This window comes from Vulpes lagopus, chromosome 8 (assembly GCF_018345385.1).
Source record: "Vulpes lagopus strain Blue_001 chromosome 8, ASM1834538v1, whole genome shotgun sequence".
In the NCBI taxonomy this organism is placed as follows: Eukaryota; Metazoa; Chordata; class Mammalia; order Carnivora; family Canidae; genus Vulpes; species Vulpes lagopus.
The window spans coordinates 123,973,590-124,117,768 of NC_054831.1; the positions used below are offsets into that span (position 1 = coordinate 123,973,590).

Genomic DNA, 144,179 nt, shown 5'->3' on the forward strand with positions numbered 1-144,179 from the left:
GCACCTGAAACTAACGTCGTGGGGTATGTCAATGACACCTCCATTTGTTACAAAGGAGTTAAAAAAGAAAAAAAAGAAAGAAAGAATGGCCCATAGATCACCCTAAATTGGGATGACCTGCCTTGGCATGGAGTGTCCTATCTTTGGAGAAGGTCAAGCTGAGGCTGGGCCCTGGCCCCAGGACACCGTAGAGCTGATTCAGTCGCACGACCAAGGGGTGGACCTGTCCAGAGTCCCTTCCTCCCTGAGAGTCTGTGATCCCGGGTCAGGAGGACCCAGCACTGGGACAGCCCCGTGTGCCGAGTCCTCACTACGGCCCCAGTGCTGGGCCATGGGTCCTTCAAACCCTAGAGCCTCAGGCCTCGCAGCAAGGCCGACGGAGGGGTGCTTCTGCTCCCAGCTCCACAGATGAGGAGAGGGCTCAGGGGGCCAGGTCCCCCAGAGTCACACCCGTCGTCCTCCTGAGCCACCAGTGGCCCAGCCAGCAAGGCCCACCTCTCACTCGCTTCACCCGTCTGGCTGGTTCTCTCTTGTCCTCATTAAATGAATATTGCCTTAAACTGGCACAAATGTGTTGTGCTGAATTTTTTAGTATTCTCACTTTAAACTTTTTTTAAGATTTTATTTATTTATTTGACACAGAAAGAGAGAAAGAGGAGAAGCAGGGGGAGCGGCAGGCAGAGGGAGGAGAAGCAGGCTCCCCGTGGAGCAAGGAGCGGGACGTGGGGCTCGATCCCAGAACCCCAGAGTCATGACCTGAGCCCAAGGCAGAGGCTTGACCACCCAGGCCCCTCCTATCTTACTTTAAATATGGAAAAAAAGAAATGAAGCCCTCATAAAGGTGACGAGAAAAACATAATAAACCCCCATGTCCCTGTCGCCCGGATTCACCAATTATGAACATTTTGCTACCTGTGCTGTCTCTCCACGTACCCACATGCTTTATTTTTGGCTCATCCGGCCCCTTCACCCTAAATGTCCCGGTGCCTCCGGAGAACGAGGACGTTGTCTTTCAGGAGAGTTGACACGGCAACACTGTTCCCTGAGTAACGGTCCATGTCCCCTCCACCAACTGTCCCAACACTGTCCTCGTGCCCCTTCCTGCCGCCAGCCAGGCCCACCCTCCCTGCTTCCCTTCCCCCCTCGTCCCGTCCCAGGGAGTGACACCTGCCACAGACAAGGCTGTGCTGGACGTCGTCCTGCCTGTCCCCGGGACCAGCGCTGCTCAGCCTTGGCTCGCGAATGACCTGTGGCCCTCGTGTGAAGGCAGGTCCCCTCCTGCAGGACTGCGGTGCGGCCTGGGAATCTGCATTTCTGACCCGCTCCCAGCAGATGCCGTCGCTGCCTGGAGCAGTGAGGCCGTCTGCAGGGGCGGGAGGTGGGGGCTGGCCACAGGAGTGTCCTGGAGCTGGCGGGCGTCGCTGTCACCGAGCCACTCTGAGCTCTGGGGTGGCTGTCCTTTGAGCCCCCACGAGGGCCCATCTCTGCTGCCCCCCCCCCAGACTCCCCTTCCTCCCTACACTGTGACCAAGGCAGGCACCTGGAGCTGCGGTTTCCTGTGGCCAGCACGAGTCTCCTGTCCCCCGAGCCGTGCTGGCCACGGGAAGGCAGGCTCCAGCCTCCCGGGGAAAGGCCCCCGTCCGTGCACCAACGTGCCTGCAGCCGAGCACCGGTCATCGCCGTGGTCACAGACCTCGTCCAGCTGCCCCGCCTTTGGCTCGCCTCTGCTTTCAGCCGGGGAAACAGAGGCACAGAGAGGTTGTGCAACTTGCTGGATGCTGCACAGCCAGAACGACGGGGAGACGGGTACTCACTGCAGCCAGGAATCATAAGCACGAAGCCAACTACCGGGGGAGCTGAAAAAATGCCTTCAACCAAACCAATTGTAGTGGGGAGAAAAAGACATTTCTAGAAAGACCCATCTCACTAAGGCTCATGATGGTCATTGGACATTTGGGGTTTTTTTGAGGGTGCCAGATCTCTGGGTTCACCAGGCCAACCCCTGCCTGGGCGCTGGGGGCGGCCTCAAGAGCCCTTCTGGAAATGTGTCCCTGAGCCTGTGCCGGTCCAGCTCAAGGCACCTGCCAGACCTGCCCACACCTCCCTGGACCTGTAGGCCTCGGGGCTCCTGTTGCCCCCTTCTGCCCTCTGCTTTCCTCCCATCCTCGTTCCCACCTGCTAACCCCTCATCTTCCTGTCGGGGCCAGAGGCATGAGCAGGTGCCTCAACCCTCCCCTGAGGGGCCCTGCCCAGGACCCCTCCTGCCTTCTTCCCTGCCCATCCATGTGGGGAGCCTCTCTCTGTTTCAAGGACATATGTCCTCAAGCACACACTCACCTCTTGAGACTTCGTACACAGGCAGGGACCACGAGTCACATCATGGGCCTGGGAAAGCCACCTGCCATCTTCCCTGTGTCTTGACACCTCATGCCCCGCACACTTTGGCCTGACCTCCCACCCCTGCTCCACCCTGGCACCCTGGCTTCCCTTTTGTCCCTTAGCCACACCAGCAATTCCCTTCCCCGGGGCTGTCCCTCTAGTTAGGACATGTGCCCTGTCCAGATGTCATCTCCCCAGAGAGGACTTCCCTGGCCCAGCCACATCAGTTCCCACCGCCTCGCCCTCACCACCACCCTCCAGACTGTCTCAGTGGTTTCCTGGTTGACTGTCCAGCTCTGACCACTGGAAAGTCACCTCCGGGGACCAAGACTTTGTCTGTCATGCTTGCTGCTACTCCCTCAGGCCCTAGAGATGGGCCTAGCAGGAGAGCAGGTATGTTACAAAGGCTCATTTCAGGAACAAATAAGCAGCACTTTACAGTTTACCCACTGTTTCCGTCCACAACATGTTCAAGCCACACAAGCCTGTAAGGTAGGTAGTTTCTCGCCCCTTTCAAAGATGAGCAAATTGAGGCCCAGAGAGATAGAGGGACTTGCTTGAGGTCAGTTAGCCAGAAAGTGGCGCCAGCTAGGACACAAACCCACATCTTTCTGACACCAAATATCTTGTCCTTTGACACGACGTGGTAAGTTCTGTCGCCATGAACACATTCTTTGGGCTGTTTCTCCCCTTGTGCAAGGATGTTGCTCTGGATCCCTGCCCTGATGTGCCAGCCACCCAGTGGCTGCTATGACCTATGTCCATTTAAGGATGTACAAGTCCCCATGGGGGTCAGCCGTCTGTGGCTGTCAGCCTTTCTTGGCCCGGAAGCTGGGCCACTCACCTCTCAGGCTTTGTCTTCCTCATCTATAAAATGGGCATCACCATAATCCCCACGGCCTGCTACAGAGCTCAATACATGGAGACTCTTATTAATGTTATTTTACTTATATGTATATTTTCAATAGAAAAATAGGACCCCACTACTCCTCTGTTATAAAAAAATAATAATAAAACACTGTAAATAAAGCTAAAGAAGCTCCTGGCAACCACCGCTGGTTGGGTGACCTCCACATTTTTTTCTCCTCATCTGGATAAATAAACGGGAGCATTCAACTGATAAGCATCACCGTCCTGTATCCCTGGGCCCTCACTTGGTTTCCCCACTTGGTGCTCATTCTCAGAGACGCCCCATGCTCTCCCCTCCCTCCCACCCATCGCTTGCCCTTCTGGGTGGACTCGCGCCGGGCAGGCGATAGCCCCAATTTGCAAACGGACAAGCTGAAGCTCTAGAAGGTAAAGACACCTGCCCAAGGTCACACAGGAGGAAGGGGTGGGACCACATCCCCAAGCAGGATCCTCCAGCTCTGGGATGGCTGAAGCCACATCATCTGGGATCAGCTGCCCGCTTGGGAACAGACCGCCCAGCACAGCTTCCTTCTCTTCATTCATTCATTCATTCATTCACTCCCTCGTCCAATCTTTGTGAAGGGCAGGCCTCTGGTTGTGGTATAGAGATTCCAACAGCAGCCCTACGTTCTAGAAGGGGGCATGAGAAATGGACAGCTGCTCCAGGACGGTGCCAGTCACTCGGTTCCCTCTCGGGGGGCCAGATGCGGACGAGAAGAGAGGAGGATCGTCATGCCTAGACTGTGTATGGTGTTAGAGGCAAACACGCATTTCTTCTGTTAGTATAAAGAAAAAAACCCACAGCCAGCGGAAGTCCACAGGCAGAGGTGAGGCAGGGTGAAGCCGGATGAGCAACCGAGGGCCTTTGCGAGGCCCGAAGCGCCGGGATCCAGCGCGGGGGGGGGGGGGGCAGGCACTCAGATCAGGAAGGGGTGAACCAGGGGAAGCGTGGAGCTGTCAGCAGCGCTCAGGCCCCATTAAAAAGGCCCCCAAACCTGAAGGTCATTTCCTCCCGCACAGTGAATGTATTTATTTTATATATCTTGCCAAACACAGCCTATGTAGCCAAGGGGCCAAGAGAGAGAAAGAGAGAGGGAGAGAGAGGAGAAAAGAAAACAAGGTGAAGTGGAGTTTTACGAGAGGCACTAAATCCCCTCACACGAGGAGTCACACAGGCTGCTAACGAGGACGACTCCGGAAAGTCTAGGAGACCGAGTCAGGGGAGACGCAGGCGGTCGGAGAAAGGTGGGTAAGAATGCACGTGTGTCTGTGCACATGCACACATGTATGTAGCATGTGCACGTATGTGCACACATGCATGCATACAAGCACACACACACAAAGCACAAGCACGCACATGGCCATGCTGGGGGAAAAGCACACACAACGAGGTAGAGCTCTGGAACCACCCCAAGAAGAGTCCCTTCCCATAGAAGCTTCCACAACCTGGGCCCCTGGGCAGCGAGGGAGGGACTGCCGCTGTCGGGATGCTGCGCTGGGCTCCTGCAGACCACCCAGAGTCACAGTCACTGCAGGGAGCCGGGTCTCACTTCCTGCCCCCCACTGTCCCCTCCTGGGGCCTGGGAGCTGGGCCTCCTACAAGACATAGTCACACACACACACACACACACACACACACACACACACACAACTTGAATTTCTTTTCCTTGGATGGGTGGAGGGCGCTTCTTGACCATCAGAGCCCACCCCACCCCGGTCCTCCACGTTCTCCCGAAGCTCCAGCTCCCCACTCCCTGGGCTGCAGTAGGAGACAGTGTCCCCACCCATGCAGTTGTGGGAGGGCCCAGGGGTGCTTGTAAGCACTGAGCGCAGTGCCTGGTACAGTCCCAGTAAATGGGAGGCATTATTTTTCTTCTGTTCCTTTTCCTCGTTTGTTTTTGTTTGGGAGGGAGGGGCAGAGGGAGAGAGAGAATCAATCCTAAGCAGGCTCCACGTCCAGCACAGAGCCCGACGCGGGGCTCGATCTTGGCATCCTGAGATCGTGACCTGAGCCGAAACCAAGAGTCAGACGCTTGACCGACGGAGCCACCCGGGCACCCCGGCATTGTTTTCCTCTTTATCATTGGCAGTGGCCTGGGGTGGAGGCGCCTGCGCCGAGGGGGTGGGAAGCCAGGGCAGGAGTGGGCAGGGAGTAGCACGGGCCAGAGGCTGCTCTGGGGCTGGGCCTCGGCAAATGAGGGACCCAGGGGTGGGGGGGCTGAAGTCGCGCGGGCCTCCCACACTGGCAGTCAGGAAGGGACTGCAGGTGCCTGACGGCAAGGAGGATGGGGACAGCGCCCCCCCGCTGAGCATGGCGCAGGGAAAGCACAGGCTCTGTCCCCAGGAGGAGGGACAGCAGGTGGCCCGGAAAGACGGTGTCCGTCACTGGTACCTCGCCTCCAACGGTGTGACCCTGGGCTCACCACTGGCCACCCCAAGCCTCAGTTTCCTCTCTGGGAGCCTGGGGGCCCCACCTCCGCACGGACCCGTGGCTCGATCTGACACCCGCGGTGCTCCCTTCCCCCCCCGGCCACCCCCCTCACCTCCTCACCTCCGCAGCTGGGGGCCACAGCCAAGACTTTCTGCAAAGTGCCTCACCCTCCAAACAAACAAGCCAGAAGGAGGCACAGCCTAAGTGTCTTTTTGGTCCGCTGCCTGATTTTTCTGGAAGCCGGCCTGGCCCAGACACGACCTTCTCTAACAACTGAGAACCAGCCCCGAGCTCTGATGCGGGCTGCAGCTGGACGTCTGTCCCGGATGGAGGTGACCCGGCCAGTGGCCCGGCCCTTCTGATCCCCCATCCAAACATTCAGTGAATTTGTCAAAGTTAACCACAGCTCCTGCCAGCAGGGAGTGCCAGTCTGAGCCACCTCTGGGCAGGGGTGCCCAGGAACTCGCCCATTGTCTGAAGGAGGGCCTGCGGGGGGCCTCAGGACCTGCTCGCAGACCGCACTCCCCTACTTCTTTAGGGAACATGAGCTGGAAGCTCCAGGATCCCTAACTCGGCTGCCGACTCCTGCCGCCCCTCCAGGCCCACGCAGACGGCCACGGCCAGGGTAGGTAGGTCCCCAAAGTGCCACCCAGGGCGAGCCAGGGTGATGGGATGGCTGGGTGCCCACGTGAGCCGCACCCAACCACACCTCCTCCCTGCCTGCCATACCCTGCGTCTGATGCTGCAGGGACAGGGAGTGACAAGACCGGGCCCCGTGTGGCCTGAGTCACAAATTCTCAAAGGCTTCCCGACACCCCCACCCCCCCCCCCCGCCTTAGCCTTCACATGACTCAATTTCTGCCCTGGGGACTTAGGCCAGCAAGCAGCCCCCGACAGTGACAGTGGCTGAGAATGACAGGGGCCCTGTATTTCCACATGCTCTTGCCACCCAGTGGTTCTTAATGGGACAGGATGGGGGGCACATGGGGTGCCCCCAGGGTGAGTTCGACGAACCGATAGCTCAGCCCCCACCTCAGACCTCCTCCACGGAATCCTCAAAGCCCTGGTATTCCCCAAATTAGGCTCCCAGGCCCCTAACCATTGCAATGTGGGGCACAATTCTTAAGGCTCAATCCCAAGAGGCAGAAGACGGAGCCCTGACCCAGCCCTTCTGAGCTGTGTAAGCTTGAGCAATAACTGAACCCCTCTGAGCCTGTCTTCTCATCCCTAAAGTGAGGCTAATACTGGCATCTCCTCCATGTGGGGCAGGAAGAAAACACTAGAGCATCCACACAGCCCTCGGCACAGGGCCCGGCACAGAGTGAACGCTCAGTAAACGCCAGCTGTCATTACTGTCCTTGCCGGTGACAGAGAGCCAGCCTGCTGTTAACCCTGCCTGCTCTCGGGCCACAGCCTCTCTCTGCCCTGCCTCGCTGGCCAAATCACAGCCTCCCCAGTCAGGGGTGCCACAGGTGGTTGCCCAGCTTGTACACTGCACAAAGTGCTGTCACCAGAACGGGGGCTGAAATCCAACCTGACTCGGCTGCCTAGCCAGGTGCACCGGCATGTGAGTGGTGCCCACAAGAGACACATTTTCCAGTCTGTCCCCAAAGTGCCACACGGGCAGCTGCAGGTGCTGCGGATCCCTGGCTGAGCTCGCCCCAGCCACTGCGGCTCCCAGGACCTGGATCGGTGTCTGCCAAGTCCTGCCACTCCAGCTCCAGGCACCCTAAGAAGGTGGCGGCCACTGTCTGGCTCCCCATCCCTCTACAGTAAGAAAATGCCTGTCCCCAGCCTCCCGCCCCAGGCCTGCCCTTCCACAGTTCACGTGGGCTGCAGGAACTTCGGTGTCTCTACCTGACAGGCCCCGAGGGGAAGAGAATGGTGAGCCACTGGTTTGTTAAACTGTGTGTGTGTGTGTGTGTGTGTGTGTGTGTGTGTGTATAAATAAATATATATTTGGAGGAAAACTTGGGAAATTTGAAAAACAGTTTATTATTAGATGACGTTAGAACATAAGAGTTAATTATCTTAGGCATCAAATTGTGTAGGGGAAGGTCCACATTCTTAGGAGATGAGGACAATTGGATTATTTAGTGACGATGTGTCATGACATTTACAACTTCCTTTGAAATGTTTCAGGAAAAATTTATTGATATAGATGCACATACGGATCTAGAGAAATATAGATACAGAGAAATACCATAGATAAGCAAACAAAGAAGGCCAAGTGTCAACAGCTATTATATGCAAATGGCAAGTTCAGAGATATATGCTGGACATTCTTTTTTTTTTAAGATTTTCTTTATTTATCTATTTGAGAGAGAGGGAGAGAGGGCACAGGCAGAGGCAGGGGCAGAGGGAGAGGGAGAGAGAGGATCGCAAGCCGACTCCCCATTGAGCGCAGAGCCCAACGCTGAGCTTGATCCCACAACCCCGAGATCATGACCTGAGCTGAAACCTAGAGTCAGACACTCGCTCAATCAACTGAGCCACCCAGGTGCCCCTGTTGGACCATTCTCGCATCTTTTCTGTACATTTGACAGCTTGCATGATAAAAATTATGAAATATTTTTTTTTAATTTTTATTTATTTATGATAGTCACAGAGAGAGAGAGAGAGAGGCAGAGACACAGGCAGAGGGAGAAGCAGGCTCCATGCACTGGGAGCCTGATGTGGGATTCGATCCCGGGTCTCCAGGATCGCGCCCTGGGCCAAAGGCAGGCGCCAAACCGCTGCGCCACCCAGGGATCCCAAATTATGAAATATTTTTATTTCACTCAGATTTTTGAGTGGTGAGAAAGGGGCCCCAGGGTCAGCTGAGTTCTCTGTGTCCTCCCCCCAGCATGCAGGGGTGTCTTCTTTGCCAGGAGAGACCCCCCCGCACCCCCAGGGCAGGCCCTTGCCTGCTTCAGGAGCGTCAGGAGCGTCCTCCCAGGGCAACATGTTACACCACTCAGAACCCAGTGCCGAGAAGGGTGGACCATCACCGCCTCTGACTTGGTCCTCCCAGAGGGGCGCAGACGCACAGCTCTCTCCCCGCACCCTCTCCCCCTCAGAATAGTCCTCTTGGAGTAAGAAACTCTAGACAAGGATGTGCCTTGCCGCGTTCTGTATAGTCGAAGAGACTGGAGATGGCATAATTGTCCACAAGAAGAGGGCTGGAGGCATAACTTGAACAGCTGTGTACCCGCACGCTGGGACACGGGGATGCCCACGGCATTCGGAGTGAGAAGGCAACATGCACCATTTGTTGTTTTTAAAAGAAAACTCTAGGTACGTATGATCATTGTGTATGTCTAGAGAAAGATCTGGAAGGTGGCCCACTGAACTCACAGTGCTTACTTCTGGAGGGTGAGAGTAGGTGGAGGAAGAGAAACTTTCACTTTCACGTCAAACGCATCTGCACTTTTGGAATCTGTTCACAATTCTCAAGAGCACGCTCCCGAGGGCTCCCTGCGTTTCGGCAGCAGAGCAACACCGCCTACCGCTCACCCAGCACCTGCTACGTGTCAAGCGCTGTTCTAAGGTTCTCAGGTCCGATGAACCCATTTAATCCACACCTGATTCCCATCATCTTTCCCAATTTAGAGGTGAGGGAGGCACAGAGCAGTTAAGTAACTTGGCTGAGCTCACGCAGCCGGTGGTGGTGGAGCTGGGATTTGAACCTGAGCAATCGCTATCAACCAGCGGGGCCGCAAGTCCGCTGTATCGCCTTAGAGGCCTCTTCGTGTGCAGTTTCTAACACTCACACAGCTCCCAGGGGACTTCGTGCCCGACTTGAGGACTCCAAGAGCAGCTGAGGAGGCTGACTGAGTTGGCCCGGTACTAAGGCGGTCGGAGGCTGGTAGGAGGTCCATCCTCTTCTAAGGCGAGCGCTGTGAGGACACCGGGGAAATAAAGAGGATGTGGGACGCTTGGGTGGCTCAGTGGGTTAAGCATCTGCCACCGGCTCGGGTCATGATCTCAGGGTCCTGGGATCGAGGCCTCCTTTGGGGAGGCTCTCTGCTCAGTGGGGAGTCTGCTTCTCCCTCTCCTTCCGCCTCTCCTCCCTGCTCGTTCTGTGTCTCTCTCTCTCTCTCTCTCTCTCTCTCTCTCTCTCAAATAAATAATAAAATCTTTAAATAAATAACAAATGACACAAAGAGGATGTCCTCTGGGTAAGGCCCTGCGAGCATCGAAGCCCTTTCTTCACACACACCTCTGGCGCCACACAATGTTAGTCCCGAAATTCATGGCCCTTCTGCTCCTTTGACAGATAAGGGAACTGAGGCCCAGAGACAGGAGGAGCCCCAAGTCTGGACGAGTTTGTCCAGGGCCTTGCAGGGGAAGGGGGAAAATAAAGCCCAGGCCTGTCACCCAAGGCTTCCCAGTCTTGTTCTCTGTGAGTGGTGAGGACCAAGCCTTGAGGCCCGTGGGCCTCCCCTTGGCCGCCTCCAGGACCCCCTCAGAGCTGGGACCCCATGTCTCCCATGCCCCCCACCCCTGTAATCCTCCATGTCGACGGTGCCTCGACAGAGGTGTCACACCTCTGGGACCACAGCTGGTCCCAGGGCCACACCTTAGAATTCTGAGAATAAGAAGTGGCCCAACACCCCAGAGGAGACACACCCAGACGTTCACAGGGACAGATCTGGGGCGTGAAACTGTGGGCGATGTTTATTTCCTTCTTTGTACTTTCCCACACTTTCCAAATTTTTATTTGGTGACCATGTATCACTATTATAATTAGGCAAAGAATATTATCCTTCTTTTTTCTCTCTCCAGGAGAAACCAAGGACATATCACTGGCCGTATTTCAGCCTGAGTGTAAAATGTGTGACACTTGCTAAATTAAGAAGAGGCCGTGGGAGAGGGAGAGGGCCAGAGAAGCAACGTTTGTTGGGTGCCTGCTACGTGAGGTGCTAGGAATGCTACGTCTGTTATCCTTGGAATCTTCACAACCATCCTGGGAGTTTGGTGTGACGATCCCCATTTTACAGGTGGATATACTGAGGCACATAAAGCGACTTGCTCTTCCCACCTCACTCTGCTTCCCTTCCTTGAGGTGGAAGAAAATGCAACTTCTAAACCAGTTTGGATCTATTAACCGGAGGGTCTATTATCCCACGCCTCTTAGAGAAGAGTCACCGGTTCTTTATGATACAGACGCCCCTCCGGGCACCACCGTATTACAGCCCAGAACAGTGACCGAGCTCCATCACTTGCCATTTTCTTGATGACGGAGGATCATTTTAAGTTCCGTGTGCAACGTTTTGTAGATAAAGCTGAAGTGGACTCAGTCTACCAGCACTGAAAACGGGGACCATCCTTCTGGAAGCAATGGGTGACACTGGAGCAAGAGCTGGAAGCAGCTTAAGGTCTTTTGATTCGGGAATGTCATTCCCAGGGATGTATTTCCAAGGAGGCCTTCGGCAGAGTTAGAGAGCTGTGTGCGGAGAGAGGTTTGTGTCAATATTAACTGCAACAGCAGATCATTCATAACGCGACAATGCGACAGAAGGCATTCTTCATGGCTCGTCCATACGTGGTAGCCACCCCCACCCCCTCTCATGAGGCCCCACGAGGGTCCCCGCCTCCCTGTAGTCACACGCTTCTGAAGTCCCCTCTCACACTGGGTAGGGCTGACTTGGTGACCAGTGGGCTCTGGCGGGAGTGACCACCGGTGGCTTTCAAGGTGAGGTCATGAGACCTGCTGCAGCCTCCACAGCTCGGTCTCTCGGTCACTCACTCCGGGGGGACGCAATGGAGCAAGAGCTGGAAGCAGCTTAAGGAGAGGGATGCCAGCCACCACGTCATGAGGAAACGCAAGCAGCATGACAGAGAGGCCCGTGGGGAGAGGTGCTGAGGCCTCCCGCCACCAACAGCCACTCGAGCGCACATCTTGGGAATGGAGGCCCCGGAGCCCCAGTCACGCTCTCAGATGACGTGGCCCTGCCCGATGTCTCAAGTGAAGCTCATGAAAGACTCTGAGGTAGGGGCGCCTCGGTGGCCCAGTGGTTGAGCGTCTACCTTCGGCTCAGGGAGTGATCCCGGGGTCCTGGGACCCTGTGGGGAGCTTGCTTCTCCCTTTGCCTGTGTCTGTGTGTCTCCCATGAAGAAATAAATAAATAAATCTAAAAAAAAAAAAAAGAAAAGAGAAAAGAAAAGAAAAAAAGAAAACAAAAGAAAAGAAAGAAAAGAAAAAAGAAAAGAAAAGAAAAGAAAAAAAAAAGAAAAGACTCTGAGGTAGAATCGTCCAACTGAGCTGCTTCCAAGATTTTTAACCCACAGAAACGATGAGAGAGTAAGTATTGTGGTAGGGTGTCTATGAAGCTGTGGAGATCCCAGCCAGGCCTAGGACATTGGATCTCATCATCTTCTTGGCCCTTGACTTTGCCCCCAAAGCCCCTCCATGAAATGCTTTGATCACAAAAAAAAAAAAAAAAAAAAAAAAAAAAAGAACTAAAATAAATAAACAAATGTTGTCATTTTAAGTGACTAGGTTTAGTGGTAACTTGTTCCACAGCAGTGGATAAGCGACGCCCCAAGCACTGGAACGCCACGCAGCAAGGAACGTGAACGAGCTCCATGCGATGCACAACAGTGTGGGTGAATGTCACAATGTTGAGCAAAAGAAGCCAGAGAGCAGAGGACATTCTTGGTGATTTTATTGATACAGAGGTCAAAAACACTCAAAATTGAGGTGCCTGGCCGGCTCAGTCTGGGGAGCACATGAGGCTTGTGAGTTTGAGCCCCACATCCAGTGTAGAGATTATTTAAATAAATAAATAAATAAATAAATAAGCAAATAAGACCTTTATTGGGGGGGGGGTAAGATTTTATTTATTTATTTGACAGAGAGAGAGAACGCAAGGAGGGGAGTGGCAGAGGGAAAGGGAGTAGCAGACACCCTACACTGAGCAGGGAGCCCAATGAGGGGCTCCATTCCAGGTGCCTAGGATCATGACCTGAGCTGAAGGCAGATGCTTAACCAACTGAGCCACCCAGGCACCCTTAATAAGACTTAAAAAAAAAAAAACACTGAAAATTAATTGATGCTATCAGGATAGTGGTTCCCTTTGAGAGGGGGAGGTGAGCGACTGCAGCCTGTCAGGAGGGGGCCCCCAGGGGCTGATAATGATCTACTTCTTGATTCGGGGGCTGTTTAGTTCAGAACATGGGTGTATTTAGTTTGCAGAGTTTCATCAAGCTGTACATTTGTTACTAGTCTGTAGGTACAACCCCATTTCAATACAAAATGATTAAAAATGATCATTTTACATGCACTGTATAAAATCTAGACACCTATGACCAAGTTCTGGTCTGTACTAAGGGAGAGCCTGTACAGTGGTCTACGTCCCACGCATGCACACGCCATGGAAGGCAGGATGGAAAGAAAGGGAAATGTCTGCGTTGGGGGCCGGGGATTCCGGGCCATCTTTACATCTTTAAGGATTCCTCATTCAAGACTGTATTGGACAGTCTTGTCAAAGGAATGAACTAAAGGGCCAAGAGGTAAACTACATTTCTGCAGGGTGTCTAATCAGAAACTACAATACAGTCCTCTAAGGAGTAAGCTTTTTACTCACCAAAATTCCGGCCACCCAGAAGGACTCCTTCCCAGAGATTTTACAAATCGCTCCAGTGTGGTTTCTCTAGCAGAATCGGTTGTTGCGACAACCTTTTACATTAAAGGCAGAGGAGTGAAGGCCTACTCCCAAGGTTCACGGTCCGGGAGGATGGGACCCGGGTGGGGGAGAGCGAAGGTGTCACAAAGTGGTGGGCCAACAGCAGGAATTCCTCCGCTGTGAAATAAGAGGGAAACCTGCGGCCCTGGGAGATCCTTCCCGGGGCTTATGGGAACAGAATCAGAGCAGAAACATCACCCTCAAAGCCCCAAATGGATGCAGACTCACAAGAAAGAGGAGAGAGTTCTCAAGTGTCATTGAGCTATGAACTTTGGATTCCCGTAAGAGCTTTCCAGAATAGGTTCCTATTGGTCCCAGTCCCCTACATCTTCTCCCAGCATGGAAAGCATTGGTAGCTCCCGTGTCACGCTACAGCTCAGCCTCAAAAACGCTCCCTGATCCGGCCCCAAACTACAAGTCCAGTCCAGGCACCCACTGTGGCATCATCGCCTCTGGCCTCCGGGCCAAGGCCCCATTGTATCCCTCACCTGGGAACTCCCTTCCCCAACTGCTCTGTACACGGGGAAGGGCTAAGCTTCAAAGCCATGGAAGAAACCACAGAGGAAATGTTTGACAGATCCGTGCTACAAAAAAACAAAAAATTCCGGTGTGATTAAAAAATACAAGCAAAATTAAAAGACAAACAACTGGAAAGAATGTTTGCAGAAAATACCACAGACAGATGGTTAGAACCCTTAATTTATGAAGAACCCACATAAATCAATAAACACATACACACACATTCACACACACAAAGATGCTCATGGATAAAAAGGCAATGGACTTAATAAAAAGCAAATAGAAGTGGCCAGAGAACACTTGGAGGAGGGAAGAAAAGGATGCTCCGTCTGTCTAAAGGCCAAAAAAGGTGAATAGCAATAAATGCCATTAAGTCAGCAAAGACACTGCTCCCTGCTAGCTGGAGCATGGGGAGATGGCATCCGCCTGGGTGCTGGGGGGATGGGGGTAAACCGGTGAGAGGTTTCTGGCAAGCCACTTGGTATTTATCAAAAGCCTGAAAAATGTGCCTACTGTCTGTCCCTGTGTATTTCTTTTTGAACCATTTCCTTAGAAACTCTCCAGCAAATAACTTGGTGATACATGCCAATTCTCTTAAGACGTTCAAACTTCTGGTTCCCAGTTCTGATTATTTTCTCCGAAACATGAAAGTTAAAATTCGGTCAAAGATGTACACGCAGAGATACCCACTGCGATGTAAATGTGGGATAACAGAAAGCTGGAAACAACCTAAACACCCAACAGAGAGCCGGGGAATCAGTGAGTCCATTATGATGCGTCCATGTGATGAAAAGCGTTGGGCAAATAGCCTTCTAATAATCGAGAGTTCCAGATGATGCTGGAAATGCTTAAGATAGGATAGATTTTTAATGGAAAGTAAGTTGTAAAATTCTTAAAGGAAAAAAAAATCCTAGCCGATAGGTGGGAGATCACACCATGAACGGATTGCCTCTGGTGGTGAATTTGGGGGAAATTTGTGTATATGCTTCTTTTACTTTTTTCTGTACTTTCCAAAATTTCTACAGGGGGCAGAACTACTTTGACAATCACTCAAACATGAACTTATTCTCCTTGATATCCTGTTGATTTTCCCAGTGAAAAGCAATTTTCCCTTTCAAGTCAGCTCAAGGTAGGCTCCATAAATATGCATGAGTGAAGGAATGAACAGCGCTTTTAAGTCTCTTGCGAATCATTTCTCACCTGCTTTTATTGCCTGGTTAGTTGTGTTTATGTCTTTGCTCCCTTGTGATCCTGGAAGCTCCTGGAAGGCAGAAATCATGTGTCTCCATTTATTCGTAATCAGTCGGTGCCTTGTACCCAGGAGGCACTCATGGTATTTTTTTTTAATGAACGGAGCATCTGATGTAGTTAAGTGTGTTTTAACAGGAGAAAAAGATTCTGGATCCCAAGGATCATCTGTTAAACCCACCTCTTGTGAAGTCAGAGAACTCCCTGGGAGCCAAGCAGAGGGGATCAAGATGTGATTCCACCCTACCCGGTGGCCGTCGCATTGTCTAGTCCCAAGAACACTATCCTAGGGGCCCCCATCCTGCAACTAATTAAGGGGCCGTGGGCAAGTCACTCATCCTGAGTTCACTCATGGATGAGCCGAGGGTGCTGGAGGATTTCCAGCTTGCTGTCGCCGTGCGTTCTGAGAAGCGTCTGAGAATGCAGGTTGGCTCAGAATGCCAAGTTGAAAGGTATCTTTAGAGCCTTGCAGAATTTTTCTTTCAAAAAACAAAAAAGGCTCTCTTGATAATCACATCAATACTAGGCACCGGTGAGTTGGGCTCCACTTTATGTGCACTTTTTTGTCTTTAGGTCCAGTTTTAAAAATGATTAAAGGGCAGCCCCGGTGGTGGTGCAGTGGTTTAGCGCCGCCTGCAGCTTGGGGTGTGATCCTGGAGTCCCGGGATAGAGACCCGCCTCGGGCTCCCTGCATGGAGCCTGCTTCTCCCTCTGCCCGCGTCTCTGCCTCTCTCCCTCTCTGTGTGTGTCTCTATGAATAAATAAACAAAATCTTTAAAAAAATAAAAATGATTAAAATAGGCAACCGCTAAGGACCACAGGGGTCTTGGAGCACGTGTAGAGATGAAGAAGGTTTTCTGTGCAGTGAGCTATTGAAGGGCATGACACCGTTGACATGACTTGCCTCCAGTGAAGGAAAGGGAGAGACAAGTACCCAGGCTTTTCTTCCCCTGCCCCTCCCTTGATGGATGGGGAAGCGGCCCATTGCTCCCCAGCAGGGCGGTTTTGCTGGCTTACAGTGACCTCTGCAGACAGGGAGCTGCGCATCTATCTCTGAGGCCCCTGTCCGGCTCCCAGGTCCCCAGAGTCTCACCAGACAGGAGTCTCACCAGACAGGACCCTCCCCTTTCAGAGGAAACATAAGTGCCAGCGACACATTAGTGTCGCAGCGGGCTCAGTTCTGCTCCCCGGGCGCCCACTGACCGGCTCAGGAGGCTGGGGCTGAGCAAGGTACAGCCCTGACCCCGGGGGGCCCGCTGGAAAAGTCTACTTGGGGGGCTCTGGGCAGCCACACGGCTGGACCCAGAAATCAGCCTTGCTGAGTCCCCGCTGGGGCCTCTCCCCGCTCAGGGGAGGTGACAGCTTCTGACCCAGGCCCAGCGACCACGACATAGACATAGCAGGACGCGTCTCTATCACATTCCTGGGCAAGTGGCCTTGGGCAAAGGACTGAACCTAGTTTTTCTATGCTTGCACTTCCTTATCTTAAAAAGGGGAGGGGGGTAAAAATCATCCCTACCTCGATTACTGACGAGATTAAAAGGCTTGAGGGACGCCTGGGTGGCTCGGTGGAGGAGTTTCTACCTTGGGCGCAGGGCGTGATCTGGGGTCCTGGGATCGAGTCCCACGTCGGGCTCCCTGCATGGAGCCTGCTTCTCCCGCTGCCGGTGCCTCTGCCTCTGCCTCTTTTTCTGTGTCTCTCACGAATAAGTAAATAAAAATCTTTTTTAAAAATTAAAAGATTTGAAACATTTTTTACACATTCATATATTCTTTAGATTTACCTGTACGTCATACATAAGCTGAACACAGTAAGTGGCACAAGTTGTTCGCTGAAAGTTATTTACCCGCATTTGACCGAGGAAGTCAGAGGAAGGATCACTTGGCAAACTGGGGGCGTGGCCATTCTCGCCGCGGGAGAAGCCACCGGGACACGCCGCCGGCGCCGTGGGCCCTTCTCCCGAGGGACCCCGCCCCGCCCCCCCCAGCCGCTCCTCCCCCCCCCACGGGTTGTGTCTCGGCGCCGCGGCCTGGAGCTCGGCCCCTCCCGCAGGACCGCGGCTCGGGAGCTCTCGGGGCGGACCCCTCCCCCCTCCCCCCTCCCCCCTCCTCCCGGACCCGCCACCCCAGCCCCGCCCCGCCCCGCGCCCCTTCCCCCGCCGTCCCCCACCCCCGGCCCCGCGCCCCCGGCCCCGCCGTCCCCCGCCGTCCCCCGCGGGGCTCGGGGAGCGGGGTCCCAGCCCCGGGGACGCACCGCGGCGGCGGCGCCCGCCCTCCCCGCACCCGCACCCGCACCTGCACCTGCACCTGCACCTGCGCCGTCGCGGTCCCCCCGGGGGCGCGCGGAGCCCAAGGGGGGCGCCCTCACCTCCGGGCGCAGCGCGTCCCCCTCCCCGGCTGGAGCGGCCGTTCGGCCCCGGAAGGAGGGGAGGAGGCCGGAGGTGCCCCCGCCGCGCGCCGCTGGGGCCCCCCCCCCCCCCCCCGGCACGTCTGGTGAAGAGGAAGGAAGCGCGCGGCGAGCGGAGCTGACGGCTCCCCGCGGGCCGGGCTGCGGCCGCCTCCGCCGCGTGCAGCCGCGGGGCCACCGGGGGGAGCCTGCGCCCCCTGCTGCTCGGGCCAGAGCGGCGCCCCCCAGCAAGGGCGAGGTCCCGGCTTCCTGCGGCGCCGCCTCCTGCTGCTCGCCAGAGCCCCGCCCCGCTGGCTCCCGCGGAGCTGTGCCCACCCGGCACCCCAAGGAGCGTGGCTGGCAGGGGCCGGGGGGCTGGCAGGGGCCGGGGGGCTGGCAGGGGCCGGCAGCCAAGTCGAGGTCCACCCCAGTAGAGGCAGAGAACGCGTGCGCAGGTTGCACAGCACAGTCCGCACAGTGCTCCACCCCTCGGGCCCTAACGCTGGCTCTGTCACTGACTAGCTGTGACCTGGAGCGACTTTCTTAACCGCCGTGTACATCAACTTCATCTGTAAAATGGGAATCACAGTCTCCATCTCATAGGATTGTTAGGGAGACTGAGCTAAGGGCTTAGCAGGGTTCCTGGCACGTTAGAAGCCCACATGTTTTGTTTTGTTTTGTTTTTTCATTTGAGTAGGCCTCAGTCTTATGTTGCCCTTCCTATAGAATTGGTTCCTCATTCTGGGAACTCTCTTGCTGTCTTTCAGTCATTGATTTCGAATTTAATTCTACTGTGGTCAGAGAACATACTTTGTATTATTTCATTTCTTTGAAATTTATTGAGACTTGCCTTATGGGCCAGCATATGGTCTACTTTGCTGAAAGTTCCATGTGTACTTGGAAAGAATGTGCATTCTGCAATCGTTGGATATGGTGTTCCAATGGCAATCAGGTCAAGTTGGTTAATTGAGTTATTCAAATTCCTTAGTGTGTGTGGAACAGGTGCTTTTTTTTTTCTGTGTTAAAAATCTCTAATTATGATGGCTATTCTATTTCTCTTTCTGGCTTAATTTTTGCTGTATGTATTCAAGACTGTGTTATTAGGTGCATATAAATTTAGAACTTTTTTTTAATTTTTATTTATTTATGATAGTCACAGAGAGAGAGAGAGAGAGGCAGAGACACAGGCGGAGGGAGAAGCAGGCTCCATGCACCGGGAGCCCGACGTGGGATTCGATCCCGGGTCTCCAGGATCGCGCCCTGGGCCAAAGGCAGGCGCCAAACCGCTGCGCCACCCAGGGATCCCAAATTTAGAACTTTTATATCTTCCTAGTAAATAGGCTTCTCATTACAAAAGGACACTACAAATGTCCTGTATTATAAAATGTCCTCTTCAGCGCTAGTAATTCTTGCCTCAAAGCCTGCTGTGTACGATAAATGTTTACATCTCCTTTCCTTTGATTTACCATGTCAACAGATTGTTCCATCTTTTAATTTCAGCCTTTCTGTTGGTTTCTCTCAGTTGGTTTCTTATATATGTCATATATTGGGTTTTGATTTTTTTCATCATTTAACACTTTCTGACTTTTCATCAGATTTTTTAGTCCACTTACATTTAATATAAGTACTAGTGTGTATGGTTTATAGCTATCCTTTTGCTTTTTTTCAATTTGTTCTATCCTTTGTACCTTTAGCCCTCTTGTCATTTGTTTGGGATTCATTGCATTTTTAATTCCTTTCCCCTTGAATCTTAAATTTTCAAGTTATTTGTTCTTGTAATTATTTTAATAGTTACTCTGGACATTATTTTATTGTAGTTTTTTTAAATAGTACTTTTACCACTTGCCAAATAAAGATTCTACATGTACTCCACTTACTTTTCCTACTACATTTCCACCAATGTTATATATTCATCATACATAACCACTGTTATATATTCTACATATTATATTTTACCTCTATAAGCCAGTTATTTATTCCACAAAATGTACTTCCACAGAATATAAATATGTAAATGTTTACTTCCACAGAAATAAAATATATAATGCTGTCTTCAAGACGTTATTGTTTAAATAGTCAATATGCTTTTACATTTGCCTACAAATTTTACCTTTGCCATTGCTTTTTATTCTCCCTTCTGGTTCCCTACTTCATTCTGGGGGTCATTTTCCTTTGGGCTGAAGTACTTCCTTCAGTATCTTTGGTAGCACTGATTTGGTAGTGCTAAATTCTCTCCACTTTTGCCTGTGTGAAAATGCCCTTTTTGACTTAGCATGTGAGAATACTTTTCATCAAATATGGAATTCTCAGTTGGTAGGGTTTTTTTCTTTTCTTTTTAGCAGTTTAAAGATTCTCCTGTCTTCTGGCTTCCGTCTCTGCTGAAAAGTCAGCCACTAGTATTGTTACCCCTTCAAAGGCTATGTGTCATTCTTCTCTGGCTGTCTTTAGGATTTTCACTGTCTTTCGTTTTCAGCAGTTTGATTATGACATTCTTAGATGTGGTCTCTTTGTTTTTATTCCATATGGAGTTTGCTGAGGCTTATAAATCTGTCTTCTCAGCCATTATTTCACCAAATACTGCTTCTGCCCCATTACATTTCTGTCTGCGACTTTAGTTACACATCTTTAGATTATGTTGCTTCCTGTGTTTTCTTGTAGATTTGTTTTTGCATTTTTCGTACTGCCTTTCCTTGGATTTTTTCTGTTAATCTACCTTTGAGCACTAATCCTGTCTTCTGCAGTCTATCCTGCTCTTAAACCCATGAAATGGATTACAGATTTGTGCTTTTTGGCTTAAAAAAAAAAAGAAAAAAGCTTTATTAAGGCTTAATTTATCAACTGCAGAATTCACCCATTCTAGGGGAACACAAGTAAATGGTTTATAGAAAATTATTTTCTTTTTCCTTTTTTCCTTTTAAGAATATATTTTGGAATTATAGAAGAATACATATTTGGGGAAAAAAAGAATATATATTTGGAAAGGGGTGCCTGGGTGGCTCAGTCGGTTTAATGTCTAATTCCGGCTCAGGTCATGCTGGGCTCCATGCTCAGTGGGGAGTCTGCTTCTTCCTCTCTGTCTCTCCATCTCCCTCTGTCTCTCTCCCTCTCATGCTATCAAATCTTTTTTTCTTTTTTTTTTTTTTAAGGAATATATTTTGGATGACATTTTAATTGAACTTTGGGAGCACCTGGCGGCACCTTGGTTAAGCATCGGCCTTTGCCTCAGGTTATGATCTTGGGGTCCTGAAATTGGGCCCTGCATTGGGCTCCCTCCTCAGTGGAAGTCTGCTTCTCCCTCTTCCTCTGACCCTCCAACATTTTTGTATTCTGTCTCAAATAAATTTTAAATATATATATATAATACTTTAAAAAAATTAATTGAACTTTAATTCAAACACAAAGGAAATTCGAATCACTAGCTTTGCCAATTAACCTGTCAATACACTATCCAAAACTTTAGCATGGCAGAGCTGCCTCCATGCAACTTTAAAAAATTGAGAGAACTTCTATACCATAAAATGTATCCTTTTAAAGTATACAATTCAGTGGGTTTTTTGTATTTTAGTATACACAAAGTTGAACAACCATCACCGTTATTTAGTTCTGGGATATTTTTATCACCCTAAGCAGGAACCTCATCTCACCAGCGGTCACCCTTCATTCTTTCCTCCCCCACCTCCTGAAAAATCACTTATTTGTCAATCTCTGTAGGATTTCCCTATTCGGGACATTTCATATAAAGGGAATCATACATGGCATTTTGTGATTGGCTTCTTTCACTGAGCAGGCCTTCGAGGTTCACTTTTACCTTGCATCTGTTCTTTATGGCTGAACAGCATTTCATTATATGAATAGAGTTGTTCGGGGGGCGGGGGGGTGTTTGGGTTTTTTTTGTTTGTTTGTTTGTTTGTTTGTTTTTACCCATTCATCTGTTGACAGCTGGGTTGCTTTCATTTTTTGGCTACTATAACAAGGCCATGAGGATCCGTGTACAAGATGTGTAGAAAAAGTATTTTTCTAAACATAGAAACATAGGAGTGGAATTGCTGGGTCACATGGCAGCTCTATGTTCAACTTTTTGAAGAACAGCCAGACTGCTTTCCAAAGTTGCTGCATTTTATATTCCCACCAGCAATTTTTGAGAGTTCTAATTTCTCCACATCATTGCCCACATTTAATAATCGTGTCTTGATTATAGCCATACTAGAGGTTATTTTTTGTGGTTATAACTTACATTTCCCTAATGACTAATAATGTTAAGCTTCTTTTATGTGTTTATTGGCCATCTGTGTATCTTCTCTGAAGAGATATCTACTCAAATCCTTGCTCGTTTATTACTCAGTTCTAAGAAGTCTTTATATATTCTGGACACTAGACTATTACATAATCCATGTTTAGAACAGATCCATCATCCCCAAAAGATCCCTTATGCTTGTTTGCAGTTCCCACTCTCACCTCAAGTGCCAGGCAATCATTATGCTGCTCTCTGTGTATTTTGGGTAAACTCCTCCTGCCAATGAAATCTAGTCTTCTAAATATGGTGAGATTATGGGAGAGTTCATCCTGCCTTTTGGAAGCCCTGGGATCAGCTTCTAGCATGTCATGTACAGCTCTGGAATTCAGCAAACGTCCTGTGAGAAAACCATCATGTACTTGGGGTTCTCAGGTTTCCAGTGAGCCTTGTAACTAAGAGCCTTGTGATTTTCTTTTCCTCAGCAGCAGAGCTCTTCTGCATGGCCCAAACCAATCCTGTTTCAGGCCCAGAATCCAAAAATGCCCTCAGGGAAGAAAATGGCCAAACCATCAGTTCACCTCAGAAAGGCTTCCTTCTTTGAAATTCCAATTTGTTTAGTCCTTATTGCTTTTTGTTCTCATTTTAAAATGTTATTTGGTGTTTTTTGTTAATTGCAGTATGACTGTTGTGTTGGTGTGACCTACTATATCCTACCTACCAATTACTGTAAGCTTTTAAGTCTTTGTATCTTGTCAGGCAAGCTTCCTAGGTTTCCCACCCCTCTCCAGATATTTATGGGCTATGGAGGGGCATAATTCTTCCATTATGAATTTTAAAAATCCCATTTGTCTAGTTCACACACACACACTCGAGTTTTTGTTGGAAAACCTATTGAATTTATAAATTACTTGAGATAGAACTGAAACTCTTAAGACTCTTAAGCTCCCTATTCATGAACATGGTATACCTATCAATTGAGCAAATTTCTATTAGGTCCTTTGATAATATTTTGCACTTCATAAAGGAATTGCATTTTTATTAGATTTGATCTAGGATTAATAAATTTATAATTAAAAGATTAGTTGATCTTTTAAAGCATTTTATTTTTTTAGATTAGGTAATATATGTAACAAACTTCTCAAAGCTCAAAAAAGTATACAATTTCCCATTTTCCTCAGTCACCCAGGTTTTGTCCAGAAATGTCATCCAATGTTACTAGTTTATTAATTTTAATATGGTTAATATTAGTATATGGTAATTATATTTTTTCAATACTATATCAATTAATCTGGCTGAATTTTTTTAATAATATTTTTATTTTTTTTAATTTCCTTTATGTGTATGCATCATCTACAAAGAGCAGCCATTTGGTCACTTCTTTTCCATTCCCTATTCTTTCTACAGATTTTCCTGCATTGGCTAGGATGCTTCTAGTATAAAGTAGCTGTAAAAAATAGCTAAATAATAGCTGTAATGGAAGCCAATCCTTCCTGTCTTATTCCTGGCTTTAATGGGGGGGGGGGCGCTTCTGTTTCATATTTATATATGAAGTTTGCTGTAGGTTCTTGGCAGATAGCTTTATTAGGTTAAAAAAATTTTTTGCCTCTGGCACTACTTTGCTAAGAATGAGAATCATGAAAGTTTTTATTAAATTATTTTATGCACTTACTGAGATAATCATATCATTTTTCCCCTTTAATTTATTAAATGTGTTGAATCACCCACTCATGGAAAAAAGTAGTCTCAAGTAAAACACTTTTACCCAGGCTGTTATTTATTTTCATGAGAGGGGAAAAAAGAACCTTTTATGATAGTGAAAATATACTTTATTTTTTTAATACAATAGCTGCCAGCAATATACTGGTTCTAGAGAGAGAAAAGAAAATACAAGCATTCTATAATAAGCTTTCATTTGCCTTTTCAAGTAATTCTCAAGAAAATATTCCAATTCTGTTCAACATTAGGACTTAGGGAGCTGAAATTTTTTCCATGATAAAAATATAATTTTGATAGCCCCAATCTTGATCATTTATAAAGGATGGAATTTTAAAAGTCCATATATTTTGTATATCAATAATGAATGCTTCCCTCTCTGAATCAAATACTGATTATAACCAGTGTAAGAAAATGGTTAATCAAAAAACTTGATGAAATGTGTATCAAAATGTTCATGAAAAAATACATTGCTATTTCTTCTCATTTTTTACCTTGTAGATATTTTCTAAATGGATATTTTAAATGTACAGAAATAAAAGCTATCTACATAATTCTGGAGAGATTCAAAACTCAACAGATGTTAAAAATGTCTAAATTCTAGAGTTGATCAACTTAGTGTAAGAATAAAAGGTCAGAAATCTCTTAATTGTACACAAATTGCTCAAGAGTTTAAAGATAAATTGTGTAAGCCAAGTTATCAAGAAATCAAATCTTAAACGATTTTCACCACAAAAGTCAATGATCCTAATAAAAGACAGCAAAAGGGTATAGAAAATCTGCATCTAAATTTTTTTTAAAGGAAGTTATATCAACTGAAATAGTAAAGAGCTTTCCAACTGTTCAACACAAAAATTTCTCAGAATTCCTTGGAAATTAGTGAGTTTCCATTCAGACTCTAATCTTGTTGAAGTGGAACAGAAGGGTTCTTTAAGTAAAGGGGGAAATGATTTAGTAGTTGTAGAATATCAGATGATCTGTGTTATATCAGTTCATACACTACATGAATTCCCACGAAAACTTTCATGCCCTAAAATCTCCCAAGATTTTAAGCTATGATCTTTCCACAAGTATAAGATGGGGAAAAAATCATGTTCTGGGATCATTCTTTTTACTACCTTTTGTCCATTTGCCAATCTCAATTTCACTTAACTAACTTCCCTGATAAAGTAGTTGTCTTTCTACATCAAAATCATAATAGACAGACCTCTCTTCCTTGGACATCCAGAGAGATAGCCAAGTACAGTCATGAGATAAATGTTTAAAAAGACAAAAGAATAAATATCCAAAGTGAAAATACTTCACAATTGAATTTCAGAATGTGGTTTCCATCCCTCTATTTTGAGGAATGTATCTCTGTCCTCATTAGCCCCTCTATTGTGCACCACTTAGTCCACCACTCACTTGAAAGAACAGATCTCCTTTCTCTAGAATCTTGTTCATACTTTGAGCCATGAGGAGAGGTTCAGTATCACCTGAATGCCAAGTTGCTACTACTCTGAAAGGAGGTGAGAAGTGGTGATGGCTGCCTGTGTCCAGGCACACACATGACATTTTCACCCACTGAAATTCTACAGCTACTGCTATAGAATTTCTCAGTGATAATCTAAGTGCTTTTCTTGGAACCAGATTAAATCATTATCCAATATTTAATTACAAAAAGGTAAGTGCCCGAACTTTTGATCAGCAATAAAGAGTTCTAAGAAAGGCAAGGCAAAGAAGCCTCCCTGAGCCAAATGGATACAATGTGGAGCTTATCTTTCTATACCAAGCTAATTACTGATTTAAAAATGTAGTATATGCTTATAAAAATTAGGCCGCTTCCATAATGCCAGTGATGAATAAATGTTAACACACCAAAGGGGGGAAAAACATTGCCATTTTACAGCAATAATATACTTAAATTTCCAAAAACAGCATATGAGAAATAGCACTCCTTAAACAAGTTACATATAAAAAATTACCAAAAATGCATTACAGTCACAACCAGAGTCTTTGGAGCAGGACTTAGAAAGTACATTTTTTTTAAAAAATGAATAAATACATAGCAAACTTTGTTTTATTTTTACCAAGTTCATCCTCCCTTGTTAGAGCACAAATCATTCCTGGTTTAGGACTTCAATTAAAAAAAAAAAATACAGAGTGCTGTTCCTCAATGTGGCTTTAGAAAAATTTAAGCGAAGGAAGTACAATGATGGAGATTAGGCAAAACTGCAGTAAATACTTACTCACCATAAGAACTATAATTTAGTCCAAAAGGAGTGAATCATCCTCTACCCAAAGTTTAACAGTCAACAGGGGTAGAATGGGAAAGCTATAATGTGTTTTATCTTTTTAATATAGAATGGATAATGCCTTCTTTACATTATCCATAATTTATTAAATAGGCTTCAGAAACAAAATTCTGCTTGACATTTTGACAAACCCACTCTACATTCCTTAGGTTAATTTTTGTGTTAATTTTTACATTACTAGTCATTGTACTGCTATAGCTAAATCAACTAAATGTCAGTTCATGTAGTGTTACTCAAAAGATCTACAGACAGCAGGGTCTATGCTGACCTAAAAAGCTTTTTAAAATAAAAGAGGAAAGCAATTAAAGTTTCAAATGAATGGCACTGGGCAAAATACATACAAAAAAAAAACAACACATTTAGAGAGTAGCAGGTGCCCACTGGTTTTTCTCATATAGATAAAATACTTGAGGAAGATCTGGAGAATATCATCCCTTTCTCTAAACTTGTAGCTTCTACATAGTGTCAGATGTTATAACTGGTATGAAGGATAAATGCTTTTAGGCAAAAGTAAAAATCCATGTACAAAGTAAAACAGCAAAATCTGTAGTGACTTTCTGTAGAAGGCTCTCTTCATTGGTGGTAACATACCCAGGACAGACTGAATAGAAACACAGTATTCTGATACAGTAGCAATCCTTTCATATACTCTTAGTAAATATTATACAATTCCCAAAATACATAAATATTCCTTGTACCATGCATTGTGCACTAGTTTGGGGCTGACTGATGAGGTCGTGGGTACTATTTTAACAATTAAACACTGCACCCCAGAAGTTCTGCCTGCCATCTGTACACAGTGAACAGACATGATGATGAGGGCTCCGGAGGGATGCCAATCTGCCTCTCAAGTGAAGAGTGCGGCGGAGTGTCTCCGAATCAGAGGAGAGGAGGGTATGGGGTAGGGGAGGGAGGCAGGGTAAAGAATTTTAACATAATACTGCTTAGGAGTGTATATTTAAAGATAGCTACTATACCTTGTCTATCCTTTACCCTAATCTTGAATAACTGCACGTTCATGCAAAATAAAATTTCTACTTTATAGGAACAGGAGCAGTCTGTTAGGAAAAGCATATTTTTAGGGGAAGATACAAAGACATCTCTCTCGTAAGTGATATTTTACTTGGTAAGTCTTTTGGCTACATCACTATACGCTATTTCAACCTCCTTATCACTGGGACAGGTATTGGTAAACTCATCCCTACTATAAGCATTAGTTAAGTATCTCCAGATGCCAGTCATTCCTTTTGGAATATCAAAGTTGCGGTATTTTTTGGCCACCACCTGAAATACAAAGAGATCAAAAGTTAACATTTATTTTCCATGACTTGTAAACCAGACTTATCTCTGATTTTAGGGCATACTAATTCTGTGAATCTCTGAGAATGGCTTCTATTTGAAAGGAAGTTACCTTCATTCTAACTAGAGTTTTAAATAATGACAAGGACTGCAAAGTACATCAGAACTTCAGTAATGTGACAGGGATTGCAAAAGCCTGCCCTGGTGACCCAGAGAGACAGCCATGTGTCATCCCCAGGTAAATACTTTAAAGCACACACACGGTTTTAGATCTCTGTTTTCCTTGGTCTTGAGCTTTACCTCACAATTAGTGTTTACTAGTATTCTATTTAGCACAGTGTCTTACACAATAAATGCTCAGTAAATATTTTCTTTGCCTTGTATAGAAATAACCAGGTGATCACAGAACAGAATTTGACAATGTAAGTGAGCGCAGCAAACTCCAATTCAAAGTTACTGCTACACTTTTGAATTTTTAGACAGCCACAGGAAAAAAAATTCTTTCCCATATGCCTCAATTTTAAGACATACTTTTCCACTTAATTAATAACTCTAGGGAATTCCAACTGTTGCCTAAATAGCATTAAGTTATACCATTCAGGGTTGCTAGCCATGTATCAGGAGATCAAAAAAAATTTATACACAATGAAAAGCGCTATCGTAGTAAACCGAGAATACCCAGTCTAATGGCAATGTGACACCACATCTTACAGACCTACCTTGACAATATGCAGTTTGGGAAGCAGGTTGCAATCAGCTAATGTCATTTCATTGCCATCCAGAAATTTACGTGTAGAAAACTTAATGTCCTCCATGCTATTCTCATCAATTTCATCAGGGAGGGGAGAATTCAGATATTCATCCAGTTTCTGTAGGGTTTTCAAAAGACCCCTCTCCAATGCTGAAAGAAAGAGGATACTGTAAGAAGGAAAACCACCCACGCCCTAAAGTAGAAGCATTACTCTTTCAGTCAATTTTATTTTATCAAATGCTTACTCTGACATGTAGCACTGTGGAACAAGAAAGACAAGGTTCCTGCTCTCCTGGAGCTTATTTACACAGGGTGAGGAGTGAGACAAATGAGTACATTTGTTCAGGTAAATACAGAAATGAGCATGACCATTTCAGAAACTGGAATCTGTAAAAACTCAGTAACTAAATGCCCTACTAACGAACACACTATGGCCCAACACAGTTGATGTTTAAACTAGAAACATGAGTAAGAAAAGGCAAACCTATTAATTCAAATCCAGGGAAGAAAATCTTGCCAAGACAGAGATTCTTGCCCTGAATTTTAATTCTGTTTCCCCAGGAATACTTGGATTTATCACCAAGAAACATGTTAAGATACTCCAATACAGACAATCCAAGCAGAAAGCCTGAAGTTTTTAAACTGTCTTATACACAAGAAGCCAAGGATAGCATTATTTTATAATAACATGGAAAACACAGAGGTCAGATTAGAGAATCCAATTTACAAAAGTCAATCAGAAGGCTCTTTAGCCAAATAGATTAAGATGCCATGATTGTTCTAATTCAGACACAAGTGGGACAAAGCTAGCCTGAATACTTGGAATGTCGTTGGAGAGGAATGTGGAGTAACAACAGACAGGGCTTCCATCATCCTTTCTTCTTACCCCTTACTTTCCAGGCCCACCTTCACCCCCCACTCCCAGAATGAACAAGCTCACACTGATGACTACAGTGGTTGGCCAGAAAAGAAAGCTATACTTAGGTGACCATCAATACAGTTATAAGTTTGAATGAATTTGGTTCCACTGGAGAAAAAGACAGAAGTTTTATATGCTACATATTAGATTTTTCACCAGCAACATAAATATGTCCTAACCAAAACCTCTTCTTCCAAAATACTCCCATCCACTCTCCTTCGGTCCCCTCCAAAAGTCCAGACAACAGATCTAGCAGTCTCAGCTAGATAAGGGGCTATAGGCATAAAAAGAAGTAAGTGGACTTTAGAGGTAACTTAGGACATAAAATCCAACAGAACTCGGAAACAAAGCAATATGGAAAAAGGATAGATGTTTTCAGCAAAATACAGATGTGAGTTCCTACTACACGCTAACTCTTACTCTAAGCATCATTAAATTCACTCTTGAACAATGCAGTTTGCATTTACATTTTGGGGAGCGGGAGTAGCACAGAGAAACAGCAAACGATTCCCAGGGCAATGCTGGTAGCATTTGCTGAAACATTTACTGCCTAAAGAAGCAGGTTCGGGGAATGCAGACACCAGTTCAGTATATGCTGACTCTGAGGTGTCTGTGAGTCATTTGAGTAGAGGCATCCCAATACAGTTGGGCTACAGTGTCTGGAACAGTCTGGGTTAGAGCAGCATGTTTATAAATCCTGAGAACATAAATGAACACTGAAGTCACGTTGCTAGCGTGCAAAAATACAACTGATTCTTATAATGGCCTCACATCCAATAACCCCGCTAAGTGATTTTTTTATTCTTATAGTTTATCTGTAGATTCTTTTGGATTTTCTATGTACACAATTCTATTGCTTAAAAATAATGACAAATTTGTTCCTTCCTTTACAATTCTCATATCTTTTATTTCTTTTTCTTGCCTACTGTATTGGCCAAGACCTCCGCTACAATGCTGAACAGAAGTAGTGACAGTGAATACCACCTCCTAGTTCCTGGTCTCAAAGGAAACCTTCTGGTAGTTCCCTATTATGTATGGTTATTTGCTAGAGCTTTTTTTTGTAGATTCTCTGCCAAATTAAGGCAGGTCTCTCCTATATTTCCTTTGTTAAGACAAGAAAAAAAATCATTTTACCATAACTATCAAATTTTATCAAGTACTTTTTCTGCTTCTACTGAAATGATATTTTTCTCCTTTATTCTATTAATTTATACAGATATTTTAATGTTGAAATAATCTTCTGTTCCTGAGTTAAACCCCATTTGGTTGTATGTAACACCATTTGTCATCTTGCTGGAGTAGGTATATTTTATTTTAGACTTTTGCATCTAGTTCAGGAGAGACTGGCCTGTAATGGTCTTTCTTTTGATGTTCTTGTGTGGTCTGAGCGTCAAGGTTGATCTCAAAAAGCTGGGAAGTATCTTCCTCTCTTCTGTTCCCTGGAAGAGTATGTGCAACAGTGATATTACTTCGTCCCCAAATGCTTAGGAGAGTGCATCAGTGGAGCTATTTGGATCTGGAATTTCTTTTATGAAACGGTTTCCAATTACAGATATAAGACTATTCACGTTTTAATGCCTCCTATAGTAATTTTGTTATACTATACTTACTGTAAATTTAATTGTTTTCAAATTTATAAACATGAAAATTTTCATAATATCCTCTAAAAATCACTTCAATGTAAGATCTGTAGCAATCTCCTATTATTCCTAATATTGGTTACTGCGGCCTTTCTCACTTTTCTGGATTTTTCTTGTCAAGAATTTATCAATTTTTATTATTTATTAGACTTTTTAAAGAACTTTTAGCTCTGCTGATCCTCTGCTATGTTTCTTTCAAGGAAATCTGTTCATTAGTATTTCCTTTCTTCCACCTTATTGAGTTTAATTTGCTGATCTTTTTTTATCTAAACCCTCAAAGTGGAGACTTTCCGATTTCCAATCTGTTTTTCTAAATTTCCCTCTAAGCACAGTGTTAGCCATATCTCATGAATTCAGACCTGCTGTCTTTTCATAATTTTATTTTTCTTCAGCACATGGGTTCCTAGAAACATACTGCTAAGTTTTCAAAGATACAGAAATTTTCTAGCTGTGCTTTTGCCACTGATCTCTGGCTTCTTTTCTTTGTGGTCAGAAAAAAATATTCTTTATGATTACAATTTGTATTTTTTGGAAAATTTTTCAGATTTGCTTTGTGGCCCAGCTTTATGGTCAATTTTGACAGTGTTCTACGTGCATTTGAAAAACAGATGCAATTTTCTGCAGTTGTCGGGTACAGTGTTCTGTGTACATATCAGTGGGACCATAGGTGTTCGTTGTGCTGTTCATTCTGCTCTCGGATTTTTTCCTTCTGGCTAATTCTAACACTTACTAAAGGAGTGAATTCAAATCTCCCACCAAACTGTGGATTAGTTTCTCACTCTTTTAGTTCTGTCAATTGGGCTTACATATTTTCAGGCTAGGTATTTAGTGACACAAATTTAAATCATCTTATCTTTCAGGTAGATTAACCTTTTAAATCAGTTTAAAACGTGTTTCATTATCTCTGGTGCTTCTCTCCTTAAAGTCTCTTTTGCCCAGTATCAGTGCAGCTTTGCCAACTTCTTGGTTAGTATTTACACTACTTCACTTTCACCTTTCCTGGATACGGGTGTATGTTTTACATATATATGTGTATTCACTCTTGTACCGAAGGAACATATTTTTGAGCCAGCTGGCAAATGATGTCTTCCATTTGAGTACTTAAGTCATTTACATTGAATATAATTACTACAAACTTTGACTTAAATCTGTCATCATACATTTTGATTTCTACTTATTCTGTGTTCTTCTTTCATGCTTCTTTGGATTAAGTTTTTTTTAATTATTATTAATTTCTCCTTCTATTAGTGTGTTATTAAACAGTCTTCTACTAGTCTTTGTTCCCCAGACTTATTAAAGTTTACTTATAACTTTCACCCCCTTCCAGGATAACTTCACAGTTATCTTGAGGGCCTCAGGATACTACCACCACTAACTTCTCTCCTGTCCTATAAGCTACTATGGTCATGTATATTAATTTGACATATTTTAAATTCCACAAGGCATTACTGTTTTAAATAGACAGTATCATTTATACTTTATAACATATTTATACTACTTTTTGCTTTCCTTCCTTCTTGCACCTCTTGGTGCTTATCTGAAATCATTTTCCTTCTGCCTGAAGAACTATGTTAAGTATTTTAGTGGGAGTCTACTGAGATAAGTATTCAGTTTCTGTTCATTTAAAAATATCTATCTTGGGATGCCTGGGTGCCTCAGTGGTTGATTACCGGCCTTCGGCTCAGGGCGTGATCCTGGAGTCCTGGGATTGAGTCCTACATCGGGCTCCCTGCATGAAGCCTGCTTCTCTTTCTGCCTATGTCTCTGCCTCTCTCAATGTCTCTCGTGAATAAATAAGTAAAATCTTTAAAAATAAATAAATATGTCTACTTCACCTTCACTTTTTTAGAATTCATAAATAATGTCTTTATTACATTCTTATAGCATTTTTCAGCTGAAACACTTGGTGAATATATAGTAGAATTAATTCTCAGAACAGCCATGAGACAGAGGAAGATTAGATAATATCCCATTTTTAAGATACTGAAATGAAGGAGTAGAGAATCTGCCTTATTCTGAACATCAAAGAAAAGAGACCTGACTGATATCTTAGAGAATGTAAAATGTGTTACAATTACTTGGAATTGTAAACCGAATGGTGAATTTTAGAGGTTCACAAAAAAGGTAGTAAGAAAAAGCTGACTGGTTTAGTAAGTATATGAATCCAGGGCAGTAAGTATAAATGTCATATCTTGAGGCAAAAACAAAAAAATTGTTTGGATGTGGTTGCTTTTGCTTTTGGAGAGTATTTCATTACTTACAGAATTCTAATTTACTTTCTTTTAAAAGAAAGTAAATTAGGTCTTTCTCCGAAGATCCCGTAAGATTGTCTTCTGGACTCTATTGCTTCTGTTGAGAATCAATGCTCACTCTCACTGCTTTTATCTTGAAGAGCCTTCTCTCTGCCACTTTTAAGACTCTATCTGGTTTTCAGCAAGTGCCTATGGTACACACAGGTGTAGTTCTCTTTATATTTGTCCTGCTTGGGTTGTGTAATGTTGGACTCCACGGCTTGTTATCTTTCATCAGTTTTGGAAAATTCTTGGCAATTACTTCTAACTATACCTTTGACTCCATTTCCCTCTCCTTCTGGGACTCTACCTATATATACAGTCAAAGTCTTTTCACTGTGCTCCACAAGGCTTACTCTTTTCTCTGTTATTTTTGGGTTTTTGTGTTGTTGTTGTTGTTGTTGTTGTTTTGGTCCTTTTGTCTCTGTGCTTCCATTTGCTATTTCTTTCTGACCTATCTTCCAGTTCATTAATTCTTCATCACTAATCTGTTCAATTCATATATTGAATTCATAATTTCAGATAAATTTTTAAATTCTAGAACTTCCATCTGGTTTTTCATAATGTCCAGTTCTTATTTAAAATTTTCCACATTGTTCTTTTACCTTTGAATATCTATATTATAGCTAAAGTCAGTGTCTGGTAGCTGAATACCTTGTAGTTTTTAATACATTTTAAAAATATGTATTTTTAAATACATATTTTAATGTATTTTTACATTAAAATATGGGCTCCTCTTCTTGGGCTCCATGCTGGGCATGGAGCCTGCTTAAGATTCTCTCTCTCGGGATCCCTGGGTGGCGCAGCGGTTTGGCGCCTGCCTTTGGCCCAGGGCGCGATCCTGGAGACCCGGGATCGAATCCCACATCGGGCTCCCGGTGCATGGAGCCTGCTTCTCCCTCTGCCTGTGTCTCTGCCTTTCTCTCTCTCTCTTTCTCTCTCTCTCTCTCTCTGTGACTATCATAAATAAATAAATAAATAAATAAATAAATAAATAAATAAATAAATAAAAAAGATTCTCTCTTTAAAAAAAAAAGTATTAGTTATGCTCAGTCTTCTAATATGAGCACTGTTAGATTTTTAGAGCTGTTAAAATCTTAAACTCAGGGCTGGTTTATATTAAACTAATAGTCTACTAAATCATGAACCTCTTCCTTCTAATTCTTGTTATTAAATCAATGCATTATTCTTGCTTCCCCAACTGCACTATATTTTCTTTGAAGATAAAGTCTGTATCTTTTTCTTCCTTTATATATCCCCTAAATTTCATAGCATTATACCCAAGCACAAATTAGACATCTGATCAACATCTGCCCCAGACTGAGAAAGGTCAATAATTAAATGTAAAAGTTTAGAGGTTCTTAAATGTCTAGAGAAGATTCAAAAAGAAATCAGGTAAAAATGTAGACTAGATACTTTTAAAGTCAGATGAATGGAGACATTTATTATATCTTTGTGGGAAGGTGAAAACGAGGTAGGAACTGCATATTGCTATAGAACATAAACACCATTTTTTAAGAGATTTGTTTATTTATTTATTTATTTATTCATGAGAGACAGAGAGACAGGCAAAGACATAGGCAGAGGGAGAAGCAGTCCTAATGCGGGACTCAATCCCTGAGTTCTGAGATCACGACCTGAGCCAAAGACAGACACTCAACCGCTGAGCCACCCAGGTGCCCCTAAGAGCCATTTTAAAATGTAAAGAAGAATTGGTAAAAATTTTACTTACATAAATATCAAAGAAATTGGAATGTATGTATGTCAAGTGATAGATGACAGATCAAAGAACTATCTATTTTCTTAATAAAAGGTCACTCTAGCCATAGCCACAATCAACCTAGTTTCTTAGGGAAAAGAATTAAGCAGGAGGACACCGGAACCCAGTAAAATAAACTTGAGGAGTTGAGTTCAATTGCAACTGTGGAATGTCAAATGCAACTGTGGAATCAAGGCATTTAAAAATAAAAGATAAAAAACACAAAAGCAATAAATATAACCCTTCACTGATTACATACAAGTTATTGATCATGCATGTAGTCATGAAATATTAAATTTATAAATTAACAAGAGAATGAATTATGAGAAACAGCTTGTAGGTTAGTAAGGAGTCCACGGCGTGTTGGAAAACTTTTCATGGTTGTACTTAAATGGGGTTAGGGGTGGTGAGAACGAAAGGACAACAGAATCTCAGGACTGTAAAAGCACCAAATTAAAGATTCAATATACTGGGGATCCCTGGGTGGCGCAGCGGTTTGGCGCCTGCCTTTGGCCCAGGGCGCGATCCTGGAGACCCGGGATCGAATCCCACATCAGGCTCCCGGTGCATGGAGCCTGCTTCTCCCTCCGCCTGTGTCTCTGCCTCTCTCTCTCTCTCTCTGTGACTATCATAAATAAATAAAAAATTAAAAAAAAAATAAAAATTAAGATATTAAAAAAAAAAAAAAAGATTCAATATACCACCTATCAAAATCAGTGAATACAGAATAAATAAATACACACGTTAGACATAAGGATTTTTTCTTTGATCAGATTACAATGGGCAGTATGGCCTCTACAGAAGATAATACTCCTTGAATTCAAACACTGAAGCAAAGTCTCAAATGGCACTCGAGAGGTATTGGCAAGTCCGGGCAAATTTATGATCTTCGAACTGCTCTAAATTCACCCTTTCCCTGAATTATCTTTCAAATGTATCTAACAGAAAAATAAAATATTCTAAATTTACAAGGTTTGAAGCATAATGTTTATAATCCCAGATGTAATACACAGACTAAAATTAAGAACCTGGAGAAACATTAGAATTACTATTCTTTCTATAATTTTGGACCTAGTAAGACACCTGCAATGAAGTTGCACTGCTGTACCCCACTAGAATGTAAGTGATTTTTCATTAAGAATCTCAGAATAATTTGCTTCGACGTGGATGGAACTGGAGGGTATTATGGTGAGTGAAATAAATCAGTCGGAGAAGGACAAACATTATATGGTCTCATTCATTTGGGGAATATAAAAAATAGTGAAAGGGAATAAAGGGGAAAGGAGAGAAAATGAGTGAAAATATCAGTGAGGGAGACAGAAAATGAGAGACACCTAACTCTGGGAAACCAACAAGGGGTGGTGGAAGAGGAGGTGGGCAGGGGTTGGGGTGACTGGGTGATGGGCACTGAGTGGGGCACTTGACGGGATGAGCACTGGGTGATATGCTATATGTTGGCAAATTGAACTCCAATAAAAAATAAATAATTTTTAAAAAGAATCTCAGAATAAAGGGTATATTGTTGCAAAAAAGAATGGAGAATTACTTTGATTCCATTTTTACTTAACAACAGGAGGAAGGCCAACAAAACAAAGAAAAACAGAGGTGCTGAGAGGTAATAAGAGCATCATTCAATAAACATAATGAAGTTTTGAAGACAAACCACGAAGCAATCCGATTAAGATAAAGAAAATGCTAAGAGTAACCACTAGAAGGCAGTAGCAAGCCATGAGAAAGTAGCTCCTTGTCTTAGCACTATTCTTTTCTAATATCCCAGCTGTGATAATGCTGGTATCTCTAAGAAGGGATTTGAAGAGCTCTCCAAAAAATTAGTACGTAATTGTACTAGAGGCCATCCAATTAGTTTTAAATTAATTTTAAAAATCAAAACACCCTTTTTTTTTTTTTTTGCCTGTGAGACTATAGCAAAATTTTAATACACACGCACACACACACACACACACACACACACACACACACACACACACCCTTGCCGGGGCAGAAATGTGGGGAAATGAATACTTTCACATTGGTGGGAATATAAACTGGCATACACTTTTGAGGAACAAAAACCTTCTGACCTATTTGGAATCTAGCACAAGGACAGTCACTGGCAGTACTGTTTGTCACAATAAAAAAAATTGAGACCGTCCAGATGACTATTTTTCAATAGGAAAATAGTTAAATAATAATCCATATTATCGAACATTAAGCAATATTTTTTAAAAATAAGGAAGATCTCTATTTTGATATGGAAGGACTTCTACCACATAATATGTGAAAAGGACAATTGCAGAACATAAATATACACATACTCACACACAATATTTGCAGAATTACCTAGAAAAAAGGATCAATACTACTGTCAGAGAAGAGCTCAAATGAGGTTAAGAAGGGACACTGAAATGTTATTAAATTTATTTCTAAACTATTTGAACTTTTTCAGTGACCATACACTACTCAATTACTTATATAATTTAAACGAGTAAATGCAAGACAGAAAGCATTAAATGTAAGATGACCAAATCTGTAGAAAAAGAACATAATTCCCAGTAAAGAAAACAAAAATTATGAGCCCTTACAAAGAGAAAACCATATTTTAAATTTTTAAAATATATTTCACTGCTAATTTCAACAAAGAGTAATGTTACACAAACACTTTTAAAGGCCAGTAGAAAACAGGGAGAGGTCAGGAGTATTTAAAGATGATTAAATAGACAATTCGGTTCCATAGCTACAAGGATGAACAACCATCCTCTGGTTCCAAACTTCCACAGACAGAGTAACAAAGAGGGAGGGAAACAGGCAAGGAGGGAATTCTGAACCAAAAGGAACTACTGACAGCCTATAGATTCCTTGCCTCCACTTAAAAATAAGAATTTGGGGATGCCTGGGTGGCTCAGCGGTTAAGCGTCTGCCTTTGGCCCAGGATGTGATCCTGGAGTCCCTGGATCGAGTCCCTGCATGGAGCTTCCTGCATGGAGCCTGCTTCTCCCTCTGCCTGTGTCTCTGCCTCTCTCTCTCTGTCTCTCATGAGTAAATGAATAAAATCTTTAAAAATAATAATAAGAAGAAGAATTTGGACATTATGAAATATGCCTTAGAAGGTATAATGGCAGATTTCATCACCACTAAATTCACTGAGCTCTTAAAAATATTATAAATACTAACACACTAATAAATTATCTATTAATTATATTTGGGAGCTTAATAATTTATACAGATTAATGAAATCACAGAAGTGAAAAAAAAGTAGATGACACAAGTCATATCCAACCCATTCCCATAAAAAGAATTACCTATTAATTTCTTTTAACACTTCAAAAGATTACACAAACTTACTCCCAATCAACTTGGGCATGTTACCAAAAGAATTCATTCATTCATTCAATCTTTCTTTTTTATCTCTCTACTGTATTTCCCTTTATTTCATTCTTTAAGCCCTATTTATTTTGTACCCTATCTAGGCACTGACTCTTCTCTTTCACTGGCCAAATATCACAGCATTTAGGCATCTAATCCCTTATGTCTTAAAATTGTTCAAACATATTGAATTTTGGAAAATATTCCATAGGGTGGTAAAACTAATCAAAACCTTGCCTACTTGGATTTACCATGTAAAATGACAAATCTATCTCTATGTAAAGGGTTTGTAGTTTGGAGGAAGAAGGAGCTGGAACACTAACTTTCAAGGCTTGTTTAAGGTATTTTATTACACTAAACAAACAGACAAGACACCTCCAACAAATCTACATACACTCAGCTCCAAAGTAATTTGGAATATTGTTTTCTAAAGTCTCCTGGCAGTGACAGGTCCTATGGGGAAAGTTGCCTGGCAACTGGAATTCTTATTTACCAATAAGTAATTTAATATAAAGCCTTCTAAGCTATACACTGTATGATCCATTATGTTGTTGGTTCTTATCGGTTACATTCTAAGGACAGTAAGCGTAGGTGGCTACTTAAGACAGTAACAAACTAATAGGAAAAAATAGAATACAAAGTTATACTTAAATGAGTCACTTTCTCCCCTCCCTGTTCACTCCCCTCTATCCCATCCCCAAAGCAACTGTTTGGTTTTGTTTGTGGTTTTTTTTTTTAAGCAAACACATTTTATTCCCCTTTCTTCCCCACCAAGTGTCTAAAGAAATTCAACCACCCTCCAGCTTCCAAAAGCTACACAGAGAAATAAAAACATTATGAATTTAATTCAAGGCATCCAGGAACCATGGACAGAAGGTTCTGGTTATAAAAGGATGGCTTCTTGAGAAGAACAGTCACCTGCAGGAAGGAAGGGTACAAAGGAAAGGTACTGTCTGCTGACAGGAGGGGCTCCGAAGTAACTGTTCAGCGTATAAAATACTTAGACTGAAACAGTCAGAAAAAAAGCCAATTACTTAGGAAAGTTGTTTTCCAAACCGAGGCAGCTACTGGAACACACGGAATAGCTCTAAGCCAGGCCTGGACACTACAGTTTTTCCCTCTTTCCTTCTGCTGTAGAAAAACCTCTCATGCAGTGAATATTATCCCAGAATCCCTTGAAATTCAATACTAAATTATAAAATGCTGCAATTTTAAAATTTAATAATAAAAAAAATACTAGCCTGAAGAGCTTGGAACTCTGCCAACTGAAATAACATAAGGAAATCAGCAAGTGTTTCCATTTGTTAAAAGATGTTTCTTCTTGCTTAAGCAGCACTGATAATTTTGTCCCTTTGGTTTTCTTGTTCATTTGCAGCCATAAACTTCTACCCAAAAGAACTGTACCCAAGCCACCAAACTATCTAATACCATGATGGATTAAAGTGTCTTTAGGAGCTGGAGTTTTAGTTACTGTAATTACTTTTAATTAAACACTAATGTTCTCTCTAGAGAGTTTTACCCAGAGAGAATGATGCTTAACATCTCAAAGAGAAGATAAATTACTGAATGGCAGAGTTAAGACAAGATTCATTAAATGGGACCTCTTTCAAAGAGGCTTCCCTTCAGCATATATAAGTTTGGTAGCAAAATAATAAGATAGTGTCTGTCCTCTAATAAATAAAAGAGGAATTTGTATCTGTACTACACTGAACAATTCTCACTATGAAAATAGGATTTAAACTAAAATCCTATTTTAGAATGCAGAGAAATCAGGGAAGACGGGGGAGTATAAATAACTCTCTTAGAGTGACTCTCAAAATTGCTCTTTAAGGATAAGTATCACAAAAATCCACCCAGGCTGATTTTAGGCTCTGAGAGATTAGTAAGAACTAACATGAAGTTATTTCAACCTATTCCAAACCACCACCGCATGATCCAGTTTCTGATGCACCGCTAATTCTTTGTATAGCTCCCCCTTCATGGTAAGTTCTCAGAAGAACATGAAAAAAATTAATTCAATAAACACTTTATCGTATATCCACTAGATGCTAGGTAGGCACTGTCCCACTAGCTAGAAACAAGAAAACACCAATTTAAGGACTTACCCTGGTTTATCATCAACTCTCTGATCAACTTTGAAAGCCAGGTTTTAATACTTAACGTGAAGGTCTGGACTCCAGAGTATTCATTTATGATCACTGCCATAACAGGATATTTTGGATTTATATGGGTTTTTGTTTTTTTGTTTTTGGGTGGTTTTTTTGTTTGTTTGTTTGTTTTTTGTTTTTTTGTTTTTTGGGTTTTTTTTGGTTTATCTGCAGTGGTAATCCAATCATTTGGGTTGTTTACCTTCATTAGCCTCTGGCCTTGAATTCTTGATATATGCAGAGAATTTGGCAAAGATGTCCATTCCAGCAGTATTTGATTCTGGGTGTTTTGGTGAAAGCTTCAAGTACCTAGGGGGGGAAAAGTGAAAATGAATTCTAGATCCTCCAAAGATACATCAGTTAAGTTCTCTCCATCAACAAGCCATTGTGCTAGCAATTACTAGACATCTTTTAACAGTTTTTACTCTGAGAAATGCCATCATCTGTTTTCTATATATTTTTAAGATTTGTTTTTCCCTTAGGAAACAAAGCTCTGCACAGTGTTTTTGTTCGCATATTAATATTCTTGGCAACCTTAGGGCATCTGCACTCTACCTCATTTTTATAAATTAGGATGCTGGGGAAACAGTCTACTTGTTCAGAGGCATGTGCCAAACCAATGAGTATATTAGAGAACTCTAGAGCAGCACAGTCCAAAAGAACTTTTTGTAATGATGGAAATATTCTGTATCTGAATTTCCAATATGGTAGCCGTTAGTGATTTGTAGCTATTTGAATATGAATTTAAATGAACATGTGTTATATAAGGTTAAAAATTCACTCCCTTCATTGAGCTAGCCACATTTCAACTATGAGTTTTCTCAAGACAGAAATGCCAATCAGATTCTTAATATGTGCCAGGAATAGGTGCTGAACCCCCCGTGCTGTAGGACCAGAGAACCCTGACAGCAGGGAAAAGCAGGCATCTTGGTCATGCACAGTAGTTTAAAGACAAAAACAGCAGGAAGCAGATCACTGATTTCAAAACACATTTGGGATTTTCCAGAACCTCCCAAATATTAGATATGGTAAGGGTGGTACTGAGCAACAGAACAATAAGATGTTGGGAATTTTGCTAACGAGTGCTCTGTTCTGTTGTTACAGTTTATCTACTTTGAAAACAAAACTCATGACCCACAGCTTTTTTTTCAACCACACAAATGTAAACTTTACATATTTAAATTCCAAACACACTGGATTCAGTATATATATACCTTTCTCAAATGGGAAAATACATGTAAAAAGGCTCAGCTCCCCCTTGTCCCTTTAGCAGAGCTACGCCCACTGGGAGTCAGCTCCATTGGAATTTAGACCGTTAGCACCGTTTTAGGGAAGATTCATCTACTCCAAGGCCCTGTAAAATTCCATGGGAAGATGGGCTTGGGGCAGTTAAGACACTGGAAAAACAATCTTACATTAAACTAGTAATTTAGATTTCTTCATATATTTTAGGGTGCTGTCTTGTCACTTTTTTTAAATAAAAAAAAATGAAGGTGAGGTATTTTTAGGAAGATTCAGTTCAGTTGCAAGCTGTAGTTTCTGGTTAGCTTTTTTTATTCATTATTTTTACATATGCAATTCTGAATTCAAGGAAAGATATATCTAAAAAACTGGACATAGGACTACATTGAGGAGATTATAAAATATCAAGTATTTACATGCTCAATTTATCATCCCTTTTAATATCTCTCCATTTTTAAACTTAAAAGATTTTTCTTGTAAACAAAAATTTTTATACAACAAATTTTTCAGTGAATTATAGTAAATAATTTCATGAGTATATTATATATACTATACTAATTATATATATTATATATCACGTATTTTATATATATATATATATATATATATATATATATATATATATATATATATATTTCCCGCCCCCTTCCCCTCCTTAACTATGGAAAAACTTATCCTCTGTTTTCTTTTTTTTTCCCCCTACCTGGGCTAAAAGAGTTAATTCCAGGTTCAACATTCCTGAGTTTCCCTTAACTGTAAAAACAACCAGCCTCCAGTTTAAATGTTTTTACTGCCTATAATACAGTAACTTCATTGACTCATTCCAAACAAGAAACAGCACAAGGAACCTAAATGCCTCTTCAATACATCTAGGTCTTCCTCTAGCCAAGTTTCCAAAATTATTATTCTTTTCTCCAACCACTATTTAATTGTACCTATTGTTTCTAATGAATAAGTCTTGAAGACAGGCTTAAACTACAGATCATTTATATATCTGTTTACATATATTCATTTATTCTAATTATTAAAAGTCTACTTTGTGTCAGGCATTATACTAAGTGCAGGGTTGTAATGATAAGCATATAGAAGCATATTTACTGAAGATCTGTTTTAATGAACAGGTAAGAATGAAGAAGGATTTGCAATCAGCATACCTTTATTCATCTGAAAACAAATGCTATTTACAATTCTTTTTTAAAAAAACAAACACCACTGTTCTCTAGAGCAGATTAAACATGCCCTATTCTTCTCCAAGACAAACCATTTAAGTTTATACTATTAATTTAATGCATACAATACTAAAGCTATAAGAGACCATTCGCTTCAAACTCTCATTTTGCTTGAAAGGAAATTATATTCCTGAAAGCTTACATACTTGGGACTCCAAGGTCTTTAGTTAAAGGTATCATCAAACTAAAACTCAGGTTTCCTGTCCCCAAGTCAGGCTGCCCTGCCCCCCAGTGCTGTTTTAGTTTTAGTTTTACTACAGATCAGGTTCTCTGAAAGATAAATCAAATTCTAAACCAAGAGGTCCTAAATCAGTTGCCAGCTTATTTTACGTTCCCCCCAAACAAGGAATTTGGTAATTCATCAGTATTCACTTTCCCAAATAGCTTGATAAAGAAAAACTTTTCAATGACTGAGAACCTCGTTTCAACATTTAACAAAAGGCAGGCAAATAATTAATAAAAGGCTATTGGCCAACAATACCATGGGCATAAGCATTCAGGGCATGCAAGCTTTCAGGTCCATCCTTTATTCTGTATTACATCATAGACTATTAACAGTAAGACTAGCTAAGAATATTTCCATCCTTTTAGGAAAGATCTCAGACATTTTCTTTCTCATGCGAATTTAAGGATAAAGTCTGATTATACAAGCCATTCAGTTATCCGTGTAAATTCAACTTTCATTGTATTTCTCACTTAAAAAATAAAAAAAGGTTTACTAACATATTTATAGGGCTCTTCTCCGAAACTGTCTAACTTCCTCTACCCTTTTATCCTTTCATCAGTTAAGTTAGTCACACAACACTGTCTGCTTCAGTTTAACATTCAAGTTTCAGAGCTTTTTTGACAGCTTTTTGGGAGAACACCTGGGTGGCTTAGCGGTTGAGCATCTGCCTTTGGCTCACGGCATGATCCGAGGGTCCTAGGATTGAGTACCACATCGGGCTTACTGCATGGAACCTGCTTCTCCCTCTGCCTGTGTCTTTGCCTCTCTCTCTCTCTGTCTCTCTTGTGAATAAATAAATAAAATCTTAAAAAAAAAAAAAAAAAAGAAGGAAAGCAAGCAAGCAAGCAAGCTTTTTTGAGTAAAGTACTTCCTACACTCCAGCAAGAGGAACTAAATATATGTTTATAAATACTGTTCCCAGAGGAAAATAAAGCTTTTTCTATGTATGCTAGTTACACAGACCCGCAAAAGCTCCTTGCTTTTAAGCTCTTCACTAATCTCTAGAGTCTGAACAACTCTAGAGCAAGTAGTTGCCCATGTTTATCTTTGTCATGATTGAATCGGAAGTGCTCACACAAAAACACTCTGTTCTCAGGGTAATCAAATGCCAAAAACATGTTATTAGAAATGCTAGATTCCCATGTGCCAGCTTGTGCAACTCCTCTGCCTTCTCTCTTTAGTCGATCTAAAAACAAGAAGGCTCTCAATCAGAGTATGAGGAGGATCAGCAGTAGTTAAGGACCCGAATACCTCCTTGTCCTCAAGGGGAAAAAGCAGAGAGCCAGGATGGTCCCCGAATGTCCTAGAACACAGGAAAGAGAAAGCGATGCTCATCGTGGTCCTGGAAAGACCTTTCTCCTACTCTTCCCTAGAAACAATTCCGCATGACAGAGAGAGACTCTGCTGTCCATCAGCAGAGTCACATCAGGGGCTGCAGGGCCCAGTAAGGGGAAGGCACTCCCAATCTAAACACGCCATTCCACTGCACAGAAATAAAAACTCATCAGGGGGCATCTGGGTAGGGCCAGAACAACGGTTAAATGTCCAACTCTTGATTTCGGCTCAGGTCGTGATCTCAAGCCTCTCCTCAGGCTCTGCGCTCAGCAGTCTGCTTGAGACTCTCTCTCTCCTTCTGTCCCTCCCCTCCACCTCTATGCACACATGGGCATGTACTCTCTCTCTTTTTTAAAAAATAAATAAATATTCATCAGAAGTTAAGCCTCACCTATTTCTTAAAGAGGATTCATTAAATTTAAGTTTGACAGCCACTTTCAGTCCCATGTGCTCCTCACAGAACACTATCTTTGACTTCTTTCCTGCCTTTCCTCCAAGCTTGAGCTAGCTTGCAATTTTACACTCGCTAAAGCACAATCCCAATTAAAGACTTACATTTCACCTCTCTTGGAAAAGTCAAACTCAACAAAATAAAAAAGAGAAAAATGGGAAGGGGAAAACAGAAGAAACAGGAGTTTTTGAAGTCTTACAGGCCTGGTTCTGAAGTATGCCAGCTCTGCCACCAGTAACTGTAAAACTAGGACACTCTACTTAGATTCCTCGTCTTCAGTTTCTCCATAGTCTTTGAGAGGAGAGAGATAATCCACAAAATAATCCACAATGCACAGTTCATGGCACATAATTCGCACTTGAATGTTAGTTAATAACAGCAGAGGCACCAGCAACATCAAAAATACTCCCTTCTAGAAATGAAGTAAAATTTTAAAACTTTAGAAACTCTCTCCAGAATATAAACAACATAAAAGCAAGGAAAATAATAGAAATAGGGATGGAGATTAAAGAGTACACTTAGCATGATTAAATGATTTTTTTTTTTTTTTTAAAAGGGAAAATACTCTTAGGGAGAATTTAGCACATTGTGAACACTTTAGAATAGGAAGATCTCGAAGTTTTGAATTAAATTATTTAAACTGAAAGAAAGGACCATCTCTGGTTAGAGTATCTCTATGAATACGCTCAAACAAAATCAAGCTGAAATTTCTATATATAAAAAGCAAAGTGAAAACATTTATCTTGGGGGTGCCTGACTGGCTCAGTGGGTGGAGCGTCCAACTCTTGCTCTCAGGGTTCTCAGGTTTCTAAGTTTGAGCCCCACTGTGGGTGTAGAAATTTAAAAAGAAGAAGAAAGAAAATGCTTATTTTCAAGGTCCGATTCAAAAAGCTATGATATGTCTTACAGAGCACTGGTTGCCAAGAAACCAGAATATTTTGATATTAGTTCCACCGTTATCTTAATGTCCATTACCTCTGAGAAAAATAGCAAGAAGGAATAATTACCATTGTTGTTCATACAGTTGAAGAAAGCCTGGAGTGCTCATCGTTCCTTCATGTCCCTTTTTGTTAATTAAAGCTTAATCCAAGTGTTACATCTTTTTTAGCCTTTCCTGATTCCACTCACTTTCCTTCACCTCTGCCACCACCACTTCTCCACCCATACTGGACTGCGCTTTCCGAGGGTAGGAATTAGGTCTTATTCACTACTGTATTCATAAGGCTTTACTGCCTAGTAAAATAAATGAATGAGTGAATTCTGAGTAACTAATTATTTTAGAACCCTCTGACCCAATAATCCCATTCCTGGGAAATTTTTCTGGATATGGACAGTAAAAATCAAAGCAACTAGCAAAAAAGACTTGGGCCAGAAGAAAAATACTTCAGTTTTCAGGATAATAAAACTGGAAAAGCCTTTAAAAAATCCATAATGCATTGAACCTATGCCAAGATTACCGTCTGATACAAGACTGCACATTTGCAATTCAGGTAACTGTCATTACAGTCCATTACATACTTCACATTATAGGAAATAGTTGAGTACTTGAAAATCATTAACCATGTGGACTAATGTGCAGGAGGACCTGGGAATCTAGAACTTCAAAGAAATACATAAATAAAAACTAAATCCCAGGGACACAGTCTAAAAAGTCATTTCCCCCGGGTGACAGTTTCAGATAGTTACCTTTAAAATGGTCTAATAAGAAATACTCCAGCAACCTGCACCACACTCTTGCTTAGACGTCCTGGCTAGGTTCAGTGTGAACCTGTCTTTCCCCATCTCTTCTCCCTAAACTTCTCTCTCAGTCTGGGGCCAATACTCCTCAAATAACCAGTCTTTCCTAACCCATCTCCCATGTCCTAAACCTATTTTCAATGTATACTCTATAGCTTAATCACATTCCTACCTAGACTTATTGGCCTAGCCAGAAGCCAGTTCTGACATCTGTGTAGTATTAATTATAACGAATGAAGCCCTAGTCATTGCAACTTAATTCTGTAAAAATTTAACTTCAGTACCATCCAAAGGATCTCTAAGGGTCAGAAAGATCAAGCTTTACAGAGATGGCAGTATTTCCATGCATATCTTCTTTGATACTCACTTGGGAGGGCATAAGACTTCTTCGAGAAATTCTTCAATCTTATTTACATCCGTTTTGACTTCATTGTTGAAAGTTATAAATGGTGGGTGGGTCCCAGGAGCCAAGTTCTGCAGGTCTGCAGGCTTCCTGTTAGGCAAAACAGTCAAAATTGGATCATTTTTACTCTGGAAAGGCAACAATACTTGAAGTACTCAGAATGGTTCTAAATGTTTAAGTATATAAAAATGAGTAAGAAATGGGGGCTCCATGGGTGGCTCAGTCAGTTAAGCATCCAACTCCTGATTTTGGTTCAGGTCATGATCTCCCAGTCATGAGATCCAGCCCTGGGTCAGGCTCCGTGCTGGGTGTGGAACCTGCTTAAGATTCTCTCGCTTCCTCTGCCCTTCCCAAATCATGCTTGCTCACTCTCCTCTCTCTCTCTCTCAAAAATAAAGAAGGAAAGAAAGAAAGAACTCTAGCATCAACTTATTGTGTAAAGATGAGTAAACCATAACGCCTCTAGGTCTTTTCTTTGTAAAATAAGGAAGAAGAGCAGCTGATTTTTACAGTCCTTTCCAACTGTGAGATTCCAAATTCAACTGCACCAATTTTCATTTTCCTAGAAGTCCACACTCAACAAGGAAAAATATCACCAAATGACTTCAGTATATAAAAGACAGCATAACCAGAGTTAAGATAGAAAGTGAATAGTGAATAAGAAAGGCTCAAAATACATACTAGATAAGAATTTTGTCCAAATTCATTAAAAAGCCATTAACAAGTCAAACAGATAGGAGTCCAAAGAAATGGATATATAAAAAAAAAAACAAAAAAAAAAAACAAAAAAAAAAAAAAAGAAATGGATATATAACTAATAAAATAAGTGAATACATGGGACAATGTAAAAAAACAATTACCAAAGAAATTCAAGAGTAAACTATGATGACATTTCCCTATTAATTAGGAAAAATTGAAAATACACAGAATCCTGATAAAGATGGTGATACTGGAAACTTACAGCTACTAATAGCAAGGAATGCTGGTACCACTCTATTCAAAAGCAAAATGGCTCACCCAAGCCTACCTGTGAATCCTAGGATCAATAATAATTATCATATAGTATGTGTATCCTAATGATAAAATACAAAGCATATATCACATCTATGAAGTACTCTTACCAAAAAAGTTGAACCTGAATCCAGAATCAAGCCTCTTAGAACAGCTGCTCTCAAAGTATGATCTAGGGGACCCTTTCACCAGCTGATCTATGAGGTCAAAACGATTCTTATAACATTAATATATCATTTATTTTTTCCATCTCATTCTTATGCCTATATAGTAGAGTTTTCCACAGGCTACTTATTGTGTGGTATCACAAAGTGATTTATACAGAAACAGACATGAGAATCTATCTTCTTTTAAGGCAAACATTAGAGATGTACAAAAATGTAAAACAATGCCACTCTTCTAATTTTGTTTTGGAAAATACAGTTTTAATGAAAACATATTTTGTGATAACAAATAATAGGTTCCTGATTATTCTAATTAGTAAATATTTTTTTAAAATTTCACAGCTTCAATTTCTAATAAAGTAGATAGATATAACCCACATAACTGAAGCTCTTTGAGGTCCTCAATAATTTAAGAGTATAGAAGAGTTCTGAGACAAAAAGTTCATTTACAGGAAACATGAGGAGTCGCAGAACAAAATTAAATGATACCATAAAGGAGCAATCAGCCAAATACAGAATTTGGGACACTGTACAGTTCAACAGAATAGATTTCTACCAGTCAATGGCATGAAGGGAAAAAGCCACAAATGGGGGTTGGAAGAGACTGTTACAGATTAAGAAAAATTTAAGAGACATAACAACCAAATATAATGAACAGAATTTATATGGATCCTGATTTGAACAAACCAGCCAAAGAAAAAAAGATATTTTGGAGATAACCAGGAAGACAGGATCATAAGCTGGGACTAGACGAGATAATGGCAGTATGATTGGTTAAGAAAATGTCCATATCGTTTGGAAATGTGTTGAAATGACAAGATTCAAGGGATTTGCTTTAAAAATATGGGGGGGGGGGGCAGAAAAGAAGAATAAAAGGGACAAAGCAAATGGATAAAGCCTCAATAACTGAGTTGAAGCTAGGGGAAGTTTATTCTATTTCTATGTTTGAAAACTTTCATAATTAAAAAGATAAACTTTAAAAAACTTTTTAAAAAGCACTATAATATATTGCTTCAAAGAACTTCCCCCCACCTATTATTATTGCCCTTTCTTCCCTAACACAAATGCACAGAATTTGAACAAGGATATCTTTAAGTGTATCATGAAGGTGAACGACTTTGTTATTGAAAAGAATTTTTACAAAAAGAGTGTACCTCCAAAATCTATACTAATCCCAGCTTATCAATTTTCCTTGGTCTTATACATATATTCCTTCCCTGTCCTTCTCCCTTTTTTCTCCCTCCACCCCAGTGAAGTTTGGAAAGTGCTTCATCTATGACTACATTCCAAAAATACAAAGATTTACTTTATCCAATTAGTCTAAAATTTCTAACTCCGAGCCCTCCCTCCCCACATCCATCCAAGCTCTAGAGCCCATCTCCCTCCCAAGCCAAAGAAAAACAAGACATGTTTTCTATCAATATGTCTCAGTGGTTGAGCCATCTGCGTTTGGCTCAGGTCATGATCCCGGGATCCTGGGATGGAGTCCCGCATCGGGCTCTCCCTGAAGGAAGCCTGCATCTCCCTCTGCCTATGTCTCTGCCTCTTTCTGTGTCTCTCATGAATAAATAAATAAAATCTTTTTTTAAAAAAAAACACAAAACCTAAGCTGGAAAAGAGGTCTTTTAAAAGCCAAAATTTTTGTAAGCCAAATTTCATGTTCAATTCTGATTCGTTTCCTGAACATACTTTGGTCTGAGAAGGTAAAGTTGAGCACACAATGATTGGAATACATAAAAGCTGAGTAAGTCTCCCAGATCCACGTTTATTTAAATAGTGACGTATGCCTGTGAGACTCCTGGAATTCACAAAGTACTTAACTCCAGGTCAGAACTAGTCAGTTTCTGGGTTTTATTTTTTTGGTTTGTTTGGTTACTCCTTTTTCCTCCTCACCCTGACCACCTGTTCTTTGATCACTAACAGGTCCAGCAGGTCCCAGACCATGTCATCTTTGGTCTTCAGGTCCCCCTCACAGTCTAACTCAACAGTCACAGATGTTCCCAGTTACACTATATTTCCTCTTCAACTCATGAAGGCCTTATACATAACCAAGGGTCCAAACCCCTAACAGCTCAGGATGTACAAATTTGGTTTCAAATTGTAAGTTTAAAAAAGGCGGGGGGAGCATCTGGGTGGCTCAGTAGGTTAATCATCCAACTCTTGGTTTTGGCTCAGGTCATGACTTGGGGTCATGGGATTGAGCCTCGTGTCAGGGTCTGTGGTAGGAGACAAGTCTGCTGGATATTCTCTCTCTCCCTGCCCTTCCTGCACCACTCTCCACCTCCCGTTTTCTCTCTCTCAAATCTTTAAAAAAAAAAAAGGACTTTTCTCATTCCAAAATTATAAAATATATCCACTGACACTTTTATGGCTAGCAGTTCATTAATGCCTAAATGTAAGGTAATAATAACATTCATCTGCATGTTTTACACATAATTTTTTCATGAACAGGGTAGAGTTAGATAAAAGGGAAGAAAGGGATAGATGCTTTACAATAACCCATGGGAGGAGGCCAGCAAAATAAGTAACAGCTGTTATTTCTATAATAAATTATGACAGCTTTTAGCTCTCCAAATAAAAATATTAATTAGTGGAAGGATAAAGTTAGCATGGCAGAGAAGAAAGAACCAAAGACTGAATAAAAAGGACTTGGTTAAAGTCCCAAGTTGGATAGTTCTGCTATCCACCAGTTATGTGACTAAGGAAACCACAAACTCTGGATTTCCTGCTCTGTTCTGCGATATAAGACTTGTTTTGCCTGTGAAGTTCAAGGCATGTAAAATCGAGCTAAGCCAAAGTATGCAAATGAGATCCATGCCTGCTTTCAGTATCATATTAAGATAGCATTATGCAGGAGATGAGCCTGGCCATTTTAAACTCTACTTGTGTCTGATGGTTCCAAACTGGTTATCTAGCATTAACTGACTGGTAGTAAGAAATATGATTAAAAGAGGCTTATAAGTAAAGTGAAACCAGACATGAGATTACCAATTTTCTGCTAATATTAGTAATTAGTGAACAGTCCATTTTGTTTCTGCTTAAAGGCTATATCGATTTTCAAAAAAACAAGGGTGATAACTGTATTTTCTAGGATTAAGTGTTGAGATGAAGGGCAATCATGTTAGGTCCTTACTCCAAGTGAAAATATTTTCCAGAAGAAACTTAGATGCATCTGAATGGATTATCAGACTTCAAAATAACTGTTCAAGTTGCAAGCAACGAGGTGACTACGAGCTTCTAGCTGTATCAAGTCGTCAACCGAGCAGAATCTCACCTGGCACTCCAAGGCCTCAGGTGTTGTGTTTAACCCACAAAAGCTCATTTTACAGATGCTGCACAGAAACTTAACATTTCAGAAAGTGCAGTATGACAGAAATGAAACCGAGTAGATAGGCAATGGCTACAAATCTCAGGACATCTTTGGTTATTTCATAAACGATTCATGCAAACTCATTTCCCTAAGTAACATCTAGAAAAAGCAAAGTGCATAGAATTCATGCCATGAGATAAGAGCACAAATACTCTTCAGCGTTTGGGGGTTTTCTTATTTTTAATGTTACTTATCTAAGAAGTCTTTTTTTTTTTTTCTGTCAGAGTAGATGAAAAAAAATTATTCTGTTCTCTCCCAGTTTGCTTCTCATTGAAGGAAACAAAGAGAAACAAACACAAGAGACAGGGAGAGGATGCCTAGAAGGAACCTCAAGGGACCTAATACTTTAAGCAACTTAAGTGGCTTAACTTCAATTAAAGTTTAATTCAGTACACTTGCAACAATTGGAGAACACTGGGCAGGTGGCTCAGCTCCAGCTGCTTCTTATAAAATGAGTACAGTCCAGCTATAGGGCACTGGAGCTGGTTCTTAAAGACGACCTATCTTGTAACTAGCTAAATGGAGAAGAAAATACTAATGTAGAACTTATTTTAAAGAGTTTACTTATTTATTTGAGAGTGTGTGTGTTCATGCATGCATATAGGAGCAGGGTTGGGGGGATGGAGGGAGAGAGAATCTGCTGAGTGCAGAGCCCCAGGTGGCCTCCATACAGGGCTCAATCTCACAATCCTGAGAGCATGACCTGAGCTGAAACTAAGAGTCAGATGCTTAACCGAATGAACCACCCAGGCGACCCAAAAATTTCTATTTTTGAGTTCCTTTCAGAGGTATGATTTTCAAGGCATAAAATTCACACAAATCAAAAGAATGTTGGACACTGTGTGGCAAGTATGAAAAAAAGTTAGCACCAAAAATCCTTTATTGGTTTCAGAATACTTTACTCCTATTAACTATTCTTCACTAGGTTTGTCATATTCTGACTAACGTCACCAACTGAATGAATCATGGATTCGCCAAAACATACACACCAAGGCCCCAGTTATTAAGCATTTGTCTATGTGTCCCAATTCAACCAGTTAAAGGATTTTATTTTGATTACATGTGATATACTGCTAAATCTTTATCTTTTTTTAAAAAAAGATTTTATTTATTTGAGAGACAGAGAGAGAGAAAAAAAAAAAATGCCCTGAGCAGGGTAGGAAGGGCCAAGGGAAAGGGAGAAGGAGACTCCCCACTAAGCAGGGAGCCCAATGTGGGGCTCAATCCCAGGACCCTGAGATCATGACCTGAGCCAAAGAGCCAAGCCCCCCAATCTTTGTCTACTTTAATGTCAATTTGCAGAGCAATCATGTTAAAACAGCACCCATTAAAAGGTTTCAAAAATACAGCTCCTATAATTCTTAAGAGATTTTATTAACACAGTTTAGAGTTTACACTGATAGGTTTAGAAAAACATTAACCAATAATCTATTTTTCCAATTCAGCTCTTAGTAACCTCAAAAGGATCTATCATCTTTGAATTCATTTTGAAAGACTGTAAAGATGTGGCAGTAAAGCATGCTCTCTCTCTCTCTGTATGACTGTCCATATCTGTCTGTTTCTGTCCCCTCGCCGTCGACACACACACACACACACACACACACACGGGTATACATATGATTAATGCATTTATGAGACACATATCTTGATTTGTAGGGTTAACAAGGGCTTCATGTAGGTCAAGTCAGCTTTATAACGGGAAAGAATGGAGTTTGTACTCTCCTGATTGGCCAAAAGCATGAAATGGAGGGTTTCTCTACAAGGCGGACCTGTTCCATTCCATTTAGTCTCTCTGTGTCATTCCCGCTGCTGTCACTACCTGGATCCCTCAGCTTGCTGAAGACGGTTTTCAAAAGGATGGAACCACAGAGACACAATAAGGAAAGCAAACTACCTGAAGAATCTATTTAGAAATCAGATTTTGTTCTGAGTTTACAAATGACTTTCAAGATATGCAGAACTATCAGTTTTATGGCCCTGTGGTAATATGTTAAATGGTTACAAAATTGTTAAAGTTTAAACTATCATACTAAGTTTCCAAAACTTTATGCTATTATTATGGCAACGTACGAGTCCTACACAATACTTACAAGTGGTATGTTGACACATGAAGTGGAAGAAAACCATTTGCTCATTTTTTGCAACAATGCAAAGGATGGGAGTTTCAGCATATAAGATGAAAATGGAAAAATGGAAGTAAACATTTCCCAGACTCTTTAAAAGCAGTGTTCTCCAATTTATTTATTTTCTCAGAGAGCATCATAGAGGAGAGATTTTATTCACTGGTAATATAGCAGATACCTCTGCTTTTACAATAAAAAGCTAATTTCTTTTTTTCCTAAGATTTTATTTATTTGAGAGAGACAGAGATAGCAACAGAGACAGCAAGAGAGAGCACAAGCAGGGAGGAGAACAAGAAGCAGGCTCCCCACCAAGCAGGGAGCCCAATGCAGGGCTTCATCCCTGGACCCCAGAATCTTGACCTGAGTTGAAGGCAGATGCTTGACCAACTGAGCCATCCAGGTGCCCCTAAAAAGCTAATTAAAATTACCATTTTAATTTCTCAAAACTAGAAAAGCTTACCTAACAAATATGTGACAAAATATGGCCACACTCAGTTATATCCAAGTCAGCATCTCAAGGGTGTGTGTGTATGTGTCAGAAAAATAAAGACAAGAGGGGGGTTCCAATTACTGTTGTCACATTTTCTTCTTTTTCTTCTCCTTGCCTGCCTTTCAGGCTTATCTGTGCTCTAAAGATGCTGATCATGGATTTAGAAATTTCTGGGCATAATGAAGGTAGCAGAAGTCTTCAAAGCTTTTCATCACTGCCACGCAACTGTCAGCAGGAAGTATGATATATGTCTGTATGACATATATCATACAACAATGAATTCTGTTCAACAGGCCTGAACATGGTTTGATTAGTAAAAAGTACCTTGAACACTATTTAGCATATAGTAGACACTGAAGAAGAAATGTTCATTCTTTTCCTTCCTTTTTCCTGAATTTAAAAACAAGGTAACTGATCTCCAAAGATGAGGCATCTTACCCAATATGCTAGGAAATTCAGTGACAGGGCTCTCTCCACACAGACCCAGGTCTCCATCCCTAATCCACTGCTCCCCATTTGATGACATGTGATAACACCTTTAAATGTGCCCCAAATTTTAATATTTTTATTTATATTTATCTGAAGACTGCTAAAATGGTGGATATATTCCTTCTGAAGCCTGGGCACTTTTTTTCTTTTTTAACCTACAAGTTCTATAATACAATTGCAGCATGAACAGAAAATGAGGTTTAGAAATGACTCCCACTAAAGCATTAAGTCAGCACTTGCAGGCAAGCAATGGGAGATTGTTCCAGGCCTCACAGTGGTACATGAATACCACCAGCATAGTCATTAAAACCAATTGAGATTCAAAGAGAACATGTCACATGGTGCCAGAACTAGAAACTAGCTTGTTTTATGGATGAAATGTCATGTAACAATAATTTTCTCAGAGCACAGAGTGGGCTTCTAAATAGCTCTCAACTGAATCTTATTGCTCTCTACCGGTTTGTTCTGCGATCAGTACTCTTTACCAAGGAATTAGCAATTACCAGGAAAAGCAAGAAAATAAGCACTAGAGGCACTTTCTCCCCCATGGTTTTATAAAAGCAGTTATACCTAAACTTTTAAAGTTCAGATTTTACGAAAGGTACTTTTTACTATGGAATATCTTACTCTTCTGTTCAACTTTATTTTACAATGGTTTTTTGAGCCAATATTCACTCTCTTGAAATCTTACTCAAGATTGTAAGTGTCTAAATTCATAGAAAAGGTCTGGAAGGATAAAGACCAAACCTAAATGCAGTGCTATCTGTGAAGGGGAAGTTGATGTCCAGGGTCTGGGGATGCAGGGGATTCATTATCATATACTACCTATATAGTTTTAATTACCCTTGAGAAGCATATTTCAGATGTATCACAGACTTAAGATTTCTAGAAAAAACTAAGAAATATAGGCTCCGATTTTAAGTGCTCTCTGTTGATTTTACACAAAGCCCTAGAAAACAGACATCTTTGAATGGTGATACTGACTAATCAGGAAGTCCTGAAGCTTTCATCCTACTTCCCATGTGTCACTTTTTACATGAGGGGTAAATTACTCTTATACAAATCCTCAAATATCAGTCAACTTACAGAATAATGCCTTCAAGAGTTTGACAGGAAAAGTGTAATAGCCATTCTGAGTTCACTTCCTTTCCTGAACCAAATTCTCCTCGTCATGGCACTATCACTGGTATGGACCACAATCAAGCCCTGTGTTGAGCTGCTCAAAGAAGGCTTTTTTGAAGCATGGCAGTCAACTCACTTGCTCCAAGCCAAAAATGGAATAGAAAAAATCCATGTATTTTAAGACACAGTAAGGGTGTGTGCCTGGTAGCATGGTCTATTTTTAGAAGTTACACTGAGAAACTTCCTTTTTGAATGCATGTAGGAAAAAAACAGTAATAGAAGGGTAACTACATGAATTATTTCATTCTTATAGCAGCTCTGTCCTATATGAGGTAGGCAAATCTTTGAAAGAACCTGTAGTTTTAACTCTCACTATCCCCAGAGGCTTACCTCTGCATTCATATGCATAATGAAAGGGGTTCCTGGATGGCTTATTTTCAATACATAAATCTTAAGTCTCCAAAATCTCAAATAAGTTCACTAGCAGTAACAATAAAGTTTAAGGAAAAGACAGAAGTCCAGGGAAAGCTAGCCAACAACTGAGAATGGGATGACAACTCCCAGATAAGGCTCACTTGGTGACACCCAGAGGTATACCATGCATGGATTCCATACCCATCAAGTGACAGCTTGCCCATATTTTTACCTGGACACTGTTCGTGATATGCTTAAAAAATATGCTTAAAAAATAAGCAACAAACCATATTGTTGCACTGGTGTCAAGAGGCATACATTTCCACTGCCCAAGCCTAGATTTCCTGTTAGTATAACTTTTCTTAACCCTTGATTTAAATCTCTTCTTTTCCCGAAGTATGAATGTTCTTCACCTCAAATCTGTTTCCTAAGGAAGAACAGAAGCACCTGAGTAAAAGGAGCTTACTATTTATCAGAGCTCTTCTCAGCCCTCTCCACTTTGGTCTATGGAGAGAAGGTAAGAAAGAACTCTTCAATGAGTAAGAACAATCACAGGGCGACAGATAACTGCTCTTATATTTAACCAAATAAGGTGAAAATCATATTATAGAAAATTCCTACTACTCCCTGAAAAGTAGAATAAATGAAACAGACCACAGTGGTATTCATTCTCCTAAAATCCCACTCTTGTCTTTAAGGAACCAGATAATATACACCATGTGTTTAGCACATTTTAAACCAAGAAGTTGTCTGCTGAGAAAGTTCTTCATAGCTCCACATTCACACTGGAAAGTCAAAAATTTCCCTGCATCCACACTAAAACTTAGCTTCTGATGCTGCTCTTGAAATTAAAGGTAAACACACAATACATTCTGAACAGCAAGTAAACGCGATTTATTGACATTGTGAGTTATGAATACTTATACAAGTTAAATGTATCCACAAATAAGCTGAACTTTAATAAATATATTCATTTCCTTTAGAGAACATATGCACACAAAGTGAGGACTGGGGAGAGGATCAAACTGAAAACAGCATATACTCAATTTAAGTTGATTTCAAACCATAAACTCTTACCTCTTCAGGTCCACGGTTGTGACACTAAATACAACTCCTTTGAGCCAAAGAATCATGAAGAGCCTCTGCGAAAAGGGGCAGTTTCCTATGCTTTCACCATCACTGCCAGCCTGGGAAACAGAAATCAACATTAAAAAACTGGGTCAAAAAAAAAAAAAAAAAAAAAAAAAAAAAAAAAAAAAAAAAAACTGGGTCAAAGTAGTGATACTCAAAACAATAGACCTTTTTTGACTTATAACCAAGGGTTCAAGAAGACAGGAAAAGTTACATTATAGAAATAAGGGTGGAAATTCGGGTCTTTTATTCTGCTCTTTCATTTACCCCTCTCCTTAAAAATGGCCAATCTACTACAGCACTGTCCTAGAGAAATTTCTGGAATGGTAAAAATGATCTCTATTACCACTGTCCAATCCAGTAGTCATTTGTGACATATGGCTAATGAGTTCTTAAAAATGTGGCTAGTTCCACTGATTTTTTTTGCTTTTAATTAATTTTATGAAATAGAAGTCATTTCTTGTTCTATGAGACAGCATTCTTTAAAAGACAACATAAAAAGGGAAACTTGCAGGTGTGTCTCTCTCCAGAGTTAAATAATCACCAACCCCCACCCATTTAAAAAAATGTTCATTATGAAAATCCCATATCCTGTTTCACACATTCCTTCAAGAAGTAAGAAAATAATAAGATATCTTTTTAAAAGGTATCTGTAATCCTATTTAATATGAATGGAGCGGTGGGCGACTTCCCTGAGCTCAATGATGAAGTAAAATTTTCCTAAAAATCAGAGGGGGACACATCTTTACTTCTGTCATGTATGCTCCCAGCTTACAAAGCAGGGATGAGGAAAGCAGAGAACAGGGACAGGGAAAGCAAGCCAGTATGCTGGAAGAGAACATTCTGACACTTTGCTAGGAAGCAACACAGCCCTCTTCACCACAAAGTCTGTGGAAAAAGCCAGAAATAACTTTCAACAGCTCATTCAAAGATGCATGGTTCAAGTTTCTGTTTATCATCCCAAAGTAATTCTCAAAATACTCAGAAGCCACGTCAGTAAGATGGTTACATTAGTAAAGTTACTAATTCCTAAACTACTGGGGAAATAGGGTGGAGTAAAAAATAATAATAAAAGCAGTTACCTGACTAAATGTAATACAACTAACAAAATACATGGGCATAAAAGGAGGATCCCAGAACCCTACCCTAATCAGACAGGAGAGTTACAAGTGCACTTGGCGTTTTTTTTTTTTTTTTAAATCATTCTTTATCAGAAACGAAACATACACAGAATTGTAACCAGGGTGAGTCATATTCATTTCTAGTACTGCAATTTGCACAAAACCTGACTTTTTGAAAAGAAGGCCTAGTTCTTAAACTTTCACATGATTAAGAATCATCTAAATAAACATTTTAAATGAGGATTTCTGGGCCTTATATCCAAAGATTCTGATTCAGGAGAATTCCTGGGTGGGGCACCCTGGCACCAAAGGAGATCACAAGGCAGTGTCTGCACAACACACTGAGAGACACCGGTATGGGAAAGTCAGGATGATACTCCTGTAAAGCACAAGTCCCGGGGTGCCTGGGTGGCTCAGTGGTTAAGCATCTGCCTTTGGCTCACATCATGATCCGGGGGTCCTGGGATCAAGTCCCGCATTGGGTGCCCCACAGGGAGTCTGCTTCTCCCTCTGCCTCTGTCTCTGCCTCTCTGTGTCTCTCATGAATAAATAAATAAAATCTTTTTAAAAAATAAAGCACAAGTCTCTTCATAGCACTAAGTCATCCTATGATACAATGTAACAAAGTGGTACTCAAAGTTGCTTTTTTGAAGATGCTGGCCATTCCAACACCTACAGGACACCAGTAACATACGAGTTTATCACAGATGATAAAAAGGTAAGATATTATCTTTCCATATTGCTTGATGATTCATATATGTACACAAGGTTGTGGCTTTAGATAGTTGAATCTTACCATCATTCTTATTGTGTTTTGTTTTCCCCTCTCGGTATTAGCAGCAGAAATAGAACTACAAGAAAATGTATACCAATTTCAGACTTACTGAAGAAGCAATAAAGTCTGGTAGACAAAGAACAAGTCTGACTCACTTTGTCTTATTCCATTTGTTTCATCTATAAAATGAACCATAATTTCCAAAGATGCCTGCCATAGTGTTAATTGTATCGGTAAAGAATTTGTAGTAAAGATGTTACAGGTAGGCACTTGGAAAGCTATTAAAGGCAAGCTGGAGATAAACAGCGATTGGCTACAGATCAAAAATATACCACAGTTTCCTACAATGGTCTGCAGAGCATATGCTAGAGTATGGACAGAGGAATCTTGGGACATAGACACTGCATAAAGACCTAGTCAAGATGCAAACTCCCCCTTTCCCATCACCTCCTTTTTCTACAATTTTCTAGCACATTTTACCAATGTACTCTACTCTCTCAGACATATCTGAAGTTTGTTACACATCTCCTACTCCTTATAAAACTATTCTTTTATGCACACAAATAAAAGTATGTGTACCCTTCAAGATCTGAAAAACTGCTATTTTAATTAACTACTCCCAAAACTCAAAAATTCAAATAAGAAACATTGCCAAGTACAAGTTTTTCTGAACTTTTAATAGCATGAGAAAACTGGGAGCTAATAACCAGATAATGTTTTCATCAAATACAGGGAAACTGGAAAAATTTGGATTTCTAGAAGTCATAAGTCAAAAACTTTCTCCTTTAATGCATGTTGTAATAATAAAATTGCATTTCAACATTTCAATAAAATTCTACTCGATTCAAGGATCAAAATCATGCTCTTCAATATGAACTACACTGAACATAATTTATTGGTACAACTGACTGAGGAGGATGTTATGGTAGAAAGCATTATACACTGAAAATCAGGATACCTTTATTCTATACCCCCATTTTTTATTCTAGCAATAAAAAAATCAACACATAGGTATATCTAAGAATAGCATCTAAGTACACTTCTAAAAACAAGAACTTTACTTTTTTTTTTGACTGCTTCTAACAGTACATTCATTATGTTAAAAGTAATCAAAAACTGAAACCCTGCAGAAAGTCAGAGTTCCCCTACCTTTGAACCATTCACTAGTTACTTATTCTTCCAGATTTTTATTGTGTGCATACTGCTTTTCTCTTTGAAAAATGTGACCACACTATATATAACTTTTTTATAATCTACATTATTTTATTCTCAATTTAATGTAATCAACCTTCCAGAGGCTGTAATGTGCCCACCAGAATGGTGTCCCAGAGGGCCAGAGGGAGCCAGGGCTTTCAACCCCGCCAGCCAGAAAAATGAAGCCCTATTCCTCCCCACTCGGGTGGGTCAGACAAGGCCCAGTATACAGCAGTCAGGACGTTCACCATCAACCAGAAGTAATGAGACTACCTCACCTGGGAGTCAGGGGAGACTACATAAGGAACTGGAACTCCCACTCCTGCCTGGCAGGAATGAGGAGCCAGTCCAGGGGTATGGGTGGAGGCCACTGTAGATATTCATTCTCTATCTGTCTGTAACAAGGCAGTGCCATGCCCTTCTCCCCTCCCACTCTCCTCCAGAGCAGAGCAGGGAAGTCTTACTGGAGTGCTAGAGAAGTTTAAACAAAGTTTAAACAAGATCCAGAGTCTCATAATATGAAAATGTCTAGGTTTTGATCAAAAATCACTTGTCATACTAAGAACCACACCAAACTGAATGAAAAAAAGGCAATCAATAACATCTGACACCAGTATGACAGAGGTTTTAGAATCTGCTGACAAAGATTTTAAAGCAGCCATAATAAAGGTGCTTCAATGAGCAATTATGAACAGCTTGTAACAAGTGAAAATACAGCCTCAGCAAACAGAAGATGTAAAGAACCAGAAAGAAATTCTATAACTAAACAATTAAATAACAACAACAAAAAAGAGCTCAGAGGATGAGCCCAACAGCCAAATGGAAGGGACAGGGAAAGAAAGAATCACTGAACTGGAAGACAGAACAGAAACGATAGCCCACTCTGCACAGAGAAAAAGTAAACTGAAAAAAAATCACACTTCCTATAGATTTCCATATTTTGATGTCATCCATCTAACAGTTATTTTTGAAGGTTTCATTTATGCTATTCATCTAACAATTTCATTGGTATAAATTTATTTTCTAGAAACATTTATATAGATGCCCAAAGACACAAGTAAGAAGGAGGCATACTGAAGCACTGTTTGCAACTACGAACCACTGGAGACCACCCAAGGCCAACCACTAAACGATCTGTTCATTACCGACCACAGCCAGAGGGCAGAAGTCTGGGCTGCCCATGTGGCCTTTGTGCATGCATGGGCAGTCCGGTCATGGTTTTTCTCTGTGGTGTTTGAAGTAAAGTAGCTGTTGTCTGAAAGTCTTCTGTCTTAAGCTTAGGCTGCCCCTTTCCTGGCCCTCTGGCTAGAGAGGGCAGACAGACTTCTATTAGAGCTTGTCTGCATCCGTTGGTGTTTCCAGCTGCCAGCTCCTATAGCTCTGAGTCTGGGATAGATCAGGGAAAAAAAAAAAAAAAAAAAGACACTCACCTACTCTGCCTTCCCAGAAGTGGAAGTCTCTCAGAAGTATTAAATTCAGAAAGCAAAATTTAAAATGTAGAAAATGTGGTATATCCATACAGTGGAATAGTATTCAACAATAAAAAGCAATGAGGTATTTTGATATAGGCTGTACGTAGGATGAATTTTGAAAAAATATGCTAAATGAAAGGAGTTCGTCACAAAAAACACATATTATATGATTCTATTTATAGGAAATGTCCAAAATAGGCAAATCCACTGAAACAGAAGGAAGATTAGTAGTTACCTACCTAGGGCTTTTGTAGGGCAGGAAGGAAAGAAGGGTGGGGAATGAATACTAACAAATACAGGGATTCTTTTTACTGGAGTGCTAAAAATGTTCTAAAATTGGACTGTAGTGATGGCTGCATAACTCTGAGTACACAAAAAAACACTTCAAAAGTACACATTATATGGTGCATGAATCCTATCTCAATAAAGCTGTTTTAGATATAGTGGCACAAATTACAAGTATAAATATGCACATACTAGACAAGATTTTAATTCGGAATACATAGTTTTAATATTATGATTCATATTATACAAAAAACAAACATGCCCATAATATTTTCTCAAAAATTAGAAAACCCAAGATGCCTGGGTGACTCAGCGGTTGAGCATCTGCCTTCAGCTCAGGGTGTGATCCCAAGGTCTGGGATTGAGTCTTGCATCAGGCTCCCTACAAGGAGTCTCTTTCTCCCTCTGCCTATGTCTCTGCCTGTTTGTGTCTCTCATGAATAGATAAAATAAAATCTTTAAAAAATACATTAGGAAGCCCAAATAAAGCAAAAACTTAAATAATCTCACTGACACAGATATAACCACCAATTTCCAGATAAAGGATGAGTCTTAGCATTCATTTAAGTTTTGTTCTTATAACAGGGGTAGTTTGTTTAACTTGCTTTCTGGGGTTCCTCGTACACACTATTCCTCACCCTCCTCCCTCCAGGCCTCTGTTGTAATTCCCAAATTGCTTAATACCAGTATTTAATCAGAAACTGGAAGATTAACTCCTACATTGCTAAATAGGGGTCAGTGGTTGATGCCATAAACATTTTAATGTTTTACTAATTCAAGGTTAAGGAATGGCTCACTTAGAAAACCTAGTTTAATCAGTTGTTAGAATAGTCATTTTAAAACACCCAAGAAGGTGAGCTTGAACTTCATTCCTCTCTATTTCTTTGTGTTTAAGGGACAGGAGTGGGGGTGATGGTGACTCGGGTAAGAAAGACAAACCTGAGAAATGAAGGCAAAAATGTGCTTCTGATGATTAAATTATTTTCCCTGACACATTTTTTAGGGAATACATAAAACAGGATGCCAAAAGAATGAACTTAAGAATTATTAGGCTTCATTTACCTTTAGGGTGGATTCTATCTAACTTAGCTATCTGGATACACAAAATGACTTGCTCTGAGATTAACATAGAAGTCTCAAAACAACATGATAAATGGGCAAAGTCACCTGGTTTCTATTATTCATTTTTTCAGAGTTTTTCCTAAGTACACGCTAGAACCAAGATTTAGAATTCTAAAGTTTAATAAGCTATCACCCTTCTATGGAGTCTGCAAAGCATCGAGGAAACAATAAGGTTTAGAATCTGGATTTGAAGGCTGACCTCACTACTTATTAGACGCATAATCTTTAGAAAGTTACTTAACATCTGTAAAACTTGACTTCCTCTACCATGTTATTAGGGGGTCAAATCAGTTAGGACACAAACAGTTCCTGGCACATGGTAAGAGTTTAGGTAAACGTTATTTGACCTTAAAGATACTTCACGACTCAAGACCTAACAACGGGCTCTTCAGCACTTAGCCATTAGAATCCCTAGGTAAAAAAAAAAAAAAAAAAGAATCCCTAGTTCCCTAGTTACTTTATTTTTCCAGAAAATAAAGATTCATGTGCACAGTACAAATATCAAAAAGCTTGAAGGCATACAATGAGCAACTCCCTCCTGTCCCCCCTGGTTTTAGACCATTGTGCTGTGTTAACTCCTTCAGTTCCCCTTGACAATATACCAAGGTAGGTCATGTTATTGTTTCCTTTTTGTGCAAGAGGAAAACTGGCCCAGAGAAGTCGCTTTTTCAAAGTCACACAGCTAGGAAGTGATGGCGTTACGTGAGTGTGGCTTAGTTAACTACCACCATCTGCCAAATCAGAAAATATAAGGATTAACTAGATGAATATAGCTGAAGAGTTTGGGGAGAGTAGAGAGTTCATTTTCAGTAAGATAAATGTTTTATGTGGAACTCAAACAGCCTAGCCCAGAGTTTCATCTAACCTTGGTAGTTGGGTATCCTCATGTAATTTCACATGAATCTGTTCTTCCCTAAATTGCACAGGTCCTAACCTGGAGAGTATACTTCAGGACTTGGTGATACCAATCAAGAAAATGGTAGCATCCAAGGTTGTTCCCATGCCCTAATAAAATGCAGATTACTGGCTGCCTGGCCTAGTTGGTTGAGGGTGCCATTCTTGGTTTCAGCTCAGGTCATGATCTCCTGCATCATGGGATCAAGCCCCACGTCAGGCTCCATGCTCAGTGGGGAGTCCACTTAGGATTCTCTTTCCCTCTTCCCCTACTTCTCCCCCTGCTCACACGTGGACACACACACTCTCTCTCAAATAAATAAATCATTTTAAAAAAATTAAATAAATAAAATGCAGATTACCAAGCCCTGTCTCCAGACATTTGGATTCAGTGTATCTTTGGTGGGGTCCAGGAATCTGCAATTTTTAACAAGCCATTTCAAGCAATTCTAATTCTGATGCATACAGTGGGCAGACTATATTTTAGTAAACACTGACACAGAGGAAAAACATGCCAAAAAATAATGACTGGAAAGAAGTTTACTCCACAGTTAGACTTTGAATTCCTCGTGATGCCTTTTGGACTCTGCTCTTTGTAGACCAGCAACCTGATCACCATTTGTTAGATGCAGCTTTGGTAAATAACAGCCTCCTACTTTAAAGGAATACTACTCTATCTGTCCTCAAAGCAAGAAATATCAAGACTTAAGCCAAGCCAACCTAAAAGTTCTTTAAAATCTAGACACTCAGGGGCGCCTGGGTGGCTCAGTTGGTTAAGCAACCTACTCTTGGTTTCGGCTCAGGTCATGATCTGAGGGTTGTGGGATGGAGTCCCACATCGGACTCTGTGCCCAATGGGAAGTTTGCTTCTCTCCTTCTCTTCCCTGACCCCTCAACTTGTGTGCACTCTCTCTCTCAAATAAATAAAATCTAAAAAAACAAAAAACCTAAACATTCAAATTCAAGAACATTCTTATTTACACAAACTAAGAAGCAAAAGCAAAACAATGTAATAATGATGTTTCTAAGGCCTTGTCTTACAGGGCCAAATATAATGTGAAGGATATTATGGTGACACAGAGTCCTCTAGAGATCAACTCCTTTATGCTGTGGGATGGTTATATCTGGTTTAGAAGAACAATTACAAATTGTAATTACTATATTATATTACTAAGTGATTTGACTTGTCAGGAAAAAAAAAAAAAAGAAGAAGATTTTTCTGTGATGTTAGGGACATAAATCAATACCTAACCTGAAAAACAGGCTAGGTTTTCCACTTAGAAGCTTTATAAATTTATAAGTGGATAAGTCACTTAACCTCTTTGCCTTTTAGTTTTCCTTTCTAGAAAGGGAGGGTCTGGGGTGGGGAGTGGGAGGTTGGAAACTGTTTTATAGAAGCTGGTAACTATAATGTTGTGATACAAGATATATATTCCTACTCTTAGGGAATACACTGTATGCAACCTTAAAAGAAGGAGAACCTATGCTACAAGTAGGGTAGCAAGTTAATAGGTAAACCAGGTAAAGGATGGTCTTTGTACTGTTCTTATACCTGCAATTTGAAAGTGTGAAATTATTTCCAATTTAGTGGTTTTTAAATTATTCATCTAGTTTTCATTTCTGTGAAAGTTTCTAACTATAACTCCTTTTACTGTGCCATCTATATATTATCTCCAAGGACACATAAAAATCAATCTTTTTAAATTAAAAATGTTTATTTCTTAACCATCCATCAACCATGTGAGGACCTACACTAAATACTGGAGCTCTAGTGATGAGTAAGAAAAGACATGGTTCCTACCTTGGTCTACAAAGTTGAATCTAGTAATTTAAGAATGTGAAAACACACTAAAAATGAAAGTCATTACAGGATACAGTGTAACTCAAAATACATTCTGCAATGGGACTCCTGGATGGCTCAGTCAGTGAAGCATGTGACTCCTGATCTCAGGGTTGTGAGTTAGAGCCCAACACAAGGTGTAGAGATTCTTTAGAAATAAAATCTTAAAAAAAAAAAAAATGCTTCCCAACAATTGAAACCATACTTTAACATTTTCTCAAAAGTGTCATAAACATCCCCCAGTAAATCACAATTTTGTGAGTTTCAGTTTTATGGGCTTGCCATGGCTACTCCCTTGAGTTGTGAATTCAGCTTTTAAACAGGAGACTTGATGTTCTCTTGCTTTAGACTAAATCACCAAATTGAGGAATCATTCAAAACTATCCAAAAATATGTTTTTGTTGTATTTTACTTTCAAATATCAAAAAGTGAGGCAACTAAAAATATAAACAAAGTTTATCATGCTTAACCATATAAAATAACCTTCTAAAATTTATAGTTATTACTAAAGTCATCAAGACTCAAAGATACTTGAAGGTTCTTGGAGGAAATCGCTGAAATACAGAATTCAGCCCAGTTTTAGCTAAATGTCATGATTTTGTGGTACAGTTCTCTTTTTAAAGCTTCTTCCACTCACAATTATGGATAATTAAACCTGTCAAATGGGAAACAGAATTCATTTTCCAATAGTTTCTCAGGCTAGTTCTACTTCCATTAGTAAATGACCAAATTATGATTTAATTACCTAAGAGAGCTAATAGGTTAATTTAAAATAAAAAGAAGCCTGTAAATATGTACAATAGTCTTTAAAAATGAAGTCTGTGCAAAAGTTCTCTATTCTCCTTCCCCTATATGCCTTTCCCATCCATGTTCTTGAGGACGCTATACCACCACGATTCCATTATCCCTTCCCATTTGTCTGGTACAACAAGGCCACATGAACCTGAACACTTTTGTGACTCAAATCAGAGTATCTTCCACTGCCACATGTGTCCTTTACATGAAAGGCAAACCTTATCTCTTAGAAACCTTTCTAGATCACTCTAGCCCAAATTAGTTGCATGTCCTCTCAACTTCTACTCTGGCTTCTCAGACTCAGATGTCAACAGAAATCATCAGAAGATCCTGTTAAGATGCAGCTTCTGATTCAGTAGCTCTGGGGTGAGGCTCAAACTTCTGCATCTCTTAAAAATTTCAAGGAATAGCAAGCCTGGGCCCCTTATTTAACAATTAATATTGAGTTGCCCTGTGATCTCTTAAATTGTCACTATGTATTATTACTTTACTATTCATATCCCTTTAATGTATCTCCTGGGCTAAACTATAACTTCACTGAGATGGTGTACATTTTTTTTTTTTTTGTCTTCCCATAGGACCTCATCTACTGCAGATGCCTTATTATTTATTAGCTTTCTACTGATTGCTAAAAACAAAAGCCTAAGTTACAAAGAATGTGCTTCAGGTTATCAGCATGGGGGGGGGGACACTAAGCTAAATCTTTCTTATTAAAGCTTCTCAAAAATTTAAATTAGTTTTCCAGGTGAACTTGGGACAGAGCTAACAAACCACAGAAGCCACAAACTCCAAGAATTGCCTGCCCAACACCCACTCTCCCACTTTTTATTGCTGACAGAATTCCAATTTTTGATCAGGCATCTGTTCATCCTTCCCCCAAGATGATGGACCCAATCCCCCAAATTAGAAGTAAATCCTGACTAATTCTAAGCCAGTCATGATAGGTCCATTCCTCTTGCCAGTGATTAGTGGCAAGACCTGGGGATTAGATCCAATTCTAGTTGACAAGAGTCTCCTGAGAAAACTTACCTGCTCTTAAGACCAAGACACCAGAAGAGGGAAACCCTTGAATGTGAAACCTGTGGCTGCTGTGGCCAACCTGACAGAAGCCAGAGACTGCAAACAACACCAAAAAACAACAGAGCCAAGAAAATCACAAAGAAGGGAGCCAGACCTTGACATACTACATATGGGGCCGTCCTCCTACTATATACTTCTTTCATTATATGTTTCCTTAGTGATTAAAGCAATTTGAGGTAGAGTTTTCTGTTTTTCACAACCTTAAGTATTCAAAACATTCTCACCATTTATCTCCAATTATGAGCAGCAGGAAGAACAAAAACATTTATATGGCAAGGAAAGAAAAAGTTCTCAATATAAGCTAAAGGAGATATGGCTACTGCCATTCCAGGGCTCTGGTTTGTTTACAATTAATTCTATATTCTATAGGCTGTAATTTAAACTTTGCTCTGGAATTTCAGAGTGCTGGGTGGCATTTGTCATTTATGTTCAAACTATAGGCTTTTTTCCTCATTCTCAGGACAGCTCACAGAAAGAACACCTCCTTGTCCAGGCCCCAGGTGTGTTTATTGGACATGCAACACACCCTTACTGAGGACACATTATCTCCCAAGCCCTGGGAGGGGACACTGAGTAAACAACTGTGAGTGAGTCAGATAAGGCCTGAGGCCTCCTGAAATTTAGATTTCTGTGAAATAAACAATGTATCAAGTTAAAAACTGTATACTGCAATAAGTGCCAAAAGGGAAACAGAGTACTAAGAGTAAGGATAAGGAGCACCTACTTTAGATAAGATGATCAGAAAAGATCTCCTAGGCCTACAGAATGAGGAGCTAGCCGTGCAAGACCCAGTGGAAGTAGGAGAGTGGTGTTGGCAGGGGCTAGATCATGAAACATCTTCTAGACCATATTCAGGAGTTTGAATTTTCTGTTTACAGAGAGAATATTTATTTGCTTATTTGAAATGTTCACCAAGTGCCTACTGTGCAGAAAGAGATCATTTAATACAATGGTTAACAAGGACTCTGGAAGCAGAGTGTCTGGTTTGATATTCTACTTAACCTACTATGTGATACCGGGTACTTAACCTCATGGGGACTCCGTTTCCTTATACATAAAATGAGGATTACCTACTTCATAGTTAGGAGATTAAAGGAGTTAATATGACAATTCTTAAAACACTGCCTAGCATCTGGTAAGTGCTCAGTAACAAAGTATGTGCTAAGTAGAGAACAATTTCCTGACTTCATGGAGCTTGGGGGAAATGCTAGAGAATGGGGTAATGGAATACCACTGAAGGGTAGGGGCGTATTAGGGCAAAAATCCAACTTCCATTTTAAGACAATAAATAATACTTGCTACCATATGGAGAAAAGGCTGGGGACATAAAGCTGGTGAAGAATGTACACTAGGAGACTTGGAATGTGGCTTAGATTCAAGGCAATGGAGTTAGAAAGAAATGCATGGATTAAATTGAACTGAGAGGGTACAATCCTAAAGACTTGTGATGATTTACACGTGGGAAGTAAAGGAAAGAAAGAAATCAAATAACTCCAAGTTTACTGGTTTGAGCAACTGGGTAGAGGAAAGCCTCAAGATGAGGGTGGGGGTGTGCCTATACTTTGCTGGAAAAATAGAGAAATCCTTTCAAGAAATAACCATACATCATCTTGGTTTAAAAATATTTCTTAAGTGTGAAAGGCCACAAACCAAAATTGACATTGTTGATCGCATGACACACTTCTTTAGGGGAGGTGGAGACAGTTGTATTAACTTTATACCTCTCTGTACTATTTTGTTTTTCCTTCTTTTGTGAGGGAAGGATTTAAGAAAATTATAAAAGAAAATGTTTAAAATGTTTACACATGACAATCTTATTCCTGTCCCTAACCACTGCCAAGATACTAAACTGCTTAAAGATGACAGAACTTATTTAGAATGCTTCATTTTGCTTGAAAAAATGCTGAATTCAAAGTAATCACTCAAAATGACTAGTTTAAATAAAGTAGGGAATGAATGACAATTGAAAAAGATTCTATTGAGTACTTTTTGTTCTGTTACATATTTGAAGCACATACTGAAAATGAAAACAAAGGCTCTAATCTATACTCAAATCAAATCTGAAATGCCTCAGCTAGAATCATTTATTAAAACAAAGTGTCAGGTATACAATGACCAGACTTTCCACTTCAGCACAGCAGAACTATAACAAAAACAAGTTCTGTTGAAATGTTTAATTTACATTCATCCACCAAAAGCCTAAGATAGAAGGAATAAAGTCGATTACCTCTTCAGAGCAAATTACATACCATATATAATTTAAAATACTGAATGACAAAAAAAAAAAAAGATAACCAAAAGCAGAATCCTTTTTCCCATCTGGATCAACCTTGATTCTACTCCCTGTATAGGAATCAAATAGAACAAATGAAAATGTCACCAAAGTAGCCTAGAAACAAGTTAACAGCTACTGTTTAATTCAGTAGTTTATATCTCACTTGATATGCACTATTATGAAAATGTTATATGTTAATAATATATGTTATTAACCATATGAAGTGAGATACTGCTTTCTTCATATTTCAGAGGAAAGTAACTCAAGTAACTAAGTAGTAGCAGAACTGAAGTTTGCTGTCTGAGGTTCATGCTATTAAGCACTTTTACAATTTTCTACACCAAGGTTAAAGAGAGATGCTGGAATCTTAGCTGCTTAATCTCATGATTTTACAGTACAATCACCATCCCATTCATATGGACATTACTATGAAGTAAATGAAATTACCTGAACTACAATCAATATAATATAATCTACAACTTTTATTTCAAATTTTCTAGTAGCCATTTTTTTAAAAAAAAGGTAAAAAAAAAAAGAAACAGGTGAAATTAATTTAAATATTTAATTCTACATATCTAAAATATAATTTCAACATGTAGTTGATATAAAAAATATTCTTTGCATTAAATCTATGAAATCTGGTATAGATTTTATAGTACATCTCAATTCAAACTAAACACATTTCGAGCACTCAACAGTCACATATGCCTAGTGGCTCATATTGGTCAGCACACGCCTGGAGAACAATCCTCTGTACAACCAACACCAGTTAACACCAAGACCATGTACTAAAGGTCATGTACCTAGTCTCATCAACTCAACATTCAAGTTCTCAGAAATTATTTATTCTTATTCCAAACAAATTTTAACAAGTTTACCTGGCTTACCAAACTACAACAAAAAAGTTAAGGAAATGGGCTGCATCAACAGAGTTAAACTGGCAAAGGAAGAAAGAGAAAACACACACAAACACACACATGCATCCATGCATGCACACACACAAAAGAAATCTAGATTCAAAAAGCCTAACAGCTGAGGCCACTTAGCAGAAAGGCAAAACTAGTCTTCCATACCTCAAACAGTTCCCCAGGCCATTGTGGCATTACTGAATTCATCGGAACATTAATGGGCACTTAAATTCAGCATTCTAAGAAGTCAAGGAAGCACTGATGTATTTTAGAAATGTGTTCATTTAGGAGCACTTGGGTGGCTGAGTTGGTTAAGTGTCTGACTTCCACTCAGGTCATGATCTCAGGGTACTGGGACTGAGCTCCTCATCAGACTCCACATTCAGCAGGGAGCCTGCTTGTCCCTCTCTCTCTACCCTCTACTCTCGCTTGTACGTTCACATGCATGCTCTCTCTCTCAAATAAATAATAAAATATTAAAAAGAAAACTTCATTTAAAATCAGTTTGATTAAATTTTTTTAAATGAAACTAATGTACTGTGTTGGCAAACTGAATTTTTTTTTTTAATTTATTTATTTATGATAGTCACAGAGAGAGAGAGAGAGGCAGAGACACAGGCGGAGGGAGAAGCAGGCTCCATGAACCGGGAGCCCGACGTGGGATTCCATCCCGGGTCTCCAGGATCGCGCCCTGGGCCAAAGGCAGGCGCCAAACCGCTGCGTCACCCAGGGATCCCAGAATTTTTTAAAAAATTAAAAAATAAAATCAGTTTGAGAACTCTCTGTACTATCTTTGCATTTTTCCTATAAATCTAAAAACATTCTACAAAAAAATAAAATAATAAAATAAAAATAAATAAAAACATTCTACAATTATAAAGTTAACCTTAAAAAAATAATTTGAGGGTCATTTGGCTGGCTCAGTTGAACACATGACTCTTGATCTTGGGGTTGTGAGTTCAAGCCCCATGCTGGGTGTAGAACTTACTTTAAAACCCTTTAAGTAAATAAATAAATAAACAGGAGCATCTGGGTGGCTCAGTTGGTTAAGCATCTGCCTTTGGCTCAAGTCTTGACCCCAGGCTCCCTGCTCGGCAAGGAGTCAGCTTCTCCCTCCCCCTGCTCTTACACTCTCACTCACTCTCAATCTCTTTCCCTCTCAAATAAATAAATAAATAAAATCTTTAAATAAATAAACAAACAATTTGAAGCTTTTGGTATGGCCAGAAGTTCCCATAGATCAACCTTCTGCCCCCATAACAATGATAACTTCTAGACCAAAGCAATCACTTGACAGCACCAGAGAGTAAACAAAAGTAGGAAGATGCTGGAGGGGAACTGACATTTGGAAGAAGGGAAATACACCGGACAAGTTTCCCGTATTTTTATCTTTTAATCTTGGGCCATGCAGAGCAGCTAAAACCCCAATGGTAAATTCACAGTTCTGCTGGTTAGAAGAACTGTATTCAGAACAACCATCACCACAGAAAATAAGGTAGAAGACCATAAAAAAGAGACGCAGAGAACAGCAGCCCTAAAATCTGCATAAAACTTTGCCCAAATATCTAGCTAGTCCCTGACATATACATGCACAGTACAGATTCCAAGCAGAACAGCTAAAAGAACTACACTGAAATCTGAGTTGTCACCCACCACAGGGGAAAGAGTTTTGCAGTTTGAGTTCTGACTTAATTACCTGCTTTACAAAAAAAAAAAAAAAAAAAAATAAGCTGACTTAATTACCTTAAAAAAAAATAAAGGCAAAATCAATACTCTTCAGAGGAACAGAACAAAATCCAAAATTTCTACAATTTGTCATTCACAATATCCAGAATCCAATTCAAAATTATCCCCCACAGGAAGAAACAGGAAGATGCAACCCACTCTCAAGAGAAAAAATAATCAAGGAAACACACCCTAAACTGACCCCAACACTATAATTTGCAGGCAAGGATTTTCAAGTAGTTAATATAACAACGCTCAAGAACAGAAAAGAAATATATGCTCAAGATGCCCAGGTGGCTTAGTTGGTTAAGCATCTGCCTTCAGCTCAGGTTATGATCCCAGGGTCCTGGGACTGAGCCCTGCATCAAGACTCCCTGCTGAGTAGCAAGTCTGCTTCTTCCTCTGCCCCTCCCCACCAGTTCATGCTTGCTCTCTCTCTGAAATAAAAATCCTTTAAAAAAATTTTTTTTTCTCTTCCTCTCCTGCTGCCCCTTACCTTAAAAAAAAGGTTTTAGAAAGAAAGAAATACAGGCTCATGATAAAGAAAGATAAAAAATGCCAGCAGAGAAAGACTGAAAAGAAAATAGAAATTTGAGAACTAAAAACACACTATCTGAAAACTTAAAAATCATTATTTGGGCTTAGCTTAACAGTAGAATAGAGAAAATAATGAAGGGTCTATGAATGTGAAGACAAAGCCAAGAAATTAATCAGAAGAATTTTTTTTTAATGTGAAAAAAATCAACAGGGTTTCAAAGACCCATGGGAAAATATTGAAAGGTTTATATTTTAGTTAAAGTCTCAGAAGGACGGGATCCCTGGGTGGCGCAGCAGTTTGGCGCCTGCCTTTGGCCCAGGGCGCGATCCTGGAGACCCGGGATCGAATCCCACATCGGGCTCCCGGTGCATGGAGCCTGCTTCTCCCTCTGCCTATGTCTCTGCCTCTCTCTCTCTCTCTCTCAATGTGTGTGTATCATAAATAAATAAAAATTTAAAAAAAAAAAGTCTCAGAAGGAGAGGAAGAGAAAGAATGAAGCATAAAAATTTACAAGAAATAATGACCAAACTTTTCCCAAATAAAGACAAATTTACAGATTCAAGAAGTTTCATGAACATCAAGTAGGATTAATATAAAGTCACACCCAGATACATAATTAAAAGTAAAGAGCAACAAACAAAAAAAAATAAGAAGAAGAAATAAAGAAAGAATTTAAAATAGCTGGAAAAAAAACCCACAACACACTGCATACAAAGGAAAAACGATAGGAATGACAGCTGAATTTCCATCAGAAATAATAGAGGGCAGAAAACATGGAGCAACATTTTTTAAATGCTAAATAAAAATATGTAGAATTTGAATATCTGACATTTAAATGAGTGAATGTCTGGAATATAGAAAACTAATAATATATGCCCAAATTAACGCATGATTAGGAGTGCCTGGGTGGCTCAGTTCATTAAGCCTCTGACTCTTGGTTCTGGCTCAGGTCATGATCTCAAGTTCTTGACTTCCACTAGCCAACACTGAGCAGGGAGTCTGAGTCTGCTTCTCTCCTTCTCCCTTTCCCTTTCCCTCTTCCCCCCATTTCACACCCTTTCTCTCTCTCTCTCTCTCAAATAAATAAAATCTTTTTTAAAAGCAAACAAATCAAAAAGTAAACAAATCAATCTAAATAAATAAATCTTAATTACATTACTAAAAAAAGTACGTGCCCTTTACTGTTATTTACACTTTGGTCACATACGAAAAAAACCTATCTCCAATTTTTTCACTAAGACTCACTCTTTTACATCTTCTAACCAAAGATAAATTCACTAACTTCCAGAATCTTCTTTCATCAGTTGAAGACACACCTGCTGGGATGGCAGGGGGTGAAATTCTTATGGAAGTCAAAACAGCAGCCAGTTTTCCTAAGGGCAGTTAAAAAATATACATGCTGTAGTATAAACTAGATTCAGAAAGAGACCTGGGAGTGAAAGAAAATATCCTCCCCCATCTGTGTTTATGGCAGCTACCTGATTTGGTGGATGAAAGGTATTTCTCTTTATCAACAAGTTCCCAGACCTAGAAATTCCACTAAGAGTTCAGCAGGAGAGTCAAAAATCCAATTTCCCCTTTTATAAAAAATCTGAATTCTCCAGGAAGTTCTTTTTTAAGAGATTACACTTTAGGGATCCCTGGGTGGCGCAGCGGTTTGGCGCCTGCCTTTGGCCCAGGGCGCGATCCTGGAGACCCGGGATCGAATCCCACATCAGGCTCCCGGTGCATGGAGCCTGCTTCTCCCTCCGCCTGTGTCTCTGCCTCTCTCTCTCTCTCTGTGACTATCATAAATAAATAAAAAAATTAAAAAAAAAAAAAAAGAGATTACACTTTAGGTAAGCAAAATAAAAATAAAGAATTCAGAGGATAAACAAGATACGTGAGCAACTTTAAAAACAGAATTACATGATATGATTACGCACAGAAAATTGGCTATAAAGACACACATTACAGTTCTGTTTAATAGCTAAATTTTGGACCTGTAAATAACTAAGAACAGTGGGTTAATAATAATGAAAAATTGCAATCAAAAATGCTAATTTTAACATAAAATGTTAGCAGTCAATAAACACACAAAAGAATGAATCTTTCTCTGGTATCTTATTCTGGATTATCTATGTTTAAATTTTTCATTCAAATATATTACAAAATATTTTTTAAATAATATACTCCACAATGTACTTTAGCTATCAAAAGTTAACATTTAGAATGCTTGTCTTTTTTTTTTTTTTTAAGATTTTATTTATTAATCTGACACACAGGGATGCCTGGGTAGCTCAGTGGTTAAGCGTCTGCCTTTGGCTTATGTCAAAGGGGTCCTGGGATCCCGGGGTTCTGGGATCAAGTCCCACATCAGGCTCCCTACGAGGAGCCTGGTTCTCCCTCTGCCTCTCTCTGTGTGTCTGTCACGAATAAATAATAAAGTCTTTTTTAAAAATTGACAGAGAGAGAAAGAGAACACAAGCAGGAAGAACAGTAAAATGAGAGGGAGAAGCAGACTCTCCACGGAACAGGCAGTCCGATGTGAGGCTTGATCCCAGGACGCTGAGATCATCACTTGAGCCGAAGGTAGATGCTTACCTGACTAAACCACCCAGGCATCCCTCTGGTCTATCTTCTTAGCTGGCCTATAATAAATTTCAAACATCTGAAAGTACAAGATAGCATATTTATTACTGAAATTTTTTTTTGCCATTTCAATGCACAGGTGCCTTAAATACGATAAAGGCAAGTTCTAACCTAGAATAAATAGTTCTGTATCTGTCTTGTTTAAACACAATAAATAAAATCTTCCCTTTATCTTTCATGCAGATAATTTGGAAAAATAAAACATATTTCTAGGGGCACCTGGGTGGCTAAGTCAGTTAAACATCTGCCCTTGGCTCAGGTCATGATCCTAGAGTCCTGGGATTGAGTCTGTCTCGGGCTCCAGGAGGGGAGTCTGCTTCTCTCTCCCACTCTGCCCCTCACCCACTCATGCTCTCTCTCTTGCTCTCTCAAATAAATAAATCTTTAAAAATAAACATATTTCTCATTAAAGAATTCACTCTTGAAATATTCTTCATTTCTCTGACAAATTGCCCTCATTATCAAGAGAATTTTTATTACTTCCATTTATATTTGTTTTCTAATAAACTGCATCTAATTATGAGACTGTAATTGTCTAGATCTGACTGAAATTACAAGTCTCAATTTTCTGTCTGGACCTGGATACCCAAGACTAAAGCTACTTTGGTACATACAATAAATCCGGACTAGATTGGACATTAGTTTTAAGAAACACACCCACTTCACAGATGAGAACAACAATTTGAACCTGGTCTTCCAGTTCTGTAATTTGAAGATTCTAGACCTCTAAACCCATCTATTATTAAGTTTAGATCAATGGCTATCTAGCGAGCACTAGACATAAAACCAAAATTACAGGTCTCAAGTTCAATAATTAAACACTATTTTTATCTCTGGTATTTCACTATGAGGCAATACAGAACCAACACCAAAAACAGACTTAAAACTCTTACGTGCATCTGTCCCCAGACTACACATACCAATTTGCCCCAAAATTCCAAGACACTTACTGAACTAAGAGCTTTTTTCTACTATACAATGAGATTGTATTGGGTGGAAAATATAAAAGATGATAAAACTAGCCCCTGATCCCTGATCTCCTGGAATTCACACTCTGGCCTGAAACAAAGATATGATGAGAAATGATTCAGGTGAGTATGGCAGAGAGTAGACAAATGCACATAGTGCTCCAGAGTGCACAGGATTCACTCTGCTGAGGGAGCAGCAAGGTCAGAGAAGGAGCTAACACCTTGGAGGACATTTGTTTTCATGAACTAAAACCCCCGATATTACATTCTAAGTTAAACTTTTTTACAAAGTTTGGTGTGCTCCAAAATATTTAGGATAAAATATGCCATAAAGGTATGTCGTTCTTCTCTTCACAAACCTAGCACGTTCCTAAGTGCCTGAAAGCTCTGACATGCTCGCAAAGAGCTCTGAGAAGGAGCACAGAAGCTGAAAACAGTTATTGTCAGTAAGAATGTTTTTGGGGGCTTTTAAGAGTCCTTATTTGAGAACAATGTGTGCTTTGGCCAGAAACAAATGTATTCCTTCGTTCTCTTCTACAATATCTATGACCAACCAATCCAAAGACTCTTACTACCACTTGACCACACTGAGATCTGACTTAATGGTTAAAAACTGAATAAACCAAGAAAATACTAATCTTACAAAAAGACAACAAGAGTCTAGTCTCCCAATAAAAATGCATGTGAAAAAAACTTAAGGATAAAACCAACTAAAGATAAAGAGAGAAGAACTGGAGACAGGAAAGTGACAATAGGGTCAAGAAACTAAAGAAATCAACATATTTACAACCTCCTTCAAAAAGGTCATAAGCAACTATTTATACAGAAAGCAGAATTTTTGCGCATATGTTTGTTTTAAAGAAAGATTCCTTGCAAATGGTTTGGTTTTTCTCCAAAGGACAAAGGAAGACAGATCATAGGACTAAACAGTTTGGTAGCCTTTTAAGTGAGCCAAAAGTTAAAAACAAAACAAAACAAAAAACGCCAAAATGAAATGAAACAAACAAAAATACCCCCCAGATCCAAAAGCACTGGCTGATCTCATTAGCTCTGCTTAAGAAACTTTATGGATGTGACTTCACTCCTGGATTACACTTCTATATTTAGTTTATACCTAATATGGATAAAGTCCTGAACTAACAGCCATTTCCTCTCTCCACAAAAAGAAACTTCCTTGCTTTTTTTTTCCTATCAACAATGCAAAGATTAGTGTAGGCTCTCTAAAGCGAGAGGTTAAAAAAAAAAAAAGAACACCAAGAAAAATATTAACAATTTGGTATGTGATTTCTGTTAAACTTGGACTACTCTGACACTTCTAAATTGTAAAACAATCCTAAAATCAAATATGTGATGTTCCAGTCAAGTTCCTTAACAAGTTTATAAATAAACCCTTTAAAGAACTTTACAAAATACTAATTAACCAGGCCCCCAAAATGCACAGAGGTGAGGTAGTGGAAATTTTACAGTTTCCTTTCAAATCTAAGAAAACTGAAAGCAACCAAACTCATTTAACAAACCATCTGGACTGCCTGACTGTTAGTATGTTTTAGGAATACCCTTAAACATTCTCAGCATTTTTTATTTTTTATTTTTTCAGGGTGACTGAATACAGACAGCAAAGAGTGAAAACAAAACTATGTTAGGTAAACATTCAAGTTTCAAATAGAGAAAAAGAATATAAACAATAAAAAAGCTCTTAGTGGTTAAAAGTCAGGCACTGAATAACAAAGACGTTGGTACAAATCCCAGTTCTGCTTACTTAACCAGCCCCCCCACCACACACAAGCAATGACCTCTCTAAGCCTCACGTGTAAAACAGTATCCATAGTACCTTATTTCTGAGCTTATAGGAGGATTAAATTACCTAACATGTAAATAAAGGGCTTGGCACACTGTGCCTGGAGCAGAGATAGTAAACTCACAATGCCATCTCTTATAACTTTGATTCTGACTTTAACAGAAAAAAAAAAAAAACCACTCTTCATTTTCATGTGCCAGTGTTTTCTATCTTATATAGGAATAAATTAAGAAGTTTCCAGAAGGGGATCCCTGGGTGGCACAGCGGTTTGGCGCCTTCCTTTGGCCCAGGGCGTGATCCTGGAGACCCGGGATCGAATCCCACGTCGGGCTCCCGGTGCATGGAGCCTGCTTCTCCCTCTGCCTGTGTCTCTGCCTCTCTCTCTCTCTCTCTGTGACTATCATAAATAGTAAATAAAAATTTTAAAAAATTAAAAAAAAAAAGAAGTTTCCAGAAGCTTAAGACATTATCATAAAATGGAGTACTGTAAAATCAGTTTACTATCCTTACATCACCTATCACTTTAGCCTTGCTGAAGTTTTATCATCATCCCATTGTGGTATAAAGTGAAAATTAAAACAAAAAACAAAAAACGAAAAACACGGCGCCTGGGTGGCTTAGCGATTGAGCATCTGCCTTTGACTCAGGTCATGATCCCAGGATTCCTGGGATGGAGTCCTGCATAGGGCTCTCCCCACAGGGAGCCTGCTTCTCCCTCTATGTCTCTGCCTCCTTCTCTGTGTGTCTCTCATGAATAAATAAATAAAGCCTTTAAAAAATGGGATGCCTGGGTGGCTCAGTGGTTGAGCATTCACCTTGGGCCCAGGACATAATCCTGGAGTCCCAGGATCGAGTTCCACATCGGGCTCCCTCCATGGAGCCTGCTTCTCTTTCTGCCTGTCTCTGCCTCTCTCTCTCTCTGTGTATCTCTCATGAATAATTAAATTAAAAATCTTTTTTTTTTAAATCTTTAAAAAACAAAACAAAAAGACCCAAAACAAGAACAATCTTAGGGTCTAAAAATAAATTAAGAATTAGGAGACTTCAACTCTCTCTGCACTTACCCCTTAAAAATTACTAAGCATAAAACCTGTCAATCTACACTAACTCCATTTCTTCTGCTACATATTAAGTAGAAAGAACCTAAACTCTCCTGAATATGTCTGTATTTCCTGTAAGGAAAGCATTAGATAAATGTCAGTTAATATATGACCAGCTCAACTTCATAAGCGAATAACACAAAAATCAAGGAATAGTGAAATATGGTAATAGCACAAGGAGCTATTATGCCAAATCCGTAATTCAAAAGTACTTCCACAGAACCACTAGATCCTATAAGCCACAGATTATTCTTTTATGCGCTCACAAAAAAAAAAAAAAGAAAAGAAAAAGAAAGCAAGAAAGAAGAAAACCACTCTTACTAATAATAGACTCTTAAGCTTTAGCTACTAGCTCAGAAAGAGCTGCTGAGGCAGAGTCTAAGATGGCAGAGTCCAATCTGAATGTCCTTTAGTTATCTTGAAAGTGTCAACAGAATCACGGTTCACTTAATTCAGGAATAAATTCAAGTCTAATCTTGGATGTGTCTTTTTAACACTAAATATGCTCTTCTGATAAATAATGGTAAATTCCCTATCCACTTGTTTGTAGTGGCAGCCCGGCAGAGGATTCTTAGTAACATCCTGGAGATTGAAACCACAATGTATTGAACACACAAACTAACCATGAGCCAACACAGTCTTAACTCAGCATTCCAGAAGCCCATGGAATAATAAGCAAACAATGCTTACTATATGCCAGATTTTAAGTTGTTTTTTGTTTTGTTTTGTACTCTTTTAATCTTTACAAAAGCCCAAGAAGTAGAAACCCATTACCCTAGTGGTGACCTTAAGGCAGCTAGCAAGAGGTAGTACCAGAGTGAAATAGTCTCTATGGCTCCAAAGACCACACTCTCAACCACTACAGTATGACAACAGTGTAACACAATGATCCAGTTTTCCAAATGACAACTTAATTGCCTACTTGAAATATTAATCATAACCATCTTCAACTCTGAAATAGACTAGTGCCTACAAAGGGAACACGAATGATACTTCAAGTCAACAATCATTCCCTGGCTTTGACTTTGGGATCTCAAATCCTACCAAGCATAGAAAGAACCTTGACAAGCAATACCAAGGCAGCACCATGATCTAGCACAGGAACCCCTGCTGAGTCATCAAGACAGTGACTGCAACTCTTCATCTCACTGGCTGTCAAGTCACACATTCAGGACACAATCGTGAACTTTCCCTTTGCTCTTTTCTATTGTGCAAGAAAAAAAAAAAAGTAAATCTTCATTTCCACATAAAATAACAAGCACTAAATATGAACTGAGCCCAGCGATTTGCATCAGATTCTATTTCTCTGGCTTCTTGTACAAAGATTTCTGTGAATTTAATAAGCCTTTGCTTTTCCCCAAGGATACATTTTATCTCTTCTTTTCCCACCTGCCTGCCCTGGAAATCAACCTTGTGCAAGGGGGGAAAAAAGCTTCTGTATATTCCTTCAGCAAACATTTTACTGGGTTAATACAAGTAATACAGTTGACACAGTACCTGGCACATAGAAAGCACCCCATAAATGTTTATGTTGTTTCAACTAAGTATAAATTACTCTTCCGTATATTCGCTCTATCTCATGCATTTGGGGAATGCAAAAGAAAAATCAATCAATGGTAATAAGTACATCTATTCTAAATACACACAAAACAGACTTTCCTCGAAGTGGAAAAGGCATCTCAATCAGTGAATTATGATGACTCCCTTGAGAAAGATTTTCCCCTCTAACCTGATGGTATACCTTTTTCAGCTCATAATTCTTAAAAATGCCTCCCCTTAAAATGTATCTCCTTCTGGCTACGAACCTGTCCCTTTTACACCAAGTTTTTTGTTAGTGCTGGCTTTACACATTGCCTCTCCTCTTGCTTCTACTCCCTCTCCCACCTCCCTCCTCCATTCTGGCCTCCCTACCAGGACCTCACCAAAGCTGCTACAGTGCTACCAATGACTTCCAAGCTGATAAATCAAATAGACATTCATCTTACTTGACACAAAGGGCCACTCCCTCCTTAAAAGCCTCTCCTGGCTTCGTTGGCACTTCACTCTTACAGTCCTCCTCGTTCCCACACTGCCCTACTGCAGCTCCTCCCTCCTCTCCTCCAGCTTCTCCTCTAATGTGCAAACCTTTTAAGTGTTGAGAGTTCCTTAGAACTTGGTCCTGGGCATTCTCCCTACTACCCCTCATTCACCCATTGCATGATCTCAGATGCTTTCAATTCCACATAAATATCACATATATGTATCAAGGCCCAAACTTCTCCACCCCATCTCGACTTCTGAACTTCTGATCTTCTTTATCCAACTTTCTACTAAATGTCTCCACTTGACATTTCAGTCATCAAACGCAAGTCAAAACCTGAATATTGTCTGCTCCTCCTACATCTCAAAAAAGGCACTGCTACCAACCAGTGATTCTGATTGAAACTCACAACTCTTTCAATATGTTCCTATTGACTCCACCTTCAACATTTATTTCAAATCCATTCTCTTCTCCCCATCACCACCCTAATCCAAGCCACCATCATCTTTCTCAACTACAATGGGCTCCGTATAGTTTGCCTTATTTCCACCCTTACCTCTCTCCTCTTCAATTCCTTTTTCAGAGTAGCCACACTACTCATCTTAAAATGCACATCAAACCACTGCACTCCCTTGCTTACACCATTTTGAGAACTGTTCCTTTTTCCTAGGGATAAAATTCCCATGACCTACAAAGACCTCCATGATGTGACCCATCTATACTTCACTCTGCACCTCAATTTTGTTCTATTCCAGTTGTATTCTCTAACAAAAATATTGAGGGTGCCTTGGTTGCTCAGTGGTTGAGCATCTGCCTTTGGCTCAGATCATGATCCCAGGGTCCTGGGATCAAGTCCCACATCAAGTGGGATCAAGTCAGGCTCCTCACAAGGAGCCTGCTTCTCCCTCTGCCTATGTCTCTGCCTCTCTTTCTCGGTCTCTCATGAATAAATAAATTAAAATATTTAAAATAAGAAGAATTTGTTGAATATTTCCAGCCTTTCCATATGTCAATTCCTCTAGCCTGGAATCCTCTTTTCCTCATTCTTCTCCTAATCACTATCCATCCTACATGTCATTTCTCAGAGAATACCCCACTCAGCTTCCACTTATATGGATTTCCTGTCACTCCTTCTCAAGATGCCCTATCCTTGTCCTTAATGTAATTATATACTGTCTTTATGTGTATATGTAACATGTGCCTGTCTCACTAGACTACAGGTTACATGAGGTCTTAACATACTCAAATGCAACATGTCAAAAACTAAAATCCTGATCTCCTCTCGGTCAGAACTAGCTCTGCACAGCCTTCCCCTTCTCAATTAAGGCAACTTCATCATTCTATAATTTCTTCAGAATGAAAATCTCAGAATCATCTTTGACTCCTCTTCCTCTCATATTCCACATCAGGAAATCCTGTTATCTCCATCTTAAAAATACACCCAAAATCAGACTTCTTCTCTCCTGAGCCCAAGCCACTATCTCTTGCCTGAACGACTAAACAGACACCTAATTGGTCTCCCTACTTCTGACCATGCCTCCCTATATGCTATTTTCTGCAGAGCTATCCAAACATCTTATTATATCAAAACTAGCACCCCTGGGACACCTGGGTGGCTCAGTGGTTGAGCATCTGCCTTTGGCTCAAGTCGTGATCCCAGGGTTCTGGAATCAAGTCCTGCATCAGGCTCACCACGGGGAGTCTGCTCCTCTCTCTGCCTATGTCTCTGCCTCTCTCTGTGTCTCTCATGAATAAATAACTAAAACCTTTGGTGCAGCCCAGGTGGCTCTGCGGTTTAGCACTGCCTTCAGCCCAGGGCGTGATCCTGGAGACCCAGGATCAAGTCCCACATCCGGCTCCCTGCATGGAGCCTGCTTCTCCCCTGCCTATGTCTCTGCCTCTCTCTCTCTCTGTGTGTGTGTGTGTGTGTGTGTGTGTGTGTGTGTGTGTGTCTCTCATAAATAAATAAAAAAAAAATTTTTTTAATAACTAAAATCTTAAAAAAAAAAAAAAAAAGCTAGCAACCTCTACCATTCTCCATGCTCCTTACCCTACTTCAGTTTCCCTCATAGCACTTACCACTGGTAGACATACATTTATTCTTTGCCTCCCCCACCTGAATATGAACTCCATGATGTTCCTTGATATAGCCAAGCCACCACAACACTACCTCAATATTTGTTCAATGACTGAATGAAAAAAAGAATGATTATTATTCTGACAGACAGAAATTGGAGGTGGGGGAGGGGTCAGAGAAGTCAAAGATATTTCAAATGAAGGAAACACCAGCAAAAATCTTACATGAAGGCAGAGAAGTAAAGGGCACGTTCAGGTTAAGTCTAGCTAGGACATGAGGTAAATTTGCAGCTGCTGTGAGAGATAAGACTGGAAACATAGCTGGGTCATGATCTGAAAGACTCTGACTGCCAGATCAAGGAGTTGTATCTAATTCAGTAAACAACTAGAGAAAGTAGGATCCACTTAACAGTCCAGACAAGAAGTATCAGTTTTATTTTAGACAGATTAAAATTACAGAATATTAAAATATAACTAAATGATTGAGGGAAAAAATACAAGTTTCTTTGAACAACTGATACTACACCATACTTAGCAGATTCCATAATACTAACTACCCTTCATCTGTCAGCCTACAACACAAACATTTCACTCATCCCTAAGTCAATTAGTTCATTTAGGTTGTCACATAAATCATTTCTTAAGATCTTAATTCAAATGGAATTTTTTTTAAGAGGTGGGGGAGAGAGGGAGAAGGAGAGAATCTTAGGCAGGCTCCACACCCAGCACAGAGACCAACACAGGGCTTGATTTCACCACCCTGAGATCATAACTTTAGCAGAAATCAAGAGCCAGACACTGAGCCGGCTCAGCCACCCAGGTACCTCTCAACTGGATTTTTTTAAGTACAAGACAAAAAGTCACTATACTATATAGGAAAAAGCTATCAACCATGACTCATTTAGTCATCTGCTGACTGCCCATTAGGCTATATACAGTGAGCTCCTTGAAGACCAGAGACCTGCTCTCTTATTTCTTTTATCTCTCCAGCACTTACTTTTTTTTTTTTAAGATCTTATTTATTTATTCATGACAGACAGAGAGAGAGAGAGAGAGAGAAGCAGAGACACAGGTGAGGGAGATGCAGGCTTCCTGCAAGGAGCCCCATGTGGGACTGGATCCTGGATCCCAAGATCATGCCTGAGCCAAAGGTATATGCTCAACCGCTGAGTCACCCAGTCGTCCCTCTCCAGCACTTACCGCATGGAATGTATTCAATTAACATATGCTTCTGCTAATATCCCTATACTGTGCTGGGTCATTTCTAGACAAAGATTGTGTCTTATATCCTCTAACTATAAAATGGGCACTTATTATAAGATTCAAGGGGAAAATTAATACTAAAAAATATTTTGGATTTTCAGAACGAATTTCTCCTAAAGAATATAAAGGAACAGCCCACCTTCAAATCAATATTTATTCAATATCTATTCTGAGCAATTCTAGGTATTAGCAATTTTCCCAACATCAAAAAAGCTTCCTTTCTTCCAGCAAAGATCAAACATGGCAAATGCTCTTTTAGCACCATTAGGAAGATAAAATCAGATACAATCGGAGTTTCTTTGAAAAAAAATGAAATAAAGTATATTTCCTTTAAACCAACTCACAACTCAATACATTTACATACTAGACTGGGCTTCATTTTTCATTCACGTGTTTTGCTGTTATGAAGAACATTAAAATACTACAGTCTCATCAATAATTCATGCAAGTTTATGGAAAAGACTATGACAAAAAAAAAAAGACTATGACATATAACAAAATAGCAATAGCAGCCATTTCCAAAGAAGGGGTAATGAGTAATTTTATGTGTACTTTTCTGTGTTTTCTAGGTTGTCTACAATAAATGCATGTGGCTTGTACAACTGGAGGAAAAAACACTTATAAAGAGCCCATTACATATAAAATGAATATACTAGGAAGCAGAAAAGAAACAACATTACTTTCCAAATTGGGAGCCGTTATTTAAAAGAAAGCAGACAAAAATTAGATACTACTTATGCTAAGTGGTTAAAAAAAAAAACAACAGTATATTTGTAACCAAAGGTCCTGTGGATAAAGGCAAAACATAAATAAAGCTTGTGTTACTGATGGCTAGCAACAGTTTTTACAGAGTTTAGTGAAGAATCAACAAGCCCTCAATATTTTTAAGCTAAAACTCTGGATCTCTGTGTTAACTAAAATATACTATAAATGAGAACATCAAGGAATATAAAACTGCACACTCTTCCTAAGTTTATTTCTTTGAAAATTTTTCAAATCCATCTTGAATATTTGTATGTTCAAGGCCAAAATTTCATTTCTTAAGTCCAAATACCTTCTTTTTCTCCCAATCTGCCTATTTGTCTGCCCACTGTCATGGCTACCACTCTGCCTTCCTTAGTAGAGTGACAGTTGACTTCAGTTTGTCTTCAGTTTTTAATGACTTTCCCTCTAGTCACCTACCACTCTGTTGGTCTCCATCTCCAAAACAAAGGAAATGTTTGTTAGGAGAGGAAAACTAGCACAGAACTCACACATCCTTGAAAGTTCTTCAGGACTTCAGCTTTCACCCAACTGGTTGCTTTTCTGTTCTCCAATGTTTGCACAGATTCTTTCTTTCTTCTCTCATACATACAAATAAATAGCTATGTGGTGTGGTGGTAAAATCCAATACTTAAATTATCACAGACGATTGATATGTTTATAACCCTATTGTAATGAAAACGAAATCCTTTTCATAAGAATGAGTTATTGCACATATAAAGTTGTAATAATTTTGTCACAAAAAGAAAAAGGTGAGGGCGAAGAAATCTGTTATACTGCTTACTTAGAGCCACACTGTATTTAAGCCTAAGAAAAGCAACAACAACAAATAAGGGTGGGGGTATGCTGGCTGGCTCAGTCGGTGGAAAATGTTACTCTTGATCTCAGGGTTGTGGGTTTGAGCCCCACAATGGATGCAGAGATTATGTTAAAAAGCGAAACCTTTAAGGGCGCCTGGGTGGCTCAGTTGGTTAAATGTCTGAGTCTTCATTTCAGCTCAGGTCATAATCCTAGAGTTGTAAGATTGAGCCCAGCCTGCTTAAAAGTCTCTCTCTCATCTCCCTCTGTCCCTACCCCTCTCCTCTTCCCTCCCTCTTAAAAACAAAACAAAACAAAACAAAACAAAACGAAACAAAAAAAAAAAAAAAACAAGCCTCTTTTGAAGAAAAAAAAAGCAAAACAAAAATCTATGAAACAAAATAAATGCATGAACTCAGGTCAATATCTAGCCCTGGTTCTAATATTGTTACTTCTTCAAAAACATAAACCATTAAAATGTAAGATACTCCTAGTCTATCTTTGGTATAACTTTCACATGGTCTTACTTACCTATGTTAGGTTGTTAACTTTCATAAATGTAAACTAATACAGCCTCCTGGTTTTTTTTTTTTTTTTAAGATTTTATTTATTTATTCATAGAGACAGAGAGAGAGAGGCAGAGACACAGGCAGAGACAGAAGCAGGCTCCATGCAGAGAGCCCGACATGGGAGTCTCCAGGATCACACCCTGGGCTGCAGGCGGCGCTAAACCGCTGCGCCACCAGGGCTGCCCCAGCCTCCTGGTTTTAAATAAAAGGGGAAAAAAAACAGAAACCAAACAAGGCTAATTGATATTCCTTATACCAATACTCAGTACTAAGCACTGAGGGACAAAAGCCAAGTCTCAAAAAAAGACCACAGGATTAAAAGTTCAAGAGAATTCACAAACTGATGCCCTGAATTAAATTTAGATCCTTGTTCATTCATACTTGGAAGGTTTGTAATCATGATCTTGATGTTATTTTCCTTTAGAAACACTCTTTCCACTCTCCACAAGGGTCTCTAAAATGAGTAATCTCATCTTAGTGTACCCTACTTGATTGAAATCTTAATTAATGCTTAATCACACTTCCCATCCTGTCTAACACATTTCCCTTTTATGGACTCACTAATTCTCTAACCAGGAGACACCTGACACTGAGGATCCATAGCACTAATGAAACAGGAAGTGGGAAAGTCTTGCTCATCATCTTTTACTGGCTTCTTGACATCTCTGTAAGCATCCTTTCAAACTAAACATAATTTTCAGGAACAGGCAGGTCCTCCCCACTGACTCTTTCCTATCATTATTCACACTGTGTTAGGCTTCTCATTGGTTCAGCCCCCTACCTCAGCAGCATCTTGTCTCTTCCCCATTTGGGGTCCATTCTTTATATAACTTTATAGTTAACCAAAATCATGACCTTGGCCTTTGCAAAGAGTAGCACTGTTAGGTCTTGAGGAATAGGTGAGACATGTGAAAAGAATAGAGTTCCCATTAACTTCACAGTTTACATTCATTTTTATCTCCTGAATTTTCCCCTCTGGAAACCTCAAAGGAATGGCAAACCAATTAGATCCAAGGTAACACTGTCTTAATGTTGAATTCATTTTTGTCCAATTATAAGAACAAAGTCCTCAGCATCACTCCCTATTTTATTTGTGTTAAAAAAGGAGACTGAAGACTGCCCCTGATACAAAATATACAGAACTCACTTTATACTGGAAAAAAGAGTTGAGGGTTTGCCCAGCTGTGTGGTACAACTGCACCCTCCCAAATGCCACTGAGAAACCCGTTGAAGAGACAGCAATCCAAAAAAATCATAGGGAGTGTCAACAGAACAAACGAGGCTGGGAAAATTTTAAGTATGAGCAAAAAGCTAAGTTAGGTTTTAGAAGTCTCATCTCCAACTTTTAAATAACTTGTCTCCTTGGCACTACAGATCTGAATCATTCCTGGCTCCTTTGCTTGATTCCTTCCTTCCTTCCTTCCTTCCTTTCTTTCTCTTTCTTTCTTTTCTTTAAGATTTTATTTATTCATGAGAGACACAGAGCAAGGCAGAGACATAAACAGCTCCCGGCAGGGAGCCTCATGTGGGACTTGATCTCAGGACCTTGGGATCACAACCTGAGCCAAAAGCAGATGCTCAACCACTAAGCCACCCCGGTACTCCTCCTTCTTTCAAAAGTATCAATCTATCTATTATTTCTTGAACAATGAGTTTACAAATAATGTCAAAACTAACATTCTTAGCTATTCCTGATCCACCTAGTCCACCCACTTTTTTAAGGTCAAGTCCAAATCTACTTCCATCTTTCCCCTATCTCTTAACTTAATATGAATTATACTTGATTCCTTAAGCATGCACCATTTTGTGCTGTTTTCTTTCCAATAAAATTTATATAACTAAAGATAGGGAATGTTTAATAATTTCTTATATCTTCCATAGTACCTAATTCTGTATTAAGCACTTAATTCATTCCAATAAATGCTATAAGTCACATATAATCAGATAGTAGTGATCTTAATGATGATCTAGCCCAAGTCCTTCTTTTACACACCTTGCTTTTATGAATTATGCCTGACAATCAGAACGCCACCATCTACTTTTTTAAAACAATGGTTCTTAAACCTTGTGTCAAGAATCCCCAGGGGGGGGGAAAAAACTCACATAGAATTTTTCATGTAAAAAAAAAAAAAAGAATTTTTCATGTAATTTCAAGGATTTACAGAATCCTTTGAATCCCATTAATGAAGCCCACATTTAAGCACACTTTCACTTAAAAAAAAAATCACACACACAAAAAAAGACTATTGTCATCAACAACAAAAATCAGTCTATTGCTAATGCTTTTCATAGTATGGTGTATGGCTAGATCACATTTCCCAGCATTCCTTGCACTTAGATGGAGGCACATGATCAAGTTCTCCCCAGCAGAATGGGAAAGGAAATGACAAGCAGAACTTCTGGGGCCCTTAAGAGACACGCGCCATCTACATATTCTCCACCTCCCACTGGCTATAACCAGGACTTCCCAGCCACCAGCTTTGACAGCTTCATGGAGTTCAATGCTCTGGGGGTTGATGGCAAAACAAGCTGTTAATAGCTTTGGTCCCTAAATGATTCTAAGGAAGAATGCCACCCCACCATCTAAAACATTCTCCCAAAAAAAAAAAAAATAAAAAATAAAAAAAAATAAAAAATAAAACATTCTCCCTCGACTGCAAAGTGAGAAAGGAAATAAACTTCCATCTTGTTTGAATTATTGTTTGGGGTGAATTATTTATTAAAGCAGCTCAGACTACCCTAATTAATACATACAGATTAGCAGTTAATCCCTTCAGCAACCCTATAAAAGTGTTGTTATTATTATTATTATCCTGATATTAGAGGTCAGGAAATTGAGGCACTGAGAACTTAAGAAACTTGCCTGACACACTACCAGAAGCAAGATTCAAGCCAAGCAGTCTGGCTCCAGGGTCTGTGCACCTCGGAAATCCTGCCAAATATCTCAAAAGAAATAGTTATTCTTGTGTGTTATGCCACCCTGCACCAGATTAATTTTTTACAACCACACCCCAATCCCAGCAGTTTAGTGACCACTGCCAAAATTGATTGTCCCAGTTCAAAATTGTGCACCAAGCACCAATAAGTTTAAATTCCAGCCCATACGGGGCACCTTGGTGGCTCAGTCAGGTGAGCATCCCGTCTCTTGGTTTTTGGCTGGGGTGGTGATCTCAGGGTCATGGGATTGAGCCCCATGTCTGGGCTCTGCACTCAGCAGGCAACCTGCTTCTCTCTCCTTCTGCCCCTGCTTATGCAGGCATACACGCACACACGTGCTCTCTCTAATAAATCAATCTTTAAATAAATAAATTCCAGCCCATAAAACTAAACTCGACAAAGGGGCCCGTTCTATGTTGAGATCAGAAATACCATCAACACATCATACCAAAGCTCCTAGTGGGCCTGGGGAGGCAGCAGTGCCAACAAGAGTTGAGCTTATGCAAGCCAAAGAAAGAAACAAAAATCCATTCTCTTTCTAATTTCTCTCATTATGTGGTTCAATAATTAATATTTTTACTTAATACAGAAATCTTGGTTCCCAAATTCTGAACACGGCCAAGAAGAAATACTGGTGGAAAATATGGCAGGTATATGAAAAGACTAGAAGTACTACAAACTGGAGGGAGGAAAAGTAGGTAGATAAAACCACATGAGGTTTTAGAAGCAAAGGATTAAGGTTTGAGACTCAGGCTACAAGGATCTAAGTAAGTAGTTCCCAATTCCAAAGCATACCAGACACATATATAAACAGCAACATGCTAAGAAGAAAGGAAACAATCTCATTTCAAACATTTGGTATCCTCTTATTTTCCAGGCACTTAGAACAATATACAACTTTACCTTCAAGGAACTTACTGTTTATTTAGAAGGGAGGAAGTGCACATAAATATGTACATACAAAATGACAGACACTTAGCATCTATTTCCTGTGAATCAGGAACTGTTTTAAGCTTATTACATGCTCCATATATCAACTAATTTATTCCTAGGAACTTGGTCCATTAATATCCTAACTGTACAGATGAGACACCAAAAGGTTTAAGTAGTGTGTCCTGGGACACACAACTAGTAAGTGGACAAACTAGACTAGAAATTTTAATTACATTTCTTTTATAAGGGACCTTATACCCTTGCTAAAGGATCCGAACTTCACCCTATCAGTTAGTAGTTCTCAACTAGAGCTGGTATATCAAAATATATACACCTGCCAGGCCCCTCTTGGTGGGGGAAGACATTCCCACTGTTGAAGATGACTGTCTTTTAAGTTTCTTTTCTTACTGGGAGAATATCCTACCCTCTGGGTGTTGGGGTAAACCAGAAGCACAAATGGAGAACTGCTCTTATCCAGGTGATGGGGAACCACTGGCCTCAGGGGCACAGAATTCCACAAACAACACTCATCAGGAAAGCAATGTAGCTGTGAGTCCAATCAGGAAGGCCCCATTCTATTTTTCTTAAATTTAAAGCTAAAGGGGAAGCTCAACATCCTTTTCACTCATATGCTTTACGTGTAGATCATAGTTTTTGGCTACAAACTCGATACCTCTTGGCAGAATAACTAACAGTTAACATACCATGCTGGACAAACCATAGCCTCTGCCCCCTTACTGCTTTCAAAATAACTATATTTACCAGGATGTCTTCCCCCATTTGCATTTCCCATATATAGGTTTCGAGAAGAAATCAAGAATACTCTTGAACAACAACAAAAAGAGTTTTTACCACAATTTACCTGGCCCTTTTTTCCTTTGAAACAACTATCCTGGTTTATATCAGTAACCAATGTCTTACCCATGCAGAATCACAGGACAGCCGTAATCTTGCCTCTTATTTTGCCTCTTATTTTTGCCTCTTATTTCACAAATGAAGAAAATAAGTCTCAGAAAGGGAAAACAACTTGCCCAGTGAGTACAGAACTGTGACTTGAACCCTACGTCTCTGCCACCAAGCCCTGTTGAAAAAGGCTAACAATTAGCGGTAAGCAGAATACTTGTAGGTGGATCACAACATTTTTTATTTTAATAGTTACGCATGGGGATCCCTGGGTGGCTCAGCGGTTTAGTGCCTGCCTTTGGCCGCTCCAGGGCGTGATCCTGGAGTCCCGGGATCGAGTCCCACATCGGGCTCCCTGCATGGAGCCTGCTTCTCCCTCTGCCTCCCTTCTGCCCCGCCCCCATCTCTCATGAATAAATAAATAAAATCTTAAAAAAAAAAATAGTTACACATAGGAGAAATATAATCACTAATCAGTTTAAGATATTATTGCAAGATACACTTAGTAAATAATATATATCCAACACAAAATGGAAAACTGGGCAGCAGTATGAAATCACTCAAGTCTGAGAAACAATGCACCATGTCCCTCTCCTAATTGAAGGGTTAAATTAATAGAAAACAAAGCATTAAGCACTTGGTCTCTTCCCTTCTCGTTCATACACTCATTTCTTTTTCTTATCTTGTTGTATTGGCTAGGACCTCCAGTACAAGGCTGAAAAGAAACGATTACTGATAGCATCCCTATCTGGTTCTAAATTTAATGCTACTTCTAAAGTTTCACCATTAAGTATCATGGGGTGTTTTTTTTTTTAGAATTTAGTTGATACAGTGCTTTAGAGTTTATGGAAATTCCTTCCTGGGGCACCTAGGTGGCTCAGTGGTTGAGGGTCTACCTTTGGCTTAAGTCATGATCCCACGGTCCTGGGATCGAGTCCCACACCAGGCTCCTCATAGGCAGCCTGCTTCTCCCTCTGCCTATCTGTCTCTGCCTCTCTGTGTCTCTCATGAATATAAAAAAATAAAATCTTTTTTAAAAAATTCCTCCCTATTCCTAGCTCAGTAAAATTCTTTGAACACTGACCTGTGACCCACCCCTTTGCCTTCCACCCCTCACACTTGCTCTTATTTCAGGTTCCTTCCTACATCCTCTGCACTTCACAGCAGTGTATCTGCCAACCAAACAAACAGAATTTTCTAAGACATTCTGGGGGTTCAATACCTTTTCCAGTTCCCCATACCAAAATGTTTCTAACACCTTTATAGGTATAACTGAAAGAAAATCCTTCTTTTTTTTTTTTTTTTTTTTTAAGAAAATCCAGAACAAACACTGGTCTCATCACGTCTCCTCTCCCATCTCTCAAAACACATCCTTCAGTATCTCCCCTTCTTTAAAATAAAAACTCGGGGTGAGCGGGGGGGGGGGGGGGGGGGGGGGGGCGGGGAGAAAAACAAAAAAACTGCTCTTGATTCTTGATTCCTATTAACTTTCCAATTCGGAGCTCGGCTCTGAATAAGCCTGCGAAAGCGACTGTGAGAATCTCAAGGATTCTGAAGTTTTGCGGGAGGCAGGAGCCAGATGTTCATAACTTCTCTCTCCTTTGCTAAAATGAAAAAAATATATATATGAAAGAAAACAGAAAACCGATAGGGGCAATTATCTGCAAGCAAATAAGGTAGTTCCAGGATACAAAAACTGAAGGGACCAGAGGGGAAAATCAACATTTTAAAGCCCCAGCAAGTCATGAACTCCTTCCTTCATCAATTTTTCTTTCAAAACAAAAAAGGGCACACACACAATCTCTCCCCGAGGCAGCAACACCGAGGGGAGCAGCCAAAAGGTTGCATCATACAATCCACTCTGAGTCTGAGCAACAAGAGACCCAGATGGTGGTAAAATACCTAAGACAGGAAAACCCAAGTTGGGAATCTCGGTCTTTTCCGGAAGCCCTGGAAAGTCTGCTCTTTATTAAAAAAAAAAAAAAAAATTAAGATTGCATCGAAAATGAGAGTTTCACGCCGGCGCGAAGGGAAATGCTCTTCCAGAAAGCGCTCCCAGAACTTGGGTTCGCCGTCCGGCGGCGGGAGCGGGGCGGGGCGGGGCGGGGGTCGGGGCCACCCGGGCCCGGGGCAGCCGCGCGTCCCACCCAGGCGCGGGACGACGGTCGGGCGTGCGCCGGAGCCCGCGCGGCCGCAGACGGTGGCGGTGGCGGTGGCTCGGCGCGCGGGCTTCGCGGGGTCCCGGGGCGGCCCGCGCTCCTCCGAGCGGCCTGGGCGGCGGGAAGGCGCGGGTGGGCCCGAGACAATGGGCCGGGGGCGCGGGAGCAGCGCCCAGGGCCGGGCGGGGGCGGGCGCCGCGCGGGGGCGCAGCGGGGCGCGTCCGGGGCGCGTCCGGGGAGCGTCTGGGACGCCGCCCCCCACACCCCGGCGGGCAGCGCGGGCGGCGGGGCTCGGCGCGGCGGGCCGGCGGGGAGCGCTCACCTTGACGAAGAGCTCGATGACGGGCTCTTTGTCCTCCTCCTTCAGCCCGTTCAGCGGCATCGACAGCGCCATGGCCGGCTCGGCGGCGCTCCCTGGACGGCGGCGGCGGCGGCGGCGGCGGCGCTCCTGCTCCGGCTGCTCGGGCTGACGGCTCCCGCCGCGCTGCGCTGCGCCTCCCTGGACAGTCCCGGCGTCGAGCTCGCCCCGGCTCCGCCGCCCAGCACCGCCCCACGCCCCGCGCGCGACTCGGAGGCCGCCCCAGCCCGAGCAGCTTCAAGCCGCGGGGCGGGGCCTCGGGGGCGGGGCCTCGGGGGCGGGGCCAAGGCCCGGCGTCTCGGGACCTCGGGGGAAACGCGGCGTCCGGAGCCCGGGGGCGTGGCCTCGGGGGCGGGTGGGCGGGGCTCCGAGCCACGCCTCCCGAGGGGGCGGGGGGAAACTCCCCCGGGGGCCGGAGCCTGACACCGCCTCCCGCCGCGGCGCGGGCGCGTCCTCGCAGCTGCTGCTGCTGGCGCTCCGCCGGGTGACCTCATGCCTCGGGCTGGCCTGGGGAGGCGAGGAGGCGCCTCCCGCTCTGCCCCCCGCTGCGGTCCGCCGGACTCCGCCCTCTCCCCAGCGGCCACCTCCCCAGCTCCTTCTGCTAGACGGAGCCGCCTTCTGGAGGGACAACTTTTCGGGAAGTTTTCATTCCCTTAGAAACACCTTTTTCTCCCCTCTTCTAACTTCTTCCTTTTTCCTTTGATCCATCATCTTGGGAGCCGGCATGTTGACAAATATTTATGAAGCCCTCGTGCGTTCCAGGCCCTGCGCGGTGAACCACGGGGACAGGACCCCTCCCCTAGAGCCTACAGCCTAGAACTGCAACCCCAGCGCCTAAAGGCTCGTAAGGATTCCCAAGCCATTGTCCACGCTGTCCCTCCTGCCCGGACCGACTTCTTACCCCTGCTCACCTGGCAAACTCGAGTGTGTATCAGGATCACCTAGCTGCTACGCCCAGACCTGCTGTAGCCGTCCAATTCTCCTCTGGAGAAGGGAGAAATTCACATTTTAGCAAGCACCAGGACGAATCTGATATAGGTGGTCCTGGAACGGGAGAAACTGTCCTGGGTTTTCATCCCTGGAAGACGGGGACTATGATACTTAGAGCCAGGCGGGAGGTAGGCACCTAGTGCTGAATGCCTGGAGCACATGTCACCCTCTCTGGGAAGAGTTACTTGTTGACTTTTCTGACTTTCGGTAATACCTGACTCACAACTCTTCCCCACTTCGCAGGTTAAGTTGAATGATGAAGGTCAGTCGTAGGAGGTTTGTCTCTCTACGCCTTGAGTGTACTAAGACATATCAGTGTTTGAACAAATTGAATGTATACATGAAAGTACAGTTCTTCCCCTCCTGGACCATTGCAGGTTGCTCACATATTCTTGTAGGGACTCTGACAGTGTCCCCAGAATTCAGCACCTTTCTAGAGTCAGATGAAGTCCTAAAACCCGTAAGCCTCAGTTTCATTATGGCAGGGTGGGGCGCTATCACCAGTCTGCACCTAACCTCATCTGTTGCTCAGTCGGTGATGACTGTTATCTCCACTTTGGGCCCTGGGACTGTCCCTGCTCATCCCTGCAGGCTAAGATGACATTGTCGTATTCAACTCTCTCCCCCACCAGCTTCTTTTGTTGAAAAGAAATAAACACCAAGGGGCTGCCCCCCAGATAGGGACTTGAACCTAAAACAAACTGAAGCACCTGTCTGGACTCTGAACTGAACTAAGTGTTAGTTTTTCATGAAATTATGAACTGAAACAAAGCTCCCTTCCAGCCACACCCCCTCCACCCTGCCTGAAAAGCAACCAAAATGGTCAACCAGTTCAAAGCAAATCCAAATCTAAAACGGTCGAGTGAAACCTCAGAGAAGGCCCCAAACTGGCCCTGGAGCCAAGGAATATTTCAAGGCATCATCATCTTCTCCCAGGTGTGCCTGAGGGTTTATCAAATTCAGTCTGAATCAGTGAGCATTCCCTGGGTGTCTGTTGCCGGTCGAACTGGCCTCCCAGCACTAGGATAAGGAGATGGAGAAGGGCTGGAAGCCGAGCAGACCAGGGCTCTTTAGACCTCCTTGACTACACTCAGATCTTAGCTGAAAGGAAACCAGACATTCTCCTCCTCAGAATGTTGAGGCAGTGGTGGTCTCCCAGGCTCAGACCCCAAGCCTGTTCTTAGAAACCAGGCCGCAGGGGCACCTGGGTGGCTCATTGGTTAAGCATCTGCCTTCAGCTCAGGTCATGATCCCAGAGTCCTGGGATCGAACCCCACATCAGGCTCCCTGCTCAGTGGGGAACCCGCTTCTCCCTATCCCTCTGCCTGCTATCTCTACCTGCTTGTTCTCTCGCTCTCTCTCTTTCTCTCGCTCTCTCTTTCTCTCTCTCATTCTCTGTCAAATAAATAAATAAAATCAAGAAAGAAAGAAAGAAAGAAAGAAAGAAAGAAAGAAAGAAAGAAAGAAAGAAAGAAACCAGGTCACAGTCACTCATACCTGGTTTTCCCAGTTTCGACCCCATGGGCTCACAGGGATGGGCCGAGAGGGGGTGAGTAGGGATGTTTATGCAGGGGAGGCTCCATGAGTACCATGTGTTCAAGTCTCATTTTCCAACTGTGAAATGTATGCATAGTTTGCATTCTGCACTCATGTTTGCTGTTACAGCACACACACCAACTTTAAAGATGGGTGGAGAAGCGTTCTTCTTCCCACCTGCCCCACACCCTCTGACCTCATCTTAACTGCTCTTCCCTTTACTCTCTACCCCAAACACACCCATCTCCTTACTACTCCTTGAACAGACCAAACACACTCTTGCCTCAGGGCCTTTGCACTTGTTCTTCTACCTCCCCCAGAATTCCAGCAACTCCCATTCCCTTGCCTCCTTCAGGTCTTTGCTCTCATGCCACCCACTCTGAGAGATCTCCCAAATACCATCCTACCCAACAGTGCAAACTCCATGGGAGCAGGGATTTTTGTTTGATTTTGTTTATGGCTGCATTTCCAGCTCAAAGACCTGCTCATGGTACGGTATAAAAACTTTTGAAATGAGTGAATGAGCCACGTTACGCTCTGGTTTCCTGGACCCCTGGCATACTCGAGAGGGTCCTGCTTGCTGGGTCTGAGAAACCAGGCGTTTTGTGTTTGTTATGATTGCCACTTGACAAGGAGTCAAGTTTCCCAAAGGACAAGATAGCACCTCCAGAAGTTCTCCCCCTAATGACACACTTCCCTCCACTCGCTCTTGAACACACCTGTGTGTTGCTGGCTGACAACCTCAACTCCACTTTCTACAACTTAGGCAGTAGAGAGAGGTGCTATGCACATGCCCTCTGAGGCCAAACTGCCTCCCTTCCACTCTGCCATTTACTAGCTCAGCATAACTTATTCAGTCTCTCTATGCTACAGTCTCTCATCTGCAAAATGGACCTAAAAATTGTACCGATGTGATAAGATCATTGGTAAGCAAATCTGTGTTAAGTGCACAGAATGGTGCCTGCTGTGTGGAAATTGCTCTGTGGGGACTGTTGATATTGTACCCATGGCTTGACCACTGAGCCCCCTCACCACATGCCCCATAAACAACCCAGCTGGTTGTTTTCATAACCAGTCACATCTATTCCTCAAGGGGCATCAGAGGAATCGTTTTCATTGTCCCCATTTTATGATTAAGGAAACAGGTCAGAGGAGATAAACAGAAGCCGTTCAGCTAAGAAGATGGGGGTGCTGAGATTCAAACCCACAATTGTCTCTTTGCTACACTCTCCACTAAATGGGCATGGGAAGAGGTAGGCTCCTACTCATCCTTCAAGGCCCACTCATATATCCCTGCGGCTCCATGGAGCATCTTTGCACCATTGCATTGGTCTGGATTCTACACCACCCTTCGAGAAGCTCAGGGTGGTATTACAGTTCTCAGCGTGCACTTTCCTAGCAGACTGCTTGATTTCAAACCCACCTTGGGTAGATTACTCAAATATGTTCCTTCATCGCTACAGCAGGCAATATAAGAGAACCTACCTCATAAAGTCACTGTGAGGGCAGCCCGGGTGGCTCAGTGGTTTAGTGCTGCCTTCAGCCCAGGGCGTGATCCTGGAGACCCGGGATCGAGTCCCACATTGAGCTCCCTGCATGGAGCCTGCTTCTCCCTCTGCCTGTGTCTCTCGTGAATAAATACATAAAATATTTTTTAAAAATAAAAATAAAAATAAAAAAATAAAAAAGTCACTGTGAGGATTAAATGAGACAATATCTGCATACAGTGTTTAATAATAAGAAGTACTTAATGATTGTTCGCTAGAAGTACTATTCATATCAATGTGCTTTTATTATTCTGTAGATTCCTGAAGCATGGGGACACTTGTCCTATACATCCTTACTTGAGCTAAATATTTCACTTCCCAGCTGTGTGGTTTCGAGCAAGTTCCCTTCTCTGGACCTTTGGTCTTCTCATACAAAATCATGACAATTACAATACCTACCTCACGGGCTTGTGATGGAGATTATACAGGTTAATAAATGTAAAGCACTTAATGGCATATACTACATGCTCAATACACATTAGTTATTCTTTATGCTCTACTATGCTTAACTCAGTGCCTGGAGTATTATATAAGATAATAATCAGACTAAGTGAAAGAGCAAATCACATAAATTTCAGGGGTGTCTGGGTGGCTCCATCAGTTAAGCGTCTGCCTTCAGCTCAGGTCATGATCCTGGGGTCCTGGGATCAAGCCCCACTTCAGTTTCCTTGCTCCACAGGGAGCCTGCTTCTCACTTTCCCTCTGCCTGCCGCTCCCCTTGCTTGTACTCTCTCTCTCTCTGTCTGTCAAATGAAATCTTAAAACGAAAAAATAAATTTTAAATATTGCCTTTTAACCTCCCATCTCCTAAGTTCACAGTTGTTGTTTCTCTCACTGCACATAGTATAGGTACTCATGTGTTCTTTGGTGATGCCAGTCACCTCAGCTATGGAAAATCCCAGTGCAGCTTTGAATTTCAACTCTGTCCCCATTGATGTGAATTAGGTCCTATAAAATCTTGCTAATTGTGACTTAGCCATAATTCTGGCTAAAGTTTAACCTAAATGCTGTGTCCATAGGAGCACCCACCTTTTCAGCCTCCCTAGAGAGCTAGGCTCCTCTGGAGGAATCAAAGTCGCTCGACAAACACAGGAGCTGGAGACACATTTCAATTGAGCTTTTTTACGCCCTAGGAATAGAGTTCCAGTGTGTGGGTCCAAGGATTGACACGTTCCTCCTGGCCACAAGCCCCAGTAGATGGACCTTCATTAGAAAAAGGATCATCCAGGTACCATTTGAAGTAAGAATACAGTGGAGAAAATTGAGGTTCAGAGAAATTAAGCAGTTTGCCTAGGGTCACACAGCCAGTGAATGGCAGAGCCAATAATCAAGCCCAGATCTCTTTATCCGTGTTGCCCATATCCTGGCCAACCATATGCTCATAACGCTGGTCTTGCAAAGTTCTTATAAGTGCTTAAAAAGATGGTACATAGGGGCACCCGGGTGGCTTGGTCAGTGGAGCATGTTACTCTTGATCTTAGGGTTATGAGTTTCAGTCCCACATTGGGTGTAGAAATTACTTTAAAAATCTAATCAAATTGAAAAAAATGGCACATAGAGTTCTTAGCAGAGTGTAGACATTCAAACACTATCATCTTTTGCTTTTTCTTCACAAACCCCTCCTCAACTCAGTTTCTCCTTTGCCTCATGATCCTGAGGTCAAAAGATGTTGCATAACAGGCCTTGGTTCAAATTCCCCCTCTTGCCACTCACTAGTTTGGGCAAATCATTCCACCTTACTGAGCCTCAGTTTCTTCTTCTGCCAAGTGTCAGAGGCTTATGTTGAATCAGGCAAGAAAGGGAAAGTTTACACAGATGTGAGAGGCCATTATTCATATCGAAAAGAATTTATGAACATGCTCCCAGGACCTACTGGGTTGGCTGTCTTCAATAGTTCTTCCAGAGAAAACCAGCTGGAAATCTATTACCAACAATATAAGACCTCATGAAAGTGATGAGATACAAAGTTAGTATTCTTTTAGAAATTAGTGTCTTTCTATACACAAATCCCTACTATCTTTGAAATTGTAATGGAACAAAACATCTTACTTACGAAAAGCAACCCAAAATATAAAAATATTTAAAAAATAGGAAAGCATCTTAAGAACATGTACAGGTTCCATTTGAAAAAAAATGTTTATGCTTCTGAGAAACATATATATGTGAGAGGATATATGTATTCACAAACAAATTTGAAAATGCTTGGACAAATCAAGAGGCATAACCTATTCTTGGATAAGGAGACTCGAAATCATTGTGATATTAGGTCTCTCTATATTCATCCAAAATTTAATGCGATACTCATGTATCATCTTTGTATGCCTGTATATCACATGTGCACACCTGTGAATCATCTTTTCATAACCTGTAATTTATCTTTCACCACATATGCATTTTCCTCTGGAAGGATACACAAGAAATTGCTGACGGTATTTACCCCTCGAGTGGAGAATTGGCTCACAGGGGACAGAGGTGCATATTTGTTAACTATACGCTGTTTTGTTTCATAACTGAAAAAAATCTGTCCTAGGGTAGATATTGCTTATCCAAAAATTGGTTTTAAAGAGAAATAAATAGTCGAAAGAGCATTCTGAGTGCATTTAAGCCTAAACTTACGGGCAAGTTGCCTTTCCACTTCTGCAGTAGGGAGCCCTGTGACCTCAAGTAGGACTTGGTTTTCAGACCCGCCACACAGTTCGGTGGGAGCAGGAGAACCCACGTCTCCTTGCTTTCATCTCTGTTCCGCTGACTGCATCCAGCTCCTTCCCTGCAAGGACTGATCTTTGAGGGTGGTGACCTAGCCTCTGATCCTGGCTCATTCTCTCTCTCTCTCTCTCTCTCTCTCTCTCTCTCTTTTTCTCTCTCACCCTTGTGCATGCACACACACATGCACACACACACACACACACACAGTATTAAAACCATTTGGGTACACTGCACATCTGCTTCTCTGGGAGCAGAAACCCTACCCGCAGCCCCTTGCTGCCCTGCTCGCCTGGAGACTGTCTCATCTTGGGAAAGTTACAGGTTTCATTTTGTCACTTGGAAGCTTCAGCAGCCAGGAAGGGAACCCGAGTTGACTCGGGGCCAGGGCCTTAATTGGATTGGATCCCTGTGGAGGCCATTAGCCTCTTGCTGCAGCTTGGCAGGGAGGGATATTTCCTCCCTCACCCCAGTCCCCACTTGCACACACCCCAGCCAAGATCTTCAATGGCCTACCACCCAAATAAGGTTCTGTATTAAGTTTCCAATTATTATGATTCTCCCTTCCGCTTGAGCAGGTTTTTACTGTATCCAGACACTAGCAAACACTATGAGTATTGTGAGTAGTCTTGTCTGATATCTTTATTTACTCACACCACAAATTTTTATTGCATGCCTACTATGTATCAAGCGCTGTTCCAGGCCCAGGTCAGACAGCATCTTGGCTTTCACGAAGGTGACATTTTATTTGGGAAGACTGATGATAAACCAATACCCAGAACAAATTTGCCTATGTTTGGAAATAATAAGAACAAACTAGGGTAAGGGGATGGGGAGGGGTGCTGGTGGCAGGAAGTAGGAACAGTCTGATAAAGTGGCATTTGAGTAAAGACCTGGAGGAAATAAGACAATATCCCGGCAAACAGCACTCTAGGCAGAGAGAAGAGCCAATACAAAGGCACTGAGGCAGGCACTTCCTCAGTGCGTTGGAGAAATAGGAAAGAGGCAGCTGAGAAATCAAAGCTCTGGACAGTCTGGTGACCTGTTTGCTGATACTTCCTGCTGCTGGTTCAGTGGCTCTAACCCACTCCTCTGCTTCGTAAACACCGAAAAGCAGCAGAGGGTTTAGAAAAACTTATTTAGCTGGATGAGAAAAATAGCCCCAGGATGATAAATAACTCATGCACAAAACAAAACAAACAACAGCAACAACAACAACAACAAAAACCCAGACATTTAGGAGGGTATCCACGGCTAGATTATCCATAAAAACAAAAGAATAAAAAATATATATATTGAAAACCACTAATCATTAGAAGAGAGAAGTAGTATTTGCTGGCTGAATACTGTGCTTGTAACACTGTACACTGAGCTTTCAACATGAAGAAAGTAGGATTTGGGGAAGACACGTGACTTGCACAAGCCCACGTAGCCAGGGGTAAAAGCTCCGTACGCCCTGTAGCCCATGAGCATTGTGAGGGTAAGTCCCTGTCCATCCTCTTTACCCCGGCACAAAGCACAGTCCCTGTCCCCAAGTCGAGGTTGAAAAAAATGCTGATTACGTGGTTGAAGATCTCTGTCTTCAAAGCCTGTTCTGATTCTAATACACCCATTGGCTGCCCTGTTAAAATGTGATCCATCTAAGCATTGAAATATTCTGCAGCTGTTAAAAATGCTTGTTTGCTTAAATAAGACATAGTCCATCCATATAATGAAATAATATGTAGTTATTAAAAATGAAGTTGAGGGTTGCTGCAAATAGGTCTACTGACGGGGACTGGTGGCCTCAGTTCAGTGCCACTGGCTAGTCCCTTAGCCTGTACCCCACTCCTACCTCACCCTGGCTCCCACTTCCTACCAAATCCTAACATAACAGCCCGGAGGCTCAGAAGTAATAGTGATCATCATCATCATCATCACCATCATTATTATTAGATTTTACATTATTTTTAGAGGCGTATGGGACACAATATCTGCTTGATTGTGTGGATTGTGAATGCAATCTCATTTTAACACGTACAACCTCATTTAATACGTCTAATACTACAACCTGAGTTGAGTATTATTTTTTTTAAGATGGCATATCTAAGTAATCCCTACACCCAACGTGGGCCTCGAACTCATATTCCTGAGGTCAAGAGTCGCAGGCTCCGCTGATGGAGCCAGCCAGACACCCCTGAATTGAGTCGTATTATTGCTTCCCATTTTGCAGAGGACAAACTGAGGCTCAGAGAGATTAAATCACTTGTCCAAGTCACACAGCTGGCAAACGAGTGACACAGCTGGGATGTGAACCCAAGGCTGTTCTGCTGCAGCTGATACACTGCACCACACTGTTCGCCCCTCTCCTATCGCCCGCAGCCATCCTGTGGGCAGTACCCTGTGTTCAGCAGTCTTCCCCTAATGCTTGCTCTGGCCTGTGACCTTTGACCTAAGACTCTGAAAATGATATTCCAACGTAGACAAATAGCTCTTGCCACAGAGGCTCCCACCCAGAGCTGGCAGCCCTGACTTAGACGAGCTGCTCATTTCCTACAGCCTAAAGGCGCAGAGACGGCCAAGCTGCTGCCCCAGGAGAAGCCCGGGCTGGGGAGTCTACTTCCCAGCTGTTTCCTTGCCACACAAGAGCAAAAATAGACAATCATCTCCAGCCATAAGGTTTGATTTGAATAAGGACTTTTCTTCTCCATCCTTGGGCATTCATAGTTCATTTACTTGGTACTTTGAGGCCTGAACAATCAGTCCTTTAGATCACAGCTAGGTAGCAGAGGGGACGTTAGACAATTTGAAATTCAAGCAGGCAACTGTATTTTTTCAAAGCTAAGAAGTGTCCTTCGTGCTTCAAAAGAATAAACGAATACTCCAGCTCTGAGCTGTGCTGAGTGTCAGCAGCCAGAGGAGACCCTGCAAACAAGGGAAAAGGAAAAGCAGCGGGTTGATGTTTTCCCAGCTGCATCCCACACCCAGGGGGTCCGCCTCCCTCACTCGTTGGTAGCTCGGTCATACCTGGAGGCACAGAGAGATAAAGCGATGTCCATGTTTAAACCAGGACTACCCAGTCCTGGTGTACACCCAGGGGACAGTCCCTGACTGAAGGGCAAGAGCCTTGTCTGAGCTGTTCAGAGACATGGCCAGGATCCTGAGGGATGAGCCCAGTACGATTTTCTTCTCTCATTTGGTTCACCTCTTCGTTTTCAGGACAGGCTCCAGAAAGAGTCCTTTCTTCTCCTGCCATTCTCTTCAGCTGCTGGATACATCCTGCCAAGGCAGGGACCAGAGTCCCTGGATTCACCCAGAAGGGCTCCCAAGGGGGGTGAGCATGTCCAAGCCCCACAGAATGCTGACCTAGTATGCTAAGCAAGGCCCCGTTCCTGTCCCTCAACAGGGGAGGAAGACAAGGACAAGGAATGTGCAAGGGGGCTGGGCACCTCTTCCTGCTGATCAGAAATAAACACAAGAAGGGCACCTGGTGACTCAGTTGGTTAGGTGTCCTATACTTGATTTCAGCTCAGGTCATGATTTCAGGGTCATGGGATCAAGCCCCATGTCAAGCTCCACACGCAGTGCTGAGTCTGCTTCAGATTCTCTCTCTCCCTCTGCTTCTGTTTCCTCTTGTGCTCTGAAAGAAGGAAAGAAAGAAAGGAAGAAAGAAAGAAAGAAAGAAAGAAAGAAAGAAAGAAAGACTACAAGAGTCAGCAAGAACAGAATATTTATGTGACCTTAAAGTGTTCCTACAGATTGGTTATTACTTGCAAGGAGGGAAACTGTATCTTAGTGGAGAAACCAGAGCACATTTCAACCAGTGATCAAAACAACCAACACTCTCTCCAGGCAGACAGACATTGGGGGCTCCTCGAATTGATGCACATGGTATCGGGTTTATAAATATTCCAGCTGAGACCACACAACCTGAATCTAGTCCCGAGGAAACATCAGACACACGCAAATGGAGCCACATTCTATAAAAATAACTGGTCTCAAAATATCAACGTCAGGAAAGGCAAAGAAAGGCAGGTTGCTGTTCCCGATTTGAGGAGAATAGAAAGACACGGCCGACAGCTAAATGCTGGGGTCATTTGACAGAATTGGAATATAGATAGTAGATTATTGTGTCAGCATTAAATTTTCTGAATTTCGTAGCTGTACTGTGGTTAAGTACGAGGATATTCTTGTTCTTTCGAAGTACATACTGAAGTGTTCAAGGGGGGAAAAGGGTGTGATGTCTGCAATCTACTTTAAAATGGCTCAGAAACCATAATATATATCCCATAACGATAGGTACCTGTATCTATCTATCTTTGATGATAATCAAAAGAGAGAGAGAACAAACATGGCAAAATGAAAAAAAAAAAAGGTGAATCTAGGTAAAGGGTATTTAAAAGCTCCTCATATGATTCTTGCAACTTTTCTGTTTGAAATTATCTTATTCATTTTATTTATTTATGTTTTTTTAAGAGAAGGAGGGAGAGGGGGAAGCGGCGGAGAGAGAATCTTTTTTTTTTTTAAAGATTTATTTATTTATGATAGAGAAAGAGAGAGAGATAGAGAGAGAGAGAGAGGCAGAGACACAGGAGGAGGGAGAAGCAGGCTCCATGCCGGGAGCCTGACTCGGGACTCAATCCTGGGACTCCAGGATCACGCCCTGGGCCAAAGGCAGGTGCTAAACCACTGAGCCACCCAGGGATCCCCAGGGAGAGAGAATCTTAAGCAGGATCCACGCTCAGTACAGAGTCTGACCCAGGGTTGGAACTCACCACCCTGAGATCATAACCTGAGTCCAAATCAAGAGTCGGACACTTAACCAACTGAGCCACCCAGAAGCCCTGTTTGAAATTATTTTAAATTAAAATCAACATCATAGGAGTCCAGAGGGACGAAAGGCTAAAATCCACTAAATTCTATCCCCTCGTTTTTGAGTGACTGAGTTAGCAAGACTCATTCTGTGATTTCTCTCTTTGAAGGATTTTTTTGTGGGTTGATTGGTTCCCTTTTCCTAAAATCCAGGAAGATGTGATAGTCCCTTAGATCATCATCTCTGAGGCCACCAAGTCTGGCCTTTGGGGCTGAGCCTCCCAGGTGGGCACAGTGAGCACCTGCTCACCCACCCTGTCTTTCCAAAGGGAAAAGGCAGGGATTCTGAGGCTCTGGGACCCACATTGCAAAGTGAGGGGAAAGATAAAGCCCTTCACAATTCCTTCCCCTGCTACACAGCTAGCACCCCACCTCCCATTGTCTCAAGTGGGGCTGAGAATCAGTAGAACCAGAAACCACCTTTTCTGTTTCCTGCCTTTCAAGGCATTCAGGAGACATTTGTCCAGGGCTCCCCGCTCAGTCTATGGTACAGATGACTATGGTCTTTTCCGAAGAGGCAATGTGTGTAGTGGCTAAGGACCCTCGTGTCAAATTCAGACTGCCTGGATCAGATGCTGTTAGCCAGTGACTAGCCAGTGACCCGCAGCAAGTCTCTTCACCTCCACAAGCCTCAGACAAGACCCTACTCATAGGCTCCCTGAAACTAGTGAATGGGCTACTTCAGGTGAAGAACTGGATGATGCTAAATGCTCAACAAGTATTCCTCCCAGAGTTTGCTGGGCCCTGTCCTCCCAGAGTTTGCTGGCTGGCCAAGGAAACCACAAATTTAAGAGGGAATATCACAGACGGCTGATAACTGCTGGACTGTGGGAAGTACTCATAATTTGCACGTGCTATGAAAGTACAAGGTGGGGGCACCTACCTAGTGGTAGAGGAGAGTCAACAGGTTTTCCAGAAGCAAGGATGTTTAGCACAGATATAAGCTGACCACCTGCTATGTGTTGGACCCTGTTCTAGGCCTCGTGAACACCAACAAAATAGAACACAGGTTCTCAGGGAACTTCTATTCTGGTGGAGTGACAGTCAGATTCTATTACTAGCAGACGAATAAATACATAATGTGTCAGAAAGTGATGTGCTATGATGAAAAAATAAAATAGGTTAAGAGAAAAGAAAGTTTACCTATCTGTGAAATGGGGAGATTACAAGAATCTAACACTCTCATCACAAGGATTAAATGAAGTCACCTAGAAAGTAGTAGTTCAGTGTTTGACACAGGGTGTTAAACAGTTTACATGCTTTGCAAACGCTCAAGAAATATTTGTCGGTTTGAATAGATCATGTCATTCCTTTAATAGAAACTTTTGGAGAATTTTCTAATATGCATCAGGCCCTGAGTGAATATCAGCACGTCATGACCCAATTGTGGTGGGCAAGAAGCTCAAAACAGGCTAGCAGGGAAGACAGATAAACAGACGACTCTAAATATCATGTGATAAGAACCGAGAGTGTTTACCATGTACCAGGCACTATTTTGAGCATTTTATCTGCATTAAGTCATGTAATCTTTTACAACTCTGACCTAAGCACTGTTTTACAAATGAGAAAACCGGGGCACCTGGGTGGCTTAAGGGTTGAGCATCTACCTTTAGCTCAGGTCGTGATCCCAGGGTCCTGGGATCTCTGAGGGGCTGTCTGTGGGGACCCTGCTTCTCCCTCTGCCTGTGGCTCTGCCTCTCTATCTGTGTCTCTCATAAATCTTAAAAAAAAAAAAAAAAAAAAAAAGAGAAAACAGAGGATCAGCGAGGTTAGGCAATTGGCCCAAAGTTACAGTCCGTGTAAATGGGGTGTAGTTGGAGCCCTGCTCTAGGGAATCCTGGTGTGTTACAGGAGCCCAGAGGAGGGCCCTCACAGGACTAATCAGGGAGGGCTTCTTGGAGGAGGGCCCACTGAAGCTCAGGTTTGCATCATGAGTAGATACTAGCTGGGCAGATGAGGGAGATGGACTATCTGGGAACAGGGAATAGCTTGTGCGTGGGCCTGAGATGAGAAAAGGAGGGATCTTCTGCTCCCCAGCCATTCATCCATGATGAGGCGGTAAAGAGGATAGAGCTGGATGGAGGGGCAGGGCCAGCCAGGGAGGACCTTGTGTCCCGAAAAACATGGCCTTCCTCTTTGGAAGGTGCAGTGAGGAACTAGGGAAGCACAGCTGCTGGCCTTGGGGTGGGGTAGGGGTCCTCCAGGCTAGTGGCCTGGTCAGAGGGGCACCCCCACAGTTTTGCTCCCCAAGTGGCTAAGTGCCTGCTTTAGTAAAAACAGCCCCTTGGCTGGGAGACTCCCAGTTGGACCCAGAGTCTCTCCAAAGAAGTGTCTTTTTTTTTTTTTTTTAAGATTTTTTATTTTATTTATTTGACAGAGAGAGAGAGAGAGAGAGCAAAAGCAGGGGGAGTAGCAGAGGGAGAGTGAGAGGCAGGCTCTCCACTGAGCAGGGAGCCTGATGCAGGACTTGATCCCAGGACCCTGGGACCATGACCTGAGCTGAAAGCAGATACTTATTTATTTATTTATTTATTTATTTAATTTATGATAGTCACACACAGAGAGAGAGAGAAGCAGAGACACAGGCAGAGGGAGAAGCAGGCTCCATGCACCGGGAGCCCGACATGGGATTCGATTCTGGGTCTCCAGGATCGTGCCCTGGGCCAAAGGCAGGCGCTAAACCCCTGAGCCACCCAGGGATCCCCTGAAAGCAGATGCTTAACAGACTGAGCCACCCAGGGGCCCCAAAGGGGTGTCTCTTAAAGGGCCAGAACAGAGAATGGAAGTGGGAGGAGCCCATAGCCGAGTTCCCAGGATGGCAACTGCCAGGCCCAGTTGGAAATCTGGGGCTTGGGTCTGGTGGACATTCTTGACTATAAATGAAATGAAACAAAAGTTTTTGAGGGGGCCCCTGGCTGGCTCCATCGGTATAGCATGTGACTGTTGATCTCAATGTTGAAAGCTTGAGACCTGTGTTGGGTGTCGAGATTACTTTAAAAAAAGAAAAGAAAAGAAAATATTTAAAAAAACACACACACTTTTTTATGAAAGGTTATGCAAGCATATGGTGGTAAGATAAATAAATAATAATTCAAGCAGTCCCGTGGAGACAATAACCCAGAAGCACCCCTCCCTCTCCTATTGCCCCTCCTGCCAGCCCTGTGCTTCACCATTTTTCTGGGTTGCCTTCCAAAGACATTCTATGCATATATGCATCGGTTTATATAGACATAGCCCACGGAGGAATTTTAATAATGAATTTTAATGTTCTTCTTAGGTGGAGGCGGGGAGTCCATTAAGAAGTAAAATACATTCATTGCAGAGAACATTGGGGGGGGGGGGGGAAACCACCGAAAGGAGAAAAGCAGAACAAAGGCTGAGGCACAAAGGCAATCACTGCTCACATTTTCAACCCAGGATTTCTGCTTTAATAAGAAAAACAAATAACACTTGAATGACATGGTAAAAAGCCGCTTGGCATTCTTTCCTGTGTTCCATCTGCCCCCTGCCACCATGGCATGATATTTGGAATAATGCGGATTGTTATTAATTCAAATGAGCAAATGGGGACTTGGGGAGAGAGTCCTATAAAGCCAGATCTCCTGGCTCTAGAGCCCCTTGACAAAGAGTCTTCTCCCTGTCTCTCTGGCCTCGGGAGGGGGGCCACGTCCCTGCCCACCAGAGACAAAACCTTGCTTCCCGCCTTTGTCTGCCAGCTGCAGGTCCCCTTGTAGCCGCCACCAGCAGCTGCAGTAACTCATGGATTGATGCCCTGGCCCCATGGGGTTTCTTTCTCTCCTCCAGCTGCTGGGGTGGTGGGGACCTGGTGAGGAAGGTACAGGGCATGATGCAAGCCCTGGCACTGGGGTGTGACCTTAGCTTTCTGTATCTCATTTTCTTTAACACCCCTAGAAATGCACGCACATAGCAAGTGCTCAGTAATGCTCGCTGTGATCATTCTGGTCCTCCCAGCCGGGAGGCGAGGTGAACAGGAGCCACTTCTGTGTTCTTTTTTTTTTTTTTTTTTTTTTAAGATTTTATTTGTTTATTCATGAGAGACACAAAGGCAGAGAGAGGCAGAGACACAGGCAGAGGGAGAAGCAGGCCCCATGCAGGGAGCCCGACGTGGGACTCGATCCCGGGACCCCAGGATCATCCCCTGGGCTGAAGGCAGGCACTCAACCGCTGAGCCACCCAGGCACCCCCACTTCTGTGTTCCGAGGGCCATGTCTCCACACGCCTCACCCCCAGGCTGCTCTGCTGAGAAGCCCCGACTTCCCAGAAGCGCACAGATTTTTGCTTGTGCTGTACCCTCTGACCCTCTTCTCGGGCTTTCCCGGCTGAGGAAATCTTTCTCAGAGTCCAGGATTCAGAGGTGAAGCCTCCAGGGATCCTCCCACAAATACACCTCCACCCTCAATCCAAATAAACTCTTCCTCCTCTGGATCCGGCACCACGGGACACTGGATGAACACACTGTGTTCAGATTCTCTGTGTAACCCAGGGCGTCTTCCCAGACTCTCCAGCTGACCAGGCTTGCTAGTTCTTTTGAGTTGTACCCACAACCCCTTCATCCCTTCCCAATAGGACCCTCTGGCCAGCCCCCTTATTCTGGGAACGCTTGCCCCCATATCAGTTCCAAGCATGTAGACAGAAGGCAAAGCTAACCAGCTCCTGGCATTGCTTTGGTGCTGTTGTTGGTCTACGGACCCCCACATGACACAGCCTGCCCAGGCCGACTGAAGGGAAGGCCTAAGAGGTCTGGTTTAGGGGCACAGCCTCTTCCTCTTGCTGGGGAAGAGTAAGGATGCTTGACCATCTAGGTGTTGCTGGCAGCCACCTTGCCACCAAGAGGGTAGTTGACCTTAGACTGGATCCAATGGGCAGAGCAGGACACAGGAAGCTCTTGGGTCCTTATGTCATCACATCGAACCATTGAATCAATCAATCCTGAGGCCAGGAATGCTTCAGGACTTCCTGTTGGTGAAATAATAAATTACTTTAATGTTTAAGTCTCTTGAGTCGGGTGCCCACATCCCAGACCACAGCACAAGAGCTCACATTTAACTTGAGCACTTACTGCGGTGCCTGGGTGGCTCAGTCGGGGAAGCATCTGCCTTCAGCTCAGGTCATGACCTCAGGGTCCTGGGATCGAGCCTTGCCCAGCCTGCTTCTCCCTCTCCCTCTGCCTGCTGCTCTACCTACTTGTGCTCGCTCTCTCTCTCTGTCAAATAAATAAATGAAGTCTTTTAAAAAAATAATTTGAGCCCTTACTATGTGCCAAGCACTGTCCTGAGAGCTTTTACATGCATAAAGTTATTTAACCTTCACAACTACCTTCATAGGTAGAGGTGACCTGTGTCATAGCTAATGCATATCTTCTGGATTGAGACCTCCAGGGTTTTCACAGCTCTGCTACCTATTGTGGAAACGTCGCCAGCTGCTTACCCTTCCTCTGCCTCTGTGTCCTCACCTGAAAATACTGCCCACTTCATAGGGTTGTAGCAAGGGTTAAAATAGGATAATGCCCATAAAGGCCTTGTACCAGTACCTAGTACATGGTAGAGGCGGAAAAAAACATTAGTCTTTATGTTATTATCCTCATTTTACAGAGGATACCAAAGCCCAGAGAGTCTATGACAGGACTTAAGTTTACACAGGCAGTAAGTGTGTCAAGCCTGTGCAATCTAGCTCCACAGCTCACAGTCTTAACCGGTGATCCAAAGCCCTAGGGCCCTGGGGAGAAGCCCGGGAGGTGTGCAGGTTACAGGCAGCCCACCCCATTGGCATCCGCCTCACTGCAATCTCCAGACACGTCTAGGGCCCCGTGTGTGCTGTCCACACCCCTACTTCCACCACGCCCACCAGTGGTGGGAAGTCTGGAAGGTTATCGGTGACAGTGCAGGGAGCCACCCCGAAACAATTGAAATTTGATTATTAAATATCCTTCCTCTTAAAAATCCAGCAAACATTTCCATCGCGGGAACACCGGGGGATCTGGGCGGGCTGCCTCTTTCTCCAGGCTCCATTTCACTGTTCCTGTCCTCTTCTGTCATTTGTGGTCACAAGTCTTCTTTCCCGAGGCCTTCTTGTAGGCTGTGGCCAGGGAGAGGACACGTCCTTCACACCCGAGGTGGCGATCAGTGTATGTGACCACCCAGTGGCCCTCCTCTTCCCAGAGGAATGCTGTGACCGGCTTTTCATGTAGTGTCCCCTCCCCTGCCCCCGGGTCTGTGAGCATCCTGAGGCTCTGGGTTGCGTGGGTTCAGGCCCCAGCCTTATTCCGGTGAGTGTCCAAGGAAGGAAGACAAAGTCCCCACACTCAGAGCCCTTCCCGACTCCGCGGCCCGCCCCACCTCCCCGTGAGTCAGTACTGAAGCCAGGCCTCTGAGTCTTTCCTGTTCCCTTCCCAGGCTCCGGAAGAACAGCAGGATGGGAGCTGCGCCCAAGCCGTTTTTGGACTTGGCTGAGTGGCAGGTGTTGGCAGGCTGTCCCCAGAGGCCAGGCGCATTGCTCAGCTCCCCATGTCCCACAGCCAACCCCCTCCGCTTAGCCCGAAGAGAGGAGAATCCCAACCCAGGAGATGAGAGATGGATGCCCATGGATGAGTGGGTACACCGTGCACCCCAACTCCTGAACGGGGGGACAGGGCCAGAGAAGTTCAGAAGGTGAACCTGGAGCCAGAGGGCCTAGGTTCAACTGCTCCAGCACATTAACTCTCCGCCTCAGCTGTCTCCTCTGTAAAAAATAAACAAAACAAAAAGTGGGGGGTGGTGGTTAGTAAAAGTCCCTCCCCCCAAGATGGTGAGTAGTAAATGCATTCATATCCGTAAAGCGCTCAGAAGAGTGCCCAGCACATAAAAAGCATGAAGTTGGTGCCTGGCTGGCTCAGGGGGTAGAACATGTGACTCTTGATCTTGAGGCCCTGAGTTCAAGCCCCATGTTGGGTGTGGAGCCTACTTAAATAAATAAATAAATAAATAAATAGATAAATAAATAAATACCAAAAAAGAAAGAAAGAGAAAGAAAGAAAAAAAGAGAAAGAAGAAAGAAAGAAAAAGAAAGAAAGAAAGAAAGAAAGAAAGAAAGAAAGAAAGAAAGAAAGAAAAAGAAAAGCACTAAGTCAGTGTTTGTTTAATGAAAAACATAAATTCGGCAAGTATTTAGTGGGAGCCCACCGTGTGCCAGGTCCAGGAAGGCTCCTGAGGATACGCTGGCGAGCAAGAGGGCCAGCCATCGCCCTCAAAGATAGGGATGGATTTGGTAAGGTGGGGTGGAGCCCGGAAATCTGTGAGCACCCACAATCAAGTGTAAACATCATTGAATTAGTGGTAAAACTGAGGCATGGGAAGGGACAGGCCATTGCCAAGGTCTTGCTGCTGGAAAACAATAACAGCAGGCACTAAAGCTTATGGAGCACTTTTTTTTTTTAAAGATTATTTGTTTATTCATGAGAGACACAGAGCATCCCTACATCATCTTCTTTCATCCTTACGCCAACATTACTGTCCCCATTTCACAGCTGAAGGAACTGAGGCCCAGGGAGAGTCTGCGATTTACCCAAGTCCTCGCCATGAGGCCGTGGCACAGCTGGGGTTTCTAGAAACTAGGCTAATGTTGCCTCCCCAGACCTCTTAATTCCCAGCAGCTTTCCCTGGCCTGGCTGGAGCCCGTCCCGTCGCCCTCTATTCCTTCTGGGCCCAGGGCAGTGCGTGCGGAGAATGCAGAGGCCGTTGACAAGTCTGGACAAGTGAGCATTATGAGCAGAGTCCTTCTGCCAAGCAGAGAGAGCCCTAGAATGCAGCCAGAGCCAAGTGGATGCTGCTCTGGACCAGCCGCAGCCCCGCTCCCCTGCAGCCTGACCCCAAGGTTCAGGATTCTCGAGAAGACTGGACTCCGCTGGGCCCAGAACACACCAGTGGAAACAGCAGTGCTCGGCTCTGCTGGGTCGTCCACATCCATTATGTGGAGATTGGATTTCACCACAACCTTACGAAGAAGGTTCTAGCATTGTCTCCGTGTTGCATGGGGCAAGACCGCCGAGGATGAGGACCATCGACTTGGGAGCCGGGCAGCCTGAGTTCCGACCCCAGCTCTTGCCACTTCCTGCTCATGGCCAGGCCAGGCCCGGTCAGGCCACACTTAACCTCTCTGGGCCTCAGCTCTCTTCTCACTGGAATGAGGACAATAATAGTACCTGCGCCTCACGGGGCGGATAAGAACACTGGAAGTGCTAGGACGTGGAGAGCACTTAGAGCAATGCCCAGCACATAAATAACTCTTTGTGTTTGCTATTTTGAAGGCAACCGAGGCTCAAGGAAGTTCTGTGACTCGGCCCGCATCACTCAAGTGCCGTGTAGAAGAATCAGGGCTTGAACTCAAGCCCGTATGACTCCAAAACAGCCCTCTTGTCACATGTTAGGGGCAGAGTCCTCTGATGGGTGAGCAGGGTAGTTAGGCTGAGGGGAGACAGACATTTGAGGTTGAGGAAACAGCGTCTGCACAGAGGTGGGAACGGGCCACAGAGCTGCCCAGAAGTAGTAGCATCCCCACAGCGCCAACACCCAGCCATGCCCACCTCACCTGATGGCAGGTTAGATCAATCCAGAAGCATTTCTTGAGCACTTACTAGGTGCCAGGCCAGGCGCTGGGCACTGAGAAAAGAAAAGGATACCATAGGTCTTGCCTTCAAGAGGCTCGATAATCTAGTGGAGGTGGCTATGCAAGCAAACTAATCGCTATGAAGCCGTCAAAGGATGCGTCAGTCGTGGACAGGTGCAAGGAGTAAGTTCTCCCCGGGAGGTGAGGGGGAAGGCTCCATGAGGGAGCTGACGTGTGAACTGGATGTCTAAGAGCTGAGCAAGTACGAAGGGGGAAAAGCGAGTCCACCCCACATAGAGCGCCCAGCAGAAGTCACAAAGTACATGGGGTGTTTGGGGGAACGGCAAGTCCAGAGCAAGGCGGTGGGACTGCAGGAGCGGTTCGAGGCCACAGCAGGGAGGGCCTCCGTACTGCTCAGAACTCCGGGGTTGCAGCAGACAGAAAACACGATTCCAAGAGGCTTCAATGAAAACGAGATGTACTGACTCAAGAAGCAAACAAACAAATTCAGCTTATCTGCTCCAGGTACAGCTGGATCTAGGTGTTCAAATGATGTCACCAGGACTTGGGTCTCCCAGCTTTCTGCTTCTTCCTTTGGTGGCTTCACTGTGGAAGCAGGTTCTTTTCAAATGAAGGCAGCTCCCGGCTGACCCCCTCCCAGTTCCAAGTCCAGCGGAAGGAAAGATTTGTCCAAATGTTTAAAGACAGATTCTGAAATTGAATCTCCCTGGAGTGGTTTGGGTCACATGCCTGCGCCTGGACTAGTCACTGTGTGGGGGTGGGATAGAATGCCCTCATTTCCAGATTGGGGTCACATGCCTATCCCGAGGTGGGAGCCCCACCCAAACTGCCGGGGCTCCAGAGGGGGGAATGATGGCTTCCTAGGAACAAAAGGATTTGGAGATCAGAAGAGGGAATAGATGCTGAGTGGGACCCCAAGGCCATGCTCCTTTGGGCAATGAGAGCTCCAAGGGCTTTCATTCACTGAGTAGCTTAGATTTGTGCCTTGGGGGTGGAGAAAGGAGAGCTGATGGGGCAGACATACTTGTAGGAAGATGCAAGTCCCTTTAAGAGATGCTGGAGGCCTGGGCAGAGGGCATGGAGAAGAGAGGGGAGGCAAAAGATGCCGGGCTGAGGTGCCCCAGTTGTTACTGGAAGGGCTTTTCAAGGACCAGGACCACGTCACCCTCTTGCTATGGGCCTGCAGATGCCAGCAAGAGCGTGGGCTGAGGGCCCAGCCTCCCTCCCCTGCCCCAGAACCCCATGACTAACTCTTTCCCTCCATCTGCTCCCACACTTACTCACCTCCCACCCCCACTCTGGCCCCGGGCCCCACAGAGCCTGATCTCCTGTGGCCCCCGTTGCGGGGTGGTCACCGTGACATCGGGTGGTCGTGAGGGGGTGGCTCAGCACCTTTACCTCTCCCAGCCTTAGCAACCCTTTCCTTAGTTTCTGGTCTCCCACTCCTTGCCCCTGGGGCCTGGGACATCACCTCGAGGGCTGCAGGCAGGCCAGCTCCTCTGTCTGGTGAAAGGAGCCATTGTGAGATCAGCCTGAGAGCTGGCAGGGGCTGGGCTGGCACACGTGGCTCTCCCAGAGGCCCTCGTCCAGCCATTCCTGCTTCTGGCTCCTTGGGCCTTTCCAGAGAGCAGGGAGGAGGCCGAAGGGGGCTCGGGCTGCTAGAGGGGACTTCTGGGCCTGCAGCGGCTAGGCTCCAAGTGCATGCTGTGCTCTGGTTTCCATCTGCCCAGGGTCCGAGGGAGGAGCCTGGAGGGCAGGGCTGGCTGCTGGAAGCTTCAGAAACTTGGAACAGGAGGGACTTGCCAGCTGGACCCCAGCAGATCTGGGGCCTTCGCCAAACTGAAAGCCGTGGTGTGCCAGACCAGGCCAGATCCCCGTTCCCCGGCAGCCGGGCCAAACTTGGAGAGCCGTGGAGGGAGAGGCAGGGCACCGAGGCCATCCAGGAAAGGTTATGAGGTTTGGGGGTGGGTGGTGAGGAAGGGAAGAGCTTAGGGTTTATGGTGTCGGCACAGACTGCCAGAGACCTTCCAGACTTAGCCTCTGGTGATATGTCACACTACGTAGCTACTATTTTTTGCGTACTTTCTAAATGTTGGTCACTCTGCCAAAAACTTTACATGTGTTATCTCGTTTATCTTTATAACAACCACATAAATCCGATATTATCCATTCATAGGACTGTCTTGTACGGTTGTCCAGGTTGCTCACTGCACAGGGGACTCCCTCAAGAGGGATGCCTGAAAGCCAAAATCTACCCAGGGCTCGACTCACCAACTGTATCCCTGCAGACCTGCGTCTATACCCAGGTCCTATTCTCCTTACGTTACAGCTGAGGGAAGCAGGCTCTGAGGAGATGAAATGACTTGTCCAAAGTCCCAAACTAATAAACCACAGATAGAAGGCCCAAACTCAGGAGTGTCTGACTCCAAAGCCTCTCACTTAACCTCTACACTCTGTGTTCGGGCCTGGCCACTTGTACTCCCCTCCACCTTCCTCTTCCCTTAGGTCCCGACCGCTCGGAGTCCGCAGGGCGGTGTGAGCAAATGCCTGGGCTGGGAAGCCGGACACTGGCTCGAAGTCCTGGCTCTACCTCTCATTCACCTGTCCTCTCCACGCCTCACTCTCCTCATCTGTAAAGTGGGTGTGCCAATTAGAGCGCTTCAGGAGGAAGCAACAGAAACCGACTCTGGTTTACTTACGCAATAGCGACAACAAAAACGAATGCTCTGGAAGCATCTGGAGTTGCCCATAGAATGGGAGGAGGAGGGAAACCAGGCCTAGGAGAGGCCGGAAACCGTAGCCACCCAGGGATCCAGCAGCGGGGACCAGGGAACGGTACCTTTTAGGTTAGTTCCCGAAATAACAAATCAGGCTCTGTTGTCAGAAGAGGGCGCGGTTGTAGCAGCCCCAAACAGTCCTGTCCACAGCAAGGAGGAGGATGACCTGCAGGTGGGGAGGACTTAAATCAGGGCCCCTGAGATCCCTGGGTGGCGCAGCAGTTTGGTGCATGCCTTTGACCCAGGGCGCGATCCTGGAGACCCGGGATCGAGTCCCACGTCGGGCTCCCGGTGCATGGAACCTGCTTCTCCCTCTGCCTGTGAGGGAAGCCCCTCACAGGCTGCAAAGTAGCATAATAAGATGCATGGGAGCATCTCTCGTCTCTCCTGGCCAGGGTCGGGGAGCAACGTGAGCAGCGCCGGCTTCTTGTCCCGGCTTTGCCAACAACTGGTCATGTGTCCTTGGGCGAGTCCCTCTTCCTTCTGGAGCCGATGTTTTTCATCCATAGAAGGAAAGTGATCATCTCTGAGGCCTTTAGTAACCCATCCCAGAGGGATTTTTGGTGTTAGAAGATGCTCCCGGGAGCAATTGCTCAACCTTAAAGAATGAATCACGGATGGTGGAATTTGAGGCATCCGTGAAGATGGTATTCGGTGGGGTTTTGTGTGTCACACCCAGTGGAAAAACACCTGCTTCACCTGGGAGACCGGGCAGGGAGGGGGCCAGCTCAGGAATAGCACCCTGACCTCAGGCCTCCAGAACTTTGGCCACGAGAGGGCTGCAGGGCCCCTCGCTCGGGGGCAAGAGGTTGGTCACTTTTGAGATCTCACTCCCCGCAGGTGTTCCAGGCAGAAGAAGTGGAGCCAACCGCACACATGGGGCCTCTGGACCCCTCGTGTCACAGCGCCTTTGCCGAGGGGACACACAGATTGCTGACAGCAGACTGGGGACATCACTTGTGCAAAAAAGACAGCAACTCTCCTCTCCGGGCCTCAGTTTCCACCTCTGTCAAATGGGGACATGGTCACTGTTACAGCCACCTCCTGGGGCCCTTGTGAGGCTCAAGTGGAACAATACATCTGAGAGAAAACCTAAGGAAACGCCAGGCCCCGGTACTGAATAAGGACCGAAATGGAAATTTCCAGGGGCAGGGCCTGTGTCCACCAGGTTCCCTGCTCTTTTCTCAGTGCAGCGCGGGGTCCAGCCGATAGCAGGCACCCAGAACTTATTTGTTGAATGTTAGTGGCTAACATGTCATGTATACTTACGTTCCAAGCACCGTGCTAAGAATTTCCCATGTACGTACTCTGTTAATCTTTACAATAATAGGGCAGCCCGGTGGCTCAGCGGTTTAGCACCGCCTTCGGCCCAGGGTGTGACCTGGGATCGAGTCCCACATCGGGCTCCCTGCATGGAGCCTGCTTCTCCCTCTGCCTGTGTCTCTGCCTCTCTGTGTGTGTGTGTCTCTCATGAATAAAAAATAATAATAATAAAAAATTCTTAAATCTTTACAATAATATAGATACTGTTGTCATCTCTATTTAGAGGTAAATGGAAGCACAGAGCCCAAGTCACCTGCCCACGGCCCTGCCACGAGTAAGATGTAGAGCTGGGCTTTGAACCCAGGCCGTCTGGCTCTAGGGGCTGTGCTCTTGGACATAACTCTACCTGCCTGAAGGGCTAAATGAGTGAATACATGAATTAATGCATGTGGGCATTTATGAATGGGTTCTGGGGTTCAGACTTCTCAAACCCCTGCTCTGGGGACACAAGCTGAAGCTTCTCTCTGTCTCTCTCTTTTTATTAATGTATCAGCAGGTTCCAGGATTTATAGAAGGTGTGTCACAAACGCCACGGTGCATCCAGAACTGGTTTTATCACCTTCCTCCCAAGCCGCTCATCCATCCATCCTCTTCCTCTCCCAATGTCAGCTCACACTGTCACCGAGGACAGTTGCCCAAGACAGAGACTTCCGAGTCACCGTTGACACCTTTCTTTCTCTTACCTGGACAGTCTCTGGGTCCATTCCTCCAGGGCCCAGCAGAAACTTTTTCTCATGCCAAGTTCATCCAGATGTCCCCCCATCAGCCTCCAAGTATAACAGCCCGCCGAGGCCCCTCTGTGCTTTAAGACTGCGTGGGAAGTTGGCGCCCCCATCCCATCCCACTGTGACGGGATTCATGGTTCGTCTCCTGGTCCAGCAAAGCTAACGCTGCAAAGTGAATTGACCAAAACTTAGTAGCTTAAAACAAAATCACTTCATTATTTTTTTTCTCCCAGCTTTGTGGGTCTACTGGACCCAGAGAGGGATTCTCTCTCAGGTTTTTTTGTGGGGTTGCAGTCATGGTGAATGGAGGCGGGGTGATCTAGAGGCTTCCTCATGCACATGTCTGGCAGTTGACACCGGTTGTCAGCTGGAATCTCAGTTGGGACCGGTTGGCCAGAACACCTACGCTCGGCCTTTCAACGTGCCCTGGGCACAGCCTGGCAGCTGGATTCCAAGAATAAGTGTCTCTAGAAATAGGAAGTGGAACCTACCAATCTCTTAAGATTGAGGTCATTTCTACCATATTCTGTTGGTCAAGCAGTCACAGAACCAATATCTAAGGGGAGGGAATATAAAAGGAGAGGATTTGAGAGGGGGAGTATGTTTTAAAGATTTTTAAAATTTATTTATTTGTTCATGACAGACAGAGAGAGAAGCTCTCCTACGATTCAGCTCTCAACTCCCTTGGGGGCCCTTTCCTGGCAGCCCAAAGGTCAAAGCCCTGGTTTCTTGATTTTCCCCAAAGTCATGTGTCAAGATGAGGGAGACATGCCCTGACTCATGGGTGATGGGAGGGGGGTGCGATGTTGCAGTGCGGGCCGAGAGCAGGTGACTTCCAGCTGCACATCAGACCTCTCTGCTCTCCGAGGCCCTTCAGCCACCCTGGTCCCCCAGCCTCCGTGGACCCCATCTTCCCACCAGACTGCTAGACCCTCCGCCCCCTCAACCCACTCACCTCTCCTTTTTCCTCTCTTCCCCTAATTCCACACCTTTTTGTACAAAGAACAATTATGTTGCCCCCCTCCTTCCCAATGCATCCCAGCTACGTCCAGGGGGTGCTCCCTTCCCATAGTTACGTCTTTTTAGCCAAGAGAGCTGCTGAACACAGGCAGTTCCCTCCCCGAGGAGGAATTCAGTGACCAGAATGTTCCTCCTTCATCACTCTTGGAGTTGGAAAGGCCCCAAGAGATCCTCTTGCTCAACATTTGACCATGTTCCTGGGAGCAAATATACGTGGGGGGCTCTGGTTAAGGTGGAACATGCCTCCTCTACCTGTAGCACCGTCAACTAGCACTTTCTATAAGCAAGAAAATTCTCCAGACGCTGCATGGTGACCACCAGCCACATGTGTCTATTGAGCCCTTTCAATGTGGCTGGTGAGATGGAGGTAATGAATTTTAAATTATAATGGACTTTAATTAATTTTAAATAATCACATGTAACTAGTGGCTACCATATTGGACAGCCCAGGCTCAGAGTCTTTAATATTCTATAGGTGTTAAATGGTTTTTCCCAACATGTTTGGCCAAAGATTCAGTCTCTCTCTCTCTCTCTCTCTCTCTCTCTCTCTCTCTCTCTTTATTGTGTGCTATTAACCCCTTTTTTTTTTTTGCAGTGTGGGTAATGCTCCTCTGGTCCAACCCTTATTTGATAGATGAAGGAACTGATCCCTAGAAGGAGAAGAGACTTTCCCAAGGTCACACAGCAAGTCAGATGCCCCTCTCTGACTTGAACTCAGACCTCGTCTGTCTGCTAGTCTAGCTCTGCCCCCCTGATCTTTAGATATCTCTCAGGGCTGAAGCTGAAAGGAAGGACAGACACTGAGTTGGCTTGACGTTCACACTGTAGCAGGACCTCACACACACAGGGACTCCTTTCATCCTCTCAATAATCTTGTGAGGTGGGAATTAGTCACCCCAATATACACATGGGGAAACTGAGGCTCAGAGAGAGGAAGTGACTTGCCCAAAGCCATATATGCGGCCATACTTGAAATGAGCAGAGCTGTGTCCCAAACGTGCAATCAGCAGGAAAAAGGTGGGGAAGGGCCAGGAAGGAGAAGAATAAGCCTCCGTAAACAATGAACAAAGAATTGGGGTGGGGGTAGGAGCGCAGGGAACTGGCTTGGACCCAGAGAAAAATCAGGATAAGCAGAGAAAACGTTTGTGTAAACCAAAGCTAAAAATGACCCCAACCAACGCAGTCCAGGGGTGGGCGGGCCTCTGGTCTTGGGTGGCCATTGCACGGGTTGGCCGGCATCCAAAGGGGAGTATGGGGTGGGCAGCTGGTGTGAAAGCTCTGGCCAACGGGGACAGCCCTCACAAGCTGGCAGGTGGGACCACCAATCGGGTCCTGTCTTACATGGGGCTTGGATTACAAGGTGTAAAAGTTGTTTATAGCAGCAGAATGAGGGAAGAGCTGGGTTGCCTTGACCCAAGCTTGCGTAAACACTGCAGTCACAGACTTGAGCAAATGAGCAATGGCTCGTTGGAAAGAAAGGATGACTTAAGAGCCCTCCACCAGTATTGAGTAATTGGGGACAATGGAAGACATTGTGCTGTGTGGGTAGTAGGAGCTCCACCATGGAGATAGGCAAGCCCTCTTGTCTGGGAAGTGGGGGGCTGGGAGGGTGCTTAGACCCGCTGCCTGGACTGGGGAGGCTTCACTTTCTCCACCCTCCACATTGGTCTTAGAGAAGCCACCCACACCCCCATTCTCGGCCTGCTCCCCCAGCCCTGGTCGAGGGCGGTGGCCCCTGGCCCTGGGGTGGCTGCCAACTGCAGCTGCTCCATCAGGTTCACTCGCCTTGAATTTGCGATTAAGACCCAGGCGCCAGTCCCTGTTGACTGTTTGAACCGAAAGGACCCAAAAAGTTGGACCGGAGTCAGCCAGGAGCCCTTCCAAAATGAGTGCACAGGGGGCGGGGGTGGAAGGGGCAGGTAATGGCATTTTTTTCTTTTCTGGTTCTGCTTCTGGCCCCTGGGGAGCTTCTGCCCCTGTGTTGCACGAGGATCCTGCCAGTAGCCCCCCCTCACCCCCCATCTATGCCTGAGCAGGCTGGGCTGAGTGGGTTCCTGTCCTTGTAGCTGAAGTGAGGCCTGCGTGTGCTTGTGTGTCCGGGTTGGGGGGGCTGCGGACCGTGCATTAGATGGAGAGCCCGTGTGCTTTGTGAGGCGCATCCCTGACTGTTCTCTGACTCCGAGTCTTCCCACTTGTGTGGGGAGCGGTTGGAGGAGCAGAGGCTCTTCTGAGGGCCGGCTTTCTGTGGCAATTCTAAGTGCCTCAAAAAAAGCCACATTTACTCAACGAGTCCGTCATCCATTCTGCAGACGTTTATTGAATACCTCCTACAGGCCAAGCGTTGTCCTAGGCAACAGGGACGAACCAGTGAACAGAATAGACAAAACCAAACAAAACCCTTTATACAGGTTGGCCTCAGTTCCCCTGTCTGGAAAATGGGGGCACTGAACCAAAAACTCCTTGAAGTTCCCCTAGGCTGCAAGCATCCGTGGTTCACTGACCTGTCAAACCTGCGTGCCCTTGCCCACAAGACCTGAATCCGCCAGGAGGCCGGGCAGGGGACCTGGAACCCGAGAGCGAGGGGGGTGGGCGGTGAGGGTTCCTGGGCTCATGTTGCAGGCGTGGCCGGGCCTGCCAGCTGGCCTGGCCGCAGCCCCATTCCTGGCCACCCTTCACCTGTTATTGCTCAGCTCTCCCTATTTAGCCTGGGGGCTGCCCTCCCCACCCTCTGACTCACCGCCTGGGCTTCCCTCACAGTCCACCCTTGACCTCATGGTGCAGCGGATTCCCGGATACCGGGGAGCCCCGGTGCCACTGCTTTCTGGCTGTGTTACCTCAGGCAGGCTTCTCATTCTCTCCGTGCCTCTGTGTTTCCCTCTGTGGAATGGGGATAATGATAGTAGCTTTTCCTCACGGGTGATGGACCAGTATATGGCTGGCACATAAAGTGTTAACATCTCATTACACACAGGCTCCTAAAGGAGCAACCGGGCTGGCCTCGGTTCCAGAACAGGAGCCTCAACTTTCTCCTCTACGGAAAGAGGATAATAAAGATGTTGGAAGGATAACAGGCAACGCAAAATGCCCCTGCGTGGGTTAGAATTCAGCTCTGCCTCTAACCACATGGAGACCTCGAGCACATCTCTTTTCTTCTGAGACACCCCTCCTTCCTCACCAGCAAAACCTGGAGGTTCGGTTTGTTTGTTTTATAAAGATCTTATTTACTTATTTGAAAGAGAGAGAGAGAGAGAGTACAAGCAGGGGGAGGGATAGAGGGCAAGAGAGAAGCAGACTCCCCGCTGAACGTGGAGACCGAGGAGGACTCCATCCCAGGACCTTGAGACCATGACCTGAGCCAAAGGCAGATGCTTCACTGACTGAGCCACCCAGGGGGCCTCCAAACCTGGATGTTGTTTGCCCTTCTTTTGGTACCTTGAGCCCCCAGGAGGGCCCCACATCACCCTACCCCCACCTCTACCCCTGCCCCAGAAGCAGTCTGGTTCCCTTATCCACTGATTGGTTCAGGCAACCTGCCCAGTGGGAAGCAAGGGGGAGCCTGCAGGGAGTGCTGGGAGGGTCTCATCCCTCTTAAAGTGGGTGACAGGGAGGAGGAGAGCATTCCCTGCTTGCCTCTGGGCGCCACTGCGGGTCCCTGACATCTCCGCAACCATTTGAGGACCATGAGGGAGAGATGGGCCAAGGCGCCAAGAAAGGAGCCCACCAAGAGGGCAAGAGCCCATTTCCTGATGGCCGGTGGCATCCTTAGATTACAGGGCTGGAATTTGCCAAATCTAGAACTATGGGGGTTTTGTGGGACGAATGTCTTTATCATTTAAGCCATTTTGTGTGGGCTTGTCTGTTGCTTGAAGCTAACGGAATCCTAACAGACCCTATTTTTCTTATCTATAAAATGGAGAAGGTAATTCCCACCTGTCGCTGTGAACATGATAGGAGGGCACGTGTGTGAAGAGTCCAGCGGCCTCCGCATAACCGGGGCTCCCTCTCGTTTCTTTCTGCCAGGCCCAGGCCCAGGCCAGGCGCCCCTGGACACCGTGGCTGACTCACTCCGTCCTGCTGGTTGGGCCCCAGTTATGCCTCCCAGGCTGACTGCATTTTCCCAGCCAGTCCAGCACCGTGAGCGCCAACACCAGTGTCAACCCCGACCACACAGTCAATCCAAGTAAGCCAGGGAAGCGGTGCTGGGTCTCCTTACAGACACGTGGTGGCCCAGAGGCAGCCAGGCCTTGGGTCTGAGTCACAAACTGTGCCACCGCCCAGATGTGTGTCATCAGACAGTTACACTCACTGCCGTATGTCTCAGCTGTTTTGTCTGTAAACTGGGAAACAAGGGGCACCTGCCTCCCAGACGAGCTGTGATTAAATGGGCAAATATGGTCAGGTGCTTGGCACCAGTAAGCGGCTTGAAAGCGGCAGTTCCCTTCATCCTTGAGTCCCCGGGTTGGCCCACTACAGCTTCCGGGCCCTTCGAAGCCTGTGACTTCAGGGATCATCTTGTCCAGCTTCTTCTTCGTCTTTTTTTTTAAGTAGTGCAACTTTTTCAGATAAAATCTTGTGTGAAGGAACATTCATAGCTGCTTCATTTGTAATAACTAAAAATGGAAACAATTCAAACTGCCCCGAAACAGGTCAACGGATGAACAAATTGTGGTGTTCCCATACAGCGGAATATACTGCTCAGCATTAAAAAGGAATGGACCACTGATACTTTGCCAACATAGATGAATCTCAAAATAATTATGCTGAGTAAAAGAAGCCGGACAAAGAGTACATACGGAGTGCTCCCATTTACATAAAATTCTAGAAAATGCAATGAGGGAAGGCAGATCGGTGATTCCTGGATCAATGGGGAGATTTCTTTCTTTTTTTAAAAAAAGGATTTCATTTATTTATTCAAGAGACCCACAGAGAGAGGAAGAGACACAGGCAGAGGGAGAAGCAGGCTCTCTGCGGGGAGCCGGATGCGGGACTCCATCCCGGGACCCCAAGATCACACCCTTAGCCCAAGGTAGATGCTCAACTGCTGGGCCACCCAGGCGCCCCCATGGGGGGATTTCAAAAAGGTCACAAGGAAACTCTTGAGGGGAATGGGAATGTTCACGACCTTCGTTGTGTTGATGGACAAAACTTATCGAATTATACACTTTAAATATGTCAAGTTATTGTATATCCACTTTCTCTCAGTCAAGCTGTAAAAAACAAAACAAAACAAAAATCTCACGGGAGAGCCGAATGTGTAAGAGTTGCTAGTGAAGAGTGGAACAGCTCTGGGGGTGGGGGTGAGGCCTGGAATCCCAGCCCATGCCCTTGGCCTCTTCCCACCGCTCAGGAATACCCACGGCACGCCTGGCCTTGACCGAGCACAGTCTGGAAAACCACAGAGGCTTCTGAGAAACGCAGAGGGCCTTGCCTGAAGTCCTCCAGGCTGCAGTGCAGCCAGGCCAGAAGCCGGTTTCCTTCCTGTGTAGCCAGAACTCTTCCAGTAGGCGCCGGGGATCGGGGGTGGGTTCAGCAAAGACCTCAAGGAGGGGCATCTGGGTGGCTCAGTGGCTGAGCACCTGCCTTCTGCCCAGGGTGTGATCCTGGGGTCCGGGATGGAGGCCACACGGAGCCTGCTTCTCCCTCTCCCTCTGCCTGTGTCTCTGCCTCTCTCTGTGTGTCTCTCATGGATAAGTAAATAAAATCTTAAAAAAAAAAAAAAAAAGCTCAAAGAGGAGCCCACAGCAGCATCAGTCACCGGGTGTGAGGCTGGATCTGTGTGCAGCCCTCTCCTGGGCCCCGAGGGGAGCACGGGAGACAGCAGCCCCCAGTCTCTGGTCCTTAAGGAGCGCTCGGCCTCACTGGGAGCAAGGACCTGAGCTTCAGGAGGAATCAGAGACCCAAAATTATAAAGATGGCTTGGCGTGGCCTCCCTGGGCTGGAGCACTGCTGCCGGCCAACCACCCGGAGGGCGTGTGTAGGGGCAGCTGCTCCCCAGCAGCCAGACACAGGGAGCAATGAGCAGCGCATGGTGACAGCCACGGGACGTGCTCTGCCTTACAGGCCCAGGCCTCAGTAGGGGCCCTCGAGCCACGGTCCCTTATTTCCAAGTGCAGACCCTGCGAAGGGGCCAGAGCAGAGCTAGAGCCCAGGTGTCTTCACTGGGCCCCCCGGTAGGGCTGGGAAGTGGGTCCTCCCTGCTGGAGGCTGTGCTCCTCCTGGAAGGACAGGCTGTGGGGGCTGGTCAGCGAGACCAGGGCACCGCAAAGACAGGGGCAGAGAGGGGAGGGGGGGTACAGCCAACCATCCAGGCCTTTCCACGGCTGATGCTGGGTCAGGCGACGACAGACTTCCCCGCCAGTGAGCTCTCTGGAATGCTTGGAACTCAGTGGTGACAGTCCAGAAGTTTCCCTTCCCCTGGAGGGCCCTGGAATGGAGGGAAAGTTCTAGATAAGCACCCAGGGCTTTGGCCTTTCGTCCTGCCCTGCCTCCTGTCCCGGGGCCTTCTTGTGTGCAGGGGTGGAATCAGCCACTCCGGGTCACTGGCCCGCCCCTGTGGGCCTGCCCACTTCCCGCCCCAGCGCCTGTGTGGGGACTCAGTAAAGCAACGACCCATGACATTTAGGCAGCTCTTCGCAATCTGCAAGGAATGCTCACACGTGTCTCCACTGGAGTGTTTCTCCCCAGTCCTCACGATGCAGGCGAGACTCACTGGCCCCATTGTACAGATACGGAAACAGAGGCCCAGAGAGATGTGTGGTTCGCCCTGGCCACAGGATGAGTGCTCAGAGGTTTTTTTTTTTTTTTTTTAAGATTTTATTTGTTTATTCATGAGAGACACAAAGGCAGAGAGAGGCAGAGACACAGGCAGAGCGAGAAGCAGGCTCCATGCAGGGAGCCTGACGCAGGACTCGATCCCGGGTCTCCAGGATCATGCCCTGGGCTGAAGGCAGACGCTTAACCGCTGAGCCACCCGGGCTGCCCTGAGTGCTCAGAGTTTGCTCAAGAACTCAAGGCTCGGGCAGCCCGGGTGGCTTAGTGGTTTAGGGCCACCTTCAGCCCAGGGCGTGATCCTGGAGACCTGGGATCGAGTCCTGCGTCAGGCTCCCTGCATGGAGCCTGCTTCTCCCTCTGCCTGTGTCTGCTCCCCCCCACCCCGTGTCTCTCATGAATAAATAAATAAAATCTTTAAAAGGAAAAAAAGAACCCGAGGCTCTGGCCCCCCGCTTGGGCCAGCCTGTTGCCACCTACCCTGGCCTCCTGTAAAGACCAGAGGGATGTTCGCGGGCTTGATGCGTGTGATGGAAAGTGCCAATGGGCTCGGAGACACCCAAGGTGCGTGTGAGCTTGCTGTTGCTCCCTTTTCTGAACTGACTCCACCCTCTGGGTTTCAGTTTCCTTATCTGTAAAAGGGGGTAATAATAGTAACCACCCAGCAGGGTTGACGTGCGAAGGAACACGACGGTCACACATGAAGTACTTGGCACACGGTGGGCAGAAAGCACTCAGTAAATGACAGTGGCTGTTTTATCACGGGCCCCGGAGGTGACACCGTGTCGCCCTGCAGCCCTGCCTCGTCCTGGCTCCTCACTGGCTGCCCAGAGATCGAATGAGAAGGCAGATGGCAAAGGTGCACCGTGTGGGGATGTCTCTCTGCTGTCATACGAACGACCCCGCAAGACCTGGCTGTCTGACGTGATGCTTCTCGTTTTCTGCCTCCTTTGGACAGAAGGGAGCTAAAAACATCCAACAGCTCAGACGCATGGTCCAAACTTCTGCTTTCTCGGCAGGGAAAGCACCGAGGCCCACAGAGGAGCGGGGACGTGCCCAAGGTCACACAGCGAGGCCGGGTGGAGACCGACCTAGAGTTCTTCCCACCGGGCCTTGGGGTTCCCCCGTCCCCCCTCCCCTAAAGAGGACCGGCCAGGAGAAGCCTAGAGATTGTTGCCACATGTGTAAGGGCAAGACCAGGACGTGAAAGTCATGTCTCAGCAGGGGCAGAAGGGATAGAGGAATATGACGGGTCATGAGTCAAGAGGACGATGGTTCTCCCAAGGCCGTCTTCACCAGGGACGGAGCCATGGCTCACACTGTCGCCGGACGAAGGGGCGAAGGCATGGAGGGCCTGGGCCTGTCCTTCCCCTCCTGGAGCCTGGGCCCAGCTCTCACCTCGGCTCTTCAGAGGGACACGGTCAGACAAGGCAGGTCTGAGAATGAGGTGAGGAAGAGGAGAGCACTTCCCAGGGGGCACCGGGGGTGGTCGTTAGGGCTCTGTTCTGCGTGGATCGGAAAACCCAGCTCAAAGTGGTTGAAACAATCAGGGGAATTAACACTAACGACTAATGAAATAACGAATCGGGATCAAAGAGATGGACCTTCAGGTATGAGCCGATCCAGCAGCTCAAGTGATCTTACCACGACGATGATTTAAAACTAGTCCACAGGATCCCTGGGTGGCGCAGCGGTTTGGCGCCTGCCTTTGGCCCAGGGCGTGATCCTGGAGTCCCAAGATCGAATCCCACGTCAGGCTCTCTGCATGCGGCCTGCTTCTCCCTCTGCCTATGTTTCTGCCTCTTTCTCTCTCTCCATGTCTCTCATGAATAAATAAATAAAATCTTAAAAAAAAATAAAATAAAACTAGTCCACAGGATCCCTGGGTGGCGCAGTGGTTTAGCACCTGCCTTCGGCCCAGGACCTGATCCTGGAGTCCAGGGATCAAGTCCCACGTTGGGCTCCCTGCATGGAGCCTGCTTCTCCCTCTGCCCGTGTCTCTGCCTTTCTCTTTCTCTTTCATGAATAAATAAATAAAAATCTTTAATAAATAAATAATAAATAATAAATAAATAAATAAAACTAGTCCACAGGGACGCCTGAGTTGAGCGGCTGCCTTCGGCTCAGGTCGGGATCCTGGGGTCCTGGGATCAAATCTCACATCGGGTTCCCTGCAGGGAGCCTGCTTTCCCTCTGCCTGTGTCTCTGCCTCTTTCTCTGTGTCTCTCATCAATCAATAAATAAAATCTTTTTTTTAAAAAAATAAAAGTAGTCCAGATTCTTTCCCACTTCCTTCAAAGGAAGGTCCTTCGCGACCCCTGGGCATGAGATTGAGTCCTGCATCGTGCTCTGTGCTCCGCAGGGAGTCTGCTTAAGATTCTCTCTCTCGGGATCCCCGGGTGGCGCAGCGGTTTGGCGCCTGCCTTTGGCCCAGGGCGCGATCCTGGAGACCCGGGATCGAATCCCACGTCGGGCTCCCGGTGCATAGAGCCTGCTTCTCCCTCTGCCTGTGTCTCTGCCTCTCTCTCTGTGTGTGACTATCATAAATAAAAAAATTAAAAAAAAAAAAAAAAAGATTCTCTCTCTCTCTCCCCACCCAATAAATAAATAAATCTTAAAAAGGAAAAACAAAGGAAGCCTAATTATCCTCCCCTTGAACTGTGGATTGGTCTTGGTCACAAGGGCTTAGAAAAAAAAGTGGAAATGATGGGACACAACTTCAGAGACTAGACCATGGAAGGCACTGCTGGTTCCCTCCCTCTTTCCTCCCCATCACTCTGGTGGAAGCCTTCTGCCATGGAGACGCCCCCTTGGTGAGGAACAGAGGCCTCCTGCCTGTAGCCAGGTGTGCGCCATCCTGGAAGTGGAGCCCCTGGCCCGTCAGGTGACTTCAGGTGAGTGCAGCCCTAAGCGACATCTCCCTATAAACCCATGAGAGCCTAAGCCAGAACCACTCTCCCAGGCCTCTGCTAAGTCGACCCTCAACCATGTGAAATAGCGTTTGGGTCTTAAGCTGTTATGTTTGGAGTGATTCGTTCCACAACTGTAGGTAACTAATAAAGCCATGGACTGGCTTCCATTTCTCTGGGAAGTCTCTGGGCTCCGCCTTCCTCTGCATGTTGGCCTCATCCTCAAAAGGAACCCTCTTTCGGCATGAAGAGCTGCCTCTAGCTCCCACATCCCCTCCACGTGTTGTCTGGGGACATTCTCTTCCCTGCAAGCTCTGCTGCTTCTCTTGACACACCACTGGCTCTGACTGAAGAAGTGTGTTGTTTTGAGTGGGGAGTGGGAGGATGTGTGGCTTGGCCTAAGCCGCCTGAGCCCACCCTGGAGCTGGAGGCGCCACCACCCTCACCCCATCAGATGGGATTCCAATAGAGCCAAATATGGCTCTGATGGTGGAAGAGATGGGGAACCAATGCTGGGAAGCTGCATAATAGCGGTGACATCAAGGTAGTCGGGGGGGGGGGGGCATGCTCAGGAACAGGAAATTCCCCACAGGCCCAGAGCATCCTCCAGGGTATGGTGATAACATGGCTTAGAAGTTAAGGTGTGGGGGATCCCTGGGTGGCTCAGCGGTTTGGCACCTGCCTTTGGCCCAGGGCGTGATCATGGAGTCCCGGGATCGAGTCCCAAGTCGGGCTCCTGGCATGGAGCCTGCTTCTCCCTCCTCCTGTGTCTCTGTCTCTCTGTCTCTCTATCATGAATAAATAAATAAATAAATAAAATTTATTTAAAAAAAAAAAGTTAAGGTGTGGGCTCCGCAATCAGGATCCAAATCCTGGTTCTACTGCTCACCAGCTTGGGTGACCTTTCTGTGCTTCAGTTCTTTCATCTATAAAATGGGGTTACAGGGGATCCCTGGGTGGCGCAGCGGTTTGGCGCCTGCCTTTGGCCCAGGGCACGATCCTGGAGACCCTGGATCGAATCCCACGTTGGGCTCCTGGTGCGTGGAGCCTGCTTCTCCCTCTGCCTGTGTCTCTGCCTCTCTCTCTCTCTGTGTGTAACTATCATAAATTAAAAAATAAATAAATAAATAAGATATTAAAAAAAATGGGGTTACGAAGCCCAGGAACACAGATGGAAGAATGAAATGAGGTGCAGTAAAGGTTCGATATGTAAGTCCTATTTTTCATCTATAATATTCACGGGGCAACTCACTGCTGCTCGACTGTCTCTTGCCCTGGCTAGGCCAAGAGGCACCCAAAGGAAGAAACTGTGGTCGTGTGTCTGTCTTGGTAACCCCAGTGCTTGGCACACAGGTGGTACGTGTATGCGGAGCCGAGCCGAGTCATTTGGAAGAGGGAGTAAATGTTCTTTGTGGCTCCAAGGGACAGAGCAAAGCCCAAGGCCAGTGTTGTGGAAGTTTTAGGAATCAGAACGCAATTTGCTCTAAAGGAGAACTTTCACGTAGTAAGAGTAGAGCCACTTATAGGAGTAAATGGAAAATAAATGAATTATTTGTTGTTGAAGACTTGCTATGTGCCAAGTCCTGTCTTCTTGAATCCTCGAAACGTTGGGGTAAATACCATCATTAGCCCCATTTCACAGGTGAGGGAACTGATGCACAGAACAATTGAGCTCGTTCACTAAGTCGTTCACCAAATGAGGGCCTCGCCTGCGCCAGGCCCTGGGGATTCAGCCGTCAACAAAGTAGACAAGGGCTGGAGCCAGCGGGGCCTTGACACCCCAGCTGGGGAGTCGTCAGAGCCCAAGTGCATGACCCTTACATGGATTCCTTCCGGAAGAGGATCCTTACAAAGTGGTGAGTTTCCAGCCACCCAAGGTGTGCAAGAAACTGGAGCGAGCTGGGGGCTGGCCGTGAAGGAATTCCAGTTTGGCACGTCCTGGAGCCAGGGGACTGCGAGGGCTCCGCGACTGTCAAGCTCCAGAACCCCCGCAGGGAGCCTCTGAGCAGAAAGGGACGGGGTGGGGGGGTAGGAAAGAGGAAAAGCGGGGCAGGAGGGTTCACTGTCAGGGCGTCAGCCCCCGCTGCAGGCACCCAAGGCCGGAGCGCCACCTAGTGGAGGAGTCTGAGAACACCGCTGACGCCGGAGAGCGTTAGGGCCCAAGGAAGGAGCTGGAAGCAGGTGGAGAGGCTTATACGGATGGATGAGCCGGTCGCTAGGAGCCCTTTCCTCAGCGTTGCGGGCCTTTCTGTGCATAATACTGCATGGAAGGTGAGACATACACGTTGTAAGACAGAATGAAAGATCTTCTTCTCCTCCACATTGTAAATCCCCTGAAACGGGATGCAGCCTAACAGATGGCAGCGCATCTTCCGATTGCCAGCAGCCCAGATTTGATGAAACATGGTCCTAACTCCCACTGGTGGAGCCGTCCTGATATGCCACGCACAAGCCAAGCCCTTCACATGATGGCCTTCTAGAATCCATGCCTAAGTTCTAGAAGAGGAAACGGAAGCTGAGGGAAGTGAAGTTACCTGCCCGGGTTCACAGTAGGTCTATAGTTGAGAACTGGCTGCACACTATTCTTGTCCACTAACCCATTGCCCTGATGTTCTGTCCCCAGTCATATGGTGGCCCCTCTGTTCCCATCCCCCCTTCGCCACCAGATGTGTGAGATCCACTGGGGTAAGGACTGGGTGTTCACTGTTAATCCTCTCCCAAGCCCTAGGAGAGGCGTACCATTGCTACCAGTACACCTACAGAGCTAAAGTTCAGTGGAGACATCTAAAAATCTTTGGTCTAGGGATCCCTGGGTGGCGCAGCGGTTTGGCGCCTGCCTTTGGCCCAGGGCACGATCCTGGAGACCCGGGATCGAATCCCACATCGGGCTTCCAGTGCATGGAGCCTGCTTCTCCCTCTGCCTGTGTCTCTGCCTCTCATTCTCTCTCTCTGTGTGTGTGACTATTGTAGATAAATTTAAATAAATAAGTAAATAAATAAGTAAATAAGTAAATAAATAAATATCTTTGGTCTACTTCTTACCCAGTCATTTTTTCTTATTTTTTAAAAATTTATTAATGAGAGATACAGAGAGAGGCAGAGACACAAGCAAACTCCATGCAGGGAGCCTGACGTGGGACTCGATCCTGGAACTCCAGGATCAGGCCCTGGGCTGAAGGCAGGTGCTAAACCACTGAGCCACCGGGGCTGCCCTTACCTAGTCATTTTAAAAGGGAGAACTGTAGCTGTGTTTTGCTGTTGGCATGGAGTGATTTATCTAATTTCCAAATGTCTTGGTTTTAGAAAACATATAAACTATATTCTCCAATGTTAGTTCACAAAATGCCCAATGGATAAAAGAATATAAAGCATTACGTATGTATGTCTTGACCCTGATATATATATACTCGTAAGCAGGTAAGAAGAAAACCTGGTTTGTTCCATATATTAGAGGGGAGCTGAGTGAGTTTGGGTATAGTCGGGTAGAGAACTTGACCTCAGACAGGTGGCTTTGGTTATATTTGGATGATGGGATTGCCAATTTTTTTTCTATATATTTTTGTTTCCCAAATTCTCTAAAAGTCAGCATGTATTTTCTTCATAACTGGAAAACATCATCTTAAAATACATTCGTGAAGTCCAAAAAGGATTTGGACATTAGGAGGCAAAGAAAGGACATTCCAAGCAGAGAACAGCAAGAGAAAAACAACAGAATCGAAGTGGGGGATCACAGGATGAGCCTTGACCCGGCCTTGAGCACCTGGCAGGTGCTCAACATATCCTGGCTGCTTGGGGAGATCTCGCTGGTCTGGTTGGACTTCACCCTCCAGGTGGGGCTGAGACCAGTCAGACTCACCTCCCACTGGTCATGTTGGTTATGTAGACCAAAGCCTCCATGCTTAAAATGCCAGAAGGGTCCCTGCCTGGTTGTGTCCTAGGGAGGTTCTTAAAAGAACAGATGTCAGACTCTTGGATCCCCAGAGGCCATTCTTGCTTATGTGCCTACATGAGGTTTTTCCTTCCACGTTACCAATACCCGCTGAAAGCTACCCCCACCCACCTGCCCCCTCCTTGCTTCTGAGGCACCTGGCTAGTTTCACTGGGTCGGCTTCCTGTCACCGCAGCATAATGCAAGTTGGGAGACACTGACAGCCCCTGGCCGAGGCAGTGAGATGAAGTGGGAAAGTACCCGGGGGAGCATTATCCCCAGTGCATGGGACCTTGGGGAAGTCTGTTTGCCTTTGGACTTTTTCTGTAGACAAGAGCTAGGCGGATCGATGGTTTTCACATGGTTTTATTCAAACAGAACACAACAGGAAAAGCCCAAAGTTAAAAGAAAAAAAATATGTATCTGTATCTCTAGATGCTCACATCAAAGTGGAGTCGAGCCCTTAAAGGTTGATGTTGATCATCTCTCCTTCACGTCCAAGCCCAGCTACCCAACTACCTTCTTCTCACAGAGAAAATCTCCACTGTCACTCGCCTCACTTAAAGCGCTACGGTTTAAAAACTGGTGGTGGGCCCAGATGATCTGTGAGGTAGTGGCTTTCCAGTTTGCGGCCCAGTACACAAACATACACATGCACGCATGGCCACAGACACACACACGTGTCCTAAAACAACACTTAACCTACTACAGTTCATACTCAAATTACTATTTCATGTTTTCATTTTTTTCTTTGAAGATTTTATTTATTCATAAGAGACTCAGAGAAAGAGAGAGAGAGAAAGAGAGAGCGAGAGGCAAAGACACAGGCAGAGGGAGAAGCAGGTTCCATGCAGGGAGCCCGACATGGGACTCAATCCCAGACCTGAGGATCACAACCTGAGCCGAAGGCAGACGCTCAACCACTGAGCCACCCAGGCGTCCCCATTTTTCCCCCTTTAATGCTGGCTGTGATCCAGTACATTTTACAATCCCTTATTGGTTCTCGGCCTGCAGTCTCCCCAAACACTTTCCTAAGGTCATTTACACCTGAAGAGTTTATGATTGTTCCATCTGGTTAGAGGAACGCACAGCCCTCTGCACATATGCTGCCACTCTTGGGAATATTGGGAACATGTCAGCTCCCCCTCCTGTCTGATACACTTGAAATAAAAGGGCATCTTGGCAAAAACCCTTTATGATATACTAGATAGATTTTTTTCATAAAAATACCAGGTTTGGGGTGCCTGGGTGGCCAATTTCAGCTCGGGTCATGATCTCAGGGTCATGGGACCAAGCCCTGCATCAGGCTCTGTGCTCAGTGGGCAGTCTGCTTCAGGACTCTCTCCCTCTCCAATGTTCACATGCTCTCAAAGAAACAGATAACTGGGTTATCAGATGGTAGGAGGGATAATATATTAACTAGACTTGCATCTACCCCTTACTTTTAGTGGGGTAGATGCAGGGAGACTTTTATAGTCTCCCTAATCTGATCTTTATAAAACAGGAACAAATTTTGTTTGGCCATAGCCCTCTAGCTCCAACCCCTGCTGGTGGTATGAGAGCGCTACAAAGCACTTGATGAATGAGTTATTAGCTTTACCCTACAGACCCTGACAGGGTGTGGATTGAAACCTACAGAAATTTAGAAAAATTTTCATGCAGTTACAAATCAGCTTACAAGGGTATTGTGGTATATCAGCAGATGAAGAGGTGGTCCACATCATTAGCCATCAGGGAAATGCAAATCAGACCATGAGATAACCACTTCACACCCACCAGATGGGGTATAATCAAATGGCCCCACTGAAACAAGGGCTCGTAAGGATGTGGAAAAATGGAACTGTCATGCACTGCTAGTGGGAATGGAAGATGGTGCAGCTGCTCTGGAATGGTCTGACACTTTCTTAAAAAGTTAAGTTGCCGTTATGACCCACCAATTCCACTCCTAGGTATATATATATATCCAAGAGAACACCTGTCTACAAAAACTTATATGCAAATATTCTATTCATATTAGCCTGAAAGTAGAACAGCCCAAATGCCCAACCGATGCATGGATAAATGAAATGTGATATATCCATACAAAGGAATATTATTGGGCAATTTAAATAATGAGGTACCATGTTTGAACCTTGAAACATTATGCTAGATCAAAGAAGCCAGATATGAAAGGCCACATCTTGTATGATTCCAGTGACCTGTCCAGAACAGATGGATCTATAGACAGGAAATAGTTGCCAAGGGGCTGGGGCTGAGGGGACTGTCAGAATAGGAAGGGACTACTAATGGGCATGGAGTTTCTTCTTGGGGCAATGAAAATGTTCTGGAATAGATGGTGGTAGTTGCACACCGTGTGGATGTATTAAGTACTACTGAGTTGCACACTTTAGGGTATTTTGAGTTAGATCTAAAAACCAAAAGGTAAGAAAACTGCATCAGATACGGCTGTGATCGCATCGGTTAAAAATCTTTTACAGGCACATATGCTAAAATTAGCCATTACCAGAATGGATGCAAGTCACACAGCTGAGAAAATGGGAACCTCTCTTTGTGCTGTTATTGCATGCTACATATCAACTAATACATTAGAAAAAAACCTTGAAGCCACTGAAGTAGATTGCATCATTATTTCCCTCATTCAGAAGAGGAAATGGCAGCACTTTGGCTCCAGTGTAACCTGACCAAGGTGACACAGAAGCTATGGTTAGAAACCCCAGTCTACACAATGCTCTGCCACTCCAAGTTGTTGTTTATGTTTATATCCCTAGTAGGTAAATACTCCTTGAGGGCAACAATCATTTTTTTTCCTTTTCTTTCTTTTTAAGAGACACAGATCAGAGAGAGAATCCCAACCAGGCTCCACACCCAGTGGCCGCCTCGGGCCTCAATCCCATGACTCTAAGATCATGACCTGAACCAAAACCAAGAGTCAGATGCTCCACAGACTGAGCCTTCCAGGTGCCTCTCTTCATTTTCTTTACCTCAGACCCTACCTACTAGCACTTGGCAAATATAAAAACAAGTCAATTAAATTTACTCATCTGTTCATCAAATACTTGTGCTTCTACTATGTACCAGGTGCTGACAACAGCTATGAACAAGACCAAGTTCCTATGGAACAAAAATGTATCCTTTGAGGTATTCACAATGGTTCTAAGAGAAGAGGAAGTTCGGGAAGACTGCCTGAGGAAAATCAAGTAAGGAAACAAGCCACAAGATCAGGAGGCAGGGTCTCTCTGGATGAGGGGACAGTGGGAACAAAGGTCCTGAACATCAATTTTGGTGGGTCAAAGGCAGAGCAAGGCAGCAGGTATGGCACGAGCAGATCGTAGGGTGATAATGAGGTTGCCAAAGCAGATTCAACCCTGCGCTGTCCGGTCTCTCAGGCCATAGTAAGTAACTCGGTTTTTACTCTGAGGCAGAAAGCTACTGGAGGGCTTTGAGTGGTACCATGATCTGGCTTAGGGCATTGATCTGGCAAATGGAATGGCCTTGGTGTGCCGAAGTGTTGGGAAGCAGACAACACTACTGACAGTACTAACTCAATTTTGAGTAAATGAGGATTATAGACTGAAATAAGACAGGGATTAACATTAGAAGACGGCATTTAAAAATTTCTCTTTTGGATATGTTCAATTCAGTATCTTTTTTAGACATCCAAACAGAGTCATTGGGTAGGTGGCTGGATAGGGTCCAGGTCAGGGGTTAAGTTTAGACGGCAGAGCAACTTGACAAATCAACAAAATCATGACATTTAAAGTCGAGGGAGCAGCGGTTAAACGTAGGGTAAGCTACCAAGGGCAAATACAAACTCTTTTTATGTTTGAAAGGAGCCAGGAGACACAAAAGGACCAGCTAGAGAGAATTGGAAAACTAGTGTTGCATCTGGAAGGTAAACAAGTATCAAATCCTAGAACCCTCTCAAAGAAAGTGTTTCAAAAAAGGAGTGATCCACTGAGCCAAATCCAGCCAAGGACCAGTCAAGTACAGATCAAGAATTGCTCCTGCAGGGATCCCTGGGTGGCGCAGCGGTTTGGCGCCTGCCTTTGGCCCAGGGCGCGATCCTGGAGATCCGGGATCGAATCCCATGTCAGGCTCCCGGTGCATGGAGCCTGCTTCTCCCTCTGCCTGTGTCTCTGCCTCTCTCTCTCTCTCTCTCTCTCACTGTGTGCCTATCATAAATAAATTTAAAAATAAATAAATAAAAAATAAAAAAAAAAAAAGAATTGCTCCTGCAGATTAGCAGAACAGGAGCTACTGCTGTACTATCAGGTGGAGGAGAGGAAGCACACTGCATAAACAGGACCAGTGAGCATGAATGAACGGCTGGCTAGGTAAGTACAAGGGCCCGAGTGATGTTCACTGGTTCGTTCACCCTAGAAGCGGAAAGTCATCAACCACGATTTTAGAAACTGGATATTCTGTGCTTTTCTTGAATCACAGAATTATGCAATCAAAAGGAAGTCACGTGTAAGATCTTGAAGACTTGGTTGTAGCACACAGGTAAGGTGCTGTTACCAATCACAGACTACCTTAGTTCACTACAGAGCAGCTTCATTTAAGTTTTGCCGCCTTACAAATCATCCTAAAAACCCACCTGTAAAAAGAGCCCCTTCTATGTCCATGTCCTTCAGGTAAACACTCCCACTAAGTCTTTCTGTAGTTAAGATGTGTAGACATTTTCTTTTAGTTTCGACTACCAGAAATCAATCGCATTAACGGCCCATGTGTCACTCAGCTTAGATCCACAGTGTCAAAAATTCCCTTCTAACTTCGTTATGTTGCTAGTTTACCTTCTACAAACCAACTCCAAGTTTCAAGTCACTTTGCTCTGCTAAATCTGAAGTGCAAAAATGACTCACTTGTCACTAAATACACAGACCCCAAGAGGGAGGTTGCTCCAGTCAGTCCTTTGGCCTTCCTGCACTTCCTGGAATGTGCCAGGCTCCTTCTGCCTCTCCGGCTGTACGCAGATACTACTCTGTTGGAGCGCCTCGATGACTTTGCCCTGTCTAGCATAGGTGTTCCCATCTCACCACACACTTTGCCTTCACAGCACTTACTGCACTCATTATTAAAATAAAGACGGAAAAATAATTTCACCATTTATTTCCCTTGCCCAATCCTCAGTGTGCCAAAGGTGCCAAGGGTTAGGTAAAAACATAGGCTTAACTAAGATTTCTATTAAAAAAAAAAAAAAAAAAAAGTGGGTTCCTGCAGTATTGAGACGGTTAAGTAAAAGTGAGTGGCCAACATTTTTAAATTTAGAAATTTATTCTGTTTAATCCACAAGCTTTATATAGCTTTAGTTTAAAAAAAAAAAAAAAACAAAAAAACAAAAACAGTGAAAACAAGACACTATTTCAAAGTCTGGGCCCTTCCAGCCTTCCAAATACGAGAGCTCTGAAAGTTGTATATACCAATTGGAAGAACAAGACAAAATTATGAATGGAGCCATGACATTTCATAAAACAAACTTTTATATAACTGAAGGATCCTTCCTGGGACTAGTTAATTGCCTTTACAAAAAAACACAACAGAATAGAATGAATTCCAGTGTTCCAAATCAACTTGTTACACATCAATATAAACCCACAGTGTCCTGGCAAACAACATGCTTTCATTTTCCATCTCGTCCTAGAGCTCGAATCCTGATTCATTTCAGCAGAGACTCCACAGGCAACAGGAAAGATTGTGGCATTAAAATATTCATTTATACTTTGTGGTAGTTCAACAGTGGTCTTATTTCTGGGCAAGCTTGCAAACCATACAAGGTTGGAAGCATCATAACTTAAATGGGTGCTAAGACTCAAATGAGAAAAAAATAAAGAAAAAAAAATGACAAGAAAGGAAAACCTCTGGGAATAGCCAAGGCCTTTAAAGAAACCATAAAAATGCCAACAATATTGAAACCCCCTTTTTTAAAAAGAGGATTTTTTTTTTTGGCTTAAAATATTTCACTCTAAATGAATTTATGTCAGCTGTCAATGAAAGAATGTCACTAATACACTGTGGACACCTTTTGCAATGTAAATCCATGCCCCTTTTTTTTTTTACATGGTGAACTTCAACCTAGCAATTATTACAACAAATGTTATAGTCTAAAGCTCAAACACATTTTAGCAATTTTGAAATTGAATTGCGTACAAACCAAATAAAATGTACATCGTGACACACATTCCCGCCTAAGACTGTGGGGACACTTGAGCCTTCCGCATCGACCTCAGTGCCTTTTCACGCAGGTGCTTCTCTAAGTCGTCGAGGTTGTCTTCAGGCTCACTCTCCGTCTCCTAAAACCAGAGGGGTCACACTGGTGAGTCTGACACACTGGCAGAGAGGTGCAGGGTGCAAGGGCAGAACCATGACATCATGGTAGTGACTGCACAACTCTAATACACTAAAACCCCCTCAATCAGCTGCACAACTCTATTAATATACTAAAAACCCCTAAATCATATACTTTCTTTTTAATTTTACTTTTATTTAAGTAATCTCTATACCCAACACAGGGATTGAACTCACAACCCTGAAACCCTGAGATTAAGAGTTGTGTGCTCTACTGAGCCAGCCAGGCACCCTTGAGTGCCTTTTAATGTGAATGGCACGTTAATTATATCTTAAAGAAGTTATTTTTTAAAAATATACAGTAAGCATTTGGCAGCCATTCATATTCTTCTCCTTCATCTTGGTAGATCAAGAATGAGGATAGATCAGAAGAGTTAGCTAACAGCCGAGTAGCCATTATTATAAAAAAAAATTCTTTTCTCCTCAACAAGTGACCAAGTGATCTGTAGAAGTCTAAGACACACACGTACCTTCTTAGGCTCGGGCTCTGCCTCCGGTTCCTCCTGTGCTGATGTGGTCGTGGGGGCCGCAGGGGCCGTGGGAGTGACAGCTGCTGCAGCGGCTGCTGCCATGGCCTTTTCCTTCTTGTGTTTTTTGTGCTTCTTGTGCTTCTTATCCTTTTTGTGTTTCTTGTCCTTCTTTTTCTTCTTTTTCTTTCCACCTCCTTCTGGGTCTGAGTTCTAGAAATCCAGAAAAATCCCAACAATAACATCAATCAGATTAAAATATCCAACTAAACATTTTACTTTCTTAAGGGAATAACTAAATGGACAAATCTCAGGAGTCCCCAAGGCTTTGGGGGAGGGGGAGCCCAAGGGCAATCCCTGCCAAGAAAAGTATGAAAACCACATTGCAAGTAAAGATGCTCTTCAAAGATTTTAAGACTCAGAATGGGGATGCCTGGGTGGCTCAGTGGTCGAGCGTCTGCCTTTGGCTCAGGGTGTGATCCTGGGATCTGGGATCAAGTCCCACATTGGGCTCCTTGCATGGAGCCTGCTTCTCCCTCTGCCTATGTCTCTGCCTCTCTCTCTCTCATAAATAAATAAAAGTTAAAAAAAAAAAAAAAAAAAGAATGGACCCTGAAGGACCTTTCTGATCTCCCCCACATTAAACCAAATTTCCCAACCATGAGAGGCCAGTCAGGTGTCCAGGATCCCAAGCTACCTCCAAATATAGGGAAAGCAACATGTGCAAAAGAGAAGTCTCTGAACTCAGCTAGACTTCAGGTGAATTCTGGCTCCTGAACCTGTTCACCATTTGACCTCAGACAAATATTTTTCTAAGCTCCCTCTGTAAACCTAAATGGGTACAGCAGTCCCCAATAAAGCTGTCGGGGTCTATCTGTAAACTGCCCACAATACTAGCCTAACAGGTGGCAGGCTTTTAGTAAGTACAGTTATTATTCTAAACACACACTCATGTGAATGCCCCATCTCCAGCCACTGTTACGGCTTCTCCTGGCTCTAGAATGGAAAGTGTTTGTTCCTTAATGCATAACCATTGACCGCTGAACAACATGGGGGATTAGAGGCAACAACTCTCCATGCAGTTGAAAACTTGTATGTAACAAGCCCTCAGTCTGTACATAGACCAGAAGCCTTATGGGTAACATAAACAGTCACTGAACACATATTTTGTGCGTTATGTACATTTTATGCCATATTCTTACAATAAAATAAACTGCAGAAAAAAACATTAAGTATAAGGAAAAAAAAAAGAAAAGTATAAGGAAGAAAAAACACATTTATAGTGCTGTACTGTATTCACCAAAAACTTCCATGTGTAAGTGGCCCCGCTCAATGCTATTCAAGGGTCCAACTGTTAATGCCAAAATTATGCAAAGGGCAATTCTGCTGTAATTGAATTCCATCTGTAATTCTCAAATTTCACATTTCTAAGCAGTTACTTAAAATTCCTCAATCCATTCAATTACTTTGTAAAGTAATTCAGGCAACCCGACTGATGACATGGACATCTAACTACTGACTTCATACAATAAAGAAACCTATTCAAGATCAGATTAATGATTCATAGAGGGGAAAATATAGTTTAAACTCCAATACTTTAATATCCCAATGACATTTAAACTTCACAAGGTAAAAACAAGTGTTATTCTTATTTATGCAACTTTTTTTTTTAATTAAAGATTTTATTTATTTATTCATGAGAGACACACACACAGAGAGGCAGAGACACAGGCAGAGGGAGAAGCAGGCTCCATGCGGGGAGCCAGATGTGGGACTTGATCCCTGGACTCCAGAAGCACACCCTGGGCCAAAGGCAGGCGCTCAACTGCTGAGCCACCCAGGTGTCCCTTATTTATGCAACTTGCCAGAGGTTAAGACTAAACCAGACAATACTGTACTTTCCACTTCAGCTAGTATTTTACAGGTTGCCAGGCTCATTTTTTGTAGAAATATATTATTTCTAATATATTAGAAATAGAAAAAGGGCACTACACGTAAAGAAAAATTAAGATTACTCATCACTTCCCCTTCTCACATATAATCACTATAAACATTTGGTATTTCTTTTGTAATATTTTTTCCTTCATAAACATGGAATCATACTAACACACATGATCTAATTTTGAAAGTTTTATTGATTTTGTGATCTTCAGTATCCAGTATGTCAAATGCTATAGAAACAACAAAAAATACTAAGCTATTTTCCCCTATATAACAGATTCATGGTTAACTCTTTTGTTATTCTAGATTTTCAATATAGCCCAATTTTAACCACCAAGATGACAGAATTTAAAAGTATCAGACATGATGTCAATTAGTGGGTGGGTGGAATATGAAGCATGGACTGTGGTGTAACCACCACCACTTAATTTCATACTTCCCTGAAGTCCAGCTGAACTACAGAAAATAATGCTGCCCTGCGTCACAAAAAAGTAAGTAATAACTTTAACTTGTCTTTGCTTCCTAGTGACCACATACAATTATAAAGGGTGTCCAAAATAGGGCAAACACATACCCTTGCCGGAGATGGGCTCGGTGTTGGGCTTTTAGCCTTTTTGACCGGTACCGCTGGTGACCAGTTGGTAGAGGGGGACTGAGACTGGACAGGGGACTGAGGTGCTGGGGGTTTTTTAGCTGCTGGCTCAGGAGATCCTGAGACAGATCGAGAGGATGAAACCCTCCTTACAGACTGAGGGCTTGGTGAGGCAGCCCTAGAAACAGAGGGAAAGAACAAAACATTTAGTATCCAAGAGCAAAGGTTTTTCCTAAGAGAAAATAACCAACCACCATTATATAACCAAGTCACAAACTTTACATTTTACTATTAGTTTGCTAGTTGATTCTACTAACACACATATCAAATTTGTATGGTCTTAATCTCTTAGCAGTTTAAGCCCCATAATCCTCTGTCCATTCTGTTAACAATTTTTCCTAGATGAAATTAATAATGCCAGTTCCTTGTACTTAAGACAACTTTTACCAGCCTACACAGACATCCAAGAAATGTTCTATGCATTATTTCAGAGTTTAGTTTTGGAAGCACATTCCCCTGATACCCCTAGGAACCAAATATGGAGTCCTATGGCATTTAGTTTGTCCCATGAGGAACTATCCTGAAAAGAGAAAATGGATCTGTGTATAGTACCTTTAAGCTGCCTTAAAAGCCTGTATTCCCAGCTTATTCTTTTCTGTAATTTCTCAGTAAAGGGGGGAAAAAGCTTCCAAACATAAAGAGCTATGCAAGTTAGTGTTCCTACCCAAAAAAAGCATAAAATATTTTTACTTTTTTGTCTTTTTGGGTTCCGGAGTCCTGGAGACTCTCCTAATGGGCCTAGTACTTGGAGAAGGGGACTGCCTTCTTTGGGGTGATGATGATGCTCCTCTTCGAACAGGTGGAGGACTTGAGGAGGTCTGAGGAGCTCGAGGCCGTGGTGAGGGCGAATGCCTTTTGTTTGGTTGTGGTGACCGGGGCTCCCGGGT

The 144,179-nt window shown here is 43.6% G+C and overlaps 2 protein-coding genes and 1 long non-coding RNA gene across 20 annotated transcripts in view; all 3 read right to left on the minus strand.

Annotated features, from left to right (window-relative positions):
- Positions 1 to 10,363: 10,363 nt before the first annotated feature.
- On the minus strand, positions 10,364 to 17,628 carry LOC121496487. 2 transcript variants are annotated; one of them, XR_005989254.1, is made up of 5 exons: positions 17,525 to 17,628; positions 16,676 to 16,853; positions 15,109 to 15,169; positions 13,291 to 13,973; positions 10,364 to 11,147 (listed from the first exon to the last, which is right to left on the minus strand). It is a non-coding gene; the product is annotated as an uncharacterized LOC121496487 (long non-coding RNA). The 2 variants fall into 2 exon arrangements; XR_005989253.1 differs by lacking the exon at positions 17,525 to 17,628 and having other exon boundaries at positions 16,676 to 17,282.
- Positions 17,629 to 22,858: 5,230 nt separating this feature from the next.
- CLIC4 (chloride intracellular channel 4) lies at positions 22,859 to 94,414 on the minus strand. Its single transcript, XM_041765638.1, has 6 exons — positions 94,153 to 94,414; positions 56,836 to 56,945; positions 46,540 to 46,665; positions 40,155 to 40,261; positions 27,802 to 27,983; positions 22,859 to 27,067 (listed from the first exon to the last, which is right to left on the minus strand). Exons 1-6 carry the CDS (start codon positions 94,222 to 94,224, stop codon positions 26,903 to 26,905), a joined length of 762 nt encoding a protein of 253 aa, XP_041621572.1. The 5' UTR covers positions 94,225 to 94,414; the 3' UTR covers positions 22,859 to 26,902.
- A 44,728-nt stretch (positions 94,415 to 139,142) lies between these two features.
- SRRM1 (serine and arginine repetitive matrix 1) overlaps positions 139,143 to 144,179 on the minus strand; it is a 32,173-nt gene continuing 27,136 nt past the window's right edge. For all 17 annotated transcript variants that reach the window (XM_041766217.1, XM_041766222.1, XM_041766216.1 and 14 more), the window contains 4 exons: positions 143,983 to 144,179; positions 143,215 to 143,410; positions 140,703 to 140,912; positions 139,143 to 140,177 (listed from right to left, as the gene is read on the minus strand). The exon at positions 143,983 to 144,179 is cut by the window's right edge and continues 268 nt beyond it. In XM_041766217.1, coding sequence (XP_041622151.1) covers positions 140,073 to 140,177; positions 140,703 to 140,912; positions 143,215 to 143,410; positions 143,983 to 144,179 — 708 coding nt within the window. In that variant the 3' untranslated portion in view covers positions 139,143 to 140,072. The remainder of the gene's footprint in view (positions 140,178 to 140,702; positions 140,913 to 143,214; positions 143,411 to 143,982) is intronic.

Coding starts and splice junctions, on each gene's coding strand:
- CLIC4 (XM_041765638.1), bottom strand. CDS start 94,224: ATGGCGCTGTCGATGCCGCTGAACGGGCTGAAGGAGGAGGACAAAGAG. Junction 46,666..56,835: donor ACAACCGTGGACCTGAAGAG/GTAAGAGTTTAT, acceptor TTTGCCTAACAG/GAAGCCTGCAGACCTGCAGA. Junction 40,262..46,539: donor GAAGTCTTATGCCCTCCCAA/GTGAGTATCAAA, acceptor TTCCCCCCCTAG/GTACTTGAAGCTTTCACCAA.